This window comes from Carcharodon carcharias, chromosome 8, assembly GCF_017639515.1.
Source record: "Carcharodon carcharias isolate sCarCar2 chromosome 8, sCarCar2.pri, whole genome shotgun sequence".
Taxonomy (NCBI): Eukaryota; Metazoa; Chordata; class Chondrichthyes; order Lamniformes; family Lamnidae; genus Carcharodon; species Carcharodon carcharias.
In genome coordinates this window covers 157676407-157820585 of record NC_054474.1, presented here as the reverse complement: position 1 = coordinate 157820585, position 144179 = coordinate 157676407, and the positions used below count along the sequence as shown (strand labels likewise).

The 144179-nt window shown below is 42.1% G+C and overlaps 3 protein-coding genes across 7 annotated transcripts in view; 1 reads left to right on the top strand and 2 right to left on the bottom strand.

Annotated features, from left to right (window-relative positions):
• LOC121281526 (hemicentin-1-like) overlaps window positions 1-2329 on the top strand; it is a 566775-nt gene extending 564446 nt beyond the window's left edge. The window contains exons 113-114 of the mRNA XM_041194473.1: window positions 1741-1867; window positions 1972-2329. Coding sequence (XP_041050407.1) covers window positions 1741-1867; window positions 1972-2329 — 485 coding nt within the window. The remainder of the gene's footprint in view (window positions 1-1740; window positions 1868-1971) is intronic.
• A 10356-nt stretch (window positions 2330-12685) lies between these two features.
• prdm12b (PR domain containing 12b) lies at window positions 12686-28540 on the bottom strand. The gene is made up of 5 exons (XM_041194312.1): window positions 28321-28540; window positions 26197-26387; window positions 17488-17643; window positions 15729-15843; window positions 12686-13077 (listed from the first exon to the last, which is right to left on the bottom strand). The coding sequence occupies exons 1-5, from the start codon at window positions 28538-28540 to the stop codon at window positions 12686-12688; spliced, it is 1074 nt and encodes a 357-aa protein (XP_041050246.1).
• Window positions 28541-48925: 20385 nt separating this feature from the next.
• On the bottom strand, window positions 48926-141450 carry fubp3 (far upstream element (FUSE) binding protein 3). 5 transcript variants are annotated; one of them, XM_041194492.1, is made up of 19 exons: window positions 141318-141450; window positions 112079-112184; window positions 106495-106528; window positions 105339-105388; window positions 102031-102102; window positions 101717-101774; window positions 99983-100148; window positions 93955-94053; window positions 89237-89335; window positions 87996-88098; window positions 85903-86003; window positions 84040-84184; window positions 76772-76935; window positions 75829-75902; window positions 74889-74968; window positions 71062-71178; window positions 67648-67716; window positions 51838-51977; window positions 48926-49933 (listed from the first exon to the last, which is right to left on the bottom strand). In XM_041194492.1, exons 1-19 carry the CDS (start codon window positions 141426-141428, stop codon window positions 49925-49927), a joined length of 1797 nt encoding a protein of 598 aa, XP_041050426.1. In that variant the 5' UTR covers window positions 141429-141450; the 3' UTR covers window positions 48926-49924. The 5 variants fall into 5 exon arrangements, with proteins under 5 accessions (XP_041050426.1, XP_041050427.1, XP_041050428.1 ...); XM_041194493.1 differs by lacking the exon at window positions 67648-67716; XM_041194494.1 differs by lacking the exon at window positions 71062-71178.
• Between the last annotated feature and the right edge of the window lie 2729 nt (window positions 141451-144179).

Sequence of the window (144179 nt, the reverse complement as noted above, 5' to 3'; positions counted from 1 at the left end):
GCCTTGGGGCCAATTTCGATCCTGCACACACCTGATCTCCCACTGCCTGTTTGGAGAGATCAGGACATGGAGACCTGGTTTCTTTTCCTGCTTTTATCAGGGACACTGAGATTAATTTATTCAGCAGTAACCAGGGATTGAATTTGAGGCCTGTCCGTGTGTTACATTTTTAAACTGAGCCAAGAGAGCCAGAACAGAGAGGGTTCCGTTCTGCCCATTGCTGCTACATTGCTGCAATGTGACATTGTAATAATGCAGAGTGGAACGAAGCAGGAAAGGGCCTCTTTGTACCTCTCAATTCCTCACACCCACACTTGCTCGGGCCGCACTTGGAAGACTGCCAAGCCCCTTATTTCAAAAGGGATAAAAATACATTGGAGAGGATGAACGACATGAATCATCCCAAGGGATCGACAATACAAGAAGATTAGAGAATACAGAGCTCTAACTCTAGCTACCTCTGGTGGCAATGACCTGTCGGTGGGTCAGGACAGACCCCCAGGATGGTAATGGAGGAGACTGGGACGTTTAATATGATCGTGTGTGTGTGTGACTATGTCAGGCACTCATCTGTGGGACAGCTCTCCCAAATTTGGCCTCAGGCCCCAGGTGTGAGTGAGGAAGACTTTACAGGGTTGACTGTGCAGAATGTGCTTTTGCCATGTCCTGATTCGATGTCGAGGTCACAAATGAGTGAGTCCATTGATTTGATTCTTCTACTCCTGTTTTATGAGAGTGAATAGGAGTATCGGAGGGATGAGGGTGTCTGCAAAGGGATGTAAATGGGTTAAGTGAGTGGACAAAAAAATTGGCAAAAGGAGTATAATGTGGGAAAATGTGAGGTTGTCCACTTTGGCAGGAAGAATGAAAAAGCGAAATATTATTTAAATGGAGAGGGCCTGCAGAATGTTGCGGTACAGAGGGGTCTGGGTGTCCTTGCACATGAATCACAAAATGTCAGCATGCAGGTACAGCAATGAGGAAGTCAAATTGAATGTTGGCCTTTATTGCAAGGGGGATGGAGTATAAAAGTAGAGAAGTCTTGCTACAACTGTACAGGGCATTGGTGAGATTGCACCTGGAATACTGTGCCCAGTTTTCGTCTCCTTAATTAAGGAGGGATATACTTGGATTGAAAGCAGTTCAGAGAAGTTTCACTCGGCTGATTCCTGGGATGAAGGCTTTGTCTTATGAGGAAGGTTTGAGTAGGTTGGGCCTGTGCCCATTAGAGTTTAGAAGAATGAGGGGTGATCTTATAGAAACATATAAGATTCTGAGGGGACTTGACAGGATGGATGCTCAGAAGATGATTCCTCTCCTGGAGGAATGTAGAATTAGGGGGCACAGTTTAAAGATAAGGGAGTCTCTCACTTAAGACAGAAATGAGGAGGAATTTCTTCTCTCAGAGAGTCATTAGCCTTTGGAATTCTCTTCCTCAGAGAGCAGTGGAGGCTGGGTCATTGAATATATTCAAGGCTGAGTTAGGCAGATTTTTGATCGACTTGGGGTTATGGGAGCTAGACAAGAATGTGGGGTTGAGGTTACAATCAGATCCGCCATGATCTTATTGAATGGGGGAGCAGGCTCAATGGGCCGAATGACCTACTCCTGCTCCTAATTCTTATGATTTTATGAGCTTTGTTGGGCCAATTGTCCTTGCCTTGTGTTTAGGATGTTGAGCTACTTCTGTCTTCTTAATAACCGGACAGCCCTCCGATCAAATTCTCTTCTTTATTTCAGATATTGATGAGTGTCAGGAACAGAATATTAAGTGTGGACCGAACCAGATGTGTTTTAACACCAGGGGCAGCCATCAATGTATAGATACCCCATGTCCAGCCACCTACCGCATGGGAGCCAGCGCAGGGTAAGGGGAAGAATTGTGTTCAGCTGTGTCCTTTTGGAAAGCGGTTTTTTTTTTCCCTTTTTCTCAACCTGTTGCCGCCTCCCTTTTCTGTTTCCACCCTCCAGGACTTGCTTCCGCCGTTGTATCCTGCAGTGTGCGGCGGGACCCCTGGCGTTGCAGTACAAGCTGCTGACCCTCCCCCGGGGCATCCCGGCCATGCAAGACGTGATCCGGCTGTCGGCTTTCTCGGAGCGCGGCGTGCTGCAGAGCCGCACCAACTTCACCGCCATCGAGCAGGACCCGGCGAGCCCCTTCGCCATCCGCACCGAGGAGGGCCGGGGGATCGTGCACACGCTGCGCCCGCTGGTGGAACCCGGGGTACACCGCCTGAAAGTCAGGGCGACCACCTACAGTGAGCACCGGACGCTGAAATACCAGAATGTCTTTGTCATCGTTATCGCCGTGTCCCCGTACCCTTACTGAGGTGGGCAGCTTCTGAAGAGGGGGGAGCGCGGGCGTAGGCAAACGTGCTGACACGAATTTCTATTCTTTCGCTATCCTGCAAAAAAAAACCCAGATTGTTTATTTTTTTTCTCTCCGAGAGGCTGAGTTTTCCCACCTGGGCGACAGTGACTCTCGCCAGGCCCTTCAGAGCTCCGTCCTTCCACGTTTTGCAGCCATGTCGTGCTCATAGTTACGTATTAACTACCCGGAGGATTTCAGCCCCAGCGTGGAGCTGAATTCCATAAATCTGCTCGCGGGTGAGTTAACACCAGGGACGCGACGAGTGTTAACGTTACTGTTTAAAAGGAAACCCCCCCCCCCCACACCCCAGCTTATTTTGCAATTTTCCTTTAGGTTAGGCACCCGATCGATATGTGACTCTGGTCCACGCCCACTGAGTGGTCTGGCACAGCCATCCGCAATTTCTACACTATGGTTCAAGAAGGCATCCTGCACCCCAAACAACACCCACCCCCCCCCACCACTCCCCCCCACCACTTATTGGGCTGACCAGGAATGGGATAGGAGAGCAACAATGAAGGCCTCAGCATGTGCTGCCATTTGCAAGCACTGAGCGCCATCTCTCCAAACTAACCCAAGAGCTGACACCTGGCAAGTGTCTACTGCCCAGTGGGCAAGGATAACTGATGCCCATGTGAGCAAAGCATTGAGTATATTTAACAGGTGTCTTGCTTCCTCAGTATTCAGGGGAGCAGAAGTCGGAACAGGCTCCCCATGGACTTGCCATCCCTTTATGAGAAGATTGAGATGGGTAACTCTTGTCGAATCGAGGTTGGGTTTAAGGATCAGCCAAATATTTAACTTGTTCTGATTTTGGCACAACGGCCACAGGCAAAATCCATCACTACTTCCCAAAGGGGCTTGCTTAAAAAAATTGCCACTGTTTTCCTGTGCGATTTTTCTTTACACTTAACCAAACAGCCTGTTTGAAAGGGCAGTCAGTCCTGTCAGGCTGCATGTGAGGATCTGTCAGGAGATAAACAACACCGTGAAGGGGTCTGTTCACAGATGATTGTGTGATGCAGCGACTCTGAGCATTGGCGTGAGTGGGGTTTGAGGAGGCTGGTCTTGTCATTGTGCACTTGCCACTTGTGCCTCTGAAAGGGCCATAGATGAGGTCAGTGTGTGATTTTCAGTACCTGTGGCCTCTGTCTCATACAGGAGGTGGCTGGCTTTGTTTCTCTGGTAGTTCCCCCAACCACAGCGTTCCTCACTTTGATTTTCAATCTTTTGATATCATAGCTGCCCTCAGTGGAACTCTAACCCTTCATCTCATTGCTTTCTCTCTGTCTTTAAAAATTCCAAAATCTATTTTTTTAATTGCACCTTCAGCCAACTCTTCCATATCCTCTGCCTCAAATGGGTAGTTGATGTCCCTCCTACATCCCTCAACATTCAATCTCCTCTCATAAACCCCCTACTGCTCAGCCTCTAACTCTCCCTCTCCTCAAACCACCCAACATTCAATCCCCATCCCCCTCCTCTACCGCTAGGACCCCCTCATAGGTATTACAACAACTCCTGCCTCAGTACCCTGGGTCTCCACATTGAAATGGAGATTCACCACAGCATGTGGACTTCATCATTCACACTCAGATTGAAGGACCTCAGTTGACAGGAGCAAGCAGTTGGAAAGCCACATGAAACGATGTCCATTTTTTGTAAGAGTCACCGAGATATGTTTAACGTTACATATGAACATACGAATTAGGAGCAGGAATAGGTCACTCAGCCCCTTGAGCCTGTTCCACCATTCAATAAGATATTAGCTCATCCAATTTCAACCTCAATCCATATTCACACCTACCCTCAATAATCTTTCACCCTCTTGCTTATCAAGAATCTATCCACCTCTGCCTAAAAAATATCCAAAGACTCTGCCTCAACCACCTTCTGTGGAAGAGAATTCCAAAGTGTCTCAACCCTCTGAGAGAAAAAAATTCTCATCTCTGTCTTAAATGGACAATCCCTTATTTTTAAACCATGGCTCCCTCGTACTAGATTCTCCCTGTCAAATCCCTTCAAGATCTTATATGTTTCAATCAAGTTGCCTCTTACTCTTCTAAACTCTAGTAGGTACAAGCCTAACCTGTCCAGCCTTTCCTCATAAGACAACCCACCCATTCCAGGTATTAGTCTAGTAAACCTTCTCTGAACTGTTTCCAATGCATCTTGTCTTAAATAAGGAGACCAATACTTTACACAGTACTCCAGATGTGGTCTCACTAGTGCACTGTATAACTGAAGCATAACCTTCCTACTCTTGTATTCAATTCTCCTTGCAATAAATGATAACATTCTATTAGCTTTCCCAATTACTTGCTGCACCTGCAAACTAGCCTTTTGCAATTCATACACTGGGACACCCAGATCCCTCTGCATCTCAGAGCTCTGCAATCTCTCACCATTTAGATAATATGCTTTTTTTATTTGTCCTGTCAAAATGGACAACCTCACTTTTTCCCACATTATACTCCATTTGCCAGATCTTTGCCCACTCACCTAACCTATCTATATCCTTTTGTAGACTCCTTATGTCCTCTTCACAACTTACTTTCCTGCCTATCCTTGTGTCATCAGCAAATTTAGCAACCATACCTCAGTCCCTTCATCCAAATCATTTATATAAATTTTAGAGTTGAGGCTCCAGTACTGATGCCTGTGACACACACCACTCATCACATCCTGCCAACCAGAAAATGACCCATTTATGCCTACTCTGTTTCCTATTAGCTTGTCAATCTTCTTTCCATGCCAATATGTTACCCCCTACACTATGAGCTTTTATTTTCTGGAATAACCTTTGATGTGGCACCTTATCAAATTCCTCCTGAAAATCTAAGTACAGTACAACCACTGATTCCCCTATAGCTACAGCACATGTTACTTCTTCAAAGAACTCCAATAAATTGGTTAAACATGATTTCCCTTTCACAAAACCATGTTGACTCTGCCTGATTACCTTGAATTTATCTAAGTGCCCTGCTGTAATTTCTTTCAAGTAGCTTCTAACATTTTTCCCTATGGCAGATGTTAAGCTAACTGGCCTGTAGTTTCCTGCTTTCTGTCTTCCTCCCTTTTTGGATAAAGGAGTAACATTAGCTCTTTTCCAATCTAATAGAAACTCCCCTGAATCTGGTAAATTTTGGAAAATTAAAAGCAATGCCTCAACTATCTCACTAGCCACTTCTTTTAGGACCCTAGGATGAAATCCATCAGGACCTGGAGACTTGTCAACCCGCAGTTCCAACAATTTGCTAAGTACCAATTCCTTGGTGATTGTAAGTTTCTCGAGTTCTTCCCTCCCTTCCAATTCCTGAGTTACAGCCATTTCCTTTATAGTGAAGAGCGATGCAAAATATCGGTTCAATTCATCTGCCATCTCATTATTTTCCATTATTAATTCACCAGACTCACGTTCTATAGGACCATTGCTCACTTTGTTAACTCTTTTCATTTTAAAATATTTATAGCAACTCTTAATATCTGTTTTTATATTTCAAGCTCGCTTTCTCTGGTACTCTAATTTTCCCTCCTTATTAATCTTTTATCATTCTTTGCTTTCTTTTAATGTTCTATCCAGTCTTCTGATCTGCCACCCATCTTTGCGCATTTATATACTTTTTCTTTAAGTTTGGTACTATATTTAACTGTTTTAGTTAACTGCAAATGGTGGTTCCTCCCCTGGGAATTTTTCTTTCTTGTTGTAATGTATTTATTCTGTGTATTCTGAAATATCCCTTTAAATGTCTTCCACAGCACCTCTATTGACATATCCCTTAATCTAAATTCATCAAGGATCCTTTGACAGCACCTTCCAAACCCACAACCACTACCATAGATGGACAAGGGCAGCAGATAGATGGGAACACCACCACCTAGGTGTTCCCCTCCAAGTCAATCACCATCCTGACTTGGAATTCTATCACCGTTCCTTCACTGTCGCTGGGTCAAAATCCTGGAACTCCCTTCCTAACAACACTGTGGATGTACCTACACCACATGGACTGCAACGATTCCAGAAGGCACCACCTTCTCAAGGGAACTAGGGATGGGTAATAAGTGCTGGCCCAGCCAGTGAAGCCCACATCCCATGAATGAATATTTTTTTTTTAAAATTGCCAGTTCACTTTCGCTAGCTCTGCTTTCATGTCCTCATAATTGTTCTTTTATAAGTTTAAAATACTAGTCTTAGACCCACTCTTCTCTCCCTCAAAATAAATGTAAAATTCAATCATATACCTTCACTATGAGGTAATTAATTAATCCTGTCTCGTTGCACAATACCAGGTCTAGTACAGCCTGCTCCCTGGTTGACTCCAGAATGTACTGATCTAAGAAATTATCCCAAAAGCAGTCTATGAATTTGTCATCTACACTACCTTTGCCCATCTGATTTTTCCAGTCTAAATGTAGATTAAAATTGCCCATGATAATTATCGTACCTTACTGACAAGCTCCTGCTGGTTCTTCTTTGATACCTCATCCTACCATATGATTACTGTTAGAGGGTTTGTGCACCACTCCCACAAGTGAATTCTTGCCTTTATCATTCCTCATGTCTACCCAAACCACTTCTATATCCTGGTTTCTTGAACTTAGGTCATCCCTCTCTATTGTGCTAATGTCATCTTTAACAGAGCCACCCCTCCACCTTTTCCTAACTCTCTCACTCCTGAATGAGCTGCTATATATGTTGCAGCCCCTGATGTGTCTGAATGTGTTGTGCTGAATTATGAGATCCAGTGTTTGAAGTGTCAATAATTGCAGAATAGTTACAGCTCTGTGTCAGCCAGCTGTGATTTTTTTATTGTAAAACAGTGCCACAAATCCTGTATGAAATGAGTTTTCCCCCTATTTATTTATCTTTGTGCAGGGTCCTAACATGTTCAGGGAAACATTAAAATGAGGGATTGAGAAAAATAAACTTTTAAAACGTGTGCCAACTTTTGTTACAGCAAAGTGGCCTGAATGTCTTCTTATACACACGTACACACTCACTCATGCAAACGCAATTCCAAAACTACAAATCCTTTTGCCTGATTTTAATCTCGTGGCTACTCATCATTTCAGTGTTAGATTAAACAAGCTGAGCAACAGTCTGGATAGACTGATTGGTCAGAGTCAGCAAGACATCACCAAACATTTCTGCACATTGACTGGAAATAAACAGGAAAGAAAGACTTACATTTCTATAGCGCCTTTCACCACCCTCAGGACATCCCAATGAAATACTTTTTGAAATGTGGCCATTGTTTTAATGTTGTAATAAGAGTCTGGATGAGTTAGGGTTGGATTAATGTAGAGCAACAACATAATCTTCCAATATCAGACAGAATAGAACATGGATCTGCATCTGAAGTGCTATAACCTGCAAGGCTACAGACCAGATGCTGGAAAGTGGGATTAAAATGAGTGGCTAGTTTATTTTTTTTCTCTTTTTGGCTGGCACAGACATAATGGGCTGAATGGCCACTTTTTGTGCCGTAACTTTTCTATGATTCTATAGCAGAGACAGCAATGGTCAGTTGTGGCTTAAAACTGGCCCTGATCTTTCAGGCATGTTATAGCACAAATGGTGCCATTGATTTGCCTGCATTACTTATTGTAAGAACAGAATCAGGAAAAGGTGATTCCAGGGAAACCAAGGCTAGCTCTCCGAAGCTTACAAGGATGGAGAGGTGATCTCATTGAAACATATAAGATTAAGCAGTTTAAGAACACAGACAGCACAAAGGTTAAAAAAAAGTTTCTTTATTCCACCGGCATCAAAACTGTATAAACTTTCAAGGGAAAGCTTAATTCCAAGAAACAACTATTTACAGAGAATGTTCACCGTGGGTGCTTCAGGTAGTTGGGGCCTCAGCACAGCACTCCCCAGGCATGGTCCGGCTTGTCCTACTGCCCTCTCTCTCTCCATGAGGCTTCTCCTACTCAGGGGTGCTGTCAGCCAGTCTGACTAGATCCCATTTCCCTTTCCTGGCTCTTCAGCCACCCTCAGGAGCCTCAAGCCATCTAAGCCCGTCACTCAAAGTCCTGGCTGCTCTCTCCCTTGCCTCATGGCCTTTGGCCCCACCCCCTCAGCTTATCAAAGACACTGCTCCCTGCAGGGAGGGGCCCACAGGGGCTGACCAGTTCCCCTGCTTGGTGTGCTCCTCCACCATTGCCACCTGCTGCTGGAGGCCCTGTTACATTATATTCCTAGAGGCCGTCACAAAGTGGACACTGAGAGGCTGTCTTCCCCGGCTGGAGAGTTCAGAACTAAGGGGCAGAGTCTCAGGATAAGGGGCTCAGCCATTTAGGACTGAGATGAGAAATGTCTTCACTCAGGGGGTTGTGAATCTTTGACATTCTCTAAACCAGATGGCTGCCATTCAGTATATTCAAGACAGAGATTGATAGATTTTTTGGGAATTAAGGGATTATGGGATAATGCGGGAAGGTGAAGTTGAGGTGGAAGATCAGCCATGGTCAAAGTCAATGGTGAAGCAGTGTGAGGACAGCGCTCATTGCAAGTAACTATGGCTGTAATTAGCTCACTCCCAGGTTGACTGACTCCAAGAACAAGTCCTGTTCAGTGGATGATATTAAATGAGAAACTTTGTTTTAACATATAGGCCATGCGGCAGTTAATTTCACCATGCATGTAACTGATCACACTGAAACTGACACAGGAACTGAGAGAGGTTTGAAGGAGCAATCAGTGAGAAGAGAGAGAAAAGAGCAGACGAAGGATTGAAGATCCGACAGTAATCCGCAGAATGGCAGTGGAATCGAGAAAGACAGACAAAGAGGAAGGGAAATCGAAAGACACCCAGAGAGATAAGAGTAACTGACAGAGAGGAATAGAGAACAGCAGAAAGACGAAGAGCGATCTGAACATAGACACTGCAGAGAAATAGAGAGTGCCAAAGAAATAAAAGGTAGGCTCATAGGAAAATAGAATCGCAGAAAATAGAGCCACAGAAAGAAGGGGGAGAAAGAGAAAAAGTGGAAAAGCAGTCGGGTTTGCAGTCAAGAACCAACACGAAATGGATTGAGTCACAGAAAAAGTGACACTGAAAAATAGAGACGAATAAGGAGAGACTGGCAGAGGAAGAATTTGAGAGGGGACCAACAGAGGGAGAGAGAAGCAGATGGAGAGATAAATGGAGAAAAAAGATAAATAGTTTGGAATGCGGACTTCTTTGGATCGGGATGGACTGGTGGGTGACAATAATATATACATAGTAATGAACCAATTACATGGAGTAATACAAATACTTACTGAGAACTTGACAGTGAAGAACAGCAGGAATCAATCAGTGCATCAGTGAAAGAGAATTCACTCTCTGTGTTGTCCTTCAATCCCCAGTAATTGCCATTGATTTTTAAAAAGGTTTTTTTTGTGTGAACTCGTGACTAAAAATGTTGACAACTGTTTCTATACGGATCTAATTGAGGTCAGTGACTGCTAAAACAGCTCTGGGTCGTTCACCGCTTCCAACAACAACTTGCCTTCCTATAGCGCCTTTAAAGTGGAGTTTAAAAGTAATCGGCAGTAAAATGCCCCAAGGTTCTTCACAGGCGTATTACCAAACAAAATTCGATTCCAAGCCACCCAGGATATATTGGGACTGGTAAACGAGAGGCTTTGTCAAAGTGGTGGGTTTTAAGGAGTACCTTTAAAGGAGCAGAGAGCTGGAGAGGTTTAGGAAGGGAATTCCAGAGATCAGGACGCAGACTGTTGAAGGCACAGCCTCCAATGGTGAAGTGATTATAATCGCGGATGTGCAAGAGGCCAGGATACGAGAAGTGCAGGGATTTCAGTGCTTCATTGCCAGGCCAGGCCTAACATGTTCAAATAAATCGCTGGGTCAGTAGACAGCTGGAGGGTGGGGGGAGAGTTCGCGGGGCAGGGCGAATATAGACAGGGCAAAAGGCTGAAATCATCACCTACCATCTCGGGGGTTGAGAAGTGAGACAAGTTGATGGATTTAAGAGAGTAAATAAATCTAAATTTTCCATCAAAATATACATATGATTAGCGAAATTTTCAGAAATAAGGTACAGTTTATTCAGGAATACAAGAAAAAAAGTACAGATTTATTTATACATTTCCATACAGTGAACATTTACAATTCGATATATATAATTACAATTGCAATGATATGTCAGGCAAATATCTCGTTTAAATATTTACAAGGTAAAGTGACAAATATTTCAATTCTCTTTTGGAAGCCGCACACAGTCACTGCAAACAATGTTTGTTTTAATTAATAATTAATCTATACTGTAATTCACTTAAAGCTTTCATACATTTAAACAGTATACAAGAGATTAGTGAGCTTGGCCTAAATAGCCAAGTGGTTTTGGTACTGGGTTTGTAACCCCAAGATCAAGAGTTCAAATCTCACAATGGCAAACTATGAAACAATGTAACTTCATCTGAAACAGATGGAAACGGGTTTGTACTCGAAAGAGTTACAAGAGGTTAGTGTTGCACTGAGACACCGCAGGCACCAGGGGGCAGCCAACACCAGTACACTTTAATACACAGACCAGGTGAAGAGAGATTTGGAGAGTCCAGGTAAACGGGACTGGGCTTAGTCTGGTACCCAGTTACCCTACTGAGGACTTAATAATAAATCAAATGCAACTCCTAATTGAAATTATAATCAAACCACAGTAAGAACGTGATCCCTTTTATAATTAAAATAATCTCAGTGTTCAGGCGCTGTCCCGTGTGACATTAAACCCTTTGGAAAAACACAAATAAATTCCATCGTGGTGAGTGTCACGGGATGGTTAATTATGAAGGTTTTTTTAATTATTACAGGGTTTCACTATAAAGGGGGTTTCATAATAAGGTTTGCAACTAAATAGAGTTTCATTGTAAAATGGCAGTGTACTGTGGTGCCAGTGGTCCTTGTCGAAATAAAATTTAGTACCAGGAATCTTCTAGTGATACAATGTTGAACTGTGCACATCAAGGTGTACCAACATTCACCCCCTGGCCTGTATTGTATTAGCTGATGTCAGTATAACTGACCTTTAGAGAATAAGTAGAGAAAAGTTAGACCTGGTTCCTCGCACTTGACCACTGGGAGGGTCAAGGTAGGTCCTACTGTCAAATACACATGAATGGACTCCAGCCTGCGAACGCACTGGTCTCAGCTCTGACGACTTGCACAGTCTAACAGTTTCTACCACGCTCTGCCTGATATTGAGCAATATAAGTGCAGAAAAAGACCAGAGAATTTGGGCTGTTTTGATTTAAAAAAAAGAGGGCGGGGGGGCATTTCATGTATTATTTGACAGTGATGTTTGAATGGGTTAAGACGAGGTGGATAGCATGCTCAAAGAATGAAGGAACGGATATAAAATTAGACTCGGGACTGAGGAGATAGGAGGTGATTTGCACAGCGAGATCTGCGGAATGTACCTTCAGAGTTAGTGATTGAAGCAGGGACTTCGTAAATAATTCAGTTTTGAGACAGGTAGTTGTTGAAGGAAAAAGAACTGAGAGAATCGGGAACAAATCGGGCACATGGGAATTGAGTTACAAGCTCAGTGAGGAGTGGATTCTAGGAGGAGCAGTAGAGCATAAACACCTACACAGACTGGAACAGTCAGCTTCTGTTTTGTAATCTCTGTGTCATGTGTACGATGAATACAGTGTGTGGAGATCCTCTGTTTGAATCGACAATTTCAGGAGCAGAGCAGGAGACTAAGGGTGATTGGTTGGGTAGAGACCTGGTCATGATGTACGGTGCAGATATCGAGGAGCTCGGTCCCGGTTTCCTTGTGGTCCTGATAATCATTATCTGCTGTTGCATTTTTGATGATTAGTTGCAGGATCTTTTACCACTTTCTTCAAAATAAAACAGACAGGTGGAGGAGACACCACAGCACACATTAGCGACACGGGGGGGGGGGGGGGGGGGGGGGCGGGGGGGAAGAGGTAAAAACAGACTGGCTTCAGATCAACCGGGTATTTCTGTCTTTCTGAACCTTTCCCTTAAACCTCTACGATTTGCAATCTTGGGCCAAAAAACGGAGGGTCCATGTCGAGTCTGTTTCCCACGTCTGTTTTGATCATGTTCGTACGGCGGCAGCCAAGTGAAAGAACTTTTTTCTTCTCCGGCCAAAGTTGTTGTGTTTTTTATATATATATATCTTTATATATTTTGAGAGAGTAGAAGAGGTTTTTTTTTTAAAAGAGAGAAGCAAAAAAAGAAAAAAATCCGATCAGGAGAATGCCTAAGCGAGTTGTCCCTTTGAGGAGGAGGAGGAGGAGGAGGAGAAGAAGGGTGGGAGGTGGGGGGGGGAAGGTCACAGCACCATGGTGGGGATGTGGTGTGTCAGGGCAGCAGCAGGGTGTGGCACTGCCAGAGGCGGGGAGTGGGGCTGGAGAGAGGCAGGAGGCGGCCGGTGCCTGGCGCTCTTCTGGTGGGCGCGGAGCCCGGCCAGCTGGGAGTAGGCGCTCTGGCACACCTGGCACTTATAGGGGCGCTCGCCCGTGTGCAGGCGCACATGGTTCCTCAGCGTGGACGACTGGCTGAAGCGCCGGTTGCAGAAGCGGCAGATGAAGGGCTTGTCCAGGGTGTGGATGCGCATGTGGGAGCGGAGGTTGCTGCGCGAGTTGAAGCCGCGGTAGCAGATCACGCACCGCATCCGTCCCGCACCGCTCCCGCCGCCGGAGCCGTCCCCCGCGTTCAGGTCGTCTGCAGAGAGAGAGAAAGAGAAAAAAAAAGAGACAAAAAAGGAGCGGCTTTTAGTGGACGTCTCCACCGTGTGGCTGGACACCGCGCGACAGGGACACTTGGCGAGGGGTCCACAGGACGTTTACTGGGATAAGTACCAGGGGTGAGGGACCTCAGGAAGCGGGGATCGTTCTCCTTAGAGCTGAGAAAGTTACCAGGAGGCTCACTGGGGGCGTTCAAAATTATAAAGGGTCCTGGTGGAGAAAAGGAGAAATTGCTTCCACTGACTGAAGGCACAGTGACCAGCGAAAACACCGATTCAACTAAATTGGGAAAAGAACCAGAGGGAAGATGAGGGGGGTTTGTTTTTAATGCAGAAGTGCACTGCCCGAATGGGCGGGAGAATGGGATTTAATTGTAACCTTAAAAAGAGAATTGCTTTTTCCCTGAAAGGGAAAAGATTTTCAGGGCCCTGATTAGGGAATGGGTTGGGGAATGGGATTAAGTGGATAACTCTTTCAAAGGAGCTAGTACAGGCACCAGGAGTCAAATGGTCTCCTTTGCTTGTAAGATTTCTATGTTTCTCTGATATCTATCAGCACAGTAGAAGCATTGTGGTTAGAAAATAAGTTATTAGATAAACAGATGATATCAGTGGGCTAGCAGGACATGAACATTCAGCTTTCTGAAGTTCTTTCCGTTTATTAAAGTGAGGAATATCAGTTGCTAAACATGTTTAAAACAAGCTTCCGCATCGAGCACTCACTGAGATGGCACAGCTTATGTTAACTCAAGGGAAGCTGCCAATTACACTGTCCAGTCACCCATTCCCAGTTTAGGGACAGATTAAAGACCCATCAATACAGCCTCGTCCAGATTAAATATAGGAACTAGACACACATTATAGCTCCTACTAGGCTGTGCCTTCCAGTATGTCCAGATCAGGTACAGAAATTAGATGCAGAGTAACACTCCCTTTACACTTTTCATGTACTGCCCAGGTCAGCTAGAGAGGTGATAATCAGATCAATGCTCCCACTACCCTGTCCCATTACAGACAGCATGCTACAACATGGTTTAGACACAGGGTAAATGTTCTTCTGCTCTATCTCACAACATTGTGCCAAACATATGAGTAATTCTTTCAATTTTGATTTTCTAAATAAAACTGATTCTTTTCCAAGTCAAGGGCATTTCTCTCCCAAACGTGTTTCAAGTAGAAACTTTACAATTAACGGATATAGGGGAGCATTTATCACCTCAGTCTGGACTAACCCACTGGATCACCCAGTGCAGAGTGTGGAAGGATAGAGTGTCAACCCACTGGCTCACCCAGCGCGGAGAGTGTAAGGACGGTGTGTTAGTTGACCCATTGAACCACACAACCCCTAATTCCGAATTTATTTCATTTTAATGAGCAACAAAGTGGTCATTTTCATCACAAGTACCAGTGTCTGTGAGGCAAAGACTTGCAGTGTTACCCGAGCTGACGAATTTATAGAAAGTTTTCATCAAATCACTTCTGTCCGCTACTTTAACAGAAGCATTAGCACACAGGGTAAGGCTACAGAATGATATGACTCTGAATCATCTGTGGGCTCTGGACAGTAAGGAGTGTCTGTCCTTTCCAGCAACAAACCAGCCACTTTGCAGAGTTACATTCAGGAAGATATTGACAGGGATTAAATGTTCACTGATCAATGTGGAAACATAAGTTTGCATGTATCTGCAAACATGCCCGTCTAGATAAAAGCTAACAATTCGAGAACTAAATATTCCTCTCTTCCAGCAGCACTGACTCGCCCTATCTCAAAGCTGTCCTTGTCCCCAGTTCTATTTCATTCTTCATTTCAGCCGAAATAGAAAAGCTCTGATGAAGAGTCACACGGACTCAAAACATTAACTCTGTTTCTCTCTCCACAGATGCTGCCAGACCCGCTGAGTTTTTCCAGCATTTTCTGTTTTTGTTTCAGATTTCCGGCATCTGCAGTATTTTGCTTTTAACTAAATATTCTCTAACCCTTCTCCCTCTCCCCTTACCGCTCGGCACCTGCATTTTTGCCTTGGGCTGTTTTATAACAGCCAGGGTGTGAATAACAGCTACCCACTTCCCATAGTCGTAAAGCTGTTAAAATATTTTTAAGTTGCACGGGCATCTTATCAGGATGAATAACATAGGCGTCTACTTTGTTGATAGGTGTTTAAATAATCAGAGTCTCTAATAAACGATAACCCTCGCTCACCCCCCCCCCCCCCCCCCCCCCCCCATATCGGGGAGCTGGTGGCTTAGTGGTATTGTCCACTGGACTAGTATTCCAGAGACCCAGGGTAATGCTCTGGAGACCTGGGGGTCGAGTCCCACTACAGCAGATGGTGAAATTTGAATCCAATAAAAATCTGAAGTTAAGAGTCGGATGATGACCATCAAGGTCCATTTTTTGTGAAAACCCTTCACTAAAGCCCCTTTAGGGAAGGAAATCTGCCAGTCTCACCTGGTCTAGCCTACATGTAACTCCCCAGATCCATAGCAAATCTCTTAAATACCCCCTGAACAAGGGCAGTTAGGGATGGGCAATAAATACTGGCCTATGAAGCAGTTAAAAAGAAAGCGTCACTGTCAGATGACCAACCGTCTCCGCCAGGACCATTCCACTGGTGTTAACATTCATTACCATCTTTGTTCTTTTTCCTGTGTTCCTCCTCTATCCCTGGAACTCCTGGGATGCCGAGAAATGTGTTCTGTGTATTTCCATACCACACCAACAGCTCCTGGTCCGGGGGAATTGTCTGTAGATAGAGGAAGATGTTTGCTTTAACTCCCCGCAGCCATTATGGTATCATGACATTTAATCGCTGACACACACTATTAAACCTTACATCTGGTTTTCACCTGTTCATCTTTAAATTCATGTTTTTGACTCCCTGTTCTACTGCACTGCCACCGTGTTCGGGTCAGGTACAGCACAGGTCGGATGCTCCCTCTTCAACCCAGCCTAACCCGCGGAACCAGCTCCAAAGATAATTTCACGTAAAGTTTTCATTCCAACAGAAAAGTGAAGGGGGAGAAAACAGCCTGAGTTCCATCATTCTGGGTGAAAGGAATATTCTCTCTTGCCCCCTGTACCTCCTACCTCCTCAGTGAACAGAACTGGCGATTATTTAGTCAAAACACCAAAGACGTACTAACTCCCCACCGAAAGGTCCCTTTTAACTGGATTTAAGCAGCTGAACAAAGGGATTGCTATCCCTGGAATTAGGGAGGGAAGCAAAGAAAGCCGAGGCTCCATCCACACTGTTAGGCAAACACGGAGGAAGAGCAGCCCATGTGTGATGCCTCTATGGTTAAGTAGTTCACAATTCCACTCACTGTCCAGGCTAACACACCCAGGAGCATTGAAGAGGAGGTATGATTGAGGTCTCAGGGTATTATAGAGAGGGAGCTGTTTCCATTGGTGGAAAACCAGGTGGCTCCAATTCAAAGTAATTGACAAAAGCAGCGGGAGGGTCAATCCTGACTTTCAAACGGGAATTGGACAATGATCAGTTGTGTGGGGAGAAAGATGCAGGGCTGCGGGGCATCGGCGGGAGAGAGGGACCAGGCGAGTCGCTCTTGCAGAGAGCCAGCACAGCCAGGCCGGGCCGGGCCAAATGGCCTCCTCCTGTTGCTGTGTAATTCTGTGTCTTGGAACCGAATACAGCCGGCAGCTTCAGCAGAGGGTTACATCGAGCGGACAAAGCTCAATGAATCAGCCCAGTAACTACAATGACTCTAACCTTCTTCCAACATCACCGGAGGTGTCCGGTTAGTAACACTGACCAGTGCGACTGCTGCTGTGCAGTAGTCCATTTGTGAATGAACTTGGCCTTGATTTCAATTCCATTGTCAGCCCAGTCCAACCCCGCCTGCTGCATCTTGTCCCGAACCAGGGTGTGGTTTCTACATGACTGGGGAGGGGATTTAGAAATGAATGTTGACCACTCTAGCCACCTCCACGCCAATCCCATGTGTGGAGATAGGATCATTTACAGATGCCAAACATATTTCTGATAAACACAACATTGCACACACTAGAAAGCTGAGCAAGGTTTTAATGAGATTGATTCACTCGCGGCTCTCGCTACACAATTCCCGTCCGATCTGCATTTTTCTGTAGATACCCATTTCATATTTCTCTAAGTCCACCCTGCTGTCCCTCCGCCTGCCTCCACTTTGCCGAGAGTTAGGGGCCGTTCCCCTGCCCCCACCCCGTCACTGAACTTCTCCTGGAAGAAGTTCGCACACTCGTCTCCGGCTTCTGCGGGGCTGGAACTTGCCACAATCCCCAGTGGGGAGCCAGTGTGACCTGGGCTGGCAAAGCCCCCAACCCCCAACCCCCTCCCCCTCCACCCTGCTCCCCGACACCAGCTCTAACCCGGGGGAAACCTCCTCACCCCGGTGGCCTTGTAGAAAATGTTGTTTCCGATCTGAACCACTTCCAGGTTTTGCTCCTGCTCGTTCCTCGCACACTTGATGTAGGTCATCCAGCTGCGGCGGTCCTCCTGGCTGGCATCGATAAAATAGCGCACAGTGCCATCGTCATTAAACACCTGGGCACACACAAGAGAGAGAGAGAGAGAGGCAGACAGCGTTAATTCTGATCCGGGACACTGACCCACACTGACCCCAACACTCACCCCGGACACTGACCCCAACACTGACCCACACTGACCCCAACACTCACCCCGGACACTGACCCCAACATTCACCCCGGACACTGATACCAACACTGACCCTAACACTCACCCCAGACACTGACCCACACTGACCCCAACACTCACCCTGGACACTGACCCCAACACTCACCCCGGACACTGACACTGACTCTGACCCGAGACAATGACATTTGCCCCGGATTTTGACACCGCCACCATCACCAATCCAGGAGATTGACACTAACCCAGGAGACTGACCCGGGACACTGACCTGGGATGCTGACACTGACCTGGGAGGCTGACACTGACCCGGGATGCTGACACTGACCTGGGATGCTGACACTGACCTGGGATGCTGACACTGACCTGGGAGGCTGACACTGACCCGGGATGCTGACACTGACCTGGGATGCTGACGTTGACCTGGGATGCTGACACTGACCTGGGATGCTGACACTGACCTGGGATGCTGACACTGACGTTGACCTGGGACGCTGACATTGACATTGACCCGGGATGCTGACCCGGGAGGCTGACACTGACCTGGGATGCTGACCTGGGACGCTGACACTGACACTGACCCGGGACGCTGACACTGACCCAGGATGCTGACGCTGACACTGACCTGGGACGCTGACATTGACACTGACCCGGGACGCTGACACTGACCTGGGACGCTGACATTGACACTGACCCGGGACGCTGATGCTGATACTGACCCGGGACGCTGAACCGGGAGGCTGACACTGACCCGGGACGCTGACCCGGGAGGCTGACACCGACCTGGGACGCTGACCCGGGAGGCTGACACTGACCTGGGACGCTGACCCGGGACGCTGACACTGACCCAGGATGCTGATGCTGACACTGACCTGGGACGCTGACGCTGACACTGACCCGGGACGCTGACACTGACCTGGGACGCTGACCCGGGACGCTGACACTGACCTGGGACGCTGACCCGGGACGCTGACACTGACCCAGGATGCTGATGCTGACACTGACCTGGGACGCTGACGCTGACACTGACCCAGGACGCTGACACTGACCTGGGACGCTGACATTGACACTGACCCGGGACGCTGACACTGACCTGGGACGCTGACATTGACACTGACCCGGGACGCTGACACTGACCTGGGACGCTGACATTGACACTGACCCGGGACGCTGATGCTGATACTGACCCGGGACGCTGACCCGGGAGGCTGACACTGACCCGGGACGCTGACCCGGGAGGCTGACACTGACCTGGGATGCTGACCCGGGACGCTGACACTGACCCAGGATGCTGATGCTGACACTGACCTGGGACGCTGACGCTGACACTGACCCGAGACGCTGACACTGATCCGGGACGCTGACCCGGGACGCTGACACTGACCTGGGATGCTGACATTGACACTGACCCGGGACGCTGACATTGACACTGACCCGGGACGCTGACACTGACCTGGGACGCTGACATTGACACTGACCCGGGACGCTGATGCTGATACTGACCCGGGACGCTGACCCGAGACGCTGACCCGAGACGCTGACACTGACCCGGGACGCTGATGCTGATACTGACCCGGGACGCTGACCCGGGACGCTGACACTGACCCGGGACGCTGATGCTGATACTGACCCGGGACGCTGACCCGGGACGCTGATACTGACCCGGGACGCTGACCCGAGACGCTGACACTGACCTGGGACGCTGATGCTGATACTGACCCGGGACGCTGACCCGGGACGCTGACACTGACCTGGGACGCTGACATTGACACTGACCTGGGACGCTGACACTGACACTGACCCGGGACGCTGACACTGACCTGGGACGCTGACATTGACACTGACCCGGGACGCTGACACTGACCTGGGACGCTGACATTGACACTGACCCGGGACGCTGATACTGACACTGACCTGGGACGCTGACGCTGACACTGACCCGGGATGCTGACCCGGGACGCTGACACTGACCCAGGATGCTGACGCTGACACTGACCTGGGATGCTGACACTGACCCGGAAGGCTGACACTGATGCTGACCCGGAACGCTGACACTGATGCTGACCCGGGACGCTGACGCTGACACTGACCCGGGACGCTGATCCGGGACACTGACCCGGGACGCTGACATTGACAATGACCCGGGACGCTGACACTGACCCGGGACGCTGACCTGGGACGCTGACACTGACCCGGGACGCTGACCCGGGATGCTGACCCGGGACGCTGACACTGACCTGGGACGCTGACACTGACCCTGACCTGGGACGCTGACACTGACACTGACCTGGGACGCTGACACTGACCCAGGATGCTGACGCTGACACTGACCCGGGACGCTGACCCGGGACGCTGACCCGGGACGCTGACACTGACCTGGGACGCTGACACTGACACTGACCTGGGACGCTGACACTGACCCAGGATGCTGACGCTGACACTGACCCGGGACGCTGACCTGGGACGCTGACACTGACCTGGGACGCTGACACTGACACTGACCCGGGATGCTGACACTGACCCGGGACGCTGACACTGACCTGGGACACTGACGCTGACACTGACCTGGGACACTGACGCTGACACTGACCCGGGGCGCTGACGCTGACACTGACCCAGGGCGCTAATGCTGACACTGACCCGGGACGCTGACCCGGGACGCTGACATTGACAATGACCTGGGGCGCTGACGTTGACACTGACCCGGGACGCTGACGCTGACCCGGGACACTGACGCTGACACTGACCCGGGACGCTGACGCTGACCCGGGACACTGACGCTGACACTGACCCGGGACGCTGACGCTGACCCGGGACAATGACACTGACACTGACCCAGGACACTGACACTGACACTGACCCAGGACACTGACACTGACACTGACCCGCGACACTGACACTGACACTGACCCGGGACACTGACACTGACACTGACCCAGGACACTGACACTGACACTGACCCGGGACGCTGACGCTGACCCGGGACACTGACACTGACACTGACCCGGGACGCTGACTCTGGTCCAGGACGCTGACGCTGACACTGACCTGGGACGCTGACGTTGACCCGGGACGCTGACGCTGACACTGACCCGGGATGCTGACTCTGACACTGACCCAGGACGCTGATGCTGACACTGACCCGGGACGCTGAAGCTGACACTGACCCAGGACGCTGACACTGATCCAGGACACTGACGCTGACCCTGACCTGGGACGCTGACGCTGACACTGACCTGGGACGCTGATGCTGATCCAGAACACTGACGCTGACCCGGGATGCTGACGCTGATCCAGGACACCGACGCTGACCTGGGACGCTAACCCGGGACACTGATGCTGACACTGACCCGGGATGCTGACGCTGACGCTGACCCGGGATGCTGATGCTGACACTGACCTGGGAGCTGATGCTGGCACTGACCTGGGACGCTGACGCTGATCCAGGACACTGACGCTGACCCGGGACGCTGACGCTGACCTGGGACGCTGACGCTGACACTGACCGGGGCGCTGACGCTGATCCAGGACACTGACGCTGACCTGGGGTGCTGACGCTGATGCTGACCCAGGACGCTGACACTGACCCGGGACGCTGATGCTGACCCGAGACACTGACGCTGACGCTGAACCGGGACGCTGACACTGACCCGGGATGCTGACCTGGGATGCTGAAGCTGACCTGGGACACTGACGCTGACGCTGACACGGGTCGCTGACGCCGACCCGTGACTCTGACGCTGGTGCTGACCTGGGACACTGACGCTGATGCTGACCCCGGATGCTGACGCTGACCCAGGACGCTGATGCTGACGCTGACCCGGGACGCTGATGCTGACGCTGACCCAGGACGCTGACACTGACGCTGACCCGGGACGCTGACTCTGACACTGACCCAGGACGCTGACGCTGACCTGGGACACTGACACTGACACTGACCAGGGATGCTGATGCTGACGCTGACCCAGGACACTGATGCTGATGCTGACCCGGGATGCTGACACTGACACGGGACGCTGACGCTGACACTGACCTGGGACGCTGATGCTGACCTGGGACACTGACGCTGATGCTGACCCGGGACGCTGATGCTGACGCTGACCCGGGACGCTGACGCTGATGCTGACCCGGGACACTGACGCTGACGCTGATGCTGACTCGGGATGCTGACGCTGATGCTGACCCAGAACGCTGACGCTGATGCTGACCCTGGATGCTGACGCTGACCCAGGATGCTGATACTGACCCTGACCCGGGATGTTGATGCTGACCCGGGCACTGACACTGACCCGGGGCGCTGACGTTGATGCTGACCTGGGACGCTGATGCTGACCTGGGACGCTGATGCTGACCTGGGACGCTGATGTTGATGCTGACCTGGGATGCTGATGCTGATGCTGACCTGGGACGCTGATGCTGATGCTGACCTGGGATGCTGATGCTGACCCTGACCCAGGACGTTGATGCTGACCCGGGCATTGACACTGACCCGGGGCGCTGACGCTGATGCTGACCTGGGATGCTGATGCTGACCTGGGACACTGATGCTGATGCTGACCAGGGATGCTGATGCTGATGCTGACCTGGGACGCTGATGCTGACGCTGACCTGGGATGCTGACGCTGACCCTGGGATGCTGATGCTGACCTGGGACGCTGATGCTGACCTGGGACGCTGATGCTGACCTGGGATGCTGATGCTGACCCGGGACGCTGATGCTGACCTGGGACGCTGATGCTGACCCTGGGATGCTGATGCTGACCTGGGACGCTGATGCTGACCTGGGACGCTGATGCTGATGCTGACCTGGGATGCTGATGCTGACCCGGGACACTGATGCTGATGCTGACCCAGGACACTGACCCCGGACCCTGACGCTGACCTGGGAGGCTGATGCCAACCCCGAACGCTGACACTGACACCGATCCTGGATGCTGATGCCAACCCGGGACACTGACACTGATATGGAAGCCTGACACTGCGGAAAGCCAATCTACCATCCAGTGCTGCCACAGGAGTTGGAATTGGTTGTTTTGTATTTAACATCAGTGAGAAACACCCCCCACCCCTGGTTTCACTCACAAACAGATGATGCTGAGGGTGTAAAGTGGAAATGATGAGCAGCACAGGAGAAATTTCTTTCTCTGCGAAAACAATGTGACTTTCCCTCCTGAAGATTGTGTCTGTTTAAATCATGTTTCAAGTATTTCCAGCTCTGGCTGAGGTGCTGAGTGCTGGAATTAATTACTCCTGATTGCTCAGGGTGACAGGCACAAACGCTCGGGATCGGGAGGGTCGGTGCCCAACAAAGTGAATGGAGTTGGATTATCTGCACCCACCCCCATTCTATCAGGATGTTACACCCTCAGCCCCAAACTACACCTACACACAACATCTGCCTTGAAATGTTCTGCTGGCTGATCCCAACCTGCCCTCCAGATGATAGAGAAATCTATTCAGGCAAATGCACTGGAAGGAGCCCATTTGGCTGTGCTAGCTCTTTGAAGCCCTGTCCAATTCAATCCTCCCACCCCTGGGCTTCCCCCCACCACCTCCCCTCCCCCCACCTCCCCCCTCCTCACAACTCTGCAAACTCCACTGGCTCACCCTAAAGGCAGAGAAAGGGTATTCTATACAAGGTGATCCTGGAGCCCAGAAAAGGATCACTTCAGAGTTCCTGGACTGGAAAGCAGAAAGGAGGCAACTATTTCAGGAGAGAAAGTCGATGAGGCAGAACAGAAGTGAAGAAAAAAAATCATTCTGAAATTATTAAACGTCCCGAACAGCTTCTGGGAGCAGACAGAATGTTCTATTTATTAATAAAAATGGTTTCAATTCAAATTGTTTTTTAATAATAAAATATTGATAATTTGTTTTGTTTATAAAAGCCAAATTGACATTAGACCTAAATTATCAGAGATAAAGATCGAATACAGAGAGAGAGAGAATAAAGAAACAAAGACAGAAAATGCTGGGAAAACTCAGCAGGTCTAACAGCATCTGTGGAGAGAAAAAAAAAAGAGTTAATGTTTCGAGTCCTTATGACTCTTCTTCAGAGTGTCAGAAGGACTCGAAACATTAACTCTTTTTTCTCTCCACAGATGCTGTTAGACCTGCTGAGTTTTTCCAGCATTTTCTGTCTTTGTCTCAAATTTCCAGCATCCACAGTATTTTGCTTTTATCTTAGTGAGAAAATAAAGAAATGGGGAAACAGGATGAAGAAATGGGGAATGAGACACAGGGAGAGAGGGATATGAGATAAGGATATGAGATATGAAATAAGGATATGAGAAGATATGCAAGAGAGAGTGAGAAAAGGATATGAGAGTAAAACTGAGAGAGATGACAGAACAAGAGATGGAGAGAGCTGTAGGAAAACAAGAGAGTGAGAGCAGGGGGGTTGAATAGAGAGAGATGGGGACAAAAATGTAAGGAATGAGGAGTAGGAGAGCAAGAGAGAGAAAGAGAGATAGCAGGAGAGAAAGAGAGAGAGAATGGGAGAAAGGGAGAAGATGGGGGAACAAAATGTCGTGAGAGCTGGCGAAAGAGGATGATGCACAATACAAAATAAAAAGGGTTCTTTCCCATTTGCTCTTGCATTCCATTTCCCTGGTACATATGCAAACTGGGCTAAGCTGGAACCACTTTTTTAACATATAACTTAAATATTCCAATGAGGAAAGGTTACAATTCTCAGGAATGCTGCACTGTGGAAGATGGTCAAATGCTGTTATCCTGCTTCAGCTGCTGGTTTACCCTTTTATTCATCTGATTCCACCTCAATTCCATGTCCAGCTATTCCCCCCAAAAAAATTCTGTCTCTATTTCCTATGTGAACAACCTGTATAGAGTTCACTGTGCAGCAAATCTTACTCTCTACAATCCCTATGATTTAAGTATTCTGTTGTACGGCCAAACTAATTCTTTCTGGGCAGCCCAGGTGGCTTAACACATCAGAAAACCACCATCTTGATTCACCAAGCTAGTCAATCATCTGGACAAGTAAATGTTCTACTGGTATCATTAGAATATATAGTCTCCCCATCAGCACAGACCCACACTTGAATTCCACAGATCATAGATGCAGGCTAGCACAACCAATACTTTGCAACCCACATGTGTTCTGGGGCACTGCTGGAGTTGAACTAAATAACACAGTGTAATTGAACAGCACAGAGCACTGGCAAAGCCTGTTGCCCAAGCAGATTGGGCATTGGGTTCACAGAGTCTGTTCAGCTGATGAGAAAGGAACCCAGGCCCAGCAATAAGTTTACCTCCATAAGATTTAATAGTGAGGCTGGTGCCAATAGTCCTTGAGTATTCAGTATTATTCCCTCTAACTCATATGTGGAATCATTTGCCCTATAATCCCAGTATGTGGAGTATTATTTTCTATAATTCACATGCTGAGTATTATCCCCCATACTGCTGTGTTTTACTCCCTATAAACAGTGTGTGTGGGCTGTTACCCCACGTTACCATTCATGTGGGGTGTTCTGCATAGTCAGGTATGTGAGTTATTACCCTGAAAAACCATATATGTGGGTGATGTCACATAAAATGAGGTGTGTGGGGCCTTATTTCCTATAACCAAGTGTGGATGTTGTCTCCTATAACCAAATGTTCAAGGTGTTTCCCCTACAACCAAATATGTGGGATGTTGTTCCCTATAAGTGGGAATGTAAAATCTTGTCCTGTATAACGAGATGTGTGGGATGTTCTGAGTAACCAGATGTGAGTGTTGTCCCCTATATCAGATGTGCGGGGCATTGTCCCTATAATCAGTGCATGGGTGTTATCCCCTATAACCAGATATGTGGGCATTGTCTGTATGACCAAAAGTGTGTGTGATCCCCTATAAAGATGTGTGGGTGTTAACCCCTGTAACCAGATGTGTGGATGTTATCCCCTATAACCAGATGTGTGGGCGTTAATCCCTATAACCAGATGTGTGGGCATTAATCCCTATAACCAGATGTGTGGGCATTAATCCCTATAACCAGATGTGTGGGCGTTATCCCCTATAACCAGATGTATGGGCGTTAACCCCTATAACCAGATGTGTGGGCGTTAACCCCTATAACCAGATGTGTGGGCATTATCCGCTATAGCCAGGTGTGTAGATGTTGTCCCCTATGGCCAGGTGTGTGAGGCATTAACCCCTATAACCAGATGTGTGGGCGTTAATCCCTATAACCAGATGTGTGGGCGTTAATCCCTATAACCAGATGTGTGGGCGTTATCCCCTATAGCCAGGTGTGTGGATGTTGTCCCCTATAGCCAGGTGTGTGAGGTGTTGTCCCCTATAACCAGGCGTGTGGGTGTTTTCTCCCAGAAACAGGTGTGTGAAGGCTTTAACCAGACGTGTGAGATGTTGTCCCCTATGACCAGATGTGTGAGATGTTGTCCCCTATAACCAGGTGTGTGACCCAGTGTCAGTCTCCTTACCTCCCACATCAGGTTGTTATTCTTGAACAGGTCCACATGTTCCGGGGAGATGACTCTGCCGGTGAATGGCCCCATTTCGGTGCCGGGTTTAATCCAAGTCTTGGAGAAGATTCCCAGTCCCTCCCCGGGGATGGAACTCTGGGCTATAATCACCTCGGAGGGAAGCACCAGACTCGACAGCTTCTGAACTTCTGGATCGGAGGGGGAAGAGGAGGTGGGTGAAAGTTTAGCAACAAGGAACCTGAGAACAGTCACTCAGCTGCAAGTGGACCTGAGTGGGTTTAAAATAATTCGAGTCGGAGGATCAGATTCCTCCGATTTAAAGGGAATGTCAAGGAGAAATTAGACATGGAATAATATAGGAGCTAAACGCGCAAGAGAAATGAACCTTGCAAAGAACGAAATTGCAGCTATTATAGATATGAGGTACTCATTAAAACTAGAATACCTAAAATAGATGGTATAAAATTAAAATAAAGAGGTAAATGCAGATTGGATTTCATCTTTACGCGGTAATTTCACACGGTTTGCTGGCATTTTGTTTAACACGCAAAACGAAAACCCTGTACATACTGGATCGGGCCGGATTAGGGTCCTGAGCACAACAGGGATTAAGGAAGAGGGAGGAGCAGTAACTCAACACCGAGTGAAACGGTCTTAGTGCGGGAGAGCTGGTTTAAAGACACATTCGTTGGCCAAGAACTTTGCCCTCTCCTTACCCCCCTCTCTCTGCAGAGACTTGACTGGTTATATCAGCGTTATATAAGGGTTATAATCGGGATTGAATCAGGGTTATAATCGGGGTTATATCAGCGTAATAATCAGGATAATAATCAGGATAATAATCAGGATAATAATCAGCGTTATAATCATGGTTCATTCCGTTTAGAAATCCGAGTTGCCAGATGAATTTTTAATAAAAGCTCCCGTTCCCCAAAAAACCGCGCACAATTACCCATTAAATTCGTATTAACACGTGTAAATAAAGAACCTTAAGCGAAACACAGAGCGGGGAGGTAGGATGGGGAGCGGAGGGGGTGAGATTAAAAACCCCTCAGACCTCGGCTGATAGTCTGTGCAACTCGCACTCATCTTCCCATTGAGAGTCAGACTCTCAGTTCACCCGCTTTCCGCACCCAACACCCCCCTCCCCCCCACCTCCCCGCCCCCCGCAGTCTGGTTTTAAAATGTTCAAAAAAAGCCTTTCCAACCCTCGATTTCTCCGCACCTACTCGGGGTGAGTCCACTGGGAATCCGATCCGTCCGACTGATAATCGACTCAAGAAGGAACCAACCCCCTCTCAAAGAGAAAAGGGATCCTTCTTCAACAAGACGAGGTTAGCCGGGCAACGAGGAATAGAGCAGGGGTTTGGGAACCAATTGGACAGCTCCTTGTAAAGAGCCAGCTCTGGCACAATGGGCCGAATGCCCCCCTTGTGTTATCCGATTCTATAATATGTATATATATATATATTTTTTTTTAAAGTTCTCTAGTTCTCTAACCCGCACCTCCCATATCAGGGATAGCACAGAATATTCGCCAATAGTTCAGACATCAAATAACCAGCGCCCGATTTCATTTTTCGATCGAAATCTTGAACGGATGCGTTTCAAACCTTCTCTCAAATCCTGTACATAATGTAACTTCCCCATTTAAACACTGCACCACCCCCCACCACCACCACATACACACACCTCTGCCTCGCAAGGGCCCGTCCAAAACTCGTTTGAAGATAAAATGGTCAGAGATCTGAGAGAGACCCTTAAGCAAAACTAAAAAAAAACCATCGAAATAATTGTTGAAAAACGCTTGACGATCAAAACAAATTCCAAATCTCCCCCAAAAGTGTTTGAAATGAAACCAAAAAAAAAAGGGTTTCACTGGCGGGATCCCCTCTTAAAATCTGCCCAGTTCTCCACCTTGAGCTCTGACTGTCTATTAATCAGTGAGAGTTTGAAGCAGATTTTCTGATCCCCCTCCCTCCCTCCCTCCCTCCCTTCCTCCCTCCCTCCTTCCTTCCTCCCTCCTCCTCACTCCCCTCTTTGAGTTGCCCCGGATGGGGAGTGGGGGGGGGGGGTGGGGGGGGTGTTGGTGGTGGGGGTGTTCAGGTTGTACCCACTCACCTCCGGTGAAGGACTGCGCCAGTGCTTCCGCGGTGAAGGCGATTTTCTGGCCGCCGCTGCTCGTTTTGTCTTCGAAAAGTTGCTCTCCTAGGACGTTCCTCCATCTGCCGTAGAGAAAGCTGTGCAGGATGTCGGAAGTGATGATGTCCGCCAGCGAGAAGCCGTGAGGCTTAAAGCCGGCTTTGAGAGCCAGGGTTTCGGAGGGTAGGACAGAGCCCATGGTCTGTGGAGAAAGGGGGAGAGGGGGGAGAGGGGGAGGGGGTGGGGGGGGGGGAAGGGTATGGGGGGGGAGGAGGAGGGGGAGGGGGTTTGGGTAGGGAGGCTGGGGGTGTGGGAGGGCTGATGAGGGGGACACACTGTCCCCAGGGCCAGTGGGTGCAAACGGCGGGGAGAGAGGCGAAGGCAGAGCAGAGATGCTGTGGAGGTGGAGGTGGAGGCAGAGGGGAGGGAAGAGAGAGAGAGAGAGAGACAACTATGGTGTATCTCCTGCAGTCCAGAAAACAAATCTCTCAGCCCTCTTTATAGCCGCCTCAATGACCCCCTAATTGGTTATTAATGACCTTCTGACGTCTGAGTAGAGGCTGGTTATAGGACAGAGTTACTTCATTCTGGAGCGAGGGAGGGGAGCAAGACGTCCCAACAGCTTTATACCCTGTGCACCTGTTGGGAGACCCACCGCACACAGCTCCACAATCCACATCTCCCTGCTCTGCCTTAATAAACGCAGAGACAGCCCAGACAGGTAAACTCAGCCTGCCCCTGTCTCAAAGGAGTAAAGACATTTTCTCTCTCTCTCTCTCTCTCTTTCTCTCTCTCTGCACCCTCCCTCCCTCTCTCTCTCTCTGCTGGAGATGAGGGGAGATAAGATTATGAACCACGTGTGAGGCACATCGTCAGCCTATTCAAAACTTCAGCAACTCCCACCTCCCCACCCACCCCCCCCCCCCCCCCCCCCCCACCCAACCACCCTGCACCCCCTCCCATTAGAGTCAACACTCCCAATAATCTGTGGAATGGGATTCAATCTGGCTTTGAAACCTGGAATTTATTTCACACCGCTCGGTGACTGGAGTGGCGGAACTTCGCCCGGCTCCCCGGCTTCCCGAAAGTTAGGGCTGAAACTTGGGATCCTCGGCCAGTGGGAAAGTTCCCAGTTTAATATTCATTGCCGCTGGATCAGACCGCGCGTGGTCAGCAAGATTCCAATATTTGTCGGATCTTCCCTTAGCCCGCCCCTTCATCAATTTAAAATACATTTTGCGTGTTGGGCAAGGGGCGATCGGAGTGATCCACAGGAAGACAGGTCTGGCCCACCGTGTCCCGCAGACTGGACATCTTTACTGGACTCCCTGCTCCCTCACTCACCGCGGTCAGACCATAACATCAAAAAGGATGGAGCAGACTGATCTTTCAACGCCCATTCTCGATTAGATTTTATTGTAAAAATCGAAAACAAAAGCGATCTTTGACACCCGAAGGACGGGGGTATATATATATTTTTTTTTAAATTCAATCCCCTTATCCCACTCCCCGTACTAAAATATTGAAGTCCCGAGTTGAAGGAGCGGGTTAAAATGGATATGTGTGGATGGGGAAATGGTATGAATGAAGTAGGGTTGAGCCGGGGGTTGGGGGGGGGGGTTCAATTAATGATATAAAAACATCTCGATATATTTAAAATGCAGAGAGAGAGAGAGAGGGAGAGAGAGTCTTTGCTGGAGAAACTTGCGAATGAATGACAGGGGAGAAGAGATTAGTGCTAAGGCAGCTGTCTTTTTCAGAGCTGGCTCCTTAAGAGGGGGTCCCATAGAATCTCCACACACTGGGATGAGTTACATTTATAGCAGTTTAAACAACATTTATTATGTTCAACATATATAAAAAAGTGGTGGGAGGAGGAGAGGAGGGGAGGGGAGGGGGGAGGGGAAGCAATACAAGGAAAGAAGGAGTTCATTCGTTTTCCAATGTTGCCATTCGACCCAGGGAGCACAACCGGGACAGAGGGGCGCCTGCTCAACTCTTATGAGATCTTGCAACTTACTGCTTCATCGATTTTAGCCCATCTCCCTCACTCACCGTTAAAGGGAACATTTTTTATAAATATAATTCCAGGTTCTCATTGAATGTTAGGCATTTTTAAAAAATATATATATATAAACCATCAAATGGAGTTTCTTTTTATACCTTTGCCTCGGAGTTCAACATCTGCCGGAAATTCCTCTCTCCCGAAAACCCTACCCTGATTTAGTTGACATTAAAGCAAAGTCCAGAATGCGCCGTCGTTCACCCTAGGTGAAATGTGGCAGCTTCATTTTAAAAGGAAGTGGTTTTTTTTCCCTCCCCAAATAAAAATAAAAATAGAAAATAGACGACTGGAAACGGATAAAAGGCGAATTAAATATTAAAAATGGATTGAAAATGGAAAGAGGGATGCAGGAGTTAGATTGCTAATCGTTTCATCTTGTACGTAAAACGAATACAGGATCACACAACAGTTTGACTGGATATATTTTGGTCTCTAGGACATGAATTTAAATTCCACCCAGTTTCTCCATGCGCCCTTCACTCACTCCCTGTCCCTTCTGCCCATTTCCAGAGCCCCCACATTTTTTTCCTAAACCAGTCGTTGGTTCAAATCTAAATGTTATTTTATTGTGAAAACCGCGATGAGAGGTTCGGGGCTAAGGAACAACGTATATTTTCAATCAAAGTTAAAATTGCATTTTTTTTTAAAAGAGGCCATTTATAAGGGCCGAATCACTAGTGTTACCGCCCATTACACGATCCATTCCACGCAGTTCTAGATATTATTATCATTTAGTTAAATCGCTTCCCCCCGCCCCTTTTTCCCACATGCGTTTTCGCAAAAAAAAATTGTCAAGCGGTTTAAAAATGTCAATTTTTCTCTCTCTCTCTCTCTAATTCGGTGAAAACCCCCCAAAAATTATTTGAACTTAAAGTTCAGCCGAACTCTCAGCCCGTCGCGCGAATGTCTCTTTTTTTGGGGGGGGGTTAAAAAGATAAGTTTTTAAAAGTTAAAACTCCTTAAAGGGAGTGGGAGGGAGGGAAGGACCCTCACATTTAAATAAAAAGTTGGAAACGCGTAAATATGTCCTAGTATTCAAGGGATCTATTCTCTCCAACCTGGTTCAATAGCTCAAAGCGGCTGTTCTCTGCCTTTCTGATGGAAAATGGCTACATGATCGCGAGGACAATGGCCCTTCTGCAAATGTTCCTCAATAGACTCAACTCACTGAGTGGGCATATTTTAAGAAATAGTACACAGCCCCTGAATGCGAGTGTGGGATGAAAGCGGACTTGGGATTAATGGATGGCGACGTGTCTTGTTTGTCGGGATCAAATTTAATTAGCCCCGTACGACCCTCGACAGACAAAAGACCCTCAATATGTATCCAATTTGAAGCTCATTTTGTGGGGGGGGGGGGGGGGGGGGGTTTCTGTGTAACAGGCTTCATAAAAGTCAAAGGGAAAAAAAAAGAACTGTAAAAACAATAAGGAGTTTGGGAAGGCAGGTGACTCACATGCGTAAAGAGTGTCCTTTTGGCACAGAGTGAACGCGAGAGACCGGACCCAGGGCTTTTCTACCTCTGTTTTTTTTTTTCTCTCTCTTGTAAAAACAGATGAATCCCAACATGTGAAAAGACTAAAAAAAAAGGAGAGAAGAATCGGAGCAGCTTGTATCAAACAGGCATTCTCTCAGCACTTGGAGATGGAAGGGACTGTGGGAATATTCGCAACTGCCTTTCTTGTTTAGGTACACGCACCGCTCAACCATAATGAAGGGTCATTATTAAATTTATATGTAGATATATCAAGGGGTTGGTTGCCTTTGAGAACTGGCTGTATATAAGCGGCCGCAGCGGCAGCAGTGGAAGTAGGGACAGGCAGATAGAGAGGGAGAGAGAGAGAGAAAGAGGGAAAGAACACAGGTACAGAGAGGGGCAGATAGAGGGAGGTAGAGAGATTCACAAACGAACAGAGATAGCGAAGGTGAGACAGAGGAAGGTGACGAAACAGGAGGAGGCAGAGAGAGAGACAGCGAAACAAGGGGATGGAGAGAGATGAGAGGAAACAGATTAAAAAGAGAAGGAAAAACAGGAGGGAAAATGAGGAGATAAATAAAGATAGACAGCTAGACAAACAGAAACAGATAGATAGACAGACAGAAGCAGATAAATAGACAAAGATAGTTAAATGGAAAGATAGACAGACAGAAACAGATAGAGATAGACAGACAGAGACAGACATAGATAGATAGATGGATAGATAAATATTTGATTATAGAATATGTATCTAATTGGCCGCCTTTAAGAATGTAAAATCCTCAGCAGCTTTCCCAATCGAATCCAGCCGCAGTACCCTCTCCTATTCCTCACCCTGTGGCTGTCTGTCTGAGTAATGCCCCCGTTTCTACTAGAGCCTTGTCCACCTGCCCCGTGTTCTCCTGTTCCCTGGGGATTCTGCCTTCTCCAGCATTCACCTGGAGACAAGAGGAACTTGTGGAGTAGTGTATACTGAACAGAACTGCAGAAAGGTCCGATTAAGACTCCCATTTTCACAGAAATATAAGCCGCACCCTTTAGAACTTCATCCCATTTGATTTCCGTTCTGCCTTTCCCAACCGGGGCTCCGGGAACCTGCCCCGCGATATCCATTTGTGGAAAAGAGAATCATTCAAGAAGAGTCCTTTCACCTCTTTTTTTTTACACCTTGGCGTTGGGAGGGCGAATACCAAGGCTGGATTGACCCAAAACCAGTGACTCATAATTCGATGCTTTAACTGATACAGGGTGATTTACCCCTCTCAGATGCCGCTTCTCTGGTGAGCTTTGGTGTTGTTCTGGTGACCGGAATAGGGTATCTGAGGCTGGATAAAGCCCTCCGATTTAAAAGGAGAGTTTCGAAATATTCGTATTCGGATATGTCATGTGTAAGCTCACACTCCAGGGCAGTCTCCGGGAAAGGAGACCCTGCAGGATTCCATGGTTCTCTTCAAATATCGTAGGTAAACGGCATTGACCAGAACAGGTGATTAGGCAAGAAGATATTCCCGGGATACTGGGTTACTAGTATTCCCATGCCAATCATTGACAGACCGAGAAGGAGCTTCAGTGCTGCAGCCTGGATACCTAGTTCAAAGATTTCTTTTGTCACACTGAAATATATTATCATGAGTTTGGTTGTAGCTGTGTGTTTTGCTCCATTGCTTTGACAATCCTTTACGATATTGAGAAAGAAAGTACGTGTAGTTGTTAAAGGGATTTTCACAACCTGTCGAAGATGCCCACCTGTTATTTGATGGGGTCTATCTTGTCCAAATGCTCGCACTGAGCGGCGCTTGGCTGTTGATGGGGCTGTTTCCAATATTCCTCCCCCCCCACCCCCCACTTCCTCTCCTCCCCTCCCCACCCAACCCCGTCCGCCCACTTCCAAAATCCGACGACTTCAGTAATGTCTTGGAGCTGAGGTACTGGGGGCCGTACCGTGGGGTGGGATGTAGATGGTAAGGGGGTGGGTCGGATTCTGCCGACTGGATGTGACCACCCCCCCCACCCCCACCTGGAGAAAGTGAAAGGGCACAATGCTCCCCCACCCCCCTGAGATTCTACCCAACACCCGCCCCGGTCAACGAAGAGATGACTTGGCCTCTCTCCTCGTTGCTGGTGTGGCACCTTTCATGATGGAGACACAACAGGCACAGAGTATCGTGGCGATTTAAGAGTACGTGAGGCCCCCTTGGGATGTTTCTGAGATATGATCATTATTGCTGCTGAGGAGTGATCACAATTCAGAAATTTATAGGATTTTAGCTCGTTGGCCAGAAAGGGCCCTGTATGCTACACATCTTCGACCCCTCCACATTGGGTCCCACTGCTCCAATCTTCATTGAGCTTCAGGATCTTACTCCCCGAACCCGCATTGTAACCCAAACATAACCTTTGGTCTGCCTCTTTTCCCCCTCAGTAATCTAAAATTTCTAATGTCAAGATATGGTTTCAAAAAACAAAACATTAAAAAAAAAGACATCCTTCACAATAACTTCATTAAATTGACTCATAGAATCTCGGGGTGCCTTTTAATGACCTTAATTACAGTTTTTAACTCATGACTTCATGAAGCCTAGTCATTGATACCTTTCCACAGGACAATGCATAATCCTGTCTCTGAAGGGCGATTCTGTAACCTGAGTGTGTGCAGTGACTCAGGATTGGTCAGCTCTGCACAGGGAAGGATTTTTTTCCAGCTTGTCACAGGATATATCTACTGTATTTGGCCACTTTCCTAAATTATTTGGGGAAAAAAAGTGTGAATTTCAAATATTTTACTGAGAAAAGTAAACATTGAGTCTTTTTCTATCACAGAGAAATTGTTAGAGAGGGTCTGGGAGGGGGTGGGAAACAAGGCAAAAATCTCTTTAAACAGGATTTGAACAGTAGTGTTTTCACATTGGTTTTTATTCTAATTTTTAAATATTCAGAACAACCCATCATTTTATCTGAAGAAATCTGGTTAGATTTTGTATAACAATGTCTTAGTTTGCGTGGAGTTTGAAAGTGATTTGAATTTAAACTGGATGAAAGCATTTAATGTTTTTACTTTAGAAAGTAAATCAAGCCAAGAGAGACAGAGAGAGAGAGAGAGAGAGGTAAATGCCCTGCCCACTCTTTACATTTACAATGCAAGACAACTCACTGCTGACACAAGAGTCATTTATATTACATCTATAGCAGGTGGAATTATTGCTATTGGCTTGGAAACCCGAAGTGTGTGGGGTAGTTATTGTTTTCCATCATTTTATTCAGTTCAATTTAAAATAAAAGCTATGGCTTTTAGGTAAAGGGTTTTTAGGCAAATCTGGGGAGAGGTTGTACTTGACAGCAAGTCTAGCCATTGAGAGAAGATGGCTCCAACTCCTCCCAATGCTCTAAGGGATGAAATAGAATTTTTCTGGTTGAAATTAAAATTAATTTCCTGTAAGCATTCACATGTTTATTTAATGTTTGAAAGATATACAGTGAAACCTTTATAGTTATTTAATATTGTGAAATTTATTTACCTAAAGAAAGCAGCATTTTTCAGGAACAAATACTTAACTCAGTCTCCCTCGGATTACAAATAAGTTCCCACACCTGGGAACCCCTGCCCCCATGCTGCTCAATCCAAAGACCCCCTCCCAAAGCCCCAAACCTGACCTACTGCTGCAAAAACCCAGCTAGACCCAGTACTACTAATTGCCAGGTATCTAGTTCCAAGCTGATAGGTCATGTGTGCAACCTTGCTGTACATTTAAACATGGAAAGAGGTTAAAAGATATAGATAAAGAAATATCTGATAATAATCAGCACTGCTCATTTACAATGTTCATAGAATAATGTAGAGTCACAGAAATCAATCACAAAATACCCACAAAAGAACCCAGAATAGCATGAACTAAACACAGAATTTGGTTTAATCTATCTCTGTGAATCAATGGTTCCAACAATTGATTGTGCATTAAATATCTCTTGTTACTAAACAGTAAATCTAATTCAATGCCAACAACTTGCATTTATATAGTACCAATAATGTAATATTATGTCCCAAGGTGCTTCAGTGGAGTGTTATGGACTAAAATTTGACAGTGACCCACAAAAGACGATATTATGCCAGATGATTAAAAAGATTGTTCAAGGAGGTAGGTTTGAAGGAACACTGAGGAAAGAGGGATATGGGGATGTAGAGAATTGGGGAGGGAATTCCAGAGCTTAGGGCCATGGCAGCTGAAAGCATGGTCACCGATGGTGAAGCAATTAAAAATTGGGAATTCTCAAAAGGACAGAATTGGCATATCACAGGGTTCTAGGAGTGTTGTAGGGCTGGAGGAGATTACAGATAGGGAGAGGTGAGGCTATGGAGGGATCTGAAAACAAGGGTAAGAATTTTAAAATTAAGGCATTATAAGTCAGTGAACAAAGGGGAAATGGGTGAGTGGACTTCAAATTAAGACACAGGCAGCAAAGTTTTTTATTATCTCAATTCACCATGAACAATCCCATGGGAGATCTACTATTATATAATAATCATATTGCATAGGTTATAGAAGAGCATTACTATACATGATCAAATTATCATTATACTGTACAGGTTATAGCACTGTTATATCTAACTAACATTTTATAAATCTTACATTTGCATCTGATCCACTCTTTTCCATTATAAATTTCTATGTCCACGTTTATAATGTCAATTTCCTAAACAATCTTGTCAGGCTGTGCTTACATCTTTCCTATAATGGACCTCCAGTGCTGGGCTATATGGCAAATTGCATGGCCAATTTGCCAGTTTCAGTTATAAATGTGGGCACTGAAAGTTTTATAAAAATATGAAAGAATTACATCTGCATGAGCCACATGGCTTGGTATTGATCCCATTGCCTTGGGAAATCCACGAGTAATATTCAAAAAATTTTACTCTTGTGTTTCTTGTTTTCCTATTTCATTATAAATTTCTGTTTGTTATTTAATTAGTACTAATGGTACACATTCCACACATTATATAAAAATAAGGACAACATTTAAAACCTTAAAACATATATCTGTTCACCCTAGTCCAATTATTCACTGACTGCGATAACTAATTCCATTTAAATACCATACAGTACCTGGACCTGACGTACTGGAACCAGAAGTCCGATGTGTTGGGCCAAGGATAGAAATGAGGTGGTTTGATCAATCGATGGTCAAAATTTGGGGCAGATCCCTGGGTTTAAGACAAGATGATCAAATGCCATTGGTTTTGCCTTAAGAGTTCACCCACATAACAATGCCCCAAAGGTGTTTCTGATACAACCTGATGCCGTGGTTAGAAATAATTTCTTAAAGGAGCACTGCAAAGGCTAAAATCATCCAAAAACGTGTTGTTACTATAACCTCTCTTGCTGCTTCTGGAACTTTTGTTCAGGCTTGCACCTTGGGAGCATCAGGCTTAATACTGTAGTATGTCGGAGGGACCATTTTCACTGAATTTGGGGAATGTGGTCCAAGACTTTGGAATAGCACTCTTGATGGGCATTCTTCTGCACATGCCCCACCTGTTGAAGGGAGTAAAAGGATATCGTGGAAGGCAGACAAATCAGATAGCATTGGAGAAACCCAGTGAACAGGGTTGACAGACATGGCACTTACTTTTTAACATCTGATTACAATAATGTCTCCAGGACTTTCATTGCAATCCTTAAGTCTTGGGAGAGCTTTGCACCCTCCTGCAGGATGAGCTACAGAACATTTTAAGAACAAGAAAAGCCATCTCTGTGCATGAGAAAGTAACATCTAAACTTAGTTTGGTTTGTCAGTGGGTCAACTGGTGATGCTTGATAAGTTGATAACATACAGGAATGTTTGCATTGGGCAGGTTCAAAAGAGCACCTCAGTTCATCTCACTTGACACTGGAGTAAGGCAGATGAATGAGCAGCTATCTATTGGAATAGAATCATTGGCATCAGCCCTGGCTGAGTGGTAACACTCTCTTCTCTGAGTCAAAAGTCCATGGGTTTGAATGACACCCCAAGGGACTTGAGCACATAATCCAGGCTGACACTCCAGTGCAGCGCTGAAGAAATGTTGCACAGGTGGATGCGAAAGATCCCATGGTACTATTTTGAGGCAGAGCAGGGGAGTCATCCCAAGTGTCCTGACCAGTAGCTTCCCCTCAAACAATATAACTAAAAAACATTATCTGATCACTGCTGATTGGGAGTTTGCTGTGTGCAAATTGGTTGTTGCTTTTTCTACATTTCAAGAGTGATTGCTCTTCAAAAGTACTCTATTGGCTATAAAGCCTTTTGGGATGTCTTGAAATTCCGAATAAATTAAATGCAAGGCTTTCTGATTGAATTGTAGACATCCCCAGAGCTTTTGGGGCAATCGACCCCACTCAAACAAGTTGCTGTATAATATGCTATAATGCTTCTGTACAAATTATGCAATACTGCTACATAGTAATTATCATGCTGTTCACATTATAGATCTCTGCTGTTTATTAACTAATGGTGCTAACAGTTATGATGATGGTCAGATTGCTGTTTTATTATATATGATGGTGTCATAAGATGAGGCTGCAGAGTGAGATTTTCAACAGGTCGTCTTCACTGAAATTTGTACCAGGATTTTGTTCTAACTGAAACTGAAAACAGCTCTGTCTAGAATGGGAAGATCTGCATTTGTTTGCATCTAACTAAAAACATTTCCCTTCAAAACTCAAATTATTAGATATTGGAAAGCATGGTGCACCCCAGTGTTCCCTAGATATGCTTCCATTTACACTTTGCCCCAGTCACACTTTGAAGGAGCACAGGGGGAGGTAGTTACGTATAGTTATCAGTGATAGTGGCTCAACTGCAGATCTACCTTCACCTTTATAAATCGGTACTGGAAGAACAGGCCCACGGTGGAAATGGATAAAGGTCAGTTTGCACTTTGTAAGGTAGCTCACTCTGATACATTGTAGTTAATGATTCAGTTCTTTCATTGGACTGGGTCCAATTGGCTTAGAGTAGGAATGGTTGGAGCAAATATGGTCCAAAATGATCTCAGACAGTGTCAAAGCTGCTCTGAGTTGACTTGAGTGTGTACAGCATTAGATCATTCAGTTCGGCACCAAGTCAAACTAAACCGACAAACTCACTTAGACAGAACAGTGAGATGAAATGTCATATTGGCACATTTAGAGGTGTAAACTTGGTTCAGTTTGTGGTACTTATACCTCAGACATTAATGTTTCCAATCCTGCTGCAGAACTTGAGCGCACAATCTAATGAAACACTCCAATGTTGAGGGCATGCTTGACTGTTGGAGGTGTCTGGGGGATGGGATGTTAAAAGCTCAGGTAGCTGTTAGAGATCTTCTGGCATTACTTGGAAAATAATTTTCTCCTGGTGTCCTGGCCAACATTCATCTCTCAACTGACACCATTAAAAAGCAAATGGTCATTTATTTAATGGGCAGCCTGCGGAATCTTACTGTGTACTAATGGCTGCCATGTTTGCCTAAATAATAATGGTAACTACACATCAAAGGAACATGAAGTGCTTTGAGATGCTTCTGAAAGAGGTAAATAAGACACTATAGAAATGTAAGACTTCCTTTTTCTCTTTGAGGTTGGGTTAAGGGAAAGGATTGAAATCGGAGCATCTAATCTTCACTATTCCTAATATCAAAATATGAAGAAAATCACCCAGCAAATGCCATTAATATACAATAAGTCCATTATCATCTGTAGCCAGAATAGTGAGGTCAATATTCTGAGTCTACAACTATATTTCGGTTTTCAATTTTGAAAGAAAAGTAAGCTGCTTTGTAGGGTGGCATGAGAGGACGACAATCCAACCATTGTAGGGGGAAGTTAATGGGTTGAATGACTTGCAAGACACTCACAGAGGACCTGTCATCTAAATGAGACAAGCAAAGATAGGAGTGGAGCAAAAGCATGTGCAAGTATCTAATGGCATCAAAGGGTTAGGAAAGGTGAGTTCAGAAATGAAAATAAAGTGTCGGAATTATGCAGTTGGTCTGGAAGTCTTGAAGTGTTAAAAAAAAACCCACAAACCCATGACTCCAGGTTCTCTCTTTTGCACCTCACATGCTTCCTCCGCTCGGATCAGAGCTATGCCCTGAGAGGGTCCATACCTGAAGTGTCCATCTCCTTCTACTTGCCCCTGTCCCATTCCACATTCTCAACACTCCTTGCTGAATAGAAAATGGTCAGTGTACAGACCAGGGTGCTCAGAAGAAAGTGGACATACTGTTCCTGAACTAAAAACAATAATCTGCTGCAAATACTCAGCAGGCCACGGCAGCCTCTGTGGAGAGAAACAGTTGACGACATTTCAAGTCGAGATGACCTTGAACCATGTTCTCATTTGAATCCAGAGTTTGTGTTCCTATAGTGTGGACTCCATAATCTATGTTTTTTAAGCACGTCTGCAGGATCACATCCCCACAACAACACAAAGGTCAAGAATTTGTGATCATCCCAACTATCCATTTTCTGCTGATTGCTTCACATTTAATCAATGGAATATTGGAGCCAACTCAATCCCAGTTTAATTCGCTGGACAAGGAAGAAAGCACCCAATCAGCAACAAGGGAGTAGCACCAATCAAATTATTAATTTTCAAACCTAGTAACCTGGATATCAGCGATGGCCAGAAAAATAAACATTCAGCTTGTTCAAATAATTCCTTGGCACTGTTTTCTGATGCCATTTTCTGCTTCATTCACTTCAGCACATGCAACTCAAATTGGTATCTACTCCAGAGCTGAACATACACTGCAGTATGACTTTTGTTTACAGAAGCAGTTTGCATGTATGTGCACACACAGAAGCACTCATGTAAACAAACACTCAGAAACTTTTCCCATTCTATGGCAACACGGGAGGTACCAGGGACAAATGTTTCAATTTACCTTAGCTTCATGCTTCAGATAGCAAGGTTTGTGCACACACTGTAGCAGGATGTTTTCTATAAGCAGTTCTAGCTGCTTATGGCTTCAGATGACACTGTGACTAAGACAGTCGTGTATGCTATTGTGCACCTCAGACCCTCATAGGGTTCTAGGGTGCATCTTTGGTCTGTGTTCAGTTGGTTATCTTTGTTGATTGTACAGCTCCTTGCACCAGAACAAATAGGTGGTGGTGGATCGGGGAAAGGTTTAAATTGACCTGGTCATTTCCAAGTAATTCTTATTGAGGTGGGCATCCATTCAGGGCAGGATCAAGGTTAACTTGTGATGTCCTGTTGGAAACATACATGATCTCAGTTCACACATGGAGAATAGTTACATGGGTGGTGCATTGGGTGCCAGAGCCAATGGAATTGTATCCCAGGCAGAATGAGCTCCTTCAGGAGGAAAGAATATTGAAGATTAATCAATATTTGTTGATTTTTCAGTGTCCGTTAAGGTCAGTACTGGGTGGGTGGAGGAGCAATTCCCACTTTTTGCACTGAGTGTCAGCATTAAACATCTTCCAAGTCTAGGACAACACAGATAAATCCCTCTGCTGTGTTCACATGTGCCTTAACCCTAGCTTCAGAAAAGGGTTTGTTCAGTATTTCCTTTCTCAGTGGCGGCTATCCTTACAATCGAGCTTTGCTAGTCGAGTCTGTTATGACCAGGTTTGTACACAAAGAAAATAAGGAAACAAAGCATATAGAAAGTAGATGAATTATTTATATAATAGAATCACACAGCACAGGAGGAGGCCATTCACACCATTTTGCCTGTACTGGCTCTTTGGAAGGGCTGTCCAATATAGTCCCACACCCCAGACTTTTTCTTCATAATTCTGCAAATTAGTTTTCTTTCAAATGTATTGTCCCTCTCGTTAAATTACTGGCTATGTGAAATTTATGACCTCTTGTTATAAGAGCAGAGTTGAGCTTCTTACCACCTGCTCTAGCAAAACCCTTAATTTTGAATATCTCCATTAGGTATCTCTTTAATATTCTCTGCTTTGGAGAGAACACTTCCAGCTTCTCCAGTATCTCCACATAACTGAGCTGTCTTATCCCTGGTGTCATTGCGGTAAACCTCTTCTGCACCTTCCCAAGAGTGACATTCTTCCTAAGCTTTGGTGCTCAGTATTATACACACTAATCAGCGATTTGTAAAGGCTTAGCATGACTTCCTTATTTTTGTGTTTAATACCCCTATTCACAAAGGCAGGTATCCCATATTTTCCATTGCCTTGCCATCTTGCACTGCCACTTTCAAGGGTTTGCAAACATGCAGCCCCACTTCATCCCTAAAACAGCACCATTTAGATTACCAGAGTTAATGTCTAAGTCCGTATGACATTTCTTCAGAGCTCTGAAGTTGTCATACGGACTTGAAACATCAACTCAGTTTTTCTCTTCACAAATGCTGTCCGACCTGCTGAGTTTTTCCAGCATTTTCTCTTTGTTTCAGATTTCCAGCATCTGCAGTATTTTATTTTTACCATTTAGATTATACTGCCTCTCCATGCTGTTTCTCTCACTTGACACTTATGTACATTAAATTGCATTTGCCATGTGTCTGCTCACTTCAGCAGTTTGTATCGCAAATTTGGTATCATTCATAAATTGTACTCGATGACCAAATCCAGGTCATTTACATATTAAAAAATTAATTGCCTGAATGCCAATGCCTGGGGCATCCTATTGCATGCTCTGCAGTCGGAAAAACATCCATTCACCATTATTGTTTGTCTCCTATCTCCTAACCATTTACATATCCAAATTACCATTGTCTCTTTAACATCATGTGTTTCTACTTTCCAAATTAAGTCTGCTATCCAATACTTTATCAAATATCTTTTGAAAGTCCAGTTGTGGTGCATCTATTGCACTGGGCCCCATTCAAAGTGTGTCGCTCCCAATTCAGTCAAGTACAAGGTTCATATCTCTAGTGAGTCACCTAGCACACCTGCAAAGTTTCTGCCACACAATTCAGTAAAAATATTGCATTGCTCAGACTGTCTCCAATTAATTTTACTTTGGATAAATAGAACTGGCAGGCAGGGGAGTTTTTTCACTTGTCAGTTATCAGTCTGAGCTCAATTCAAACCCAAATCCCAAAGATGAAGTAGTCAATAATTTCACCCAATTATTCCCACCCAACCCCACAAAACAACAATTAATTTTAAGGCAATCTCCTAGCAGATTCATTGAAAACCAGTTGATTTGTTTTCCTATCTATGAGGTATTCATTCACGCTTACTCTCTTTTATTCCCACCCAATGCCCATTTCCTTGTCCCTAGACTGGAGTATGAGGACTCTCAGCCATCTTCGCCATTAACGCTCAATAACCAGACACTGGCAAGCACAATACAATGGCATGGGATTTCTGCGCAGTTGATCTTTCTGCCCCTCCTATCCTTTTCCAAAGCTGTCAATTCATTATGGTTCCATAGGCACCAGTGAGCCTTTACCTAATTCAAAATTGCCTTTCATGTCTTAGCTGAGGCTAGGAAGAGACAACTGGCTATTCAGTGCACTGCAGTCAAACCCGACCATATGCTCACCTTATGCCCACACACATGCACTTTTAATTGTTCAATAGTGTAGAGCAAGGATCTTATCTGTTTCTTCCCCTCCCTAGTCCAGGATGCCCTGGCCAATTGCACTGGCAGTTTCACATTGCGCAATGTCTATATTAACTTAAAGTGGCTGGCAGTCCATCCTCTGATTTTCCTCCAGAGAAGCATTAGGTCCTCCAGCTGTTGCTTCCCCACAGTGGCACTGAAAGGTGAGAGAATGACAAAATGACAACAGTGTTGAAATCAATAGCAGATTCATTTGCATAAACTAAACTGTAAAGTTCTTGAAGCTTTGTGCATCTTAAGAGGACACACATACACATATGTGTGTCATGGCCAGAAAGCCACATTCCAACGCCAACAGGAGGGAGTGCAGCCTTACAGGAATTATTCATCTTTTGAGCGAGATGCTAAATTTGAGGCTCTGTCCTCTCAGGTGGATGTAAAAGATCCCATGGTGCTGCTCAGTGTGGGAGAAACAACTCCCACAACATTTATCTCTATACAAAAATCACAAATTACCTAGACATTACAGTGCTGTTTTACAATGTACAAATTGCTGCATTTTCTGCATTACAATAATTACATTTAAAAAAGTATTTCATTGGCTGCAAAGCACTTGAGACGTCCTGAGGTTTGTGACAGGCCCAATATAAGTGCAAGTTCTTCCTTTAAACATTGCCACACAAGACTATAAAATACAGGATTCATCAAGCTTAGTAATAAACAGAATAGAAACCTGATGCTGGATACCCAACAGAAGAGGATTGAGAAGAATACCTGATTCAATTTGCAGCCCCATATAGAGGGAATCCAACCCTTTGGGTTAATGTAAAAAGATTTATAATCTGTTACATTTGAGAGAAATGAGTGATTCCTTTGAAAGCCAAGCTCGTTATATCTGCTACCTACGTATACAGAGTAGACAGGCTAGGTTTATTCAAAATATCTGCTGAGTTAGCTGACCAGCTCATGTAGAGATGCTACAATTTCTCTCAACAGCAATGGACCAAGGCGCTGGGAGGGGGGAAATCAGGCAAGGTTCCCATTCACTGTCAAACTTCAACATTTGAAGAACGTCATCAGAGTATTGGTACTGGAGGGCAACTAGCAGCAATGGAATGATTCCGGAGAGAAGTAGAGCAACAAACAGTTACCAAGTCTGAACATGAAAGAAAAAAAAAACTTGCATCTATATAGCACCTTTCACTGCCTCAGGATTTCCCAAAGCGTTTTACATCTAATGGACTACTTTTTTGAATTATAGTCACTGTAGGGAGCCGAATTATATTATCAATCCCAGGAGTGATTCAGCATCAACTCTGTATGCTAACGTGCTCAATACTCTTGGTAATGCAATCAGCAGAGTTTATAAGAATATTTTAGCAACTGTTCTGAACTTGAGCATTGAGGTACTTGATCTCAGCAGGTTGGGATAGGGGCTTCTCTAACTGGCTTCAACTTCCCAGGGATAGAAAAGGAGAAAAAAATTTACAAGAGGCTCTGCTCCAGATAGTCAAGTGCACATGAATGGCACTTGCTGCAATGTCCCTGCTGCAGGATAGCCAACACCAATTATTTAGGCCTACATATGAACAATGTTGTCGCAAGGCAGCAAGAGACTGCCAAGCAGCCGAGATTGATACTGCAGCACAGCCCAGTATCTTCAGGAAAGGAAAGAGAAAACTTAAGAGATGGAGTTGGGGGAGGGGTTCAAAAAGTGTTGTAAAAATTTCTTTTTATTTTACTGAAACATGCTGTGAAAATCCCTCCACCGCCTGCCTGTTTGCAAGAACAAGATAGCCCCGCAGAAAGCCCCAGACTGGCGTGATATCACCTCAACACCAGCTGATCTTAAATAACAATTGAATGGACACAAGTAATCCTCCGATAAGCACAGGTTGGAGGCGCCAAGGCGATGACCCTGGTTGACAGCACAGAGAAAAGGAAAGGCCGGCCGGCTGCCACCTGCACCCGGCCACTAACCATGTCTCAAGACACATCCAATCAAAAGGAGATAAGCATCTCTTTCATGTTACAATAGGATTTCCTTCCAGTAAGAGACCCTCCAGATAATCGGATCACCAGTCAGTACAATTATTGCACTCATCACCGAGACTTCAAGGAAGAAATTACATGTGGATTATTAAGTACTGCTGGTTATTTTAAAGTTATTAATGACACAGTGCCAGTCATTCCACAGAGTGACTGAGCTCTCTCTTCCCCGCCCCTAGCAACTGGCCAAAAATACAATGGAAAATTTTATGCATTTTACTGCACATTTATTGAAGAGTTGGTTGATCTTGAGAACTGACAACATAACCTTCTGAATTCGGATAAACGCCCAGCTCCATCCAATTCTACCCACCCTACTCCCCAAATAATCAAATTGAGAGAATTATCCAAAGCTTCTTGCACCTTTTAAAGTTGCGTTGTCTCTGGGAGAATCACTAGGGTTCTGCTACCAATAATTGCATCTAGGTAATCCACCGCTTCTCTCGAAGGTGCTGATTCAAGCACCAATTTCAAAAGGTTCCCAAGGGTCATCCTTCAAGTGAGTGCCTGTTCATTGTTGCCTAGCTATTTGCCAGGGGGAAGGGGCAGGTGGGAGTAGAGGGGAGAGGGGGGTTGTGTTGGTGAGGCATCGTACAATACCATCTTCATCAGATGTTTCCCTGCCCACCCCAAAACAAGATTTTTAGGCATGGGTCTCTGTGTGATTAGAAGTGCAAACCCTGGCTGATTTCCCCCCTCCATAACCTAAGAAATTATAGCACACTTAGTGCCACCCTGCCAGTTAACTCAGCATTCTTCCACCTCTGAATGGTCCAGCATCATATTGGATGGTTGCTTTACCCATTCAAGCCCCACTCCAGGACATCAGCATAAAATTCAAGGCTAACACTCTGCAGTACTGAGGGTGCTGTACTGTCAGAGGTAGTGTCATTCCGACAAAATGTTAAATTGCCTTCTCTGCTGTGTGTAAAAGATTCCATGGCACTATTTCAAAGAGCAGGGGAGTTCTTCCTGTGTCCTAGCCAACATTTAACCCTCAATCAACATTGTTAAAACTGCTCATTAGCACACTGCTGTTGTGGGAGCTTGCTGTGTACAAAATGGTTACCACGTTTCCGACATTAGTGTCTGTAATTCAAAAATATTTTGAGAACTATGAAGCACTTTGGGATGTCCTGAGGTCGTGAAAGGCACTACATAAATGCAAGTCTGTCTTCCTTATTGAACTACTGGGAAGTTTTTGTTGGGATCAGCAGGTTTGAAGAAACTGAGCTGGGATACCAACAAACTCAGATTTTTCCCTAACCTGAGGCAGATGTCAAAAACCTTTTGGTGGATGAGATTTTGCATGAGTTCCAGGTAGTTCTCTGTTATGCAGCAAATAAACTCTCTCAGGTGATGGCAAGATTCTGGTTCACAGCAGTGCTCCTCATTAAATTCCTGATCTATGTTTTTGTGGCAAGGGAATCAAGCCACGTTCATGTACCCAGATTACACAACCATGGAAAAAAACTTCAACAGGGACAAAATGACAATACAAGTAAGAATTTTACATTGAGATATAGATGGTGAATCCATCTTTGAAGAACTTCATACTGAGAACAGATATATAAGTTATCTATTACTCACCGTAGTTCAAATCACCAGGAAAATAGATGATTGCTGTTCTGATAATTGCAGCAATTTGAACAAAGTGGAAAAAAGCTTGTCGAATAAGTGATCCTCCAATGTCCGGTGTCTCCTGACCACCCCACACTCCTGTTGTAAATTTACTCAGTACTACGTTACAAAGCGTATACACTCTTTGTCAGGCAATGTTATTTAATTGACGCTAACCCCCCCGTGATTGTGTTGCTCCTGAATTCCAACAGCACAGTCCGTTTCCCTACTGCTCCTCAGCCCGTTCCTCCTCTCACCCCATCCTCACTGTGCTGAAACCAAAGTTATTGTGCTTTTATTTCTATGGATTGGCTTGCCCAGGGTACTTCAGAAGGAAAGAGCCAAGGTTGTAGTGAGAGACTGGAGCCAACGTGTATACCAGGCCAGGCATGAGTGACTGCTTCTCTTCCCTGAAGAACATTAGCAAACCGAGCGGGCTCTTAAATAACAAAGCCAAAGCTTTCATGGCCACTTCTCTCAAGTGCTAGCCCCAAATTACCAGACATTGTGAATTGAATTTCAGAACTCACTATGGTGTGGGGTCTGAATTTGTGACCCCTGAGTGCCAGTCCAGTACCACAACGAATATTTTTAAGGCAGAGGAAAATAAATTCTTGACTAACAAGGGAGTTAAAGGTTATCGGGGGGGTGGGGTAAAAGGAATGTGGAGCTGAGGCCACAATCAGATGAGCTATGATCTTAGTGCATGGCAGAGCAGGCTCGAGGGGCCGAGTGGGCTACTCCTGATCCTAATTTATATGCTCGTATGTACAACTGCCACATTACCCTAATCTAACTGCACCATCTTGTACTATGACTAATTCTCTGTAGGACCTTAAAATTAACTCATCTGAAAATTTTCTTCCCACAAGGTTTGAAAAGTCAAGCACAGCAACATCTAAATCACTGTCTGGAGGTATTCCACCCTCCCCTCTAGTGTTGTAGTTTTAAACCCTGGTGATGTCTTGGTCCTTTTGCAAAGGCTCCTCAATAAAATAAAAAACTGACAGATTTCAGGAGTGGAGGGAAGAGGATAATGGCATTAAACAGAGGGCAGCTCTATCCACACCCACCAGCAAATTAAGCAAAGCCAAAAAGTCAGGCCAAATTTCCACAAAGAAATGTTGTGGACATTTTATTATAGAGTGTAAAATGCAAGTGTCAGTAAAATAAAAGGGATACATCTTTTTAACATGCTGCACAGAGCTGTTTTTCTCTTTTTAAACCAATCACACTTTCCAAAGTTAGACATCTCGAGCATTAATAGAAAAAAATCAGTACAATTTAAACGGAATGTCCAGTAAACTTCAGGTCATTAAAAACAGAACCAAAGTCCCTGGTTATCTACACTGTTAACTGTACAAAGGCAAATACTACAAGTTAAACAGCTTCAACTTAATAACATCCCTTTTTTCTTAATCAACTTATTTGTTTTTCACATACGTAATTAATACTAGGATTCATTCACTTGCTAAACATAATCATACATATTAAGTCACGCCACGTAAGAATAAGAATTAAAAAATAGTCATTAGCATGGCTCGTGGAGACTTTGCCGAGTCCAAATTTGAGAGAGGTGTATAGCAAACACAACAACCTTTTTTGTATTTTTTTTTCATATACTAAAAAATAAAACCTGTACTTTTATTTAATTGTATCATCTTTCCTCATCAGGCAATTACACAGACAGGTGCAATCTAATCGCAGGAGAGAACGAGAAAGTGTATGATTCATCAAGTCTTTAGCACATTGGAGGCCCCTTTCAGGCATGCTTACAGTTCAGGACTGTTTTTTGGGGGGGGGGGGGTGGGGGGTGGGGGGCGGGTGGTGGGGGGGGGGGGGGGGGGGGTGGGGAAAGTGGGGGTGGCAGGCAGACTACAGTGCGAACGGTAGTGTTCTTCCATTACATCCACGTACAGATGTGCACCCTGCTGTTGTTCAATTTTCATTCATCAATTACAAAATGTGCCTAGATTCGTTTTTTTTGTTTTTTTTTTTAAATACATTTTTTAAATCCTCATCTTTGCCGACAGTCACCTACGTAAAACATGTATTTTGGAAAAAAGTATTAAATTATTATTCACAGTTCTCATTTTCAACTCCTTATAAAAAGAAGTTTCTGTTGTGCTAACTTCTTTTTTCTTCTTTCCCCCTCCCTCCCCACACAGTAGAATTAATGGACCAGTACAAAAATTTACCAGTCCAACACAGTTTTGTATTTAGTGCCCACTCACATAGGGATGGAGGCACAGTTTCACAAAAGTGAGACATATTTTATATATATATATATATAATATATATTATATATATACCGTGGTCGTTAGTACCTTTCGGTCTGTACTGTACAAAACTCCAGACCGATACCTGGGACTTGTACGTTGCCACTGCCAAGTCTCAGGATATGCAGTACCAGCACCAGTATTCCTACCCATCTATCGTTGGGATGTATACAGTTCAACAATGCACCGTCTTTGAACCCCCACATCCACACTACTATTATACTTTAAAAACTTATCCTGTAGTGCTGCTGATGTAGGGGAGTAACCTTTTTAAAAAAAAAATTAAAAAAAAAACAGAACAAACCACCATTCGCATTTTAGCCTGTCCAAACCATGGTGTTGGTCTAAGGGTCCCCGAGTGTTCAATCCACAACATCTGCACCCCTCAACTTCACTATTATTCCATTAATGGTAAATCTAGAAAGTTATCGTAATAAGTATTTTTTTTCTTCTAGTGTTCAGAAACAAAAGTATAAGTTTTTCTTCTTCAAGGCGTCATAAATCTTTTCAACCTTTTATTAAAAAAGGCTCCACACTCAATGATTCAAATCTCACCACAAGGACGTCAAATTATTGATCCTGCAACAGAGAAGGAGATAGCGAGTGTTAGAACATGATGGCGGGGCATCAGCAGAGAGTATTGTGAAGAATTGTTGGAAGAATGAGATCTTCAGAATACAAGACATCCTCCTCCTTTTCTGAGAGCCCTCACTGTTTGTTGTCGTGCAATTCTTTCGGTACCCAACCGCTCTTCACTATCTTATCCAAGAGCGAATTCCTCATGGGGAGTCTTGACCGAGTGTGTCAGCCAACACGTCCATATGGAGACACATCACAACTCTATTTCTCATCCAACATCTACACATGCATCTTCCAGCACAAGCCACTGAATAATGATCAGCAGCAAATCCCCAGGCTGCTTTTTTTTTTGTTGCCCCTATTGTTCAGAGGCTAAGGCGAATTATAGTGACCATGCCACGACTGGCCAGCTGAGATGGGCTAACTCAGCATAGGCTAAGAAGCTTCCTTATCTGCATCACTATCACACAGGTCAATACATTTACCCACAATCATAAGGTGAAAGCTAATTTTCTTTTCCTTATACCATTACATTTAAATGTTTCTATATACACAAAATTGTTATGGGGTTTGATATGGTAGAGAAAAGATGTTTGCTTCTGGGAATCCCAAAACTCGCAACCATAAGTATAAAACAGTCACAAATAAATCCAAATGACAAATTCACGAGAAGCTTCTTTACCTACAGAATGGTTAGAATGTGGAACGCACTACCACAAGCAGCAGTTGAGGTGACTAGGGTGGATGCACTTAAGGGGAAGCTAGATAAGAGCAGGAGGGAGAAAGGAATAGAAGCTTATCTTGATGGGATTAGATGATGAAGTAGGCTGGAACATAAACCTAGTTGAGCCTGTTTCTGTGCTGCAACTTTCCTGCTCTTTGGTTCAGGAAGGTGGTTCAGTTAGTAGCTGAGCCATACATATCCCACATTCAATCCCTGGTCTGTGCCAAGGTAGCCAGGATATTGATATGGGTCATTAACTGGCCTCAGCACCATTGGCCAGGAAGGGCAAAGGAAACCACAGCCAGAGTCCTCTGCTGATGGCTAGGTAGTGATCCCTGTGGCTCGAAGTGTGTGAAGGTGCTGCTAAGGTCAGAATCAGACAGCACAAGGCTGGGTATGGCCATGGTACTTGCTAACAATTGCTGTGAAGACGGCTAACAACTAGTTGGACAAGGTACTGGTGGTTATCTAGCAAGACCCATGGAACCATCCCCGAGCAAGGAAGATAAAACATTAGCAAGAAAATAAGTTTAACAATTCTATCCACTAAAGTGTAATTCCATTGCTTTATGAATAAAAACAGTATAAAAAGGTATTGCTGTAAGAAGAGAAGAATCGATAATTATAAATGAACCTATCACTTAGGAGTTATGTGCAGATAGGACTGTATTTCAGTGCTGATTGCTACAACCTTAAAGTTGGTTTTACACAGCAAATGATAAATGTACCGATGGGATTATAGCAAGTGATCCACCAGCTTGGTTTCAACCAGGAACACCTCCATCTGACAGCATTGCTCTATTTCAATTCATTTGGAAGGAGCAGTTTATATTCACAAGTACTGGACGAGGCTCATTGCTAGACAACAAACTACTTGCATTTATATACCACCTTCAACATGCTTAAATGTCTGAAGGCACTTCACAGGAGTGTTATCAAACACAATGATACTGAGCCACATAAGGAGATAAAGGTGACCAAAAGCTTGGTCAAATAGGTATGCTAAGGAACATCTTTAAGGAGGAAACAGGTGCAGAAACAGAGGTTTAGGGAAGAATTTGATAGTGTGAGGGATAACTGGCACTACTGGTCTCCTCCCACTCCACAGCAGGAGTATTACTGTTCCAGGGCTTTGTGCCACAATCACCATGGTAATGTTTAATCTGCACTACTTGCATACCTGATGACCAGGGGCCTGCCCTTGCTGTGTGGCCTGTCCATAGTACGCTGCTTGCTGTCGGTAATACTCTGCCCAGGCTGCACTGTAATCTGGTTGTGAGCTCTGCTGTGGAGTTCCTGGGGCAGTTCCTGTGGCCTGAGCTGATAAAGGGGGAGAAGTAAAGACAACAGGATTATAAGTTATCTCACAAGGCACCGAAATTGCAAAATTAAGCATATGTTGCAATAAGCCAGGGCAATGATTCAGAAAAATTAATCAATTTCTCATGGAACAGAAAATTGGGGCTCGGGGGAAAGAAAGATAAAGGAGGAAAGAGGGCTTAGGTGCTGTGAGAAATAACCCAATGAAGCTGGACAGAAAAGTAAGCATGAGTTAGTATACAGACAGGACTAGGCCATGTGTCCCATTGAGCCTTGCCATTTGTTTTAGCCACAGCAGGTCTCTCTCTCTCGCTCACGCTCTCAACTTCTTGCCCTTTTCCATCCACAATGTAGATCTGCCTTCCAAACATGACAATTGATGACAACGCCACAAGCAATGCTACGCAGTAACTCAGCATTCAAGACTACCTCAAGAACCGTGATTTCCCCAGATTCTCTCAATCCTCCTTGCAGGAAGTGAAATTTGGATAACCACGTTGAATCTCCAATCCTGGCCATGTCACAATGACGGAGAATGATTAGCATTACTGGTGCCCCACTACTCCACAAGAATCAATGGATTCTCAGCCCCAGCTCAATTTAAACTGACTTAAGTTTTATTCAAATCTTATGGATATTTGTAATATAGTGAAGAAATCAGAAAACAAAAGCTGAGAAAGACTTGCATTTATATAGCACCTTTAATGATCTCAAAACATCCCAAACATTGTAAAGCAATTAACTGTTTTTGAAATAGTTACCTACACCACTGCGAGGTAAGGAACACAGCAGCCAATTTGCTCACAGCAAGCTCCCAGAAACAGCATTGTGATAATGACCAGATAATGTTTCTGTAATTTTAAATTGAGGGATACACATTGGCCAAGAACCAAGGAGGACTCCCCTAACACTCCTTCCGAACAGTAGCATGGGGTCTTTTATGTCTAGCTGAGACAGCAGGCAGTGCAGCACTCCCCTCAATACTGCACTATCAACCTCAGTTTTGTGCTCAAGGGGAACCTGCAATGCTTAAGACTCAGACAAGAGAGCTCCTGCTGAGACATGGTTGAAACCAGTGGATCTAGTTTAAAATTTTTCCTTGGGTCAGATTCCTATATTTGAGGAATTATAATGTGGAATGAAAATTTGACGCCGAAATTTTGTACTGCAGTGATACATGGAATGCCAATTTTAAAAGAAAGTTAAAAACCACAAGTATGGTTTGTGATCAATGGAAGCAAAAAAGACAAAATTCAACCTGGCCCTGGACATGCAATGAGCATTTACTGCAGCCACATTGCTGTGTATTTTGGGGAAAGGCGAGGGCATGGGAGGAGAAACAGCCACCAGCCCTTTATTGGTTTAAATTATCAGAGCAGAACATAAATACCAAAGTTCCTATGATCTCGATACACTACACATACCCTTGCGGTGACTTGTGGGAGTTTAGAGTAATCAACTGGAGTGGTTTTTCTGATGTCATTGGCATAAACCAGTTCTATTTTCAGTTGCTATATAAAACAGTGGTGATGCTGAAATCAAAGGCAGAGGAAGGCTACCATCACAGCAGCTCTTTCCACTCATTTCCTTGGAAAACCAGTGAAACTGTTTTGCCACCAATAACCTGCACAGACCTTAACCAGCAACTGAGGTCATTGTTGGAGCCAGAAACAGAAGATGAAATGTGAATGCTTTTGAAAAAAGACTTTAAAAAACGATTTGTCTCGCTCCAACCTCCCCAGTCACCAACCGACTTTCATCTGGATGATAAAATTGTTTGGGAGAATGCCGGTTAGTCAGGCTGCATCTATCTTTTCAGTTGTTCTTTCACCTTCCTACCACCTGCTTATGGTCCAATTAGTGGTTAACGTATCAAAATACAGAAACAGTATGAATCAGTTCTACCATATAGAGGTCCTGTTCACTTTGGGGGAAGTTTTGACAAGTACAAGGACCACTAATACCTTGCAGGCACAAAGGATATTTTGGGTATATGGCAGGGTGAAAAACCGAAGACCCTATTCCCTCCAACTAATCTATTAGTCAGCATTTTATTCCAATCTTTTTGTTCCACACTCACTAATAGTTATCCAATCAATTTCATTCCATTTATGTCTTTCCCGCTTCCCCTTCCCCCACAGATGTCGTGCATAGGTGGATATCAAATTACATCCTTGGATTGACAGCAATTTTGATATTTAAGTATTTCCTACAAGTACTGCAGTCTCTTTCTTCAAAATCAAAGCAGAATACCAATCAAGTGGAAGTGCAGACAATGACCTGTCAACTATCTGCTGGTGTCTGAATTGAGCCTGGTTTACACAGACTGGACCATTTTGATTCAGTTGCCCAAGAAGAGTACATGCAAATTAATCTAAGCTGACTCCCAGCAGTGAGACCCCTGTCAAAATCTTTTCATGCCACTCCTGAAACACCCCATTTCCCTGTTACTTATTTTGATAAGTCCATTATACTCATACGAGTACAATACATATACCAAGTATGCTATATAGTTATAGATTTTAAATCTGACACATCAGAACAAATTAATTAAAATGCGATACTCAAGCCTCATGGCCCAGAAATTGAACAATTTCCTCAATTCCTAGCATAGACTTTGAGGAGAAGCTCTTAGCATTTTATAATAGCTTGCAAGGCTCTGTGGAAAGAGAAGTGGAGCTTTATCTCTTTCAAAGAACCTACTGTTGCAGCCACAATGGGCTGTAGGATTCTGTGATAGCATGGCTTTAATGCAGAGATCATCAAGCGGGATCCAGAGGCGTCATTAGTCAAATATGGCCGTCAAGCCGAAGGAGAATATATAAAAGCAGTGATCAAATGCTTGGTTAAAGAGGTGAGTTTCAAGGATGGTCTCAAGGAAGAGAGGAGCTGGAGATGCAGATGGGTTTAGGGGAAAGAAATCTGTAATATTGGGTTTAGACAGCTGAAGGATCAGCCACCAATGATAGGGTGGAGGGGTGGGAGAAGAGTACAAGAGGCCGGAGTTGGAGGAAAGGAGAATTCATGAGTGTTTGAAGGCTAGGTGGAGATTAACAGAGCTGGAACGGACAATATCACGAAGGGGCTTAAACATGAGGAAAAGGATTTTACATTGGAGTTGGGGGGAGAGGTGGCCAATGTATTTTTAAAAATTTATTCTTTCATGGGATGTGGGCACCGCTTGCTGGTTCAGCATTTATTGCTCATCCCTAATAGCACCTTAAGATGATGGTGGTGAGCTGCCTTCCTGAACTGTTGCAACCCATGTGGTTCAGGTACACCCAGTGTTATTAGGGAGTTCCAGGATTTTAACCCAGTGACAGTGAAGGAACAGTGATAAAGTTCCAAGTCAGGATGGCATGTGGCTCGGAGGGGAACTTGTAGGTGGTGGTGTTTCCATGTGTCTGCTGCCCTTGTCCTTCTAGATGGTAGTGGTCATGGGTTTGGAATTTGCTGCCTAAGAAGCCTTGGTGAGTTGCTGCAGGGCATCTTGTAGATGGTACACACTGCTGCTACTGGGCGTTGGTGGTGGTGGGACTGAGTGTTTAAGGTGGTGGATGGGGTACAAATCACGCAGGCTATGTCTTGGATGGCATTGAACTTTGAGTTTCGTTGGAGCTGTGCTCATCCAGGCAAGTGGAGAAGATTCATTACACTCCTGACTTGTGCCTTGTAGATGGTAGACAGGCTTTGGGGAGTCAGGTAGTGAGTTACTCACTGCAGGATTCCTAGCCTCTGACTTGCTTTTGTAGCCACAGTATTTACATGGCTGGTGCAGTTCAGTTTCTGGTCAATGGTAATCCCCAGGATGTTGATAGTGGGGGATTTGGCGATGGTAATACCATTGAATGTCAAGGGGAGATGGTTGGTCACTGCCTAGCACTTATGTGCCACAAATGAAACTTGCCACTTATTAGCCTAAGCCTGAATGCTGTACAGGTGTTTCTGCATATGGAGAAGGTCTGCTTCAGTGTCTGAGGGGTTGTGAATGGTGAACATTGTGCAACCATCAGCAAAAATCCCCGCTTCTGACCTTATGATGGAAGGAAGGTTATTGATGAAGCAGCTGAAGATTGTTGGGCCGAGGGCACTACCCTGAGGAACTCCTGCAGTGATGCCCTGGGACTGAGATGACTGACCAACAACAACAACCATCCTCCTTTGTGTGCGGTGCAACTCCAACCAGCAGAAAGATTTCCCCCCAACTCCTATTGGGTTTGCTAGGGCTCCTTGATGCCACACTCGGTCAAATGCTACCTTGATGTCAACGGGAGTCACTGTCCCATTCCCTCAAGTTCTGCTCTTTTCTGCCTGTTTGGACCAAGGCTGTGATGAAGTCAGCAGCTGAGTGGCCTTGGCAGAATTCAAATGGAACAACAGTGAGCAAGTTATTGCTGAGTAAATGCTGCTTGATAGCACTGTTGAAGATCCCTTCCACCACTTGGCTGATGAATGATGGGATGGTAATTGGCCAGGTTGGATTTGTCCTGCTTTTTGTGAACAAGGACACATGTGGGCAATTTTACACCTTGTCAGGTAGATGCCAGTGGAGCAGCTGTACTGGAACAGCTTGGTTAAGGGCACAGCTAGTTCTAGAGCACAAGTCTTCAGTACTATTGCTGGAATTCTGTCAGGGCCAGTAGTCTTTGCAGTATCCCGTGCCTTCAGCCGTTTCTTGATATCACATGGTGTGTAGCGAATTGGCATTCTGGGATGCTCGGGACCTCAGAAGGAGGCCACGGTAGCTCATCCACTCGGTACTTCTGGTTGATGATGATTGCAAATGCTTCAGCCTCGCATTTTGCATTGATATGCTGGGCTCCCCCATCATTGGGGATGGGGATATCTGTGGAGCCTCCTCCTACAGTTAGTCAATTAATTATCCACCATCATTCACGACTGGATGTGGCAGGACTGTAGAATTTAGATCTGATCTGTGGGATCACTTCACTATCACTTGCTGCTTATGATGTTTGGCACGCAAGTAGTCCTGAGTTGCAGCTTCACCAGGTTGACACCTCATTTTTTTAGGTATGTCTGGTGCTGCTCCTGGTATGCCCTCTTGCAATCTTCACTGAACCAGGGTTGAGCCCCTGGTTTGATGGTTATGGTAGAGTGGGGGATATGCCAGGCCATGAGATTTGATTGTGGTCGAATACAATTTTGCTGATGTCCCACATCACCTCAGGTTGTCCAGTTTTGAGTTGCTGGATCTGTTCGAAATTTATCCCATTTGGCACAATGGTAGTGGCACACAAAACTATGGAGGGTACCCTCAATATGAAAATGGGACTTCATCCCCACAAGTGCTGTGCAGCGGTCACTCCTACAGATACTGTCGTGGACAGGTACATCTGCGACAGGTAAATTGATGAGGACAAGGTCAAATAAGTATTGCCCTCTTGTTGGTTCTCTTGCCACCTGCCACAGATCCTGTCTAGCAGCCATGTCCTTTAAGACTTGGCCAGCTCAATCAGTAGTGGTGCTACCGAGTCACGCTTGATGGACGTTGAGGTCACCCACCCAGAGTACATTATGTGTCCTTGCCATCCTTAGTGCTTCTTCCAATTCTTCCACATGGAAGAGTTTCCACATAGAGTAGCACTGATTCATCAGCTGATTGGGGTGGGAGCGGGATGGGGGTTGCTGGTGGTAATCAGCAGAAGGTTTCCATACCCATCTTTGAATTAATGCCATGAGACTTCATGGGGCACAGAGCCAATGTTGTCCCAGGACAACTCCCTCCTGACTGTATACCACTGTGCTGCCACCTCTGGCGGATACATCAGCTTGTACAGGAGCTCTAGGTGAAGGTAGCATACAGGCAGTAAAGTTTAGAGGAGTTTACAAAGCATGGGGGATGGTCAGCCAGACAGGAGATCACTGAAAGGCCAAGCCTGGTGGTACTTAAGAGTTTCAGATGATGGGTTGAGGCAGAAGCAGGCAATGCTATAAATATGGGGTGGGTGATCTTTGCAATGGAGAGGATATGAACTCAGAAGCTTCCCTCAAGGTTGGATGGGACATTTGGGTTGCAAAATCAGGTTTAACCTGAGGGGAGTGATTGGTATTAGTGCCAAGTTTGTGACAGGAACCGAAGATGGGAAAATTGTTATGGGCTTTCAATTTATGGAATGCCATCTCATTTAAGTAGCTAATGTCATGTTGTGTAGGCGATGAACTATCGAATTCCAAAAAAAGTGCAACCAGATCACTATAAATAATGATCTTCGTAAATGTCTATCCAGGGATTTCACAAGGAGCTACAGTGATTCCAATTTCATCACTTCCAAATATTTGGTGGTAAAATTGTGAAAAATAATGCATTTTTTTAATGTTAGCATCAGCAGACTGGTTATAACAGCCCAGCCTGCTCCCTTAAACATAATTGGTGGTCAAGGCACTGAAGATCAAGAAAATAAAATGGATAGGAGATATAAAAAAAAACAGTGCAGGTGCTGAGACCAGGTCAATAACTGAGTATGATGAGTCAAATCTCAGGCTATAATTCTGTCATGGCACGCTTTAGGGCAAAAAAAAAAGATTAATTATGTTAACAATGTCAAATGGAAATCACAAAGATTGCAAACAAGCTTTGAAGGGCTATTGCTGCTGATATTTTTGTTGGTGCTCCACTGGCAGGCACCAGGGCTAAATTCCTCTGGAGGGTTGCTAACTCAGAAAGATGGGGTCGTCAGAGATGCTTGTGTTTGTTGGTAAGGATGAACAAGTTAGTGGCCCATTCTCCTTGGGGTAGGAAAAGAGAAGGGATGTAGGTTGAAATCACATTCAGCAGTTTTACTCGTGTTCCAGGCAGACTCCAATTTAAGGAAGGAAGGAATAGAGCAGGGGAACAAGGAGGATTTGGAACTGCACATGTACCACATGCATTCTGCTTGAAGCTGCGGGTTTTCCATCCTTCCTGTTGTTTAAGGGGTGTATCATTTCCAACATGGACTTGAAGCAGATATCTGGGGGTGCATTAATCCTATGGATCCATAAACAACGCTCATTAATATGAATTATACTACCCTAAACTAGCACCATGAATGGTAAAAATCAGGTTATAAAACTCCACCAGGGTGTTCGGTAACAGATCTTGTGGCTGGGATTTCGCAAGTCAAGTGCTTTCTGTTTGCAGTACTCAGAAGGCTGAGATATTCAAACTGATTAGCTGCGAACAGGAGCAGAATGCAAAAATTCTAACTGGATCAAAATTAGTATACCAAAAGCATTCAAACACATTGTCAACCCACCCTCAAACACCACTGGCATTTGCTCACCCTCATATGCATCAGAAATAGTGTCCTTATTGCTCAAAGATTATAGAATTGGAGGGTGAAAAAAAACAAAGAACCAGATCGAAAATCACTACATCTGTTTCAAAAGTATAGCCTCAGTTATGATGTTGCTTGACCTCCATTACACTTATTGAATTCCTTGGATTGGCAATCACCGCTGCTCTGCATTGAGACAAACAATTAGCAGAGAGGGGTGAAAAAATTTCACTTCAGGAACACAAAATTCCACTTATACAGTGCCTTATACCTTCAATGTCCCAAAGCCCTTCACAGTCTGAAATACAGTTACTGCCAAGTTGACAATATCCCACAAACAGCAAGTAAAGATGAATGACCAGTTAATTTGGGCTTTCTTCAGGTGGTATAGCTTGAAGGAGGAACGTTGGGCAGGAAATCAGGAGGACTCTCTATTGTTCTTCCAATACCGTTTTCGACAGTCACCTCAACAAGGTCTTGGTTTCAATGCCTCATCCAGAAGACAGCATTCTAACAATGTGGCAGCAGAAATTATGCCTCAAAAACACTGAGGCTCAAAGGGAGTGTGTTCAAAATTGAGTCAAGCTGATGGCTGTCTCAGTTGAAACTATTCTTGCCTTTGATACTTCAAGAAAGTCAGTTTCCACTTGTCACCATCAGCAGTTCAACTGTTCCACAATACCCTTCATTGGCTCAGTTATAGAACATAGCATCTCTGCTCAACAGGATACAAAGAAAAGCCATCATTGCTCAACTAAACACAAGCAAGGTGATACAAGGATGATTTACCTCACAGCAGGGTCTCCCCATTAAAGTGATGTGACTGGGCAGTTCATCCTCTAAGGTTATGAGTGTGAGCACAGCAGGTGCTGAAGTGAGTCCTCCTTAACTACTGCTATACCATAACCTCCTGCATCAATTCAAAAAGTCTACAATCAGCTGCAGAGCTCCATCCACGGTTTCGGCAGGTGGAACACACTTCCAGACATCATTATTGCCTGCAATACTATTTCCCCTTTATTCAGAAACTTCAATGCAAAGTTAACTATCATTTGCTGAACCAGTGTTAGTGATAAATATTAGTCTACACAGCTATTCAAAATGCTACTAACCATTCCAAATTAAAAAAAACTTGCCATATACACACACACACATATATATAATATATATATATATATATAAAATCTATTAAAACTGATATGCACCGACAGAGATAAAGTATAAGGTCAACCCCTCACAGGTTGTATATGAAATGGTTCCAAAGACATAGATCAATAGAATGTACCTAGCAGTTATTTCACTGAGTTCATTTTCACAAATTAAAATCCTCTGACAGTCTTCATCTAGTTACTTCCTGCTTTTTGAACTCCCATTCCTGCTGTTTTTTCTTCATATGATACTTGTTGCTAATTTAGATGTTACAGTTGCTCGAGTTTTGTACTCAGTTTATTCTTTACAGCTTATGCCTGTTGTCTTCTGATCATTCGTTTCACCCATTGCTCTTCAGACCTTCCTGCACTGATCTTTTACCAGTGACTCATCTTAGTTTCTGTAAATCTACAACTGATAAATTTATTTATTATGGATTTGGATATTCCATCCAGTTTTGGCCCTATATTCTATGCTTGCATGGTTGACAATCAATCAGCAGTACAGACTCATTCCTTACTCTTCGTAAAATGCCGTATACAAGTCATTTAAAAGCTTACCCTGGGTCAAATCTGACAAAATCCTGTTTATCCAAATAAACAGATTGCTCATCAGCAGCATGATTGCATATGTAAAGCCTAACTATTGACTTCATATACCTGCCACTGAATTACAAGATGTTAATAGTAAACCACACAAAATACTAGATATTTTAAAAAATGAAACAATCAATCAGTGGCATACCTATTTGGTGCACATCTGAGCTCCTTGGTAGAGATGGGTAAGTAACAAGCCTTTCAGGATAATAAAACACGGAGATAATTTTATACCAGATGTTTCCATTCAGCAATCTGACAGTGTTACAACAGATGAAGCACTCTGCTGGTAATGAGGTCACAACCCACCGATGGTTCATGGGGATTACATTTATGAAGTGCATAATAGCCAACTGCCTGTGCTAACAGCCACAATTCAACAATGGTCCTATTGTAAATGAACATACTATCCTTAAACAGTAATTCGAAATGGGGGGTACAGCAGCAATTAAATACAATGCCATTTGCCCTGGTTTCACCATTCACTAAACAATCCCTTTCACATAGGTGAGTTTTTAACCTGCGCATCACACAGCAGTGGCTTCTTAACTCCAAGTGGAATAACCTGCACTTATCACAAGTCTTCCTATACTGTGAATAGATGAGATGGCAGATCTATGACATTTTTAAGATAAACTACCCAGAGTATCTCAAAAGTTTCACAAAATGTTGGGTAGATTGGTGTTCTCAATCGGCTGGAGCAATGTTTGATGAGACACTTGGATATGTTTTGTCACTAGTTCCAGGGAACCCTGATTCAGCATATGTTGAGCCCATAATTATAACATGTAAGGTGACAAGTAACCAGTTCATCCTATTCCAGACAGCAACCTTCACAGAGTGTGTGCGTGCATGTGTGCGTGTTATTTTGAGGCCATGTCAAACAACTAGTTGTTCCTGACCAGCCCATGCAGAGCTTCAAACTTGCAAAGAGGCTGTAGAAAATGACTGGAGCAGAGACCCACAAACTATCCTCTACAGGTCTTTAAAACTAGGCCATGAAACAGTTTCAAAATGCAGTACAGAACGGCAGATTTGAGGGGGAGAAATGCCTGTGGATTACACTTAGTGCAGAGTAAGTGACTAACAGGGGTTGTGAATACACAATTAATCACAAAATAAAGGCAGTTAACAGATTAGCACTTAAAAATGAGCTACTGCACAAGTATGAGGGACAAAACTATACAAAGATAAAGCTAGGCAGAACAAATTTCTGTGCACAAGAGAAAATGAATCAGAATTAGATGTTGCATGGTAGCTTTTTAAAAAAAAAAACAAACTAAAGAAATGTCAGTAGGGGTATACAACAATTAATTCAGTAAAATGAAACTAATCCCATGGATACTATTATTAACGGCTCAGGATTATAGCAACACTATTGTTCCAAACCTCTCATTTAAACTGCCTAGGGCAGTTTCCTGTGCAATAGATTTCAGTGTTTGCTTATGCCAGGGACGAACAAGATTTTAAATTTCACATTTAAAAAGCTCTGGAACATTTTGGAATTTGAAAACAGTTCCCGTAAACCAACTAGGGCTATAATGACCAAGTTCATTAATAAATTAAAAATTTGGCATCATTGCAAGAACCTTCTTGATCTAGGATCTAGTAAGCAGGCGTTTTGCTGACACAATTCCATCCCTTCACTCCTGAAGGTATTACTTCAGGCTGAGGCACAATTCCATAGCATTGCAGTACTGAAAGTGATCATTCTTCATCCAAGCAGAAAGGCTATTCTACAGACAGCACAGCTAAGTTCAACTCTGGCTTTTACAAGAGGGGTATAGGATAACAATCAGGAACAGGAACCCTAGATCCTTCGCTGGCTTGATTCACATTGGGGGAGTGGGGGATGGATGGAAGAAGGAAGAGGATAGAGGAGAGATAGAGACACAGCGAAACATCAACTGTAGCATCCCAACAGCTATCCAGGCTAACAACACAAATTGACATGGGACTGTCAGACTTTCATTGATTCGTTCCTCATCAGGCAGTGTAGGAGACAGAAAACTGGCTGGGATTTGTGAATGGGATGAGAAGAGACAAATCCAGTGGAATGCTATGTGCACATAACCCAACAACAACTCATTTCCCCAAAATAGTTCAATTCCTGCACATTGGGGTGAAGATCATGAATTAGAGGAGCAAGGGATTGATGCTGCATTTTTCTACATTGGTGCTACAACCTACACCAGCGTGGATATTTGAAGAGTGCCTTTTATGAGCCTTTAATTAAAGCTTCAGAGGAAAATAATCATGCAGCAACTGAGAAACACTGCCAGTTTGGAGGAAAGCTTGGGGCTCCAAAGAACTTCTAATACAAAAGACATGCCAGTTGCATTTCATGACTCCCTAACACAGTGAAATCAGGACCTTTCAATAAAAATGAGAGAAGAACGGGTGGCAGTGCTTAAACAGCTCTCCCCAGAACATTCTGCAGCAGTCAGGAGATAGAATTCACACAATCTAAAAAGTGCACCTTAAAGAGACAATGTTTAAAAATTTTGATTGCAAAGAAAAACAATTTGTTGAAATTGCACAGATTGGGTTATATTAACAGTAGTAGGATGACTGATTTGCAGGATTAAAGGGAAAAGGCTGAGGTCTATATAGGATAACCGGCAGGGGGAGAGGGGGAATAGCTCTTTTAAACAGCTACCACAGGCACAACAGCTATCCAGTTAGTTCAAATACTAACCCTTTCATGCAAGAATTTGAAATACACTGCAGATTGTTTGTTTATTAAAATATGTAATCGAGTTTTATGTAAGGTTCTACATCGCAATCTGCTGTCCATTTGAACGATCCACTTTCGTTTCTTGCTTTGCTAAATGATTTATTTTGTACATATTAAATAAAGGAGCTCTACATTGGCATTTTTGAAATTTAAATCTCACTTACTAAATAATTTAAGTTGTAAAAGAAAAGCTGTTGCTTTTTAAAGTTTTTTAAAAAGTGAAAAAACAACTGGACTTCCTCTCCACCAGTGACTGCTGAGATATTGGGCTGTATCGATTTGGGGGAGGGGGAGCGGGGGGGTAGAAGTCCTTGGTTTGATCCTTGGGTAACAGGGCCAATGGCCTCCTTCTGCACTGTTACATTCTAACGATAGGGACAGACCTCAGATTTTGTTCCTTTGCCCTCTCCTTAACTTGCGTTGCAGATCAATTTCAAAAAGTTGCATCTACCATGTCACTGCCCAAACAGTGAGCATCGATGGCTAAGTTGATCTTGGGATCTGTCTCAATCAAATCCAATCATATTCTTAACCTACTTCCTCACACGTTTTAACAATTTTTGTGTGGCATGTGGGCAGTTAGGGGGATGTGAAAAGATGCTCAGGAGCAAAAAATTTGGCCAATTTTTTCCCTTTCGTAACTGGGAAAGAGTCAAATTATTGCAACTCTAATGTTACTCAAGGGTTCAAACAAAGAGGACATACCTCATTTGGTGCAGCCCAGTGTCACAGCAGTCACTGGTGGGAAGCTCAGTTGTTCTGTTTAAAAAAATAGCTTTTCTTTTACAACACAAATTGTTTCATAATTAATTGAGATTTAAGTTTCAAAAATTCAATTACGAGCTCCTCAAATGCGTACAAGATAAATCATTTAACAAAGCTAGAAATGAATGTGGGTCATTTCAAATGGACAGCAGATTGCTGTGTAGAATCTTACATAAAGGTAGATTATATATTCTTAAAAACAATACAGTCTGCAGCATATTTCAAATTGTTGAGTGAAAAGGTTAGTTTTTAGTCTAACCAGATAGGTACCTTATATGTCTACATACTCACACCACACATGTACACATTAAAAACATAGGAACCCCACAGGTCAAGAAAATTAGGTGGTCACATTGGTGCAAACTTATTGGGTCCACTGCTCATCTGTGAAGATCCTCATGCCACACAAAAATTGTTAAAACATGTAATGGAAGACTGTTGAGCTCTTGATGTAGAAGTTAATTTGAAATGACTCCAATTCCAGCTTTTAGTCTTCAAGTTCCTTTTATCCTGCGCATGTTCACAACAGGGCTCTTCAGGAAAGTGGCTAGCATTTGGCCTCAGGGCACTGCAAGGCCATCTTAAATCAGCAACAGACAATATCAGCAGCCAGGAGATGGCACAAGTCACCAGCAGGCGTGGACCCCAGCAGCAACCACAAAAAAACCCTCTACATCAATAGCTCAGGAATCCCTTTCCCTGCCTTTTAAAGAGCTTGCAGTGCTGCTTTGACCCTGAAGGGCTTCTGTCCTTCACACAGGTTACAAATGGCATTAAAGAGGCGGGGGAAGGGAGCATTTAAACATAAAAGGCTGCAGAAGGACAAGGAAAAAAATCTGAGAGAGACTTGGCCGCAGTCATAGGACAAGACCCTTTCAAAGGAAGGTCAGGACCAACTACAGGTTCCACCTGCTATAGGCGACAAAAGATCCTTCATGCTTTTTCATTTCAAAACAGAACTCTAATATTCAACAAGTTATTGATTTGGAATGAACGAAGCATTGAGTACTATGGGTGTAACCATGTTTACAGTACAGAGAATGGGGTCTCTTAAAACAGGTCTTTGCTTGCCTTTAGAAAATTAGATTCGTAAGTCAGGATCACTCCAAGATATTCCTAATAGTTCAAAAATACAATTACCACTGCCTCCTAAATAAAGCAAGCACAGCAGTCAGGCACGGATGAGATTTGCAAGACATGTCAACATAGAAGTCGACATATACTTTGTGCTCAACAAAATTAATTTATAATTAATGGGGCTACTTTAAGAGAGTTATGAAATTTTCCAAAGAATGACACGTTACACTTAAATATATGCACCTCAATATTGAAAGGCTACTTAGAAGTCATTTCAAGTCTGTCTGATCGTAATTGCTTACTGCTTGATTAGCTGGTCACTGAGCGAAATGTCTAGAACCAACAACACTAGGGATTTCTATATTATACCCACTGAACCTAGTTACGCAGGTCTGATTTGAACAGCCACACAAAGCAAGACTGCTAAAACATAAACCTCCAACCACCAAAATTATTAGTGAAAAGTGACTAATGCGCATCCCTGCAACAAAGCAGTCTTTCAACTGCTGCAACGAATTGGAACTCTTTCACTAGAACAGAAAGGTTAAGAGTTCTCATGGGGCAAAGTTAAGAAGAGTTTTGACAAGATAAATCTGGAAAAAAATTTCCACTAGTTTGGAAGTAGGTAAGTAAAGGGCATAAATTTAAGATCACCAGCAAAAACCTAAAGGAAGAGATAAGGAGAATTAATTTGCTTTTTATATAAAGTTTTAGGAACTGAATGCTCCAAAAGAAATAGGTTGAAACAAAATTCAAAACTTTTGAAAAGGAAAAAAAAATAAAGGGTATGGGGAAAACGGCTGGAAAATTAGACCAAATCTCTAGGTTTTTTGCAGGGCTGGCACAGGCTTTATGGACTCTCCCTGTGACGCAAGGTTCAATGACGCTTTCAATAAGCTGGATTTTAACACAAATAAAAATCACATCTAACAACATCTGATCTTCCCTATTATACAGTGAGCTATAGTAAGCAACTTAGGAAACAAACTGCACAGTGGTCACAAAATCCTCCACCAATCCCCTGCCCTTGCTGTATTTGGACTTTTGCCTCCACCCCTTCTAATGTTGCAAAATTGTTATCCTTACCCTATCGACTGCTCCAGAAATCACATACACATACTGTTCAAGCAGTCAAAAGGTGCATAGTATCTGAAGGCTTTATTATTTTTAATTTCAACTTCTTCCTGCTCGCCAGATGATTTAGCCAAAACTGATTGTAGGGCATTAGCTTCAAAGTGCTGCAGCAAACGCTACTTTGGTGGTAGAACAAAGTAAGAGAACTACCGCAATCCTTGGAGACATCAAATCCCATCCCAAAAAATTTTCCATCTGCCAGTTGTTGCAATGGAACATGCTACCACTGCCTTCTTTTGGACACAGGACAGGCAAGCAATGTAGTGCTCTGCTTGCTGGCCCATACAGATCTTTTCTGAGAGGCCTGTTGCTGCAGGAGTGCTGTTAATCAGCTGTGCAACGTAAGTAAGGCAGATCCCACAGCACTGAGAGTCCTTCTCCCCATCATCTTATCAGAGCTGCTTTCCGTCGCAGTTCTGTAACAGGGACACACTATGGAGCAAGCATGATTGGGCTCGGCTCTGTAATTTCCTGCATTGCATGTTCCTATTTTAGTTGCTTTGACTGAGATACTGGCCATAGGTCATCCCCGATACAGTGTTCCTCCATACCCAAGAAAAAGTTAAAGTTCAGTGAGCAAGTTACCCGAAAGTCTCGTGTTCTAAATCACTGCATATAAAAGCAGGGCTGGTAGTTTCCTGTGTAGATTGTTGCTCTATTACCCAGAGAACTGTGAAAGCTGAAGACTATTAGTACAGTTATGGGGAAGCTTGATCAATGCAAGTTTTCAAGGGTTTAACTTACAGAAAAGAGGGAAACAGAGGCACAGAATGGAGGAGGGAGAAGAGAGGAAGATGGGTGAGGGAAAGACAAAGAAACAGAAAAGGATGGAATAAAATACTTCCCTATTCCACAAAACCTACTTTCTGCAAATACCCTGTGAGAAGGCAACTCAAACGCCACTTACAAAATATCAGTCCAAGAAAAGTGCATACCAAGTATTTTGTAGTAATCCTCCCAGGCTTTGGAATAATCCATCTGACCAGTTTGGCCACCATTCTGATCTGTGGGCAGGTTTAAAAAAATTACATTTCACAAACTGATATAAAATACATCATATTTTAAAAAAGGTCAGAGATCTTTTGCAAAACAAAAGAAGCCCCAGCACTTGGAACAGCTTCAGACCAGACTGATCTGATGCAGAGTAGTAATGTGTAGTTAGCAAATGTTACACACTAATGGTTGGAATTATGAATCTTGACCAAACAAGTTTTGCTGGAGGACAACTCAGACTGCACACCTCCCATACAAATTAGGTTAGATTCTTATTTCATTTTACAGCCTTCTGGTTGCAGAGGGCTACTCCTCTCAATGAAATATTAATTTCTTCTGCTATTCATAACCAGATCACACGATTAACATGCTGTATCACAGAATGACAGGTACAGTCCCACATTCTACGATTTCCACACACAGCAAGTTCCTAATTTAAAGCTTGACATCATAAATTGCTCCTGAGCGTTCCCAACCTCAGCCCAGTTTACACAGAGGGAGTGGGCAAGACCAGGTAGACCCTAACAGGCAAAAGTTAATTCCAACAGCAGCACTAGCAAAAACCTGCACTCTAGAAGGTAAGACTCTTCTCCGTCCCAGACTGTATTATTTTCCAATTATTTTTCAAGAGTGGAGGGTGGGGTTAGGAGAGAGAAAGTAACTGTTTCCTCTTTCCCATCAACAAAATATTTCTTTGCTGTCCCTGATCACGTTACAAGGCGGTGCGACGTCTGAGCAGATCCCAATTGATACATTTGGAGGTTTTACCTTAACCAGCCCAGACACATACACATGACCTGCTTGGACACTGCCTATAAAACTTTACATTAAGATTAAGCAATCCAACCAATGAGCCATTATTGTGTGAGAAACAGAAAAAAAAAACGCAGACATAACTATAAAACTGCGATTGAACGTTGTAGGTGGGACAATGGAAAGAGGGTCTGAATTTTGAGGAGGGGGTGAAGGCAGACGGGAGGGTAGAAACTCACTGCAATCTGTAGGGCCACATATAAAATTGTTCATATCCATCAACAGAAATACCATTTTGAATTCTGCCATTAAATATCTTTGGAAGTGCATGGCACTGAAAACATTTTGCCTTCAGTAGAAAAAAGCTCTTCAAGACGATCCACATAATGGATCAGGGCAATGGTGAAGCATAGCAGGCTTTGGACACAACTTAACTAACCAACCAAACAAAGGTAGAAAACAAGCAACCGAGGAATTCCCAACATCTTTGGAGAAGTTGGGAGTTTTTGTTTTGGGGAGGTTGGGGGTGGGATGTGGATTGAGGTTCAACTGACATTAATTTGGGAACTCTCTTTAGGAGAAATGCAGCTACAAACTCATTTTCAGTTACCCTATGAAACTTCATACTTCACATGAATTAGCAAGTATCACCAATCAGCAGTGAATCACTCATGCCTATACCAAAGTTTAGTCACAAACACCTTCTGCACTCAAGATAATCCCTCTACACTTCAGAAATTATTAATTGGTTGTAATGTGCTTTAAGTTCTAAGGTACTATATAAATGCAAGTCTTTCTTTTCCTCCATCTCAACATCACAGTCTGTTAACATCAATATATTCATTGGATAAGTGAGCTTTTGAACGACTTCTGAAATGTAAGCACACACATTTGATAGAAAATATCAAGTGTGGAAACTGGTTAAGAAGTCAGTAGTTATGAGAGTCTGAGTGAATAATATATTTTAATTAAAAGTTAGGAAAACCCTGAGATAGGCACCACAAGGGACAATTCTTGTAAGAATAAAGCTACATTTAATGCAAGGTTTCATGTGAAGTTTGAAAAAAATTTCATGGTCATTTTGAAAGTACACACATTAGCAAACTGGTGCTCGTAAGTTATGTCACTGAACACTGAATGATCTTTGCATAAAATGGTTTACTTGGGTCAGGATTTATGGAGAAAGCAAGGATTAAAAAAATTCATTTCAACCTCTGCAGCACAACTCAGTTAATACCAGTTTGCAACTGAACCCCACATAGTTAACATTGCACTTGGATCTTGCTGAAGTCCCAGTCTGTACTCTTCTGCAGTTCTATGTGGTGACAGCTGATTTGTTCACACGTGCTAAAACTCAGTTGTGTAGTTCAGAGGCCATGTCACCTGTCAGTCCAGAATCACAAGATCTGATTGGATAAAGCGTAGTTGATGCACCATTGTCAACCCATCGAATTAAGTTTGTTTTCAACAGGTTACCAATTAGAACTAGGATAAACCACTTTGGCTACAAAGTGAATTTTGAACTTTGAAATAGAAGAGAGGGACATAAAGGGATTGTGATTTAATTAGAAGCAAATAAACAATGCATTAGACTTGAGATTTCTTTCAAATGAAGGATAGTTTCATTGATGGTCTATCCTATCAGGTTAATGAGCAACTATCATTGATCACTAGCTATAAGCAAATCATCACAAAAAGCATATTGTACATAAGTTGAGGGAAAAGATTGATAGAATACATCACTGATACACTGACACACAACTGTGATAGTTCCAAAAGTCTTACCTCACAATTCAAAAACAAATTTGCCAATAGCTTCTTCACACAATACCCTAAAATAGCCATCCTACAACACAACAGCCAAGAGATGGGTTGTATGATATTTTTCAAATTCTTGTATTTAACTACACAATAACATAGCAACATAGTACAGCACTACCGCAATTTAGGAGTTCAAATGTTGCAGTAAGGGATATTTGATGATTGGTCATTTTTAGTGTCTCGAGCCAGTATTATGCAGTCCTGGGCCAGGAACAGCACAGAAATTCCCTCTACACTACCCAACAATCTGCTTCAACTCCCAGTCTCAGAAAACCATCTCCTTTACAGTAATGCTGAAATTCCAATTCCCAACCCCAAGGATTCTTGGCCATTGCCAACTTAGTGAGCAGTTTTGTGCTGTGGAGTTGCACACTAAAATAAATGTAAAAATAGCAGACACCGGAAATTTACAACATACGGCTGAGTAAAATCATGGCAATGGGAAGGGTAGAGAGAGCAGGAGTGTGTGCAAGCGAGCAAGAGAGAGAGCGCAATAGATCCCAGGAGAAATTTTGTTGAGGCTACCCCAAACTCACAGCACCTTTGGCAGATAGATAAATAGAAGACTTTTAATTGAAATGCTTGATTAGGATGAAGTCTCAAATGGGCAGACAGCTTTAGAACACATAGGCTAAGCCCCCTAATTATTAGGGGTAAAGTTAAATTTAATAGAAGTGATGTTGATTCCGGAACTGCACAGGTAAAAATTGAAAATTGCTAGGCGCAGAAAGTGGAAGGCGTTTGCCCGTATTGTTGAAAAATTTCTCTTTACAAATACACACCTGAATTTTGTTGCGAGTTCTGCCCCATTGTTGCTTGCTGTTGCTGGCTAGGCTGCTGGTAAAACTGGGAGATGTAGGCTGACCAGGCTGCTGTACCCAAATGCTGTGCAGCTTTACCTAGACACACACACAGTGTCACAGTAACTATCACTGACTAATTTTGGTAGCTTTTACTTGTGTGGTAGGAATAGTTCATTATGCAGTGACATTACTGCTTGTGATCAGGTTTTAATTTTTTTAAAGTCTAATTTTGAATCACGTGAATGTAACTCCATGCCCCTCACCAAAAAAAGAGTGTATCCAAAGAAATGGGAATCCGAGTACGTCCCCTATTAATGCCTTCTTGGTTATTACCAACGATTTTGGATTTGATCCTCTTCTGACTGAATTTCCCTTCGAAGGAAAGATCACCAGCAAGGCCAGTATTAACTCAATTATTACCTCAATACATTCACCTAGTCACAAGGTGCTTTAGTAAAAGCATAAAAGTGATAAAAATAGGATGAAATGTTTCGTGAACCAAGTGACTGGGCTTTCAAATAGCTTTGTTCAAATATACGCAGAGCTTTTAAAAGGGGGTTGACAGAGAGAAGAGTTAATGCCCTATTCAAGGGTACCCACATCTTCCATGGTACACAAAAAATGGCTGAGCAGCAAGAGAACTGCACCTGAAGCTTTGTGTAACACAACCTCCACTTAAAAAGCACCCTCAACAAGGTGGTTGAGAGTGGCCAGGAGTTGCTCTTTGCTTCTGCAATGGATTTAACTGGAAGTTGGTAGGAGACTTCAAGTCAAGCACATAAGCTGAGAACAGAGTTAACAAGCTGGGGTTGCCCAGTCTGCAACAGTTCCACAATAATTTGTTTTTGGAGGGAAAAAACAAAGCCAGTCTATTCAGAATAGATGCCATTACATTCCTTTGTCCAGGAATCTATACCAAAACAAATTATTCTTGTGCAACAGTTGATTTGACATGTACAATGTTCATCCACAGAATTTTGTTAAAACCATTTTGTCCCAGGCGTTTCATCACCCTTTATTCATCAACCTTAGTATGGGATTCATTGCACTACTTGCATGCTCACATATAGCAGTGTTTTAGAGAGATAAACACCACAATTCAGGACTAACCATATAACAGGGATAAAATCAAAATTAGAAATCAAATAAAAATAGGAGAAATTGAAGAACAAACGACAGACCTAGGAACATTTGAAAATAAAAGACAGGTTAACACTTTGAGTGCAGATCTTCTGACAGAACTATTTCAAGGATTATTTGCCCAAAGTGTTGACTTAACTTCCCTTCTTCTGTTCTGTTGAAGAGTCACACGGACTCAAAACGTTAACTGTATTCCTCTCCGCAGATGCTGTCAGACCTGCTGAGTTTTTCCAGGTATTTTTGTTTTTGTTTTGGATTTCCAGCATCTGCAGTTTTTTGCTTTTATTTTCCCTTATTTATTAATGGATCGCCTATGCTCATGGGAAGTTGGAGAATATGCTGATTATTGAGGGAGACGCATTATTTTATGGGCTGGAGAACACACTGTTTTGCTGACATATTTTAACTGTTACTGGAAATCATTGCAACATTGGTTTCAAAGCAAATTAGGGTAACAGTGGAGAAATTAGATACACACTGCAATGAAATGAGATGAGATGATATTTCAAATAACTGCACAGGCTCAAAAATGGAATGAGGGTTAAAATAAATTGGACATAAAATTGTATTAAGCCACTTAATTTGTGCATGGTATACATTTTTATATATGCATATACAGAATATTTAATATAATTTGTATGGAACAAAGAGAATTTTTATACAAATGGGGTGAAGGAAGAGGGAGGAAAATGTCTCCAGCTGGGAAGTTGGGGCAATAGCATTTATGTGGGCAAAAAAAGCTTTCAAATGGGGATGGGCTACATTGGGATCTATTTTGTTCGACTCAGAAGGTAAAAAGGTGAGGCTCAATGGTGGCGTGGGAGGAGGGAAGTGCTCGGCCCCAGAAATTGGTGATCGTAACTGGGCAGAAAAACAGGAGCTTGTGTTGAGTGTCATGGAGCTGTTAATAAGTTAGGAAAGATAAGGGCACAAAACTTAAGGGCAGTGATATGTTTGGCAGCAGTGAACATGAGTTGTAAGCAAGAAAAAAAAAGTGATTTTGGCAGCTATGAAACAGAGAAGGATGAAGGAAAGCAACAGTGAGAAACTGGAAGCCTATTCAAACTACAGCAGAATCTTATGGGTAGGTGGCATAGCCTTTGGTGGTGACGGAGGAAAGTAAGAAAGAGAAGCGTATGGGCAAGCATAATTGTGCTACTGTGAAATATAATGTGTGAACTTTTATGTTTAAGACTTCCTTTTGGGAAGTTACTGAGAAAGATCAATGATTAAGAGGGTTGAAATTTTTTGATCAATTTGTCTGGATCATTTGGCTACCTTCCTCGTTTCTATTTATTTCACAGAGGTAATATGTAAATTTGACTGAAGATTATGCTCAAATTGGATGATTAGCATTATATAGGAAGTGTCAAAAATGTATGCTATCTATATAATATATATTTTATTATTAACAGATCTCCCATGGCAATCAGTGGACATGCTGTTCACTGAATTATAATGTAATGGCTAATAATGCACAAATGTTATACCACGGAATGAATAACGTATTAGCAAATCATTGCAGCACTGTGTTGATTTAAGCCCCCATTTTTAATTTAAGAAAATGCTTCAGGTACTCAATTCTTCGTATGAATGCTTGGCCAGTTACAGGTTAAGTAAATAAAATATAATGAGCATGGAGCCCTAAATTTGTGACAGGACAGGTGATAGGAGGCAAGTTAATTAGTTGTGATTGCAATGGACAACTCATTATTCCAGAATTTAGGAAATGGGGTGGGGGAAAGAGAAATTCCCCCAGAATTTTCCTGAATTGCTGAAGATAGTGTCGCTACATTGGCGAATGGTATGGGAGGTTGCATGGCTGACTGAATGGAGTAGGCTGATGGTCTTTCCCTGCCCCCCTCATATGCAGAGTGCTTGGTTTGTTTATCTGACGTCAAATTATAATCATGGACAGTGTGGAACTGGCCTGTTCTTGGATAGAGAAGCCAAAACTCTATCCCTCATTGATGAAAACAACGCAAAAAGAGAACTGGGTGGAGAAATGCAAATCACTGATTTTTTTTATTATTCTTCATTCATGGGGTGTGGGCTTCACTGGCTGGGCCAGCATTTATTGCCCATCCCTAGTTGCTCTTGAGAAGGTGGCGGTGAGCTGTCTTCTCGAATCACTGCAGCCCATGTGGTATGGGTACACCCACTGTACAACAATGTGTAAAAAGTTTAAACTCTCCTACAGCTTGCAGCTGTTCAATTGTTCAGTTTGTTTCAACTAATCTGTGGCCTACTATAACTGGGACTGATGTTGAAACCAGCCAGTTAGAAGTAAAATAAATTAGTGAATTAGAATAAATCAGGAAATAATTGGAACCAATCTGACTATTGTTAAGACTAGCTGAAATGGATGACAGATGGACGACAGAAGCAAGTTTTGCACTTACAGGAATTGTATGCAGTGCAACTTAACATACTGAATGTGTGGATAGAAAAGTATTGCTTTTCCTGTTGAATTTCAATAGCTGCCCATGCAGCATGTCCTTTTACACATTCTGAGAAGGGTGATAAAAAGCCATTGTTATCCAGGTCTTTAATGAAGCACTGGACTAAATGGAAATCAAACATAACACAATCAATACTATAATGAGCTGGCAAAGGGCAATTAGAAAATACAGCTACTGTTAGATGTAAACAAATCAGACACTCACTTGGATCCTGCTGTCCTTGCTGCTGCCAAGGTTGATACGTACTTCCCCATCCCTGTGTCATAAAGGCTTGTGGAGGACCACTATGTTCAAAATGAATGAGCACAAACAAATTTTAAATGAGCTGGACGCTCAACAGAATATTCTAAATTTTACATTGGTCCTGGTATCTGCTAATCACCTGGTGACTATTTTGTGTTCTTGGGGCGAGTGGTTAGTGGTGAAAGACGGTTAAACTAGGGTGTCAATTCCAAGGTAACACTGCTGGGAATAGCTAATTAGAAGCGGAGATGACCTTCCACGACAGACTTTGCCTTAATACACTAACCAGGCAGGCAAGCAGCACTCCAGGGATAAATGGCAAACCTGGTTCATGACCATGACTTGGAGGGGAAAAATGGGGGTTCAGGAAAGAAAGAGGGGAGAAAATTTGGTGTTCCAGTCAGACAGTGGTAAAGTTACTAATCATATATTCTGGTCAGTAGTTTTTTTAGGTTGCTAAACTATACAGTCATGGGGTCCCCAAGTTGTGGGTCTTGCTAACTTTGCCTGTTTTCTTGGTGCTTAAGTGGGACATGTTCCTATGGGCAGAGTGCGTATGCACCCATTATCGGCAAAGGATTTTTCAGTAGCTTAATTTAGAAATTCAAAGCATGTTAATGAGTTCCCATATATATCAGAGACCTGCATGACCAAAAACTCAAAACCTCAAACAAAATAGCAACAAAGCTCCACTGCAAAGAAATTAAATGAAAAAGCATATGGAGGACATCAGAAATGAAGTGCATGAGAGGTATTGATAATCTGGCATGATATAGTTTACATTCCAAACACATCAGCTTAACAAGGAGTACAAACATGGAGTAACACTGATTCTACTGACACTAAGTGAAAACAATTATCCAAGCTTAAAATGCAAACATTGTAGAATTGTAACTCTTACTTTTGATGGTGTCCAGGTGGTCCTTGACTATAAGGGCTTGTGTTAAATCCTCCAGGGCCACCAGGTCCTGGACCCTAAAAGAGTAAAAAAAAGCATTTAAGAAAGAGGAAGAACTTGAATTTATATAGCACCTTTCACAACCGCTACTTGATGAATTATTTTATTCTGAAATGTTCAAGTTGTTGTAATAGAAGAAATGCAAACAATTTGCCCACAAACAGCAATTACATTAATGACCAGATCATTGGATTTAGATGTAGGTTGAGTGTTGAAATGGGAGTCTTGATTTAATATCTCACCTAGAAGGCACTCAGTTTTGCAGTAGCTGTGATTGTGCACTCAAATTTCTAGATTAAGGTTTGAACACACCGCCATCTGCACCAGGTGCGAGCATGCTATCATTGAACCAAGGCCAGCCAAGAGCAAAGAAGTCAGAGTCCTTCAGATGGATTACTCCAAATGCCATTATTTTAAAAATATCTTTCATAGAGTCTTTTGATTTTAATCTTTATTTGTTATATAATCAAAACTCTGTATGATTAGCACGCAACCAGAAATTTGGATAGCTCTTTCAAAATGCTAGCACAGGCTGGATGGGTCAATGGCCTCCTTCTATGTTGTAACATTTTATGAATCTCTGAATCTGAGTTGGTTATTTTGAAAGATACCAGGAACCTGCGAGAGGCAGAGGCAACACATGAAAAGAAGGGGATGGGAGAAAGTGCACTGGTAGGATATTAAATATTTTCTCATGATGGAGACTAGATATCAAATACATCCTTGTGGTTCCCTCATAGATGATTTACAACAGCGCTGACCAAGGTCTGGGACAGGGTTTTAACTAAGGTAAAGTTTCTGAATCAATAACTAATCTGTAAAGCAAAGGTTGAAGTGAAAGAAATGGAAAATGTAAGTGGTAGCAAAAAACAGAGGTAAATCTCACCCCATTGATTTTTTCTTCTATTAATTGTCTAGCATGCTCGATCTGTTGTAGAGCTCCACGGATGATGAATATTCGGATATTAGGATCAGAATTTGGTGGGGGGTTTCTCTGTAGTTCTACATGCGCTCCTGTTTGCTGGTTAATGCTTTTGATCGTCTCTCCACCTGAAGAGCAAGATGGAAATATTAAAAGGGCCCTCAGAACAAATTTAACTAGACATTTATTTCCAGAATACAATTCATTGAGTTATTACACATGTTACAAGTTATTTTCTAGTAATTCTGTAGTAATGTCTGTCATTCACAAACTATTTTAAACCTAGGTAACGGAAGCTACTGGCCCATCTAACATGAACTATCCCATGAACATATGTTGAGACACGTGCATTAGCAATTGCTTTTGCATCAGTGAGAAAGATAGAAAAACAGTCCTTTTAGTCTGATCAAGACAACAGACCAGAAGCAGAGGCCAAGAGGATGTCAACTAAAAACTGACTTCAGTCTATTGAAGAATTGATCATTGAGTTGAGCTGCACTACTGACTAAGGTTAGAGGCGTCTCTACTTGCAAAACTGTTGCATTTTTCTATCAATAAAACCAATTAGGAACAATTCAGCTTCAGTTGCTCCATATCTCTGGCATACTAAAAAGGGTAAAGAACATTTAAATAAAACCTTACACTCAATCTGTTGTTAAATGTGGCCATTGGCCAGACTGCCAGCTTTGATCTTCAATTCTCATGACATAATCTTAAAAGGGCCACAAGACAATCCTACAAATGCACAGTGTGTAAATTACAACTCCCAAAAGCATGAAGAAACTATGAAACTTAAATCTCAATGAGGCAGTGACTCGTCCACAATGCACTATTTCAAACAAAAACAGAGGTTCATACCTCGAACCCCTAGTTGGTAGGTGGGAATGGTAAGGAGAGGCCACCTGCTCGACTAACAAATCAAGTACATCATGAGCCTAAGAGCAGGTTGCCTGCCATTTCATTGGGGAAATGAGAAGAGTTCAGGAAGCCGAAATGATGATAACATTGTATAAAGTTCCACCGTGAGCATTAACAAGCCAAGATTTAGTAGCTCTGACCTAACCCCAGTGACCTGATCTTCATAAAAGACCTGAACATTACTTGTAATGCTCTGATCATTTGAACCTTCTGTAGCTCACATGTGAGTATCAACTATTTGACTAGCAGTATATGTACCAACTTTATTTAGCACTTGGACAAAATCAGAATATTTCAAATGTAACGCACAAGATTATTGCTGTAGTTTAACCTAATGAATAAACACAGCCGTTATACTGACATAAATACCTTTTCTTTTCATTTAATAGTCATACAAATATCTTTGAAGCTCTTTAAACTGATCAAAATACAAAATTTGGATCTGTAGGAATCTCCTTTCTAGCTACACAAAATATCCTATATCAGAAGACACCAATCCAATTAAAAAAAGGCCAGCTGCTAATTCGTTAATTGTACACATCTCTCTGCTGTGCTAGGATTTAATTTTTCATGGTCAATTTGGAGGATGGGGGTAGTTGTGGATGGAAGTAGAGGAAAAATCTGTAAGTAATGGCAAAAACAAGCAAACAAGTTTTAACATTTGACACACGGACCACATAATGAATTGTTTGCTAAACATATAAGCAGAAATTAATGGCGACATGCTGCCACAAAAACCTAGTGAAAAATGCTTTGCCAGACAAACATGCAAATATAATGGGAATAAAATGCAATTACATCTTTGAGAATATATTTAAAAAAGACAGCAGTAACCACAAGCAATCATAACAAACCTAGGAGTGTTCAGAACAGTAAATTTGTGTGTCCAGAGCGAACTATCATGTTAACAATTCCTGTGACAAAATCAGGTCAGGACATTTGACTCATACCAACAATTGCAAGGGCCCAAGCAAAAACTTCGATGAACAATGGTGCTAACTTTATTAATGCTGCAACCTGTGGGTTTGACAAAGCCACTACAAAATTCAGAAATGTGACACTGCAATATATGTTGAACACTGCCAGCAGACTAGACCAAGCTGAAGGTACTTGCTTCAAATCATAGAGTCCAGTGTGCAACTACAAGTTTTAAGAAACTCCCAAAATGATTTAATGTGCTGTGATTAATTTGCAGTTTGCTCCTTACTGCAAAAAACATGTCTGTGGTTAATCTGTAACTTTTGTATTTACTAAAACAATGCATCCTATAAAATTTAATGACTGTAAAAAGCCTGCTAGCAATTACTAAATTGATATTCACGTGTTAAAGAAATTCATTCACTAAGATTTCTCACATAGCGCAATTCTTACCCTCCCCCAGTTACTGTGGAAAGTGCCTTTTTAATTGCATTCTTTTGTAATGTTTGCAGACAGCAGGGAGGGTACCTGTTAAACATATGGAAAGCCAAGGAACTTAAAAAAAAAACGATGCTATTCCCCAACAAAATCAATTAAAGCGTGGCCTTCCTAGATGTAGCCAATTTACGCCTTCTCTTCAATGCTTTATTCACCGAACAATCTGAGCTCAAAGCCTTTTCAAATCCGCACGCTGATTAAAATCTAATGTTTATGTCCTAACATCAATTACTTGTTGAGTTGTGTATGCTTGCTCTGACTGCTTCTCTCACTCTGTCCCCCTCCTCCAGTGTGTCCAAAGGGATGCCCTTGGTGGTTAATGCACCCACTGGGGGAGGTCACTCACAAGACGCTTGGTGGCCAGTCACAGACACGTTCAACAGTCAGTCTATTCTTCCGCCTGACAGGGGTGCAATGTGAAACCGACTGCAATGGTACTTGATGAAAATTGTAAAGCAATTAATCAATCCACTAAAAAGACAGCAGTGACACTGCCCAGCACTAGAGAATTATCCATCAATTTTTTTTTATTATGGTAATATGGTAAAGAGAAGTAACGATTTATCTTCTAGCTCCTGCCTTCACCCAACACAGAAAGCACTTGACGTTTCTATTGCCTCACAGCCTTTTCAGACTTCTTTCAGCTGGTCAGAGCCACTGAAAAGGTAATGCCGGACATCAACTTTAGAGACTGGGAGATAGAGTGATCCTGAAAAGACCCATGAAACACTGGTTATGCAGTCAGATTTCAATTACACTCCCTCCAAAGAGGGACGGGTGGTGAGAGGAGATTCACACAAGATCATGAACCGAAACCTCAACCACCAACAATTAATGTCACATTAGCTTCAGCATATTGTAACTCACATTAAGCAGTGGACGTGCACAATGAGGCCCTGGGTTTTCAAAGCGTGTGCTTCTTCACCCGCCCCTGTTCTCACAACCACAATATAGTCAAATGAACTGGTCTATTTTAATGTGAGTTTTGTTGGGGTGGGGTGGGGGGGGGGGGAGAGGAGAGAGGGGGGGGGGGGGGGGGGGGTGTTGGTGGGGAGAAGAGAATCAATTTTGGGTGATCTCAGTCACGTTTCATCTTAAAAACAGCTCCATTCAGCTATCATTAGTTTAGTTAAAACAGGTCAAGGGTTGTGCCAGAAATTTAAGCCACTTCATTATTCTCTTCATGAAAATGTAAAGGAGACCAACACAGTTTAACTCTCTAAAAGCAGACTAAAAAGATCTCAGACTTGATAAAGAAAATATGTCTTTCATTTCTAAAAGTACTCTTTTCTAGCTAATTTGCATTTATCCATTTGCTGTAAATTAAAGGGCTAAGGTTTGAACCACATGTTACAAATGTTGGACATCAATAATGAATGCTGAACATTTTAACTTATGTAATGCGTATAACATTAAAGCAGTGAGAAAGGTTGATTAGGTTAGCTCTAGTTATATTGTAGTTAACAGAAAAAATGCAAGTCGGTACTTTCAAACATGGTGTAATTTTTGAATTTGGCGGGGGGGGTCAGTTTTAGCCAGACACTTCACTTTACTTAAGTTTGTGAGCCATCTATTCAATATCAAATGTTATGGACTTGTCCACACCCTTCAAGGAGGTCTTCATTTAATAATCCATTTAATAAAGCATAAAATCTAGTATTGGCATCATCTAGTCTACTGGTAATAATAAGCTAAAAAGGAAAATCATAATTAACCAGTATGCTTTATTGGTATCTGGCACTCTTAAGACATCACCTCAAACTGCTCCCACCACACCATCAAATCCTTTACCTTCACATTATACAGTACAAAATTATATCCCCAAACAACTTATATTGATATAGTGCCTTTAACATAAAACGTCCCAAAGCACTTCAAAAGAGTATTATAAAACAAAATGACACAGAAACATAAGGAGGTCATAGGTCAGATGGTCAAAAGTTTGGTCAAAGAGGTAGGTTTTAAGAAGTGTCTTAAAGGAAGAAAGCGAGGTAGAAAGGGGAAGAGGTGCAGGGAGGGAATTCCAGGGCTTGGGGTCTAAGTAACTAAGGCACGGCCATCAATGGTAGAGTGATTACAATTGGGGGTTGCTCAAGGGGCTAGAAGTAGAGGAGCACAGATAACTTGGAGGGCTATGGAGCTGGAGGAGATTTGAGATAGGCAGGGGTGAGGCCATGCAGGGATTTAAAAACAAGGATGGGAATTTTAAAATCAAGGCATTGCTTGACTGGGAGCGAATTTAGGTCACCAAGCACAGGAGAGATAGGTGAACAAGACTTGGTGCGAGTTAATAAACGGGCAACAGAGTTTTGGATGGCAAGTTTATGGAGGATAGAATGTGAGACCCCAGCCAGACATACATTGGGAATAGTCAAGTCTAGAAGTTACAAAGACATTAAACACAAACATTAAACTATCAAGTCCAGGATGAGAAGATGCTGTGCAGGCCATCCAACACACTTCTTCAGGGCCTATGTAATTATTCTATCATGGACTGATCCCTGGCAACCAGGGCCACTGTTGAAACTTACTTTAAGGAACATCAAGCTTCCAAGGGGAAAAAGTTACATTCTTTATAATCATTAACCCCACTTTTCAACAATTATTGATCCAACATTTCTTTTAAGGTGTTGGGTCACTCAATCAGCTACCTACACTGGCTGTCTGCCCCACATATCATTTTGTATTTTGGGAGGGAGTGGTGGGAGGAGTTTCTAATCTCTAAATATGTGAATGCTGTACTTGTGTTGTCTAGTTATTGCTCATTATATAATCTAATGAACAGTTATTTCAATGCAAAAATATGAAAGGGCAAAACTAGCAACTGCATGACTAGACTTTTTTTTAAAGTTGTAAAGTGGACATACTACAAAAATTCCACAAGTTTAAAATGGCACCTTATTAAAAGAAGAGATGATACTGAATATCCACCCAACACATTGAAGTACAAGAGGCAGAATGCATAGGAGAAAGTGAGTTTCTTTAGTAACACTTTTGGCAGAGATCAGACCACAAGAGTGAAGGCAAAACTGGTTTGAAATGGAATCTCACTTCTAGACTTTTGGCAATTTATGCTTTACCGTCACAGACAATAAACATGAAGTAAAGCAAACTGACAGTAGCTGTTGCACAGGGAGTACAAGCATCACACCACTCACTTTCAGTATAACAGAATTCAACATGCACTCCCGATCATAGCTCCAGCTTCAGTAACAGAACCACAAGACAATGGAGGGAGAAGCATCAAGAAATACAAAAGCTGCTCAGAGGTGAACTTTACTTAATCTGGGTACCCAGCAGCAAATGCTGCCACTGGCAGGACAACTCATTTGCCCTGGCCTCCTGCAGGCTGCTTCTCTCAGCCTTTTATTAACCTGAACCTATCTTTCTAACCAACAGGGCCGATCCTGTGACCAGCAAATAAAAGTTTAAAATTGCGCACAAACAATTTTGGTGGTGTTCCAGTATTATGGAAATCAGCTAATTGTCCCATAGTGCAACCAGAATGGATTTCAGTAGCATCAACACCCTCAGATTAGATACTGAAATCACTTAAGTGCTCATAATGGCCAGACCACGGGGAAATTGCAAAAGATTGAGGCACAAATTGCAATGATTCGCCATCATTCTCTGAAAAATTGCAAGTGATTGGTTGATTTCTGCACACCAGGAAGGAGAGCGGGAACAGTCAATGATAGAAATGCAATTCCCCATTCCATGGTTCTGCCTCTCCTAGCAAGTTTTCAGATACAACAGATGGCTCATATGCCATTATGTCAATAATTCATGATAGGGGAAAATCACACAATTGTGGACAACGATCTAAAAATGCTGACTCTTACCCTTGTTTAAATGCAATTCAATGACACCAGTCACTCTGCACCCTCCATATATTTGCCTTTCTGGTATAACAACTATTTCTCACTATTAAAGTATAAATAGTTCAAAACATGGAATTAAAGGGTCACATGGCAATGGTCTAGCCCCAAACACCAACAGATCCTAGCCTGTCAACCTACTCTGTGCAGGCACCAAGTGGGGACTAGAATTCAAGAACAAAAATCCCCACATGGTACAGCCAGCAGTTGGGCAAAATTAGAGTTGGCCTGGGAGAGCTCTGATCTATCTCTTCAAGGTGGCTGAAAAAACACGCTGTGAGAAGTGTTGACTCTAAACACCTCAGTTTGTAGTGGAACAGTTTTATCCTCCATTGCTACACAAGTTGGAATGGAAAGGCCGCTGCAGTCCTCAGGTTTTGAGGACAGAAACAGGTTTCTGCTCCATGCAGAGAAATGCAGGAATCATGGCAGATAAGTCTTCTAAATTTTGATTACTTTCCTCCCAGGGTGTGGAAGAAATTGGCTCAAATAGCTGGGCATAATCATATTATCCACAAATACAACAATCTATTAAGCAACTGAATTCTTCTCACTTGTAATGATGAGCTTCCAACTTGGCAAGACCTTTTTATCCATTCCAGTGTGAGACAAACATGGTACAAGGAACAATCCAAGAAGCAACACTGCTAACCTTTCCAACCAAAATCCTGGAACTCCCTCTCTAATGGCACTGTGCACCACATGAACTGCTGCAGTTCAAGGCAATGGCTCACCATCACCTTCTCAAGGTCAATTAGGAATGGGCAATAAATGTTGGCCTTGCCAGTGACACTCGTCCTATGAGCAAATATGAAAAAGTTGAATTAATGAAGATGCTAGTGCCAAGTCCCATTTCTCCCCTACCAAAAAATGTGCCCCCCCACCCCACTAAAAGCCTCTGCTATGCCATTTCAGGTTTTCTTTCAGGTTTTGTAATCTTCTATTGTTATACTACAGTAATGTGAAGTTTGCAATTAACAAAGTTCACCACAATTATGCACCATCAGATCATTATCATACCTCTTCCAATAACTAAGCCACATTTATCAGCGGGTATTGTATATGTTATCTCCTGCATGCCACCTGGAGGTCCCATATTCCAGTCACTACGACCCCTACCCCGTCCTCTTCCTGGACCGCCAAAGCCAGATTGACCATCTCTTTCCTGAAAGAATGAATATGCATTAAACAATGCGGAGCAGAAATACAAATATAGTTTTGTTACTATTTATACCGAGGTTTTGATTACTAGGTATCAAAGTGCATTGAGCAGTGACAGATAAATTGATTCTTTTTAATCTTGGGGTGGACGATTAGTTTTATGATCCAGGAGTTGACAGATATGGAACCCTTGCAAGAGTTCACCCAGTTTCAGCACTGTTTTACTTCGAATAGAAGCAATCATTGAGCTGTGTAAATACACTCCATCTAATGGAATGAAACTAGTATTGCAGCATTTTATTTCAATTTACCTCAGAGGTCCAGTAGCTTAGTCCTAATATTTTAGTAGGTCCTATTTCTCCATCCAAAATTATACAATAGTTTAATATGATAATTCAAACTGAAATGGGCAAAGATAAATGAGAGGGGATATAGTTTTTCCTCACCCACAGTCAGGTTATTTTCAGCTCTCATGTGGCAGACGAAGTCTAGACCAAGTATCAGGGTGAATCAGAGTAACAGGAAGGAATAATCCCTACCGACATAATTCAGCACCTATTTTAAAGTTATATATTCTAAGCTTAATTGTATGTAACACTTTAATTTGATAATTAAATGCATGACAATTTTTGAAGAATTGGTTGAGCACAGGGATTTCTCTTAAATCTAACTAAAAGATCAATAACACACTAAGCCTCTTATGTTTACTATGAAGTTTTCCTTAAACCAGGTAGATATTAAATTAGCAAAAATAGTAGATGAAATATTAAGTGAAGTCTACTGAACATTTGCCAATACTGTGTCCAGGCTTAAATACAAAGGATAGATAGCCCCTTAGGTGAGGTACCCATGGAATCCTATATCAATATGCGCCAGTACCTTCAGAAGGGAAGAAATCTAGGTGAGGAAGGAATGGAGAAAAAAACGATTGAGGCAAAATGAAACAAAGCGACTAATGAACAAGAATATAGCAATCAATAGATTTGCTAAACTATAAATATAATAGGTAGAGTTTCCACTTTGGGTATAATTGTCAAAGTGCAGGCAAAATATAGGTTTGAAAATTGTGCTTGTTAGGTCATGCTTCATGCTACTGTTAAATTAATTTGCATAGTCACAAACAGAAACCAGGGCAATTAAGTAGCTTAATAAGATGGATGTATTTCTTTTCTATTAAAAAGTATTATTTGATGTACGGGAGTGTGGTAACCTGGTGTCATCTTAACACAGCTAAAATGGTCTTCTCACCCAGTCCTCCAGCTGTACATATCCCGACTTAAAATCACAGAAAACTACTTGTTAATAAAAAAATCCACTGAGCCATTTAATAATTTAATCGGTGCACACTGGTCAATTTCTTAGTAAATCATATTTTTTGAGATGAAAATGTGCCTTCTAGTGCCTGTGCACCTAAAAAAATGAGCTCAATCTGAAAAGCCTTCTCCAACCAGCGCAATCTTGTAATTTCTTCCCGAGGGCAGTGATGAGTTTTGTGGATGGGGCCTGACTCATGTGAATTGAGCCTTGAACCCGTGCATATTGTAAAAAACATGAATGTCAATGATCCTGTGCAGAACTCGTTTTTAAAAATTCCCAGGTCTTGAATATTGGTTTGTCCAATTCCACTCGGATTATGCTGACATGTAGTGGGAGTAAGTGGAAACTGCACACCTATGCATTTTTCTTTGCTTAACTAAAGCATTTAAGCCTTTAGTTCCTCACCTGCGCAGTGTGAATAAGTTCATTAATCATATGAGAAGCATGTTGACACCTATCTGGAGGTCCCATCACCTGAGCAATTCTGTCTGGCATTATACCATCATCTAGAAGAAAAACAAGGTTGATGAGACACACACACACTTCCTTTTGACAGCTCAAAGTCTTTTAAAGGCCGGGGCGGGGGGGGGGGGGGGGGGGGCGCCTGAGTGGACAGAAATGCTGAACAGAAGCTCATTAATGATGGGCAGACAGCCCTGATATGTTTTACAGTCTGACAGCTTAAACTCTTTCAGAACCAATGATTAAAATATTTTATTTTAATTGATGATCACCATATCCTACAGTAAAGGAAGGGTTAAACGCATCATTGCTACCTCCAAACAAGCTTATGTCTCTCAATGGTCTCAAGATTCCTTCACTGGTGCTATGAATAAAAGCACCATGCTGTGCAGCACTCTTCACACAGAAATATATCTGTAGTGAATTAGCCTGTCTCTCCTGGGCCAGTGGGTGCAGTACTACGACTGGCCTCGGTAACCTTAGACATCAGGGCCGGGGTGTCAAAGGAAGAACACAAATTCAGGAAGCCTTGCTGCTCATCTGGTAACTTATGGGGAATACAGGATCACATTTAGCAGTGCCACCTGCCAGAATTGAACAGTTTGTCAACAGTTAGTTCATAAAAAATGGCCATCTGAATCACAAACTGAAATCCCCAGTGCCCCAAGAGCCTTTGGAAGACAAGACTGGAAAAAATGGAAAAGTGACCCCCCCAAAAACTGTAAAGGATAGACTTGTTTGCAATCTAATGAATGAAACAGCCTGCTATTTTTGCAGCAGTGGACAACCGGAATATCGCAAGCAAACTTGCTGAAGATGTAACATGGCCAGGAAAAAATCTCATTACTGGGACCCTTCTAATAAAGTATTTTAATATCTTTACCCCAGTAAATACATAAAGTCAGTTAACTGGAATGAAGAGCTTGCAGCAGTTACATAAATAAATGGTCTCATTAAATGAACCGGACAACCAATCTTAAAACAACCTTCTAAAATGATCAAACTGAAAAGCACTGCAAAACAACTAATGAAGCTCCTTCAACACTAACTGACCAATTATCAGTCTTCTGAAACATATATTTTCAGAACTGATGTCCTATACAGTGATTTAAATGTTTGCTATGTTAGATGTCCACCAACTGCATGGGTTGAGGGGTACATCACGGGCTTGAAAAACAGTGCTAAAACAGGAAATGTCTATTCACTTGTAATTAAAAGGCAATTGGAAGTTTTGTTTTGCTGCTGCTTAAATCAGGAAGGATTATTTTGGAAGATCCTTACAAACTGTATTTTAAGGTCATCTTTTTAATCCCGCACCTTAGTCCTCCAGGCATAACAGCATGACAATTTGGTTTAAACCCAACTCATGTTTCCAGTGAACTCTGAAATGGACTTTGCTGAGCTGCTTTGCCTGACCAGGTTCAATTAGCTCAATGCAGTTATGCAATCTACATCTGGAAATCCTTTAATTAAGAAAGACATGGCACAGAGACCATTCGGCCAATCACGCCTGTGTCTGCACTTTGAAGGAGCTATTCAATGTCAGTCAAAAGGATTTCAGTGATTCGAAATTAGGCTAAGTGGTAATTTTTCAGACTATTGCACAACTGCTATTTTCAGTAAGGTATAATATCTGTTTGAATGGAAAAGAACATTCAGCAGTAAAGCATTCGGGATTTATATGAAGAACATTTTCAACTAATCCCACTAGGATGAAATATTGGTGATCAGTTATGGTAGAACGAGCAGCTAAATATCATTTGAGTCAGCATTTTGTTTCTGCATTTTTTGATTGAATTACATTTACTGTGAGTATTTGGTTTCAAATTGTACACGTTTTAAAAACAGGTGCATGAATGATTGGGGTTGCAATGAGTTGGGCAGCAAAAGAAAATTAGGGGAAGTGTCTTTTTCTTTAATAGGTGACCACTCAAAAATGCAGGTTTTAACAGCCCACAAGAGTTGTACTAAAATCCAAATTGAATGGACCTCTTTTGCAAAGTATTCTGCTCACACGCCAAATGATGTCTCCTTACCTGGCTTAAACTGAATCCTAACACCAGCATCATTTTGAATCTTTTTTATCATTTCACCATTTCTTCCTATTACAATACCAACAGCAAATCTAGGTACAGCAACCTGGAGGTGGGGGAAAAGAGAAAGTTTTAATTCCACACACATTCTTGTAAATTGGTCTTTACAAATGTTTAGCATATCAACTCAACCTACTTACTCCGATTAGTGGAATGACTGTTTAACCCAACAAAACCATTTGCTCCTTGACAGATCAACTAATCGACTTGCTTCTTTGTAGAACTTCACAAACAACTAATTGTGACAACCAAATATGCCAAATCTACAGGACTCCTGCATTAGAATTTTATCTATCTCATCATAGATTGTATCTATTCTCCACTTCCATTCTGAAGGCATGGACTCCTTCTGGGTCACAGCTCCATGAACTTTCCGACATGATTATTCATGACAGTAATGAGTACTGCCATCGTTCAAACTTGAGGCATATCGAACAAGCCCAATTCTGTCCTTACCTGACATCCACTTCAAGCTTTGGGCACTGTATAGAGATCAGAAGCAGAAATCCTGCCAATTTGCCACTCATTAGCCCAAGATGCATATAATGCTTCTCCTGGCAAAAGATTAGCTTAACACACACTAGGAATTGCATGTTGGATCTTCCTGGTTTGAATAGTTTAGATGCGCACTGAATACTCTCCCAGGAGCCATTGGGGAATTAACAAGGCTGGGCTGATAAATATTCAAAATATTGTGCAAAATTCTCAAAAAAAAAAATCTCTAACAGTTAAACTCTCGTTAACAGGATCTGGATAAATTGATGTGTGAGAGAACTGCAGCTATTTTCAAATGCATTTAAATCTATATTGATGGGGATAATCCAAAGTGTGCACCCCAAATGTATTTCAATAGTTGTAACATGGTTATACATAACAGACATCTGTCAGGTGAATCATTGTCTCTCCTGCAAACATAGACACTGCAACCATGATGCCTAGAGTATGGGCAGCGAGTATAATCTGGCTGTCTGAACTTGAGTGAATTTACTGGCATGAAAGATCCAACTCATGCCATCAGGTAAAAACAACAGTTTCATAACTAATGATGCAATATAAGCACAGGGTGCTCCATGCAGTAAGACGCAATGCAGCTGCAACGGAATGAGAAGTCTGCCCAAACATCATTCGAAAACATTAGAAGCCTACTATCACTTCAACACAAGCAGCAGTTATCCAGTACTTACATCTACACTATTTCCTCCCATTCTGGAACCATATTCATTCCGCCTGAAGTCACCTTGATCTTTATCTCTGATTATTTCCAAGACCATCTCTTTTGCTTGCTGGGGGTGGGGAGGAAAGGCAGAGAGGTTATTGGAGGTGATCAATCATTTGTATGAGCACTGTGCGTGCGAAAACAAATCATCACATATACATTAATTGTAGCTTTCAAGACTGTGCCATGATCGAAAAAATAAAAATTCATTTCTGCAGCCAACGTTAAATAAAGACAGAATTACAAAGCCATGAAGAGTTACATGAGAGCTCTCACTTGCATTTTCAGTGCTGGAAAGTCAGAAATCAGCTCAGCTAAAGTACTGTACTTTTTGTTTGGTTCCCCTACAGTGTTCTTGATCTTTGTCAGAGCAGATTCAAACAAGGTATTCCAAAGGAAGCAGTAAGCAAGCCATGTTGCTCACAATAATGATAGAGGAACAGAAATGAAACAGCTGCCCAAATCGTAATTGGCAATTACATATTCCAGGATATCAAACTTTGTGGATGGGTAGTGAAGGGTTGAAAAAAAAACACAGTACCGGAGAAAATGTTTCATAGTACTAGAGCATTGGAATTTAAACAGAGAAGTGCTCCAAAATAGAACAGCTTTGGACTGATCCAAGGAATAAGTAAAGGTTCCAGTCACATACAGGGCATGTATTATAGAATGCTCACTCGTGAAAAGAAAAGAGAATTCAACATTTGTGGGAAAATTAGAACCATCGATGTAGATTTTAATTCTCCAAATAAATTAGACAGATAACGAAAACACTTGGTGGAAAGGGAAGGTCTCTGCTGTAGGTTCAGGGCTTCTTTTAGTCAGTATATTGCTTCAACAGGGAGGAAGCATGACTGGCTCTAGATAATGAAGTGGAGCCAGTAGAGTTCTTAAAGGTAGGTAAACATTTGGGTAAATATAATCGCAATACAATTAGGTTCAAAATATGAATAGAAAAGGCAAAAGAAAAAGTTACGGCCAAGGTCCAAAGAAAACACTACAACAAGAAAGAAATCTTGCTCAGATTACAGGGAAGAAAAAAAATGGCCAATTGAATCACAGATTAGCAATGGGAATTATAAACAGTGGTAGTAGACTGTGGTAGTGCACTGGTCAGACCACACCTTCTATACAATGCTCAGGTCACAAATATTAGACACATTCATGGATTAGAGGTAGCACAGAGGAGAGCCAAAGGGGTAAACAATGTCCAAGGTAAGACAGGAGAAACTTGGCCTTTGCATGAAGGGTCTGAGGGGTGAAGATATTATGAGGCTTATAAATCAGTAAGACAAAGGCAAATCCAAAAACTCTAGCTAAATTCTAAAAGAGGCACCAGTTCAAATTAATAAAATACAAACTTAGGACAGGAATCAGAGATTGTTCTCCACACACAGTAAATAATACATGCGATGGACTCCTGGATACAACACTGAAGACAAAGTCTAGAATCATTTAACAGACAATTGGATACCATAATGAAGGATTTGGGTCTTTCTGGTGAAAGATTAGCTGAATGGCGTTCCTCACTCAAACAGAAGGAAGAATGCAAAGAGTAGGTGCAAAACAGTAGTCTCATGACCAAAAAAGATGTAGTGGGCAGTGTATTCTGGGGTCACTTATTTTCTATATACATTAACGAACTACGGAATTGAAGGAACATTGAAATTTGATGATGATAACAAATTAGGTTAGCATGATAAACTGCAAGTCAGATTATGAATACAGGAGGAGATAGAGGCAAACAAAACCAAACTAAATGGCAGATGCATTCAACATAGAGGACATAAGAAATAGGAGCAGGTGCAGACCATACACACCTCAGTAGCCTGCTCTGCCACTCAGTATGATTATGGCTGATTTTTTGCCTCAGCTCATTTTTCTGTCTGTTTCCCATATCCTTTGATTTTGTGACAGACCAAAAGTCTGTCTATCTCAACCTTAAATACATTCAATGATGGCACATCCACAACCTTCTAGGGTAGAGAATTCCAAACATTCGCCATACTTTGAAGAAATTTCTCCTCATCTTAGTCCTAAATGATTGGCCCCTATCCTGAGACTATGTCCCCATGTCCTAGATTTCCCAGCCAGGGTAAGCAACCTCTGTGTCTATCCTGTCAACCCCCTTCAGTATCTTGTATGTTTTAATAAGATCATCTTTCATTCTTTTAAACTCCAGCAAGTATAGGCCCGTTTTACTTCTCATCCCTGGAACCAATCAAGTAAACCTTCACTATAGTGCCTTCCAGGTCAAATATATCCTTCCTTTGATATGGAGACCAAAACTGCACAAATTGCTCCAGGAGTCATATCACCAAAGGCCCATTCGTTTGTAGCAAGGCTTCCTTATTCTTGTACTCCAATGCTTTTTCAATAAAGGCCAACATGCTATTTGTCTTCCTAACTGCTTGTTGTATCTGCACACTAACTGTCTTACTTAAACAAGTACACCCAAGTATCCCTGAACAACATTTAGAAGTTTCATGCCTTTTAAAACATATTCTGTTTTTCTATTCTTACTATCAAAGTGAATAACCTCACCCTTCCCCACAATATACTCTATACATCACCTTACTGCCTATTCACTTAACCTGCCCATATATCTTTGCAGCCTCTGTGTCCTCACTGCTTACATTCCCACTTAAACTTTGTAACGTCAGCAAACTTAGATACACTACTCTCTGCCTCTTCATCCAAATCATTGACACAGATTGTAAATAACGGAGGCCCTGGCATTGATCTTTGCAGCACCCCACTTGTTACAAACTGCCAACTTGAAAACGTTCCATTTATCCCTACTCTCTGCTTCCTGTCCATTAACTAAATCTCCATCCGTGTTAATTTATCATGCCCAACTTCATAATCCCTTATCTTGCCTACTAACCTTTAAATGGCACCCTATCAAATGTTTTTTGGAAATCCAAGTATACTACGTCTACTGGCAGACCTTTATCTACCCTATCAGTTACATCCCCGTAAGACACTAATAAATTTGTCAAGTAAGATTTCCTTTTCATTGATTCAAGGTGACTCTGTCTGGTCAAACAATGATCAAAGAAATGTGTATTAGTACATTTTGGAAGAAACAAAACAATCCTGAAATAGTTGAGATTTTAAGTGCAGCGGAGGAATCTCTGTGCATTCATATACAGGCCATTAACAGCATCAGCACAAGTAGACAAGGCCAAAAAGGTAAACAAAACTCCTAATTTTGTTAATCTACAGGCTTAGTGTAGAAATGCTAGGAACCAATGAACTAAAATGAGATCTTAGCAAGCCTGCAACTGCAGTATTGCAGACAGTTTTTGACACCCAAATGAGAATGAAAGATTGCATCTTTGAATAGAGACTAGATATTAGGCCTTTTGCACTAGAAGGGGTGACCAGATTTCAAGGTCTTTATGATGCTAACATACTGATGGAATGCTTCCACAGACTGGTGAGATTGTAAGAGGACAGCAGTTTAAGATAACCATATAAATAATTAAAGGATGGGCAAGAAATACAGGTTGTGTATCCTTTATCTGAAACCCATCAGGTGGATTGCGTTTTGGTATTCAGATATTTTTGGTTTTCAGATCCAAGGTAGGCCTATTTACATTACAATAGCCTAAGCCTAGGTTAGCTATAGTCTACAAATACAAGGTTGTTTCTCCATTTTCCAACTCTCTCTCACCCTGTTTCTTACCTGTTAACACTTATTACATTGTGATATATTACATTGCTTTATTAACATACAAATTAGTTACATAGGCATTCAAAAAAACATTCAGTTTTTGGATGTACGGATAAAGGATATTCAACCTGTAATTTCTCTAGAGGATAGTTAGCAAGGAAAACTGCACGCCACAAAGCATTGTTGAAGCAGGATCCATCAATACTTTTACAGGGGAATTTAGGTGGTTGCGTGAAAAAGATAATTAGAAGGCAAATGGAAGCAAAGGGGAAAAGTGGGATTATATGAGTGATTCATGTATAGGGAAAAAAGCACCAGCTGATAGACCAAATAGGTTGTTTCTTTGCTGTAACATTAAGATTCTATGTACGTGGTAGTCTTACTAGGCTGCTTAATTTACTGGGACTGGCAGAATATCTCTCTAAGTCAGAGGAATTTTGTGCCTGCATGCATGGAAATGTATTAACAGCCTCTGATATGTATGTACACAGGGTGCGGGGAGGAGCCTAAAAAGAGCAGAAATGAGGGAAAGTTTCACGCAAAATAATTTCCCGTCATTTCCATGGATAAATTTGGGAATAAAAAACTAAGAACTTCATATTTACCCCAACACATCAAGCTATCTTTTCAGCTGAACAACCTAGGGCCAGCATTCTGTACCCATTTCAGGTTTTCAGTCTCTGCAGTTTTGCTCATCCCAACCTGACAGAAATAACATTGCGCCTATTCTCTCCTTGGCACAACATTTGCAGTTTCCCATTTTACCAAGTGAAAGGCAAAGCCAGCATTGACATGGTGAAATGGCAAGCAAATTAAAAATGGCAATGGTTATTAAGGAAAACAAAGTCAGTGTGCCCCTGAACACTCCGGCTCAAGGCTTTTTAGAGTTAGGTTAGGTAAACAATTTTAACGCGCATATGCTGAGGTACACTGGGATAAATTGCACAGTGGTCATACGCTAATCAACTCTCCCACTGTCTCAATGAGGGATACAGAGCTCAACTCACCTGTACTTTGTAAGGATCTCCTGTAATCCTCAGTGGTTTGTCTGCACCTGTGGGAAGTGGTCCATCCTGAATCATTATCATTTTTACACCAGTTCTTTCCTGAAAGAGAAAAAAAGATAATTCTCCCACACACCAGCAATGTTAAAACAAAGCTTTGCATGTCCATTTGGCCAGTCATCTGGTTAACTTTAACCAGTGGTGTTTCTGGTTATGGGCTTTTAGATTCTCAACAATACAAATCTACCCTCCAAGGGATAAAGTTGCTCAGGATTAAACAGGTTGGTGGATTTAACACTTATTTGCCATAAAAGGAAATGCACTTGTCATTAAAAATGATCACCAAATAAATAACTGTTCTCAGTACAGGATCGCTGAGAACCAAATAAATAGGTGGCCTTGCGAAGTTTCATGACCTGTGGCTAAACAGCCACATAAAATTCAGCTAAATGTACCAAATTATGCAATATAGTTGTGTACATCAAGTGTATCATAATTTCTGCTCTGACCAATTTTCCCACAAGATGCATCCAGAGAAAGGACTATGAAGATTCTCAGTGTTCTTTCAATCTCAGCAAGTCAAAACTCATATAGGTCACATTAGGTACAAAGAACTTTCTCCTTTTTCTATACACTCTGCCTACAAAGCGTAGTTTCAAAATAAATAATTGAGCATTAACACCCTCTCCTCAAGAGTACTGCTTTGCACACTTGCTAGTATAACAATAGACTTTATGGATAGCCTCTAACAAATGGGACAAAGTTTAGGTAAAGCAATACTGGCACTTAACCCAAGATTCCCTCATCCTTGGGCATACAGCTGACAATTGCATTCTCAGACCCGTGTTTAAAAGATTGATGAGGTGCCTGGCATCTCGAGCTGGGTTGCTATCTTTGTATTGTCATTTCTGGGATGTGAAAATACGACATCACTTGGGCTGCCAGTGGTCCTCCCACATTCACTGGCTGTTCACTGAAAATGCTGACCAGGGGTTCCTGCAAGCCAAGGCATGTATAATGCGGTACAAAAACTGAATTACCTGGAAAAACCTCAGCAGGTCTGGCAGCATCGGCGGAGAAAAAAAGAGTTGACGTTTCGAGTCTTCATGACCCTTCCACAGAACTGAGCGAATATAAGGAGAGGGGTGAAATATAAGCTGGTTTAAGGTGGGAGGGTGGGGGGGAAGAGAAGTTGGGTGGGGGGGGTGGTGGTGGTGGTTGTAGGGACAAGCAAGCAGTGATAGGAGCAGATAATCAAAAGATGTCACAGACAAAAGAACACAGGTGTTGAAGGTAGTGATATTATCTAAATGAATGTGCTAATTAAGAATGGATGGTAGGGCACTCAAGGTACAGCTCTAGTGGGGGTGGGGTGGAAAGACTAGCGGAGCATAAAAGATTTAAAAATAATGGAAATAGGTGGGAAAAGAGAAATCTATATCAATTATTGGAAAAAATGAAAGGAAGGGGGAAGAAGCAGAAAGGGGGTGGGGATGGAGGAAGGAGTTCAAGATCTAAAGTTGTTGAATTCAATATTCAGTCCAGAAGGCTGTAAAGTGCCTAGTCGGAAGATGAGGTGCTGTTCCTCCCCAACACAACCTGGAGGAACAGCACCTCATCATCCGACTAGGCACTTTACAGCCTTCTGGACTGAATATTGAATTCAACAACTTTAGATCTTGAACTCCTTCCTCCATCCCCACCCCCTTTCTGTTTCTTCCCCCTTCCTTTCGTTTTTTCCAATAATTGATATAGATTTCTCTTTTCCCACCTATTTCCATTATTTTTAAATCTTTTATGCCCCGCTAGTCTTTCCATCCCACCCCCACTAGAGCTGTACCTTGAGTGCCCTAACATCCATTCTTAATTAGCACATTTGTTTAGATAATATCACTACCTTCACCACCTCTGTGTTCTTTTGTCTGTGACATCTTTTGATTATCTGCTCCTATCACTGCTTGCTTGTCCCTACAACCACACCACGCCCCCCCACCCAACTTCTCTCTCCTCCCCCAACCCCCCCACCCAACCTTAAACCAGCTTATATTTCACCCCTCTTCTTATATTCGCTCAGTTCTGTGGAAGGGTCATGAAGACTCGAAACGTCAACTCTTTTCTTCTCCGTCGATGCTGCCAGACCTGCTGAGTTTTTCCAGGTAATTCTGTTTTTGTTTTGGATTTCCAGCATCCGCAGTTTTTTGTTTTTATCTCTATGTATAATGCGGTGTTCATTCTCCTATGCCTGGAGATGAGAAAAAATTTTCCCCAGAAGGTTGTGAATCTTTGGAACTGGAGAATGGTGGAGGCAGAGTCATTTAATATTTTTAAGGCAGAGGTAGATAGATTCTTGACTAAGGTTATCGGGGGTAGGTAGAATTGAGTTGAAGCCACAATCAGATCAGCCATGATCTTATTGAATGGCAGAGTGGGCTCGAGGGGCCGAATGGCCTACTCTTGCTCCTGGTTCGTATGTTCGTGGAGTCCATTTGGAAGGATTCCCCACTTCATCAGAAATTTCTGAAACAAATAGCGAAAGGTATGTTTTAATGAACCAAAAAGTGAAGTACAAGGCCCATTTTTAGCCTTATCTTGGAAAGTATCCCTTAAACGCCACAAGCCTTATTTGTACCTATCCAAGGGATCCTTGTTGTACAGTATTACAACAATGTTTATTCCCCCACTGTGAATACGTTTATGTTTATAACTGCCACAAAGGATGATAAAGTGTGCACGGCAATAATTAGATTGCAAGTCTGTAACCTAGCAGGCACTAAGGAAAACTCTCTCAAGCCCCAACCAGATATCATTGAGCAATCCTACTTAAGCACCTTCAGGTACTTGCAGCTGTGCAGAGTGAGCTGCAAGTGAACCAGTTTCGTATGGTGCATTCAAATCTATTTTTTTAAACAAATAAAACTACTGTTGGGTCAACCGTGGCTCAACTGCTAGTACTCTCACTAATTCAGAGAAAGTCATGTGTTCAAGTTCCACTTCAGGACTTGAGCACAAAGATCAAGGCTAACACTCCATTACATTATTGAGGGAGTGTGGCACTGTCAGAGCTGTCGTCTTTCGGATGAGACATTAACTGAGGCACCATATGTTCTCTTATGTGGACTTAAAAGATCCCGTGGCATTATTTTGAAGAGCAAGAAGTTTACACTTGGTGCATTGGCCAATTTTAATCCTCAATCAACACCACAAAAACAGATCATCTGGTCATTATCACATTGCTGCTTGTGGGATTTTGCTGTGTTACCTACATTAGAACAGTAACCACACTTCAAAAGAAAAATCCATTGACTGTAAAGCACTTTGGGAAGCCCAGTGATCATGAAAGGTGCTTTTTTTTTTTTACTTCTTTGGGGGATGTGGCATTGCTGGCAAAGCCAGCATTTGTTACCTATCCCTAATCACCCTTGAACAGAACATTTCAGAGGACAGTTAAGAGCAAACCACATTGCTATGGAATCACATGTAGGCCAGACTGGGTAAAGACAGCATATTTCCTTCTCTAAAGGGCATTAGTGAACCAGATGGGTCTTTAGGTCAATCAATGAAAGTTTCATGGTCACCATTACGGAGACTAGCTTTACATCACATTTTAATTGAATTTAAATTCCACCAGCTATCATGGTGGGATTTGAAGCCATGTCCCCAGAGTATTAACCTGAACCTCTCGATTACTAGTCCAGACTCATTACCAGTATTCTACCATCTCCCCAATATAAATGCAAGTTTTTTTCTTTTCACTAAAGCTGCTCGTTAGGAATATGTACTTTTTTTTTTCTCTTTCCTCTGCCAGTCCAAAAACAAAGGATTAAAGATAGTCAACTTCATCTACAAAACTTCGTTTTGCTGAATGTTATAGAACAGCGAGGACTGGTTTAGATGGAATGATGCTTTCATAGGGCATCATATAACAAGTGTCAGCCAACCACCTATGTTATTATTCCAAGACTGAGGTTTCCACTATTGTTGGAGGGTGTGCAGCAATTTCTCAAAGCTGTAAGAGGGCCAGAAAAATAAGGCAATGGGCCAAACGCCAGGAGAAAATATGATGCCGCAATCAGGCGTGTCCAAACACTGGTTCATGGCCACTTGCAGCCTACAAGCCCAACTATCCAGCCCACTGATCTCAGGTAACTTGGTTCTATTATGTAATGCATACTGGCTGATTCATGTGCCCTTAAATTTATGGGACTGGAGGTTTCCAAAGAGCTGTTCTTAATACCTTCACCCATTTTTGTGGATAAATCCTAAATCAGAACACTAAGGTCTGTTCACGTTGGAGACTTGAGACGTGTGCAAGTGAATGGAAGAAAATTAAAACAAATATGCAAAGTGCTTCACAGACACGGGATTACTTTTGAAGCGGTTATGTAAGCAACCACAGCAGGCAATTTCTGCACAGCAAGAACCCACAAGCAGTCCAGTTTATTGGATATGGTTGAGGGATAAACACTGACAACAAGGAGAACTCATTTGCTCTTTGAATAGTACTGTCTCAGCAAAGGCATGGTTGACCATCTCAGGCAAAAGACAGCACCTCCAACAATGCAGCACTCTCCCAGAACTGCACTCATGTAGCAACATATATGTTTAACTCCTGCAGTAGGGCTTGAACTCATAACCTTGTAACTGAAGAGGCAGGATGGTTGCATTACATAGTATTCACAGCAAAGAGAAAGGCCATTCAGCCCAACAGGTCCATGATTATATTTATGTGCCACATGCACCTCCTGTAATCCTTCCTCATCTAATCTCATCACCATATCCTATTTCTTTTACCCCCTCACGTGTTTATCTATTAACACCTGAAATGCAACTTTGCTAGTCATCTTTATTACTCCTTGTGGTAGCAGGTCCACATTCTCACCAGACTGGGTAAAGAAGTTTTCCGGAATTCCTTATTAAATTTAATAACTCTCTCATGTTTTTGGTCCCTAGTTCTGCTCTACCCCATAAGTGGAAACATGTCTACCTGTATCCTTTTGACCCTTCACAATCTTAAAGACCTCAATCTTGACAGTCCTCAGTTTTCATTTTTTCCAGAGAAAGGAGCCCCAGCTTGTTCAACCTTTTCTGATGGTTACATCACAGCTCTGGAATCATCCTAGCAAATAGTTTATTAACACTGTCCAATGCCTCTATATCCTTTCTATAATATGGAGATCAGAACTGTCAGAGTACTCCAAAGTGTGATCTAACCAAAGTGCTATACAACAGTGATTTAGTGTTTGTATGTGTTGTGAAGTTGTTTGGACTGTGCCTATGCAGCCCACAAAGAGCATGGACACATATGGAATAAAAATATTGGACAGCTGCAAGTAAAATTTCAAGGGAGCATAATGGTTTCTGTCAATATATTATCAATTACATTGTTAAAGTTTGTTGTGCTAATTATATTAAGGAAAACAGGTGATGGTATTTGAACACAAATAGGGGATAGCTGGGACACTGGATGGAGGTGAGGGGCATTGAAATGAACAAAGTCCATAAACTCTCTCAGCAAGGAAAGGCTCTATGTCTTAGTTTTGACCTCACCAACCTGTGTGGGTCCTGTTAAGTTAATGCATGGACTTTCTACATTTTGTACACTTGAATTATGAAAGACCGGATGGTAAACATTCTACCAAGCATAGGCCAAGTTCAAAAAATACTTGAATATATTACGATAAAATACTGAAGTTACAGGTTTGTCACTAATGAAATCAATCTGAATTTAGAGCGCTGAAAATTAAAAATGTATTAGTTAACAACTTTCTGTTAACACATCAGTACTAATGCACTTGAATAACTTGGGTCATAACACTGAATGGACTCTTCTTGTGCTATTCAGATGAATTCAGAATAGCAGGTAATTGTCGGAATGGTATCAGTTTTGAATGTTCAGACAGTACAGGAAAGTTGGACCAGTAAACTGCTGGGTCCAGTAAGTTTTCAGATTTTGAGATCACATAATACATTTGTAGCAATTGAAAATGTGAGATAAAACTGACTCCACCATATTGTCACAGGCTTCTCATACCTGCAATTGTTTAATGGTTTCCCCTCCTTTGCCAATGACAAGACCCACTTTGCTGGCTGGGATTTGGATTTCCTGTATAGCGCTGTTGGAACTATCAATGTCATTGTGAAAGCCAGGTCCGTTCCGACACCGATCCACAATCTGCCCTAGGAGTCTTTTTGCTTCTCTAATTAATAAACCAGCACATCATGGAGATCAGTCAAGTATCTTAAAAGCACAAAACTATAGAATTCAAACAATTTTGCATGACTGAATTAATTAAATTACATTCAACAAAATACTTCACAGAAATGTGATAGTGTTAGACTAATGTAACCCTTTGCTACGGTCGTTTAGTTTTGTTAGCCACTTGAAGATTTTCGTTGGTCAAAATATTAAACAGCTTATTAATTACTTAGGTTCTGGAAAAATTCAGTCCATTTCAGGCAAATAGTTTCAGGAGTTTAATATCCCCACAGTTTGGGGTTTCAATGCCCCAGCACTTTAATGTGCTGTAGCACAGGACATTGATTTACAGCTCAAATTCCACCTATTTTCTCTTTCCTGCCAGGTGGACACATCAAGTAGAAACTGGTGCTGCCTTATACTTTGGAAGGGGAGGGAAGGAACAAGAGGAGAGCACAATTCTCATGCATCTCTCCACAATGATTCAAATGCATCATTGGCAGAGGGCAGGAAATGTGGCATGAGAAACGCTGCTCAGGAATATCAAGAACAAAATATTACAAGCCACACGCAAGCTTGCCATTACTTTTACCAGCTTTTGTGTTTGATATGCCCATGATGTACCATTACTGTGTGGTAAAAGGCATTGACACAAGTCATATGAGAAAAATATTAATCTTTAAACAAACTCTGCAAGAGTTACTGTAAAATCTACACTGATCACACCATTGTTTAAGTCTTGCTTCCCTTATTTCTTTGTTGGCAGTAATAATTTTGCAAATCATACTAATGATAAAGTTGCCTATATTTAAGCTATTATCCTGGTGCAGAGATCCTGAGAGGCAGAGGCAGACCATGATCTGTCAGGTCTTGGAACAACACTGCAGGCCATGCAAGACTTGGCAGTATAGCTGTCAGGCAACTTTTGTCCCTTCTGTTTATACTTGGTTAATCATCACTCAAATAAAGCTAGCTATGCACATTCATGTGAGAAAGTAGATATAACAGTCGTCTATCTTATCTTGCCTGTTTCAACCCTCTGGGGTCAACTAAAGCAGCACCTAAATCGATCTTATACAGAAGTTTAGCAATTCTTCTAGTTTAAAGTGAAATTCAAGTTTTGTCTTTTTGACACTGGAGATAAATAAATGTTGAGGATGAAAAGAATGCAGCTGCTGAAATGATACTCCCAACAGCCTGTAACTGAACATGCAGAGTTGGTCAGGGGCTTCAGCGAAGACTAATAGTATTGGGTCTTAGGTGAATATAATTTGGTCCTCAATAGGTAAAGGTGACACTCAGCATTTTGCCACGGAATACTAGGTCACAAGTTCAAGGGTGTCAAGTCATAACAGTAGGTGTGCTATGATTAATCTCAGCAGCCCAGGGTCTTAGATTGGTTGGGGGTGGGTGAAAGGGAGGTTGATAGGCAAGGCAAGAACATTTGTGGGAGGGAAACTAGATCCAAAGACACAAGAGGGTGCATGAAAGTCCAAACTATACAACAGATTGCACAGCAGCTTAATATATCAAACATACTCAGGAGAACAGAAGACAGACAATACTTACTCTATGCTCTCTGGGGAGCCTGTCAATGTGCAGGACCTTTCTGGGAGACCTCCACTATCTTGCAGGGGTGCAAAAGAGAAAGTTAGCTCACAGGAAATGAGATATGGTGTCACAGTATTACTATAGAAACATTTAAGACATATTTGTCATGCCAGAACAGTATCAAAATTTCACATCAATCTATAAATAATGGTAGCAGGACTACAATATCTTAAGACAAACAAATGCATTTTAAGAGACTTGTGAGGTGTATGAATGTATAATTTTTAAAAACAGAAACTTAAGATAATCTAATCTAACAGCCAAGTGCTTACCAGGCGCAATCTGAATTTTGCAGCCAGATTCCATCTGTATTCGAGATATCTGTTCTCCTCCCCTGCCAATTACTGAAGGGAGCAATAGTAAAAATTGGAGTCAATAGAAGGACGAGATTATCAACACTGCCTTAAAGAGAAGCAGCCCTGCTCTAGTCTATATGGATGGATTTGAATATGACCTGCCTAAAGATGACTGGGGTTATGCCTACATAGTGCATTTAATGCAAAATATATAGAACATTGGAACTGTCATCTATAAGGAACAATTGAGAGTTATTGCCATTACATGCAAGTAATTTTAAACAAGCATTTCAACAGTAATATGCTGGGGCGCAAAACAGAGGATGCTAGTTGATAGCTCAGAAGTGAATATTCAAACCACAACGCACCCCAAGCTGAAAGTTTCACCAATTCTTCGGTGCAGCAAAAAGAACATCCCAGCAATAGAAGAGGATGACAAAGTAGGTTGCCTCATAGGTAAACACTTCCCAATTTGAGATGTAGAAGTGTTAACCTACATATGGTTCACATGAGCTAAAGGAGGAAACTTGGTGGCTTAAGTAAGGTGGGGGTGGGGGGGGTGAATAAGCAAACATCTAAACAGTATAGAAACACTAGGTAAATTCAAAATTTTGCCTTCTATTCAACCCCCATATGGTCTAAAATAAATCTTCTCTGGCAGCAACTGAGTTAAGTGAAACATTGTAATCAGATACATGCATGTGGATTCCATTCAATTCTGAACTGCAGTTTATTCAGGCAAAATGGGCATATTGTCAACCAAAACAGAAAATGCTGGAAAAGCTCAGCAGGTCTGGCAGCATCTGTGGAGAGAGAAACAGAGTTAATGTTTCGAGTCTGTCAGAATCTTCTTCAGAGCTAAAGAGAAGCTTTAGCTTTAGGTCTGAAGGGTCATATGGACTCAAAACATTAACTCTGTTTCTCTCTCCACAGATGCTGCCAGACTTGCTGAGTTTTTCCAGCATTTTCTGTTTTTGTTTCAGGTTTCCAGCATCCGCAGTATTTTGCTTTTATATTGTCAACCAAACCGCTTATTATAAAAGTTACTAAAAGTAACAATCCCGTAGGTTTATACAAATGTATTTTGTAATCCACTTAAAAGCTTCTCTCCCTAGCAAAAATCTAAGCAGGGAATCCATTGCCAGACGTCAACAAATATTGCCCTATAACTAACCACTATGTGTACAAGGACCACCAAGGATGACACTCACTCCAATTAGGTAAACATCTCTATTGGGTTCAACACCTCCCTAGAAAGGCTATTCTATGAAAGGTCATCAACCTGAAATGTTAACGCGATTTGTCTCTCCAAAGGTGCTGCCAGACCTGAGTGTTTCCCAGCCTTTCCTGTTTTTATTTCAGATTTCCAGCATTCACTGGATTCTGCTTTAATTTCCCGAGACAGTGAAGCCAAGATCAGCACTGGATTAATGCCCGCCAATTATTCCAATTTTGCTGCACTGAACTCACATCTTATCAAATTACTGTTTTTTCCCTTTTTAAAATGAAGCATATAACCACTGACTGAAGTCCTATGTTCATCCTAGTTTGCATAGCAAATTGAACACATGTATCTCACCCCAGTCACATTCTGAACAGTTGATGAAATCAATAGGGTATGAGGCAAGACACAGTGTACAAAAAAAAAAACAGCCTGGACTTTGTTCTTCTTCCTCCTCTCATGCATAAGTCACTGAATCACCAGATTGACACCTTTCACTACGTCGTATACAATACCAATCTAAATCAGAATGGTTACAACCAGGAGGCTATTCAGTCTAGTGTCTGTGTTGACCCTCTGAAGGAGCAATTCACCTTGTGCCACTCCCCCGCCTTTTCCCCATGGCTTGACAAATTTTTTCTTTTCAGATAATGATCCAATTCCCTTTTGAAAGCCCAGATGATCCTGCCTCCACCACACTCAGGCAGTGCATTCCAGATCCTAACCACGCGCTGTGTGAAGAAGTTTTCCGTCATGTCGCCATTGCTTCTTTTGTCAATTACTTTTTACCTGTACCCTCCGGTTCTTGATCCTTCCACCATGGAAACAGTTTTCTCCCCATCTACTCTGTCCAAACCCCTGATGATTTTGAATACCTCTATCAAATCGCCTTTCAACTTTCTCTTCATGAGAACAGTCCTAACTTCTCCAATCTTTCTACTGAACTGAAGTTCTTCATCCCTGGAATAATTTTCATGAACCTTTTTTGAACTCTCTAGCACCTTCATATCCTTCCTCAGGTATGGTGCCCAGGACTGTATGCAATACTCCAATTGAGGCCAAACAGATGTTTTATGTATGGTCAACTTCCTTGCTTTGGTACTGTGCCCCACAATTGATTAAGCCCAGGATGCTATATGCTTTATTAATCATGTTCTCAACCTGCCCTACCACTTTCAATGATTTAGGCACACATACACCACACACAGGTCCCTCTGCTCCTGCACCCCCTTTAAAATTGTAGCCTTTAGTTTATATTGTCTGTGTTCACTTGATACTTCTCTGCACTAAATTTCATTTGCTACTTGTCTGCCCATTCCACCAACCTCCCTAAGTCCTTCAGTCCGAAAAATATGTCACCATTACCGTTTCCTGTCACTCAACCCCAATTTTATATCCACATTGCTACCGCCTCTTTTAATCCATGAGCTATAACTTTGCTCACAAGTCTTTTGTGCATCATTTTATCAAGTCTTTTGAAAGTCTACATACAACACAACAGATTACCCTCATCAACCCTCTATAACCTCATCAAAAGACACAAGCAAATTAGTTAAACACAATAAGGTAACTCTCCAGTTAAAGATTACTTTCTGTAGTCTTTGCTTCCGCTCCATGCCCATTCTTTCTCACCCTACCCAACTTCCTAAAAGGAAAACAGCCGAGGTCAAGAACCTGCCATGCAGGCCAACCTAGAGCATGAAATCATGTTTTATCATTCTTCAGCAGCTTTATGCATCATGTAATGATCAGGCTATCATTGAACTTCAAAACAATTCTTATTTCACCCAACAAATTTATGGTAACCAAATTCCAAGCCAATTTGCACTGTCGAAATTTGCACTGTTCCAATTTAAAAAAAAAATACATGCAACTCTGCAACAGGGATCCAGAGATTCTGCATGCCACAATGAGAAAATGTCAATCCAGTATCCTGAGATTATCAGCATAATTAATGCTTCACACAAATAACATTTTGCACATGTTAAAATGTCATTTACTGTGTTGAAAAAAATAACCTGCAACTTAAACCATATATATTGTCCAAAAGTTTCATACTTACTGAATCCAACCATCTTATCAGGCACTTTGTACTCTTCAGACATTATAGTCCTGAAATAAAAAATTTAAAGGATGCAGTTTACAGGAACAGATTGGAATATCCTTGTTTACATGCACATCGTAATACCAATAAAACCCAAGGAACTGGATATTCTTCTCCACAATTGGGCCAAAATTACATGACCAGAGGTTATTTCCAGGTTTTCATCACAATAAAAAGGGCAGCAATTTTAAGGAAAATAACTAGTTACTCTCAAACTGACCATTTTTCCCTTCTAAACTTTCAAGACTGTGACTCTTTCCGTCAACAGCAGAGCTGACTTTGGCAGCCCTGGATATTGGTGGTTTTGGGGTGAGGATTGGAAAAAGACTGAAATCAGTTGGTTTGTTTCTCTGCTTTGAGCAACCATCTGGCCTTCATTCTATATTTCTTTTTATTGAGTTCTGTTCTCAGCTGAACTAAAGGAAAAATTGCAGCAGACGACCCAGTTTTTATCCCTATGCTCCACTATGTAGGAACCTAATGGCTTTTTCATTAATCTCACTAGAAAATATTTTGGGGTGGCCAGGGAGATTTTTTTTTGAGGGGATGGTGAAAGCAAGCAAGTGGGACACAGGCATGGTGCAAAATTGTCTGTTCAAGCCATTCAATCCCAAAACGTATGCAAACATCTTGCAAATGCATAAACATTACACCTTAAGAATAATCATAACTGTTAAATCTCCACAATCCCACTGTCTAGTTACAATGCACTTTTTGGAACTGGAGGAGATACTGACTGCCACACCCATACATTTAATGTAACTAATAGAAGCTGTGTGGCAAAGCATTTATGCCAATATAAAAATTTGCAGAGGTGCTGCAGAGAGAGGTGCAGTACATTTCTAAGCCATTTCACAGCTTGGAGATTGTGAGCCTATGTTAATTATGGATAAATCACTATATTGTCATGATATTGGGTGGTTCTACATTCACACACTTTCTAATGGAACCATGTGTGACAAAAGCAAGGGATCACATACAAGAAAAAAATTCTAAAATTATTTCCACTTTTAGCGTCTGGTACCAATTGCTCTGGGGAAGCTTGAAATTGTATAAAATACTTGCATACATACTATAGACAGATACACAATAATTACAACAATCTGTTACTTACCTTTGATGCACCATTCCCCCAAGCTGGTTCACTACTGAGAAAAGGGAAAGGAGAATTAAAGTCTGAAAGCACAAATACTCCTCGTGCAGGTTTCTCCTGTAGACTCTTATTCTGGTGTTAACACACAGGAGTACACTGAAGCAGATTCCAGAACGGACCTTATTGAATGAGGCTATCGATTAACGGTACCATAACCGTTACTGGAAGTTACAACCTGCACACAGTTCAACAGCAGTTACATAGGTAGCTTGACAAAAGGCACAGTGTAGATGGAGACATAACATTATCAAGAGATAGTGATAGACTAAATGAATGAGCAAAATTGAAAAATTGATTTCAATGTTGGCAAATGGACGGTCATCCACTTTGGACCTAAATAGGATAGAACAGAGTACTTTCCAAAATAGTGAAACGCTAGAAACAGTGGCAGATCAAAGAGATTTGGAGGTCCCAATCATTAAAAATGTTATGAACAGGTACGAAAACAATCAAAAAAGGCTAATGTCATGCAGATTTTTATATCTAGAGGATGAGAATACAAGAGAGTAGAAGTCATGTTTCAGTCATACAAAACCCTGGTTAGACGACAGCTGGAGCAGTGTGTGCAGTTTAGGGCACCAAGTCTAGGAAAGATATATTGGTTTTGAAGGAGTGCAGCATAGGTTTACCAGAATGATATCAGAAGCTAAGGGGTAAGTTATAAGGAGAGATTACACAAACTATTGGTGTATTCCCTGGAATTTAGCAGGTTAAAGAGTGATTTAATCAATGTTTTCAAGATATTAAAGGTAACATACAGGTAGATGGAAAGAAACTATTTCCACAAATTGGGGAGTCTAAGACTAGGAGACATAGTTTAAAAATTAGTCAGACTGTTCAGGAGTCAAAATAGGAAACACTTCTTCATGCAAAGGATGGTTTGGAACTCTTCTACAAACAGCAGTTGTTAAATTTAAAAACAGAGATTGATAGATTTTTGTTAACCAAAGGCATTAAGAGACATAGGGAAAAAGGCATATGGAGTTAGTTCACAGAACAGCCATGATCTCACTGAATGGTGGAACAAGCTCAATGGGGCTAAATGGGTTTCTTGTGTGCCTACAAAATAAGTGTTATTTCTCACAATATCGCTATAGTATTAGAATAACCTGCAGTCAAGTGTGATATGCCAACTGGAATGAGTACCTTGGCTGGCTGTATCCACCTAGGCAACATCAACAACTTGGCAGGCCCTTTTGGATTAGGAGCACCAATTTAAAAAACAATGAACAGTGAGAATTGGCACAGCAAAGCTCTTACTTGTCACCTAAATAACCAAGATAATCAGCTGAGGACAAACACAACCTTGATGATCACTTGCCCCTGCTAGCCATTATCTATGCAATACATTTTTGTTACATACAGCTTAGGGTATAGTTCTGCCACCTTTTTACTACAACCCTCTACAAAAGTCATGGAGTCAACCAGACACAATGCCTTGAAACACCTACTAGACAAACTCTTAAGAATGGACTGAGCTAATTCCATTTTGAGCCAACACATTTGAAGATGAAGGCATTAGAATATCAGAGAAGTAAAGTGACTGCCCATGCAGCTAAATTTTCAGATGCAGCAGTTTAACAGAAAAAGTAACTCTTGCTATAAAATACTTCAAAGGGAAGACCTCAGTATAACGAGGAACAGCTACACACCTTTACTTATGATAAACAGCTTAGCGCCAACCAAACAAAAGCATTCCCTTTCCAATCCCCCACCTAGTTTGGCAGATCAAATGTGCTCAGTACAGCTGAAAGATGTCACAAGGGCACCCACAACTGATTCTAAACATTCTTCCATTCATACTACTGCTTCTCCACTAGCCAGTGCCAGATAGAGAGAAACAATTCACAAAGCAGGTCGACATTAGTAACAGGAAATGCCACAGCTTTGAAAGCCAGCTGAAATAGAACTCCAGAAACACCAGAATTGAAGTGTGATCAGCAACTATTTTGTAGTTAGGTATTACGGCCATTTCTAATTCATAATGGGCAAGACAGTTGCCTGAAACTGAAAGCAAGGCACCCCCAGCTATAAATGCAAACAGCCTCTCCAGCTGTCTGCAGTGGAAGATGCATTTAAAAGTTAAGAACATATTTTTATGCAAACATTTTTTAAAAGAAAAAAGTGAGAAGGCTGAAGGTTGAAAAAAGATACTTGTGCATAAATTTCAAATCAAGGAATGAGGTGAAAGGCAAAGCTTGATAGCAGAGAGTAGAGATTTTAAAAAGTGAGTTTATCCAACAACTTGCATTCAGAAAGAGCTGTTAACACAGAAAACCATCCAAGGCATTAAAGAGGCATAATCAGAAGAAAATGGACCCCCAAGCCATAGGAAGATATGGGAACAAAGACTGAACATGGCCTTTAATTTGAAAATAAACCCAAGAGACAAGCAATTTCTTACTGCAAATCTGAATCAAATTTGTCTGACACTGTAAAAACAGCAAGCAAAACACAACTGTGCTGCATATGAACTCAAATGATGAAAGATATTTAAAATTGCCATGGAAAACCGCTAGCAATACTACGATGAAATTATTCTGAAATAGGATAGATTTTAAAAAAAGCTCCATTAGACTTCTAAGGAATGCCCAAAAATGATACACTGGGAAAGGAATCAGCAGAAGAGTGGCATTATATTTCAATTCCACAGACTCAGGTCAACTGGGCAGATGATTTATAAAGAGCAGAGTTTATAACTTCTAACTACAAAACAAAGACATAAAAACAGTTCTTTGGGTGGTGGGAGGAGGGGAAGACGAGAGAGGATTTGAACAAAAAAAACATTGAGCAGCAATCGTTTAATAAAAACATTATATTGCAACAAAGCTATAAAGAAGAAGAAAATACTCTTGCTTCCTAATGCATTTTGTTTAACACTCTCCTGTTTGATCACCCTGTGCGTGCCTCTGGATGTAGCAATGTTCCCACAGTACTAAACAAACTACTGAAAGCACCAGTGCTTCCTGGTCACCAACAGAGTGCCTGAGTGCAGTGTTATCAGACCAGCAAAGCAATTTTGTGGATATATCATTGGGGGAGATATGGCAACCAATTGGGAACAGTGACTTCAGCTTCCGTGTGTGCATCTGCTTGGCTGCCATAGAAATGGTCCCACAGTTTATATATCAGGCATGAATCTGGTGCTTTGGAACTCCTTTTTGAAGTAGTTCTGCCACTAAATGTGCCACTAATAGATCACTGTGCTTCATATTTGCCATTTCCACTAATCAACACTATTAAGATTGACATATTTCATAGAATTTTAACAACACAGGAGGTTTGGCCCATCGTGTCTGCACTGGCTCTCCAAATGAGCATTATGACCTAGTGCCATTGCCCAACCTTTTCCCTGTACTCTTGCACATTGTTTCTATTCAAATAATCATCTACTGCCTTCTTGAATGCCTCAATTGAACATGCCTTCACCACACTTCCAGGCAGTGCATTTCAGGCCCGAGACACTCGTCGTTTACTTGGAACCATATTTTCACTATTTTCTCAAAAGTGCAGTTTTAGAATTGTAGGGGAAATCAATAAGTCTAACTTCAGCATTTATTTAGATCATTCATTGCCATATGTTATTTTCAGAGACCAGTTTAACAGTGACTGCCAAAGGTCAAGAATAACTGTATGAAACAACATGCCTGCAGAATTTTTTTTATTCATTTATGGGATGTGGGCATCACTGGCTGGGCCAGAATTTATTACCCAATCCGGATTGCCCTTGAGAAGGTGATGGTGAACTGCCTTCTTGAACCACTGCAGGCTATGTGGTGTACGTACACCCACAGTGCTGTTAGGGAGGGAGTTCCAGGATTTTGATCCAGTGACAGTGGCTTGGAGGGGAACTTGCAGGTGGTGCTGTTCCTATGTGCCTGCTGTCTTTATCCTTCTGGATGGTAGTGGTTGTGGGTTTGGAAGGTGCTGTTAAAGGAGGCTTGGTGAGTTCCTGCAGTGCATCCTGTAGATGGTACACACTGCTGCTACTGTGTGTCGGTGGTGGAGGGAGTGAATGCTTGTGGATGTGGTGCCAATCAAGCAAGCTGCTTTGTCCTGGATGATGTCCAGCTTCTTCAATGCTGTTGGAACTGCACTCACCAGACAAGTGGAGAGTATTCCAACACACTCCTGACTTGTGCCTTGCAGACGTGGACAGGCATTGGAGAGTGAGGAAGTGAGTTACTAGCTGCAGAATTCCTGGACTCTGACTTGCTCTTGTGGCCACAGTATTTATATTGCTAGCCCAGTTCAGTTTCCAGTCAATGGTAGCCCCAAGGATGCTGACAGTGGGGGACTTAGCAATGGTAATGCCATTGAATGTCAAGGGGTGATAGTTAGATTCTCTCTTGCTGGAGATGGTCATTGCCTGGCATTTGTGTGGCATGAATGTTACTTGCCACTTGCCAGCCCAAGTCTGGATATTGTCCAGGTCTTGCTGTATTTGGACATGGACTGATGCATATGTTGCGTTGGGATTTCCCTCACCAGTCATCAGGCCAGATTGTGTACCATTTGTCCTTCATCTAAAAATGAAGGAGCAACTTGCAGATGTTTTGAAATAAGGTACATTTCGGAGCTAAATCAGTAATTTTTTCACTTCATATGAAGACATTTTTTCCTTCAAGGAGATGCATTTTTTCATCAACAGCAAACTATGCGGGCAGCCTGTTCCTACCAGCTTTGTGAACTACCTCAAACTGACAACCTCTCTTGCACTTAAACATTAGATCCAGAGCAGTAAAATGCAGGGGAAAAAATACTGAATTCAAAAAGTTTTCCAAGGTTGTTCTTTGTTTTATGCTGTTGATGAAGGCAACAGTATTAAGAGCCATGAGGAGACTGCACAATATATTTTGTTCCAAGGTTGACTAATAATGAAAACCTATTAATTCAAATTAATTCATTAAAGGTTTAATTTTATTGCAGTTTTATCTCCCTGTTATTACTGTGTCAGCCAATGATAAGTGGAGGTCAAGCATACACGGGATGACCAACAAATTCACAGCAGAGCAAGATGCACAGGAAGAGACAACCTACCATCACAGGTTGTTTAGTTTCCCCTAACCACACCTCCCCTCCACCAAACTCCTTTGTAAAAATATGTTCCATAGGGAACACAAAACAGCTTTTCCTGGATCGTAGGGCATGGATTAAAAAGAGAGCACCATCTCCCTTTCCTGTGTTCATTTATGCCAAGCATCACATTGGCTGTGTTAACCAGTATGTAATTTGTCTGCCATAATTCTCAAACTTGCTGTTTAACAGCATACAATTGTTAAGCCTTGTCTAAGTTACACCACTATGGGAAGTACCTGGCCTCCTTACAGTAATCTTATAGAAGCTTGAGATTTGTACCAATCCATCAAGAAGCACAGGTACAAACTAGAGTACTACAGCTCCAGTTTTTCGTGCCATTCTTGTTCTGGTAGGAATCTAATTTAAAAAGTAACCAGCAAAGATTATGCAAAGGGAGCACAAAGTACTTCTAAAATCAAACAGTTACATTAAGAAAAGAAATACTGTCAGCAACACGCTGGCTTACCCCCGTCATCGAGTGTCCGTTTCTGAGTCCCATAGCCATAGACTGCAGGATCTACCACAGGAGTGGAATTGTTCAGATGTGTCCCAGCATCTATTTTAGCAGCAATCTTCAACAGAGAAGGAGGGGGGAAAAAAGAAGTAACTTAGCAGGTTAAAAACAAGTGCAACATTTAACAACCCTTCACATTGGAATATTCTGCTTTATAACTCGAATTTGGCTTTAATACAACATGGTACCATTCAGGGTAGTGCAACTCCAGCAGAAAAGAGCCCCTTTGCTACTGCAAGATTCACCACATTCAGAGTCAGATACAAGTAGCAGCAAGTTTGAATTGGAGACGGTGGTGGAAGAAGGATGTGCAAATGAGACTTTTAAAATTTGTGGTGGGGGCAGGGGCAGCGGTGAAGCAAGATAGAAGTGCTCAGGAGAGGGTTGCAGGGCATAACAAGGTGGCTGAAGGTATTGCCATCAGTGGTGAAGTGCAAAGAGAGAGGAACAGACAGTGGATCAGTTAGTGAAGACTGAGGCCTTGAAAGGATCTATAGGCAAGGTAAGAATTTTAAAGTTGATGTGCTAAGTGATGGAGAGCTAACAACAATCAGCAACGATAGGGGTGGCAGAACAGGACTGGACGTGGGGCTTTGTGTCGTCATTAGGCACTGGAATAATTCAATGTAATGATGTGCTTTCCTCATCTCTTTGATCCTTCAAAACTGGTTCAGTGCCAGTTTAGTAAACTATTCTACACAGAAATAGTTAGCAACAAATCAGTATAAATGTTGCAAGATTCCAGGTAGCATTATTTTGACATATGCTATATACAACACTAAACATTATTCAGAAATTACAAATGCAATTATGAAACAAAATATAACAAAGCACCTGACAGGCCTCATGGACAATTCCAAGTGGAACAGTCACAACAAGCAAGATCGAGTGTTTTGACAAAAATGGCAAGTCACAGTTTTTATAAAAATAGAGAGGACTTAGGTTTGGGGGCCGGATTGGTGATGGGGGTTGAAATAGAGTGCTGGCGATATTGACTGTGGTCAGAACATGCTGCAGGCCTCCACAAGCTTTGAATGTTTGTCCATAGGGAGCCCAAGCTCTGCCAAGTGCATTCCATGGCCAAAGTAAAAGACAAGTTCAATGGAAGAGCAGGATTTCTAAGCGATGAGTAATTGATAATTTTGCTCGCACTGGTGTGTGGTTATGACTGGCTTCATAAAGTTACTTTAATTTGGGACACAGATTATTTAGCTAACCATATAAACACTGTGACTACAAGAGCAGGTTAGAGGCTAGGAATCCTGTGGTGAGTAACTCGCCTCCTGACTGCCCAAAGCCCCTCCACCATTTAGAAGGCACAAGTCAGGAGTGTGATGGAATACTCTCCACTTGCCTGGATGAGTGCAGCTCCAACAACACTCAAGAAGCTTGACACCATCCAGGACAAAGCAACCCGCTTGAATGACACTCCATCCACAAACATTCGCTCCCTCCGCTACCGACGTACAGTGTGTACCATCTACAAGATGCACCGCAGGAATTCACCACTCCTCAGACAACACCTTCCAAACCCATGACAGCTACCACCTAGAATGACAAGGGCAGCAGATACATTGGAACACCATCACCCTGGGAATTCCTCTCCAAGTCACTCACCATCTTGACTTGGAAATATATCGCCCATTCCTTCACTGTCACTGGGTCAAAATCTTGGAACTCCCTCCCTAACAGCACTGTGGATGTATCAACACATAGACTGCAGCAGTTCAAGGCGATAGCTCACCATCACCGTCTCAAGGGCAAGCAGGGATGGGCAATAATAAATGCTGGCCTAGTCAGCAACACCTACATCCCATGAGTGAATAAAAAACACTACTGGTGTAAATCAAGTGCAGGATTTCACAAAATTGAAGTTCAACCAGCAGTGGACTATTAAGGAATCTATATAATCAGAAGTGAGAAAATATGGACTGCACTGGAAAGGTCATAATGCAGATAGAAAAGGGGGTGGGGATTGGTGGAATCAGGACAGAGGGCAACATGGAGAGAAGACATTTCAAATGGAATTTCTATAGAAAAGGACCATGCTGACAGCTAATGATCTTTTCCGGTGTCAAAAAATTGTTTTCTGAAAGGAAATATACTGAAGAGTTTAGAATTCTCAGAATACTGAGGTGGAAATATTCCACCCACCATCCATACAATAAATGCTGAATATATATATATATATATATATATATATATATATATATTGCAGCTGGTTCCAGGGCAATCATTTTAAGAGATGTTTCATTACACTATGCAAGTACAAGCTTGTAAGCCTTGGTCTGTTATTGGCAATGGGGAAACATTATGTAAACATGGAGGGACACTGATCCCTGAATGCCAGCCAGATTTGGCTGAACACATGGTATTTGAACGTCTGACAAATTAGTGAAAGGAGATTTTTTTGCCATTGTCTTTGGGAACACTGATTCATATCTGGCTACATGACCAGAATATACTGGCTGAAAGACATTAACCAAGCTGATTTAGATACATTGTACGTAATCACGTTCCTGAAACAAAATCAAAAATTGCTGGAAAAACTCAGCAGGTCTGACAGCATCTGTGGAGAGAAAGACAGAGTTAACGTTTTGAGTCCTTATGACTCTTCATCAGAACTAAAGAGAAGTAAAAACGTGGTGAAATATATACTGTTTAAGGGAGTGAGGGTCAGGTGAAGCTGGATAGAAGGCCAGTGATAGGTGGAGGCAAAGGAGAGATTGCAAAAGATGTCATAAAAAGGTTGAAGAGGTGCTGTTCCTGGCAGTGTTCTCTCACCTCCTTACACCCCACCTCAGAAGTATTAAATAATGGATACATGGGTAGAATGTATGTGCCAGTGTGGGCGCTGATCAGTTTGGTGGGTGGCACATTACAGCTGCACCCACACCAGTCCTCACTAGACATGCACACATACATTTCCAAGGAGGCAGGAGTGTCTGGCTGATTTTCCAGTCACTCGTACAAATGTATTTGCTGCCACCCTGGCTAAAGTTATCCAAATCAGCATGAAGAAGGGAATCTGTGACTAATTCTCTAATTGTACTGCTCAGTGCTTTGTGCTATTTCCCAAATGGTTGCATTAAAGTTTCACCTTGATGCACTGGGCAGCATTCTTGCCCAAGTCAGGAGGTTACATCAAGCCCCACTGTCAAACTTAATGCATAATCCAGAAAGACAGTCAGGGCAGTAGTGATGGCGTGTAGCACTATCCAAGTTGGCTGGATGTGTAAAAATGATGCACAATTCAAAGAGCCAGGAGTTATCCTGGTATTGTGGCTTCAAAACATTACCACCAAAAATACTAACTGTCTGGTCATAGATTCATTGGCTGTTTGTGGGAGCCTACTGTGACTTGTGACTACAATTGTATTTTTAATTTCACTAATTTGCAGACCAGACAGTGCAACTTTTCTAACCAATATAAAAATCTAACAGTGATCCAGATTAAGAATGCACATACACAGCTATATTAATTTGCCTTAAACTCTGTCCTGTCTGATGAACTAAAACAGAAACTATACTCTAAATAAAATATGGTCTTAACAGTTACAATAATTTAAAGCTTTTCAAATGATTTGTTAGATGATTTTTTAAAAAAAGTTCATGGTATTAGGGTGTTTTTGCCAAGGCAGGCAATTAATCATTCATCATTTCACTCAAGAGGTGGCAGGAAGCTGTCTTCTTGAACCGCTGAGGTGCATGCTGTGGGTACACCCAAGTACAATTCAGGACAAAATTCCAGGATTTTGTTCCAGCAACCATGAAGGAACTGCAGAGAACTGCAATATGTTTCCTAGACAGGATGGCATGCATCTTGGAGGGAAACTTGCAGATGGTGTTTCCATGCGCCTGCTGCCCTGCTTAGGCAGTGGCGGTTACAAATTTGGTATGTTAAAGAGGCTTTGGTGAGTTGTTGCAGTTCATCTTGTACACACTGCAACCACAGTGCCTCAGTGCTCAAAAGAGTAAATATTTACAGTTGTAGATGGGGTGCCAATCAAATAGGTTTCTTTGCTCTGGTTTAGTTGAGCCGCAAGTAGAGAGTATTCCATCATACTCATGACTTGTAACTCATGGATGGTGGACAGGCTCTGGGGTGTCAGATGAGTTACTCACCACAGAATACACAGCCTCTAACTGCACTTGCAGCTGTAGTGTTCATGTGGTCCAGTTAAGTTTCTGATCATTGGTGAACCCCCGCCCCCGCCCCCCCATGATGTTGATGGTGGGGGATTCAATGTTGTTAATGGTGTCGATGGTCAGGGAGGCAGTTATAGACTCCCTCTTGCTGGAGATGGTGATTGTCTGGCACTTAATTGGCAAGTAACATTCATGCCACACATCAGACCAAGCCTAAACGTCGTACAGGTCTTGCCACATGTAGGCATGGGCAGCTTCATTATTGGAGGATAATAGGAGGCTAATGTTCTAAAAGGCAGATTTGAAGCAGCTTAGCAAAAAGATCCCTGCCTGTTGACTTTGACAATCACGATAGAGGTCCCTGAAATTATTGCCCAGGCATCAATAGTGGTGGTTTGAAAAAAAGTAGCTTGCGATAATCAATTCCAAACAAAAACAGATTAAGTGGCCATTCATAGTATTGCTGTTTGGGGGCTCAATCTGTGCAACACAGCTGTCAAATTTGCTTACATAATAGTAGCGACATTTCAATGTAACTGGCTTTGTGAACTGCTTTGGAACATTTTAGATGTGATAAGGTACTGTATAAATATATAATTACACTTCAGATACAACCCAAGTTTGGAAAAACAAAATCTAATTGGATTGCTCAGTGCTTGGCGCTAATTCCCAGTTGGATGCATTAGAAGTTTCACCTTGATGCACTGGGCAACATGCTTGACCAAGTCAGGAGGTTATGTCAGGTCCCTCTGTCAAACTTAATGCATAATCCAGAATGACAGTTCAGGGAAGGACTGATGGAGTGCAACATTACCCAAGTTGGTTGGGTATGTTAAAATGAGGCACAATTCAAAGGGCCAGGAATTTTCCTGGTATCATGGCCTCAAAACATTACCACCAAAAATACCAACTGTCTGGTCATACATCCATTGGCTGTTTGTGGGAGCCCACTGTGCACAAATTGGCTACCAGGACTGCCTAGAAAACAACAGTGGCTACATTTCAAAAGCAACTCATTGTTTGTAAAGCACTTAAGGACATTCTAAGGACAAAATATAAATACAAGTTCTTTCTTTCACACATCCCACTATTATACACCACTGAAATCCTAACAACCAGCGGTAAACCTGGGAAAAGATCTGCCGCAATTAACCAAGAAACAACAGGTTGCCAAGTGGATAGGGAAGTTATTCTTTTGTGTGGCAACACGTTTTCTTGTAGGGAAGCTCAGTGCAAAGTCAAATCAATGCCACATGTAAGTACTACTTGCATTCTCACTCTTCCCAGAGAAAGCATTACACAGCACAGTTGAAAGTGAACTCTGCCAACTATTGAAGAAACACCACTGGTCTCATACAGTAATGATCATCAGCTGATGCAACCCTAGCAACAGCTTGCTTGAGTTTTTGATAACTACTCCTGTTCAGGAGCATTTTAAAGCTGAATCCTGCTGAGTTTGGGCAGCTGAGAACACAAAAACTCAACAGGAACAAACTGAAACAAGGAAAGTGACAGCTCCAAACTGGCAAATGTACAAAAAAAAAGCTGCACAGAATTTGATGCTCTTACTGTACTCAGTGCTCAGAGATAACTGGTTCTGGACTTTGGCAATATTTGAATATAAGAATGTAATAGGGATAGATCATATGGGCCCCACAAGCCTTCTCTGCTATTAAGTACAATCACAGCTCATCTTTGGCATCAGTTCCACTTTCCCACCCACTCCCCAAACCCCCTAATTCCCTGAGACAACAAAATCCAACTCAGCCTTAAATATATTAAACAATGGCACATCCATAGCCGCTGGAGTAGAGAATTCCAAAGATTCATAACGCTTTAAGTGAAGAAATTTTGCCACATCTTAATCCTAAATGATCGGCCCTTTCCCCTTGGCTGGAGACACTAAGGGTAAAAAACTAAAACCTCTCAGCATTTACTCTGTCAAGCCACTTGAGAATCTTGTATGTTACAATGAGATCACCTCATTAGGATCTTATCTCCCCCTCACCACCATCACCTCTTCTGGAGGGGCTGGCGAATGCTGAATATTGTTTCAGTCACTGGGAGCCAAGTGGTACATCATTCAAGTTCCCTTTCTTCACCAATGAGCCAAGACAACAAGTGTCACAGGTGATTTGACCATGGAGGACATTGCAGTTCAACCTCATCACATCACCTTCAGCCAACACATGTGTATTTTCCAGCCAAGCTCACTGAATCAGGCTTTCAGAACTGAGCCATCTTCCCCATCTAGCACAGAAGCTAACTGTAGTACCCTACCTACTGTAAGAGTTTAATACATACACACACCAGTGATGGACAGACAAAATACATTGCAAGACAATATACTTGAGAATACTTGCAGAAAAAAATCTCCATATTTATGCTCATGTGGATTGTGCTTTTAGAATCACAGAATGGTTACAGTACAGAAGGCCACCATTAGGCACATTGTGTCTGTGTTGATTCTATGCAAGAGCAACTCGGCTAGTCCCACTCAGAATTTGCAGAGTTACGGGTAAGCTCTCTCTTCAGGTGCTTATCGAATTCCCTTTTGAAAGCCAGGTTGAATTTGCCTCCACTCTATTTTCAACCAGTGCATTCCAGATTCTAACCAGTCACTGTAAAAAAAAAAAGTTTTCACCTCACCATTGAGATGAGATGGCACCGGCACCCAGAAATGTATCTGTTTCTAAGTTAGTTGGTGCAGCATGGTACAATAATAAGGGTAACAAGTTGTCTTATCGGGAGAAGGGAGAGTGAAATTGTACAGTATTTAAACAGGCAAAGTTATACATGTACAGCCAAATATTTGCCCCAATGCTATTGACTCAGGTTGTAGATGTGTGGGCACTGCATGGTGGTACACAGAGGCTTTGCTGTCAGAACTCAAGCAGGTCTTCAGAACTTCAGAGCTCTGAAGAGTCATACGGACTTGAAACATTAACTCTGTCTCTCTCTCCGCAGATGCTGTCGGATCTGCTGAGTTTTTCCAGCATTTTTGTTTTTGTTTCAGATTTCCAGCATCTGCAGTATTTTGCCTTTGGCTTTGCTGTCAGGCTCTCCCAACACTTTCTGCCTTGGTTCACATGCAGTTTGAATTTGTGTTATAAGAGCTCCAAATGACAGCACAAGGAGTCAGATCTTTAGTGTTTTAAATTTGGCAACTGTAGAGTTTTGGATCAATGCAATCATGAATTGACAGTACACCACAATGACTGTATTAGACCTAAACAACTGCTAAAAGTAAGCATCTATTCTTTAGTGAGTGTAACATCCAAGGAAGGTGAAATTAGGGCTCATGTGCAGCTTTTCTAACCATATGGAAAACAAATAGAGGAATCCACAACAGTTCATATCCATGTGAGCAAATATTTTCTAATGCAGTGCTTTCGATTTTACAAATTTTTTATTTATAATTACAATACAGCTCTTTTCATTATTACACACTCAGGAATCACAATTTCTGCAGCCATAAAAGCAGAAACTCTATCTCCTCCTGTCAGCATTATATTGGACCAGTATGCATTACATGTGCGATGTACAGGGAGTTATTTTGAGACAGTAGACTGATTGAGATTTTGTTAGTTATAAACTATTTTACGTATATCACACATCTAGGTTACTACACTAATCACAATCTTAAAATTTCCAAAGATAGCATAGATGAGGGAGTCCTTTTATTTGAACCACCCAGATTATCTTATCACAGAAAACTATATGTCCCTTGTGCTTTAATGTCCAGAACTGAACAGAGAAGCAACGTTGGAGCTTAAAATTCAAGATTCTCCAGCTTTGGTACAAAAATCACAGACTTATAACTTATTCACAATACAACTCAAATTTGCTTTGCTACTCTGTGATAACTGAGCACAGTAAGTGATGAACCTACCATCAAAACCTGTTATCTTTGTCATGGTCTCAGGCTGAAAGACCATTCGCAATCTTAACATTAATATTTTAGAGCTAAGCTTCCAACTCAACATCCTTCCATCACCCAGGCTGCTTAACTTCCATTCTATCATTTGCCCTTGCCCCTTCATAAGCTCACCTGCTGCTGAAACCCTTTGGTACCTCCAGGCTCAGCTATGACAGTGCTCGACTGGGAAAGCCCCATTTCCCACCTTCCATTAACTTAAGCTCATCCAAAACTCTACTGGGTGCATCCTAACACGCACCAAGTCCTGTTCATCCATAACCCACATTGCCATTGACCTACATTTGCCCACAGGCCATTAATACCTCTTCCTTGCTAATAACTGCTTTACACCAGCCCTGAAGGCCTGCAAGAACTCTGCATTCCTCCAAGTCTGCCCTTTTTGGCATCCCTCTATTCCCACCCTCTACCACTGACAGACTTACCTACAGATATCGAAGTCCTAAGCACTGGACTTCGCTCTTTAAACCTCACCAGCACCACCTTTCTCCCTTCCTTTAAGACTTACATCTTTGCTCAAGCTCTTGGTCACATCTCCTGATGCCTCCTCCTTTAATTTGGTGCCAATTTTTAACCTGTAATGCTCCCATGGAGTGCTTTGGGATGTTTTACCACCTCAGAAGTGCTATATAAATGCAAGCTGTTGCTGTTGCTATCTCTGCTCCTCAGTCCATTTTATGCCATTAATTTTCTACCCTTTTGTTTGTGAGACTGATGGTGGAAGAAGAAAAGATGATATCAATGAACTGGTCAGGTCAGCAGAAAAGTGGCAAATGGAATTCAACCTGGAGAAGTGAGAGATTAGGCAGTTGGGGAGGGCAAACAAGGCAAGAGAATATACGGTAGGGTTCTGAGAAGCCTAGAAAAACAGAGAGACCTTGGATTGCATGCCCACAGATCCCCAATGTAATGGGACAGATTGATACGGCAGCATGTGGAATACTTTCCTTTATTAGCCAAGGCATAGAATAGAAGGACAGGGAGGTCATGCTTGAACTGTAAAGAAACACTCACTAGGTCAAAGCAAGGGTACTGCGTGGAGTTCGAGTCTCCTCCTTACGGGAAGAATGTGATTGCACTAGAAAGGGTACATGAGATTTATGAGGATGTTGCAAGGAATGAAGTTACTTTTTTAACTATCAGGAAAGATTGGATAGGCTGGAATTGTTTTCTTTAGAACAGAGTCTGAGGGGAAATTTAATAGAAGTGCATGAAATTATGAGGGCTCTAGATAGAGTGGGTAGCAAAAAGGTCAATAACCAGAAGTTAAAACCAGTGTCTTTGATCATAAAGGAAAAATATTTGTCACATCCAAGTAATAATTTTGCTTGTTCAAGAAAACCATGACTAGATTTACATCATACTCATGCCTCCTTCCCAAACCCACCACCTCTACCAAAAAGGAGGGGCAGCAGGAACATCCCCACCTCCAAGTCACACTCCATCCTGACTTGGACATAAATTGCTCCCTCCCTAACAGCACTATAGATGTGCTTACAACCACACCAACTGCCAAGGTTCAAGGCAGCTTACTCTCAAGGGTAATTAGGAATGGGCAATAAATGCTGGCCTTGCCAGCAATGCCTACATCTTATGAATGAATTGAAAAAAACTGTTTTCTCTAAACTCACCAAATTTTTACTTAGTTCTGACTTTTGCTGGCAACTGATTTCCTTGGCTATGAAACCCACTTTGAATGATCCACATTATTGTCACAGCCCAAATAATTAATATTTTGAGTGCAATGGCTTTCCAATTGTACTCTACTTGCTCTTTTCTTCCCTGTAAAACACCAAGGCCTTTTTATTAAAAAATACTAAATCTTCAGCCATCTATAAAACAATGGGTTCAAATATCACTTTTCCTCCCCAGTCTCCTTACATGAGCATCTTGACTACTAACCTTACCAAACGGAGGGACAACTTGAACTTGTGGAAAGTGATCAAATGCTCTTCATTGTTTGATATTTCCCTCTCTCTTTGAAGACTCTCAGAGCTTTACCAAGACCTTAAATACTGTTTAATGGAGAGTGCAGGAGAGCATGCCAGGAGCAGCATCAGACACACCTAAAAATGAGGTTCCAACTTAATGAAGCAGCAACATGACTACATGCATGCTAAACAGCAGAAGCAGAATGTGACAGACAGAGCTAAGCGATCCCACGATTAACAGATCAAATTAAAGCTCTGCAGTCCTGCCACATTCAGTCATGAATGATGGTAGCCAATTAAATAACTAACCGGAAGGGGAGCCTCCACAAATATATTCATTCTCAACGATGGGGGAGCCCAGCATGTCAGTGCAAAAAACAAGGCTGAAGTATTTGCAACCATCAGCTAGAAGTGCCTCAGCATTTCAGATGCCAGTTTTGAGCCAACTTGATTCACTTTACTTGATATCAAGAATTGGCTGAATGCATGGGCTCGGGATCTTGACAACATCCCAGCAGTAATACTCAAGACTTGTGCTCCACAACTAGCTGCGCCACTAGAAGCTATTCCAGAAAAGCTACAACAATGGCATCTACCTGACAATGTGGAAACTTGCTCAGGTGTATCCTATACACAAAAAGCTGGACAAATCCAATCTGGCCAATTACTGCCCCAGTCCACTCACAATCATCAACAAAATGATGGAAGGTGTCACTGATAGTGCTGTCAAGCAACACTTACTCAGCAATAGCCTGTTCACAGACACACAGCTTGGATTCCACAAGGCCCACTCAGCTCCAGACCTCATTACAGCCTTGGTCCAAACATGGAAAAAAAGAACTGAATTCCAAAGTGAGGTGAGTGACTGCCTTTGACATCAAGGCAGCATTTGATGAAGTGTGGCATCACAGAGCCCTAACAAAATTAAAGTCAATGGGAATCAGAGGAAAGCTCCTCTCTGGTTGGAGTAATGCCTAGCACAAAGGAAGATGGCTGCAATTATTGGAGGCCAATCATTTTGGGACCCAGGATAATGCTGCAGAAGATCCTCTGGATAGTGTCCTAGGCTCAACCATCTTTAGTTGCTTCATCACATCACAAGGTCAGTAGTGGGGATGTTCATTGATGATTGCAATGTTCAGCAGCATTTGCAAATCAGATATCAGAGACACACACACAGACACACGTATAAATACTGTGGCTACAAGAACAGGTCAGAGACTGGGAAATCTGCAGAGAGTAACTCACCTCCTGACTCCTGAGAGCCTGTCCACCACCTACAAGGCACAAATCAGGAGTGTGATAGAATACTTTCCACACTTGCCTGGATGAGTGCAGCTCCAACAATACTCAAGAAGCTTGATCTGCATCTCATCCACAACCTTAAATGTTCACCCTCTCCACCACCAGTACACTGCAGCAACTCACCATACCTCTTTTGACAGCACTGTCCAAACTCATGATCTCTGCTGTAGAAGGACAAGGACAGCAGATACATGGAAACACCACCACCTGCAAGTTCCCCTCCAAGCCACACACCATCCCGACCTGGAGCTATATTGCTATTCCTTCACTATCGCTGGGTCAAAATCCTGGAACTTCCTCCCTCACAGCACTGTGGGTGTACTTACACCACATGGACTGCAGCGGTTCAAGAAGGTGGCTCACCACCACCTTCTCAAGGGCAATTAGGGATGGACAATAAATGCTGGTTTTACCAATGACACTCAGATCCCACGAATGAATAAAAAAACAATTACTTGAAGGAAGTTAGTGCCATAAAATAACTTCCTATATGTTGAAAGACTGCAGGAAAGTGAACTGCTCAACAGGAAGTTGCCACTATTTCCAATGGACTGCAATAAGTACAGAAATCCTTTAACGAATGGCAGACAGGTTATTTTAACGAAATGAAGATACTTAAGTCTTGTAGGCGAAGATGAAGCCCAAAGATTAAATTTAGAGCTTTCTTCTGTCAAGGCCATGTCTAACCTGTTTACGGTGTTTATTTTTAATACGCATATCACTACAGGTCAATCTAGTTCTGGTCTGATGTTTACGGCTATATAATCTAGGTATTTAATTTTAGTGTCACTTACTTGCCATACACTGAATATCTACCTAAATATAGCAGAGGAAGAGAATCCTGATCGCTGTATTCTAGCTTACAGGATACATCACACGTAACATGACCTCTTCAACTTCAGAGAGCCGGAATAAACAGACTGCGCCTCAGTCTATAAATTATTAGTCAGTTTTATTGAACAGCAAATCATGCAAATGTAGCCGCAGATTTACAATAATCACAGGCATTATCACTCTCCTCAGAATATCAAACAAACATATTTCTGCTGCTCTAACACATTATAAAACACAACTTTGAAACTCAGCCACTTACGCGTCAGTTTGCTACACCGTCTCTGACTCTCCCGATAACTGTCAAAATTACCGCTCTCTTGATGCAATATTGCCCAAGTTACGGCTTAAACCATCTTTGAAGATAGGGAGAACTCCCCTGCTCTTCTTTGAAATAGTGCAACAGAGTCCATTATGCCCACCCGAGAGAGCAGATGGGACCTCTGTTTAACATCTCATCTACGTGAAAACAGCTCCAACAGTGCAGCACTCCCTTAGCAATGCACTGGTAGTGCCAGCTTAGATTTTGTGTCCAGCTCTATGTGAACCCACATTCTAGTCCACTCAAACAAGAGTGTTATCAACTGAGCCATGGCTGACACTATCCAAATATTAGCACATTAAACCCTCTTTGTTATACAGATGCCCTACAAGCATGACTAATGGACACAGCACAGGTAACCATCATATCTGTGCCTTTGAAATGACCTATAGTACTTACTGAAGAACAAAACATTTAAAGGAACTGTATCAAATTTAAGCAGATTTACAGTAATTATCATTGCACATCAGACCATAAAGTGCATTATCTCCATCCTGAAGATACAGTTAGAAGTATCTTGCATTTAGAGGAGCCCAATAGAGCTGGGAAGGATTGAGAGAAGGGCAAATATTGAGAAAATGGATATAGATGATCTTGCAATGGACAGAATATGGAATTTAAAACTCAGCTCAAACAGGAGGGTAGACCAGAGGCTAGGTTGCAAAGCTTCTCCTGAGACACAAACGGCAGTTTTAGTCTTCCCAAAGTTAGGACACAGAAAGCTTGATTCATCTAAGACTTGATGTTGGGGCAGTGACACAGTGATAGTTATGAAGGTTATTACAGGAAGTCTTGCATTTCTATAGAGCCCTTCACGACCTCAGATGTTCCAATGCATTTAACAGACATAGACGAACACTTGAAGCATCGTCTTTGTTGTAACATAGGAAATGTGGCAGCCAATTTGCACACAATCAGCAATGTAGTAAATACCTGTTTTTTTTTTAAACGTTGGTCGCAGGAAAAATATTGAACAGGACACCAGGAGGAACTCCCCTGCATATCTTTGAAATAGTGCCATGGGATCTTTCACGCCCACTTGAGGGGGCAGATGGGGCCTCGTTTTTAAAGTCTCATTGCAAAGATGACAATTCCAACAGTTCAGTACTGCACTGGAATGTTAGCCTAGATTATGTGCTTCAGGGAGTGCAACCTGAACCCTTAACCTTTGGCAGTGGTGATACTGCTACCACTGAATCACAACTTACAGTACTGATGGAAAGTCAGAGCTAGCTAGATATCAATGTATCCCAGATGGGGCAATGCTCAAAGAGCTGCAGGGAAAAAGATGGAACCTTGGTGGATTACCAAGTTCTCCACCTCTACATTCACTCAATAAACATGCTTTGAATTTTACTAGGACTACACCATACAAAGCAAAATTCACACCAGATCTAATTTCTTTGCCATAGATTCTCATCTAATCTCAGTCACAGTTACAGCTTTGAAATAAAACTCTCTCTCCTGACTGGCAGAGTATTTCCAGCATTTTCTGTTTTTATTTCAAAATTCCAGCATCTCCTGTACTTTGCTTTCTGTTATGGAGATTGTTGAATGCAAATTAGATGGTATTCTATTGGACCACTGGGAAACCATTTAAACTTAATTCCTCATGTTAAGAGAGCTGATGATGTAACAAACACACGTGTACAGATGACCTTAGATTGAATTTGACACAGAAGCCTGCAAGTGACTTAGGCCCCAATGTACAGGTACCAGTCTGAGGGCAGTACCTGTAGTATCACTGGTCCCATAAATCCCAACAATTTTCAGACATTTCATGCACACACTTAATTGTAATAATTTGGGCCAGCAAAAATGATATAGCCTGCTCCCTGGAATTCTGCATGATAAACTTGTATCAGGCACAAAAATACAAAAATAATCGTAATATGGGTGTGTTATCACAATTGCTCACTCCAACAATTATGGGCTACCGTTTAAATTTCATTAACAGCAACTAGGCTTTCTTCTAAGTTTCCAGTCACTGAGCTAAATGCTCATACCAACTGTGTGACTCATGGAAATGCCAATAGTAAGGTGACCCTGGAAATGAAGCAACTAATCTCATTTAGGAAGATTTAAAACGGTCAGTCATATCCTGACAGCTCAGTGCCAAATAGAGAATGCGAAAGTTTCCTCTGTACTTGTAACAATCCACATAAAATTAAATTTGCATTTTCAAACAGTATGCAATAGAACTAGTATTTTTCACAAATTTTAACATGGCATATTTCCACATGAGCATGAAAATGTTACACGCCCCAAAAAATCTTCAGGGTTTTCCTTTCATACCCAAAGCATTTAAAAAAACACAGACAGTGGTCCTAAAAGCACTGGTAACCATTGGGGGAGGTGGTGGCAGTGATATTGTCACTGGAATAGCATTTCAGAGACTATTGGTCTGGGGACCCAGATTTGAATCCCACCATAATAGATGTTGAAATTTGAATTCAATAAAAATCTGGAATTAAAAGTCTGATGATGCCCACAAAACCATTGCCAATTGTTGTAAAAAAACCATCTAGTTCACTAATGTCCTTTAGGGAAGGAAATCTGTCAGCCTTACCTGGTCTGGCCTAAATGTGACTCCAGACCCACAACAATGTGGTTGACGCTTAACTGCCCTCTGAACAAGGGCAATTAGGGATGGGCAATAAATTCCCACATCTCATGAATGAATAAAAAAAAACCAGGGAAATCGCTCCACAGTATGCCCACATTCTAACGAAGCCTGTGGCCTTGCTGCACATAGTCCCAGAGACTTCGCAGATTATAGGCTATTCAGCCTCTGGTGTCTTCCACCATTCAATGAGATTATGGCTGATTTGTGACTGAACTTCACATGCCTTTGCCCCACATAATATAATCTATCAATCTCAGGTTTAAGATTACTAGCATTAGTGGCAATTGCGGAAGAGTGCTCCTAACTTCTACCACCCTTTCCTAACTTCAATCCTAAAAAGTCTGGTTCTAATTTTTAGACCACATCCCCTAGTTCTAGACTCAACTTCTAGTCTCATTCACATTTTAAAATCAGAGAAAAGGAAGAAAGTACCTGTTCGCACCCCATTCTAATCTACATCTTTAAAATCAAGTCTTTTTTGTGGAATAACGTACTTTCAGCTCCTCACACAATCTACAATATTGTCACCCACTACAGCAGTTTAAATTTGCACATCTTGCCAAGCCAGCTGGAAATCCATCATACTCAGGAGAGAAGACAGAGAACAATAATATCTATAGCAGTAACACGCAAGTCTTTTATGGGTTTTTCAGGTGCATAGTGTGGAAGCCTGCAGGCCATGTAAAGTTGAAACCAATGAATCCATTCAATTGCACATATCTCTAGTCACTGATAACAACAGATCTTGGCATTGATTTAGGATTCATTGATGAAACAGCACTAAGAACAATCTTTCCAAATCTACAGATCAACCTATATTAAATAATTTACAGCTGCACAAATTCCTCTAACTTAATTCCCATTATATATACCAATGCTATATTTATGCTCCAGACTATCATTTGCTTAGCTGTAACCTGGTAAAATGATTTGACACAGCTTAGCATCTCATGACAAATCCATAAAACCTGAGTGATTTACTATCAGAGTACTATTTTTGCAAAACAAAAAGGCCTGAATGCACTCAAATTCACAGCTTCTTCATGAACCCCAGTGATAACAAATCACTTTCCACAATGACCCACTTTCCCTGGTCATAACACATACAGCCAAATGCATAAACGTTGACACATAACAGCATGTGCTACTCTAAACAAAGTCCCCTCAGTGACTACCCCAACACGAGTGATCTTTAAAAAAAAATTAAACTATGTAAGTCACAATGTCTAGCAATCGCATTAGAGCCTACAATCTATCTACACCAATCAACATCCATTATCCTTCACCAATTCACAGGTTGCTGTGCTATTATACACAATTTTAAATAAGTTAAATTGTTAAAGCAAGTATTATTTTCCAAAATATATCAATACAGCATGCAAAATACAAATCAGCTGTACAACAAACAGGCAACATATATATGGTCTTATTACTGACCACATTAAACTACCTCGAAATAACCATTAGAATCTAAGTGATTCCTTTCTAACCCACCTCGAATGCCCGACTTAAAAACAAACTGTGTTAGATGAACAGGAACATTTCTCGTAATGTCTCCGAACAAATCTGTTCAGCAAGCATAAGGTACTATCTGCTCCACTTGTTACTGGTAGGCAGTAGCAATAAACAGGAGCGTGACGTCCTGGTGAGTGATAGGGCTACGTTAATAAGATATCAGCTTACAGAACACGTGACAGATATAAATATAAGCAGAAGTTCTGTTACTTTCCAAATTGGGCAATGCTCAAAGTTAGGTAAACAAATTATTTGTGCAGGTTGTATTTAAAGTTTTTTTTGCCTTTAGTGAACTCCTGGTTAAGAGAAGGTGAAAAAGAAACCAAGGGAGACAGTGAAGAGCTTACTACAACAATTTGGGGTGGGGGGGGGTGGGGGGCTGTTGGATCACTTATCTGGTGGAGTTTTGTTCACCTTGGGCCTTAATCTTAGCTAACTGATTAAGGGATAGAGTGAAATAATTCACCCAGAAAGTGGCTGGAGCTTGCAGATAGCAAGATTGGTAGCACAAATTCAACTCATTCTCCATATATTAATAGAAATATCGCTGGGCTGGCATTTTGAAAGTGCAATTCTTAGCCCAGTGTTACAACTGATCCAGCATGGGATTATAGGGCTCAGAAAGAAGTTGCATTAGGCAGCAGGCCAGAAGCCAAAAATGATTGGCCCACAGCAAAAGCTACTAAACTACAGCAGAATTTAGGTGAGAGATCAAAGCACTCTTTACAAAAGGGCACTTGATGTTGAAGAAATCTTCACTTGTTCTTATTTGTTCTAATCTGTTTTTGTACCACTACCTGTCGGTTTGAAAAATCAAACAGTCCAATGTTTACAGATGTACCAAATCAAAAGGAATGCTTCAAGTTCACATCCAATAAATTTTCAACCACTACTCTCCAATCCAAACTCCTAAGAGGATAGGATGTGGAGCTGCTTCTAGGCTCCTGCCACGTTCTCTAAAGCCAGCTGAGAGGCAGACAAGAGTACTGTAGCTTACTTAGCTCTGCCATCTCTTGAACAGGTAAACACTCAACTTCCTCTGGTTACTTCCTCATGAATTCAATTCAAAAGCTCATAGTGAGAAATCGAGCTATACAGGTCTATCTCTCACATTCTGTTTGTGCAGCACAGAAGATCCAAACTACATCTCATTCACTTTTGAATGTTAATTCCTCTGTTTCTCTCTTCCCCTGCTCCACTTAAACTTTGCCCGTAAGCAATTCCCCCCCCACCCCACCCCTTTTCTCCCATTCATTTAGTGTCCTACAATGTTATCTAAAACTGGAATAGGTTCAAACACGAGCTTGGAAAGAACAGAATATTAAAATTGAAGCATTCCAAAAACTTAAGGCAACACAGGAATATAATAAAGCCCTTGATATGAAAGTTTCAGAAACCTTCCTCATACCTTAAAACTTGCACTAAAAAGGTACTTGTGTTCTTCGCCCAACCATCTGCACTCCCACTGTAAACTACAACTGTTATTCCACCAAGCACTGAAAACTGCTTATAACAAATATACTTCCCATCACACTGAAATGTGAAAGTATTTCATCCAATCAACTATGGCTTAGGTAGATAAACATAGCAGCCATTTTAGACACAGCAATCTCCCACAACAATCACTAGATGACCGACCAGAGTGGTTGGGCGAGGAACGTTTGATTAGCACGTGATATGCTAGTCTTCAAAGGTGTCGTGGGATCTTTAATGTCCACCAGAACAATCAAAATTAGCAAGGAGCCTAGGTTTACATCCCATCTGGAAAACAGCACTTCTGACAATGAAGCACGCCTCAGGAACGCACTGGAGATTCAACTCAGAACATGACCTGACCCTGCTATGCAGGATCTAACCCCCAACCTTGTAACTCCAAGTACCAACCGGAGACTAACTGAATAAACAAAAAAAAACTGTAGCAGATAATAAACTTTATATCTTTCACTTATCAAAAAATATTTTCAAACAGTTTGAACATAATAACATTTCCCTTCATATTTTCAAATTATATCACAGCCTTGATCAGGAGTTCATACATATGGAGTTCCAAAATTGCACACTAGAGTTCTCAAAACAGCGCATATTAGAAACATGGTACTTTTGATACAATACTTTCCTAAAGATATGCCAGGCGAAGCAAAATATAGAGAACAGAATTGGTGTCAATAACAACTTGCACTTATTTCGCCCTTAACATAGCAACCTCCAAAGTTACTCCACAGGGGCTATTGAAGGCAAGTCAAAACAAAGACTAGGAGTGATTAAAAGTTTGGTCAATGGGTGGTTTTTAACTAGAGTTTTATAGGAGGAGAAGGAAGTTTGAGGAGTAGGACCTGGTCACCACTGGAACACAGGAACAGGAAAATACAAATGAGCTTCTCAAGTCTGTTCCACCATTCAATGAGATACTGGCAGAACTGTAACTCAACTCCATTTACTCGCCTTGGTTCTGTAATTTCAAATACCCTTACCCATTACTCTCAGTTTCAAAATTTTTAATTGATCAAGCTTAACAGCTTGAGAAAGATTTCCACTACGCTTTGCATGAATGGTAGTGTGAAAGGAGGGTGGGAATGCACAAGGAGCCAAAATCAGAAGGAAGCATTCAGCAAGGGAATATTTGAGTTGATAGTGGTTACAGGTGGAAACAATCAAGGCCTTGGAGGGATTTAAAGCCCGTCAGGAATTAAAAATTTCAAGCATTGGGTGACTGGGATCCAACGAGTAAGGACGGAGGTATATAAGGATGGCCAAGCATCACTTGTTATTGGAGAGGGTACAGACAACAAGCGTTTTGGGCAAAATCGACTTCACTGGGGATGGAGGATGAGAAACCATCAACTGGATAAATGAGTCACATGCGAAAAAACAAATACTACCATGGAAGGAAAATCAGCTGAAACAAAACAACAGGGTGCAGCAGCTGTACTATCAGCCTCCAACCTGTGATTCCAAAAATATCTTTGCAAATGGTGCACCATACTGTACAGTATTTGCTGCACTGAATTAGAAAGCTACATAAGAGTAGAAGTGACAACCTCAAAAATGATATTCTGAAGGAGGAAATCAGATATCCACACAGTCCAATATTCAGCTCTCTGTAGGAGTTTCTAAACATTTATGGAAACTTTAAATACTCCCTTAACGAACTGTCATCTTCCACTTAAGCAAAAAGCCATTTGGCGAAATGAAAATGATATGCCAGTTAAGGCATCAGGAAATCTCAAATTACAATCCTCCAAGGCAGTTTGGGGCTTCTCAAAATATTGTCAGGTTGTTTTTCTGCCATTAAACAATAGCAAGCATCTCTCACCTCTCAAAGGGGCACATATCTGAATCAAGGTAAAAATTAACATCTCAATGGGCAACAATTAAGCTAGTGAAAGTCTGCAGGAATAGGGAATACATAACCAGCCCAAAAGCCAATGTCTGACGCCATCAACCCTATTTAATTTTCTCCAGAATACATATCCCTTGCCCTTTGAATCTATATTCGTTGCCCACAAAGGTTCTGCCTAACTGCTTCTCTCAATCCTCACTCCCCAATTTCTACCTTGATCTTCTGATGTTTGAATCAGAGAAAGTGAAAGAAGTTTCCCTGGATCAATTTTGAAGTTTTCAAGATGATGAAGGGAACATTTAAGTTTACTTCAATAAGCAATTTCCCCGAAAGGTAGGCTGATCAGTCACATGCATTTAGAAGGAAGTGGTAGTTTATGAAAAATAAACTATTGAGTATGGAGCAGGGTTGCCGATGCAAATGTGTGAAGATGCACAAATGTTTGACATTTCTGTACGGTAATGGGAGTGGAGCAATTTCCTCTTTAAAGTGCAAATAATCACATTGCATGATAGGTTAATTACTATCAATGACATGGAGCAGTTAAAGCGAAAAACTTAAATGACACAAAAGCAAAGAACCCTGATGATCAAAAGTGCACCATCCAGAGATGATAATGGTTTAGAAACATTCCCACTTTAATGCGTAAAATACCAAAATCCAGCGTATTGTCGCTTCCAGTCATTTGCCATTAACCTAACCAGGCTGAACACCAATATAATATATACTAAAAACATAAAATGCTGGAAAAACTCAGCAGGTCTGGCAGCATCTGTGGAAAGAGAAAGAGTTAACATTTTGAGTCCATATGACTCTCCTTCAGAGCTAAAGACCATCAATCCTGGTCTTAGGTCATTTCGTGATGACTTAATGTCCACTGGTAAACACAGGATCAATGAAAAAACCAGGATGGATACTTTTCTTCAGTCACTACAAGCCCATCAGCTCAAGAAAGCCCTTCTAATAAATTGCGAAAGTAGAGATTTAACTTGGCAGTTCTCCAGCAGGCTTTTTTCTGATTTTAAAAACAGACACCCTGAAGACCTTCACTTAGTATTACAAATACCATTCAGTTGAATATATGGCTGCTGAATAAAACATTAATGTTAAAATACCAACTGAGGGACACCGTAAAGGATTAAACTAAACTTCAATACTCCAGTTCCCCCTGACCACAGGCAAGCTGACAAGAATCTTTAATTAAGCCTCAGTGACAAAATAACATACAATGTTAACCAATTTTAATTGGTCTCCCTAAAAAAAAGCTGAAGCTGTGTGAGAGATGGAAGGCAGAACTGAGGTAACCATTTCCTGCAAAGTTTCAATTCATGGACGTTCATGCATTGGTATAAACTTTTACGATAAACCTCAATATTTGTTCTGCTGTTCCAAACCAACTTACTCTCAATCTAAATTCTACTGTGAAGATTTGATATAGGCCACATCTCCAATGATTCCATCCCACCTTAATTTCAAGGTCACCTGAATGGGGGGAAAAAGGCTGGTCTTCTTGGCTTGAAGCTGGGAGAGTGTTAGAGCACTCTGACCCCTTCAGTACATGACCAGGAAGTGGGCTCATAATGATGGAAGTAAAGAAGAAAACATCTGATTCCACAACGCCAACACTGCAAGAAAAATTACCTACAATAACCAATTTCTTTGAAAATGGAAACTACAAGGCAGCAAACAGTAAAAAAAAGAGCGAAGGCATCATAAACAACAAGAGCAAAGCTCTTCAGGGTTACAGCTTTATCCAAAACAGAGATCCGATTACAGCCTTATAACCATTCATGGCCTTCTGTGATAAAGAAAGATTTGCCCTCCTCTTCTCTATCGAAGGTGATGACTTCCTGGGAAGGCACCGTTCCACTGGCACCTCCAGCAACTCATCCAAGAAGCAATTACTCAACAGAACACTTGACAGGAGTACTCATAGGCAGTTTGACCCCTGAAGGCAACACAGGTTTTAGTCCTGGATCAGTGATCTAAATCCATACACAATTCCAGCACAGATTAGTGTGAAGCAAGAAACATGTGGCGCTCTGGCTGTTCCTGTTCTATTCTGGTAAACCAGTTGGTGAAGGAAAATACTAGAACCCAATTTTTACTGAGTCTTACATTTATTTAGAGTCCCATCCACTCCTAAACTAGGATATTGAAGCCAATTTTATTTATTAGATAAATACACCAAACCATTCAGAAAACTTGTATGTCATGATACATATTGCATGTGGAGAAACTTTGAATTATTTTTGTTTCAACAAGTAACAGACATTTATCCAGGTAACAGACAAGATATGCCAGATAATGTAAAATGATATTCACATCAAAGGAGTTGTGATTGCGATATGATCCTTTTAGTAAGAATAGTTATGAGGAAATAATATCAGTATATACCAGACACATATACACACGTTTTTAGGCTGTAATCACCTGAAGAAGTTTGGAATGGAATCATAAAATACACAAACTATTTGTAGCTATCATCTGAATCCCAAAGGAGATTATGGCCCTGATGTCACTCGTATATCTACTGCTTGCAATATTCTAGGAAGGTCACGAGGTAGATTTATTCTGTCTTGATCCGGTAAGTACAAAGAAAATATTGGAGCTAATTATCCCCTTACTATAGAAGGTGTGTCCAACATCTGCAATTCCTTAGCTTGTCAAGTGAACTGGATTCTAAATCTGCTTAGTCCAAAATGTTTTATTTTGTCATTCACATTAATGAGATTTGACTTTTTCTCAGGACTATTTTTGCCTCAAAGGCCTGGTTTTGAACTGTTCTCGCTGGGTACAAGAATCCGATGCAAAGAGTTTGAGCAGTACAGAGCTGATCACATGGAAACAATGGCGCAGTGGTCATGTCACTGGACTAAAAATCCAGATGCTAAGGCTAATGCTCTGGGGACAGGGGTCCAAATCACACCATGGCAGCTGGTGGAATTCAAGTTCAATTAAGTCTTAGTAATGGTGACCATGACAATAACTATCATCAATTGTAAAAACCTATCTGGTTCACTAATGCCCTTTAGGGAAGGAAATCTGTCATCCTTACCTGATCTGGCCTACAGGTGACTCCAGGCCCCCAGTAATGTGGTTGACTCTTAACTGCCCTCTGGAATAGCCTAGCAAGCCACTGAGTTCAAAGGCAATTAGGGATGAGCAACAAATGCTAACCATGCCACAACACCCACATCCTGTGAAAGGCTTAAAAAAAAATCTTACATTGGCTGCCTCAACATCAACAAACTCAATCACCGTTGCCCCGAGGACAATGTGAAAAGTGGTCATGTCTGCTGTTGCATTGGGGTCAGAGTGCTGGTGGAACACAGTTGAGGCAACTTTATATCACAACTGCACCCAGTTTCAAAAACCACCATTTAGTTGCTACACTGATTAAAAGGGGATTGAATTACATCTTAATAATTACTTTGTAAATGTCCTGTTTGCCAATACTTTGTCTGAAATCATTTGTGCAGCACCCAAAGGCAAGAAAATCTCAGTATATTTTGGATCAGCTGGGTGTCTGATCCATGCAATCACCAAATTCAACAGTCCTAACCAAGTTACTGAAAAAAATTCAGATCGATTCTTTGCCCATCATAGAGGGCACATTCACCCTTTAGAGACACACCCACTTGCTTGTGTCCAAAGGAGCTATTGCAGGGTGACAAGGCTAAGAAATGCCAGCTAAGAGCAGGGGCACAGCTAAAGCTTTTCTATCTATAAACACACATATGTTAACAGCATTCAGTACTGGGGAAGAATCCCAATATCTAATACATCTATGACTAGCCTGGCCTTCTGGGGACTGGCACACATTTATCTGAAGGCATGCTCCTAATAACATCTATCATTCCAGGTTTCATTAATATGCAGTCGGTTAGTCAATCATCAGTACCCTGAAGTATTGCAGAATAGCTTCGTCTGGATCATTCTCTATCATACAAAATTCTGTTAAGGCATCATACAGGACCTTAAATTCTACAGACATGTCACCAGCAGAACATACACAAAGTGTCTCCTCATCACTCTCCGCTCCACCACAGATAAGATACAGAGTTGGAATCCTCCATAGCAGCACCAGAACATATCTGAATTGCTTGCAAATAAATGAGTAAAATCTGTAAAAATGAAATAAATCCCTCTTGTGAAAATTCATCATCACAATTAACCCTCAATTTGTCTGGAAGACAAATCAGGGCATAAAAAGAAATTAAAAACACTGCAACGCTTGTGAATTATGGCAGCCTTCTCATGGCTTGAGCCTCCCCCCTTACAATAATTCAATAAAACTGTTCTAGTTTATATGGTATCCTGTCTCCAAACGTCAGGACCCATTTATTACATTACTCACTAAGGGAGAGAAAACCATCATCAGAAGATGCAAAGGGATAAACACTCAGCCATTCCAATGCACTTCTCAAACTGCTACTGTTAAATACGCATGGTGTAGGCATAATGACTGCAAAGCTGAAGTGACTTATTATCTGAATTCCACCTTTGAGGAATCTGTTCCAATTCAATTACATTAGAAACGTTGTAGGCTTGGTCAATGTTGGATCAGCTAAGGTGACACCTTAGGTGCGTCCTAGTGCTAGAGAGGAAGGGAGAAAATAAAAGGGGATCCTGCACTTACTCGCTGGAAAATCTGTGCATGTGGACACCAGTATGGACTAAATTAGTCATAACTGTGACAGACCCAACAGTGAAATGACCCATCATCACTCACCATTTCAGCCCACATGTAAACTTTGGTAAATGGAATAAAATACTACCGAATGCTCAGCAATGAAACAATATCCAATCTAACATCAGCAGCTTCAAGAAATACAAAGTGTGGGAATAAAATGCTGGCCCACGCCTGACTATGACACCAAAATTATAATTGTATGACAGTGCTTGTATCAGGCTATAGCATCCACATAAAAAACTGTCAACAGAATTGCCAAAAACAAGTTTTAAAAAAAATAAGTATGTAACTGCTGTAGTGTAACGCAAGGTCAAATAGCGATTGCATTAAAAGAATGTAACCTTTATTTAAACATGTACAGTACTTGCTTAACATATAGGTTCTTTTTAAGCAAACATTGTTTAAATATGAGGACAGATTGTCTTCTAAACTCTTGAGTTTAGAAGAGTAAAGGGCAACCTCATTGATTCTTGACAATGTAGATGCTGAAAGGCTGGTTCCCCTTGTTGGAGAATCTAAAATTGGGTGTCATGGCGTCAGGATAAGAAGTCGGCCATTTAGGACAGGGATGAGGAGAAATTTCTTCACCCAAAGGGTTATGAATCTTAGGAATTCTCCAACCCAGAGGGCTGTGGGTGCTCATCACAGAGTACATTCAAGACTGAAACTGATAGGATTTTGGCCTCTATGGAAATCAAGGTTTATAGAGATAGTTGGGAAAGTTGAGGTCGAAAATCAGTCGTGATCCAACTGAATAGTGAAGGAGGCTCATGAGGCCACATTGCCTACTCCTGTTCCTATTTCTTATGTTGTGTACAGAGAAATACAACTTTCCCTATTTTGAATGACCTGAGAAGTTGTCTCTACAACAATCTACAAACCTGAGTTTATTCCAATATTCAAGGGATGAAAGGTACATTGGGTGGTTCTAAGTACCACTGAAAATGCTCCACAGACTGCAGAGTCTTTAAAACAATTTTTTTTAGTAAATGATATGGGGAGGGGAGAAGTTTCACTGTTTCACGCTTCATGGTCAAAAATGATAATAGAGGCTGATCTTGAGAGAGCATTTTGAGAAACACAATACTATGACAAACAACTAGTAATTGCAGACCCCCAAGTAGTAGATACAGTTTAAAGTCATGGATAAAGGCACAGTATCATGGCACCTTAATGCCATTAGTACAAGTTTTCCTATATTTAATGTCTACTTGATGATTAAGCTTTAGTGACAACATTGAAAATGCAATAAAACAAGTGCTGGAGCAACACGTACTGAAATGCAAACTGTTTACTTTGAAATATTATTTTGGTTTGGTTAATGAAGCAAAAATAAAACTACACTGTTCAAGGTCTCTGCCAAGTCCAGCTCTAATCCACAAAGCCATTCATAACACACTAGTAAGTCAAACCGGACCAATCCCCAATCAAGCATAGATTAAGAGCATCCGACTACTTGTAAGGACATTAGTGTACTGTGAAACATCAGGCATGCAAAACCAACAACTCGCTCATCATTTTTCATACATCCCCAAGATAGGCCAAATGACCCTCTAATTAGACAACTTGTATGGGCTGTAATGATACAATGTATATGCAAGGAATGCGCAAAACTGCAAACAAAAACTAAAAATGGATATTATGAAGGTGATTAAAAGGCAATGATTCACATCAGAGTTTGGGATGGTTAGATGACCCTGGACACGTCTAAATTTGATTATAACCTTCCCTCTGAGCCCGAGGATAATATAGCTTTTGATTACTTCAAAATATGTATTTGGTAGGTTGTAGTAATGCTTTGGGGTCTCGTCCAATTTTCCTTTGCTGCAGTGACTGATGACTTGTCTGTTCCATATATTGTGGCATAAGCACTGCAAGATTAAATCAAGTATCAATACCAGATGCCAGGGAAAATACATACCATGTCAGTTCTCAACAGAATAGACACTAGGGAACAATTACATGGCAAGATAACACCCTAAAGAGCAGGTGGCAAATTCATACAACTCAACTTCTGACACTGACAAATACATTCTTCAAATCAACTGATTGCAGGGAATCTGGCATATAGATTACAATTCTTCCTTTGAAAATGATGCAAGAACAGAGAGCAAATGGTTTTGTGGTGACACCATAATCTTTGAGTTCTGAATACTTGAGGCACAAAATCTTAATTTTTGTTGGTGAATAGACAACAGATTGTACAAGTTATAAAAAAAAAGGCTTGTCAAAGCTGGGGTCTAATCTCAATTGAATCAAGAGCACTTATGGAACCCATCAGAATAGATATCACCTTCAACTTCACTATCTAAAATGAGTTCTTTCAAGACATTATAACAATTATCAAGATATTCGGACAACAGCATACTTTGCTGAAACAAAACTGGAACCTTGCGATCACATCCATGAATGTGGTCTTAGTTAAGTGCACAAAAAATTTAAGAGCGCTAGATAAAACTGCAGATTTATTTAACTACTAATTGTCACCGTGATATAGTCAGCATTTTGATGCACAATATCCACATGGCATAACTGATTGACTGTTGAATATTGGGGTGGAGGGAGAGATGGGGTGAAAGAGGGTTGGTATAATAAACCAGAATAACTTTGTTAAAGCATAAGCTTTCAAACTGGTCCCTCATCTTCAAGAGGTCCGCAATGGGATGCTGGTGGGGGCATCCCTTAAGTTTCTGTTCATATCACCAGGTTTCTGTAGTGTTCTCTATTTGACAACTTTCTGGCAAGTTACTTCTGCTGCTACATATACTCATACGATGGCAATGTCTTTCTTTTGGTATCTGAAGTTTCTTAAAAGTTCAGACAGGGATTCCAGGAGAGAACCAGTGAGGTTTTCCACTGCTTCAACAGTTTGGAGAAGTCTTTTTATGATAAATCTTTCAGCCAAACAATTGATTATCCTGTTGCCAGGTAAGGAGAATTATGCTATGAAGAAAGACTGGATAGGCTGGGGTTTTCTTCTTTGGAACAGAAGAGGACGAGGGAAGATTTAATCAAGGTGCATAAAATGATGAGCCGTCTAGACAGAATGGATAAGGAGGACCTATTTCCCTTAGCAGTCAATAAGTAGGGCTCACAGATTTTAAAGCAATTGGTGAAAGGATTAGATGAGAGTTGAGGAGAAATTTCTTCACCCAGGCTGCCTGAAAGGCAGAAACCTAGTTGGATATGCACTTGAAGTGCTGTGACCTGTAGGACTATGGACCAGGAGCTTGGAAGTGGGATTAGGTGATAGGGCAAATAGCCTCCTTCGCTATCATAAATCTTTGATGTCTTAATATAGTACAAAGCTATTATGTATAGATTTAGAAATATGCCTGATACTGGATTTCAAGGAATGGTACTGCTGGTATTAATTTTCCTACTACGGGAAAATCAAACCAACCTTATATTAAGGAATTAAATCACAGCTCACCCATATAACAAATTATTTCAAAGCTCAAGACTCACACTCATTAAGATAGGAGATGCCAATTTTAAAAATGACATATGCACTGAACTTTTACATTAAGTGAGACTCCACTCATTTAATGATATTAATTTACAAAATATCCAGAAAATTTAGTTCGCCCCCTTCAAAGTGTACAAGTGCCTCGAATAACTGCAGGGCATGTGTGTGTATTATCCCATCCTACATTTTGATCATGAAATGGGAAGAACACCAGTCCTGAATTTGCCTTGTACCAATGTCAAAAGCACAGCAGAATTACTATGAATGGCAGAATACTAGGACTTACACCAACTCAAACTTTTGCTTTATGTAAAATTGAGTGTAATAATCTAACAAACTTTCTTCCCGCTAACTTTATCCTGATTATGGAATTCTAATTAATTGAAATCAGTGATTCCCAGATTGAAATTCAGACAAAGTTTTAAGGAGATTGCACCACGTATAAGCAAATAACCAGTGACTGGGCCACAGATGGAAGGTCAAGTTCACCAAAATGGAAAATAATGTTTGGATCTCAGATACAACTGCCGTAAAGGCTATCAAACTACTGTATTTTTTAATATATAGACATATATTGCTTTATTGTAGAGATTAAGGACTAGGACACCTGTAACGCTGTCAGCAGTGCAGGCTATGGGAATAAAAGCCCATCTGAAGTTTGAAACTCTCTAGTAAACATCGCGAAGCAGAATTCGGGCAGTGCTATGCAGTGGATTTAATGCCCTGGTGTGGAAGGTTACAGCGGTGGGGAGTGTGGCAGGCTCAGGGAGCTGATCCAAGGGGCTGGCACAAAACTAAAGCTGCTACTTGATGCCCAGCTTGACTTTTGGAGGGACTGGGATATCAGCTGTGGCTGAAGCTGCCCCTGGGCCCCGTGTGCCATGTGTCATGCCCCCTCTGTAAGGCAGTGAGAGGAAGGAGGTTTGGTGGGGGGGGGGGGGGGGGGGGGGGGCTGCAAATGGAGGCGGTTCCGGCCCGCCACAAGAGGCTTCTCCCACAGGCGCCGCCGCCACCTCCACTCCCGCTCAGAACCGAGGGAAGCCGGGGCGGTCAGGGGGTTTCGCCTTTACCTGCCGCGCCCTCTGCAGCGCATCGGCGAAAGCTTCCACTTTGGGTCCGGGCGAGTGTCCGGCGTTCAGGCCAAGCGCCGCCGGGGTGAGGATACTGCCATACTCCGCCATTCCCGTCTCTTAGAGAGAGCATACTGGGAAACGGAAGCGGAATGTGCGTCACTACAAAGGGCGCGATCGCCTCTCGCGAGATTTCAGCGCCGCTTCAGCGGATAGAGCACTTTCGTCGTGACGTCATTCCCGTCAGGCAACACGCCCCTCAGCCATTTCCGGAGAGAGCCTTTCACTCTCTCAACCTGCATCCATTGATATCTCGTTTCCTGAGTTTTTCTTTCAAGAAGGAAAATGTTTGAGAAAATTTCAAAAATGTTGGGACTAACAATCCAAAGAATACAATAAACATACCAACTGAAAATAGAAGATAATTGATCTTTTTTTACACTTATAATTGACCCAGACTTGGGTATACAGGGCATCATTTCAAAGTTTGCGTATGATACAAAACTCAGAAACAACGAAGAAGATAGTAAAAGTTTTTAGGAGGATAAAGATAGATTGATGAATTGGGCAGGCACGTGGCAGATGAAATTCAATGCAGGTAAGTGTGATATGTTACAGTTTGGAAGAAAGAAGGATGGGGATGCAATATAAACTAATTGGTACAATTTTAAAGGGGATGCAGGAGCGGAGAGAACTCAGATTTGTGCACAGAACGCTTTTCAGGCAGCATGACATGTTGAAAACCCCGGTTAAAAGACATACATGACCCTTTGCTTTTTAAATATAGGATAAAGTACAAAAGGAAGCAGATAATCTTACATCATTGGAGCAACCACAGTTTAGGAGAGATGTTAAGGCCTGGATAGGGTGCAGAGCTTTACTGAAATGGTACCAGCTATGAGGGATTTCAGTTAGATGAAGAAAATGGGATTTAATAGCAGTATTCAAAATCATGAAGAGATTTGACAGAAGTAAAGAGAAACTGTTTCTAATGAAAAAAGGGTCAGCAACCAGAAGACATGGAACTGGTACATGGCAAAAAAAGCTAGAGATAAGTTGAGGAGATTTTTTTATTATATAGCGAGTTACTGTGATCAGAAATGAATTGTCTGAAATGGTAATGGTAGAAGATTTAATAGCAACTTGAATGCTGCTGTTCAATCTTCGACCATTACCCTTTCAGATTGCTCTGAGTGCTTGACTCAAAACGTCAACTCTTTCTCTCTCCACAGATGCTGTCAGACCTACTGAGTTTTTCCAGCATTTTCTGTTTTTGTTTCAAATGTGTATTGGATAAATACTTGAAGGAGGGATAACTACAGTGTTATGGGGGTAAGAGCAGGAAAGTAGGATTAATTGGGTAGCTCTTTCAAAGAACCAGCAAAGGCATGATGGGTGAATGGCCTGCTTCTGCTGTGTAAGATTCAATACAAGCAAATATACAACTGAATAGCAGTCATTTCAAAGAATAATGCTACAAACTTTTGAATTTACTGAGAAAAAAGACATGGCCTTTGAAGTGCCAATAAAAAATGTTTTGAAAGAGCCTGGTAACTTTGAGTACTTCTCACACCATTTACCACAAGCCCAATCTGGAAACTATGTCCTTCAGGACCCAGCCAGCCCAGGAAATGTCATTCTTAATGATGTACATTAAAATCGCCTACTCAGAGTATATTCTGTAATCTTTCTGCTCTGAATCCTTCCCCAGGTTGAGAGGGTGCAGTAGGTGGTAATCAGCAGATGGCTTCTTTGTCTATATTTGGTCTGAAGCCATGAGACTTCAATGGAACCTGACACCAATGTTCAGGACTCCCAGAGCCATTCCTACTCACCTGTATACCATTGTGCCACCACCTCTGGTAGGTCTGTCTTACCAATGGTACAAAACATACCGTGGGATGATGATGGAAAAGTCTGACACATCACTAATAGGTATGAATCTGTGAGTATGATGGCCAATTTGTTGTTTGACTGTGGAATACCTGTCCCAACGTTAAGTCAGTCGCCAGATGTTAGTTAGGATGGTTTTGCAGGATCAGGGTGTACCTTCATATCCAATTCAATGCCTGGGTCATGATCGAGTGTTCCATCCAGATTAATTCTTCTTATGTATTGCAGCAGTTTTATAAAACTAAATGGTTTGATGGACCATTCCAGAGGACAGTTAAGAATCACTCATGTTAAAGGGGGACTAGAGTTACATATAGGTCAGACTGGGTAAGAATGATAGATTCTCTTTCCTAAAGTACATGAGCAAACCAGTTGGCTGGACACAGGATCAGTTCAAGTTGTATTGCTATTTATGACTGAATAGCTTGCTAACATCCATTCCCTAAGCCTACATATCAAGATCTGCCACTTGGGTGAGGTATCAAACATCTGCTAATCCCCCAGAACTAAACTCCGACAATTCCTTCAAGAAAGAGTGAGGAAAGTGGGAAATCAGGACATATTTCTTCCCTCTTCCTGTAGATGTTGCCTTAAGTTGGCATATAATCCCATACACAACCACAAACCTTGGGAAACATTTTATGATTCTGGACCAGGCCCCAAGTTTTTGGTAAGATAGGGACCAATAACTTTTTATTTAAAGTAGACGAAGTTTGAGATTCAAGACATTTGCTAAGAGAATAAAGCCATAGGTTTCCATAGGTTTTGAACAAACAAAAATACACTTTACTATACAAAGTCAAAAGAATAAACTAATTTACAATATCTTATACTCCAACATTCAGAGTTAATATAGGGTACATGTAGTTTAATGTTCAAACTTTAGTCGAACATATCACACTGTATGATAAATAGCAAATGCAACCAAGACAGATTCCATGGATTTGTCAGAAGCCCACCCAGATGACA

What these genes read in the sequence shown, in the direction of transcription:
- fubp3 (XM_041194492.1), bottom strand. Translation starts at nt 141,428, where the DNA reads ATGGCGGAGTATGGCAGTATCCTCACCCCGGCGGCGCTTGGCCTGAAC. An exon ending in TGGGAGGAAATAGTGTAGAT is followed by an intron (nt 88,099 to 89,236) that starts GTAAGTACTGGA and finishes CCCCACCTCCAG; the next exon opens with GTTGCTGTACCTAGATTTGC. An exon ending in TAGAAGAAAAAATCAATGGG is followed by an intron (nt 75,903 to 76,771) that starts GTGAGATTTACC and finishes TTACTCTTTTAG; the next exon opens with GGTCCAGGACCTGGTGGCCC.
- prdm12b (XM_041194312.1), bottom strand. Translation starts at nt 28,540, where the DNA reads ATGGGCTCTGTCCTACCCTCCGAAACCCTGGCTCTCAAAGCCGGCTTT. An exon ending in GGCGCAGTCCTTCACCGGAG is followed by an intron (nt 26,388 to 28,320) that starts GTGAGTGGGTAC and finishes CCTCCGATCCAG; the next exon opens with AAGTTCAGAAGCTGTCGAGT. An exon ending in ATAACAACCTGATGTGGGAG is followed by an intron (nt 17,644 to 26,196) that starts GTAAGGAGACTG and finishes GTGTGTGCCCAG; the next exon opens with GTGTTTAATGACGATGGCAC.